Genomic DNA, 106,817 nt, shown 5'->3' with positions numbered 1-106,817 from the left:
TACATCTTAAACACTCCTGTCAGCCAAAAACAAGAATCTGAGGCAATCATGAGCACAGATAACCCCCAAAACCACCACCACATCCCATACCCCAGTCTTCAACTGGTGAGTCTGTGCTATTGATAGCCTCGGATTCTTATTCTTAGCTTGCAGGAGAGGAAACCAATGTGGTCTTGTGGTGTTGTTCATTCACTTCAAGGTTCAATATTTGTACATGATGAGATGCTTTTCTACTATATATTTACTTGAACAAATTTGGCAGGGTTATTCTGATCTCTCATATCAGCAAGGTGTTTTCACCCACTAACTGTTGCCCCATCAATGGTTTTAATTAATTAATTCTTAATTACTCAATAAATTAGTTAAACCTCATGCTGTGAACTCATGCTGTAAACTCTAGAGACTGTTGTGTGTTTGAAGTTTGCTTGTTCTTCACAGGCATTGCGTTGTGGTCTGATTGGCATCTCCGGATTGTCCGTAGTGTGTGAAGGTGCCAGGCTTTCCCTGACCCCTGACTCTAGCACAAAAGTGAATTTGCCACCACATGGTTTTCTCATTTGAGACAATTAATATATGCTCAATCCATATACACCAATTAGCCATAACATTATGAGCAGTGACAGGTGAAATGAATAACACTGAGTATCTCCTCATCATGGCACCTGTTAGTGGGTGGGATATATTAGGCAACAAGTGAACATTTTGTCCTCAAAGATGATGCATTAGAAGCAGGAAAAATGGGAAAGCGTAAGGATTTGAGCGAGTTTGACAAGGGCCAAATTGTGATGGCTAGACGACTGGATCAGAGCATCTCCAAAACTGCAGCTCTTGTGGGGTGTTCCCGGTCTGCAGTGGTCAGTATCTATCAAAAGTGGTCCAAGGAAGGAACAGTGGTGAACCAGCGACAGGGTCATGAGGGGCGAAGGCTCATTAAGCGAAAATACTCTTGAACACTTTATATTTTATCATTTCTTAAGGCAGTACGTGTGCTAATTTTCCGTTTGAAATCTGACATTTTCCAAAACTTTTTTAGTTCGAACTACGAGAACTTTTATTCATGTTCGGACTTTTATTTTGACAGAAAGGTGTCCTCTATCGAGGCTTATTATGAAACATTGAATTTATTTCTAATAAACGCATGGTCACAACCCATAAAACCTGGACTTTCAACGAGTCCTTCAATGAAAACAGTGTCCGATTTTGTGTTTAACTTTTTTTTTTTTTATCAAGAAAGTTGTGAGAATTAGCGCTATCTTTTCATGCAGTCATGTGGCGTTACCGTTAACGGCATTAACTCTGTCCTCTATTGTAGCTCAGTCTCCATGGTAACAGGCACAGCACTCTTGTAATGCTGCTGTCTAGCTATGCTAACAACTTCTCACTAACGAGTGAATGGAGATGCAATGAGGATAAAGTTTATTTTTTATTTGTTTATAATTTTTTAAGAAACTAGCATCGTGTTTAGTTCATGTTATTAAACTATTCGGTCAGTGTTATGGCTAGTTCAGCGGGTAACCAGCAACCTAACTAGATTAGATAAATACGCTATTTAGTTCAGCTAGCTAACTAAGTGTCCAAAGTGAATAAGTGACCTAAAGCGATTATAGACTGTTATAAGATATTTATACTAAATTAAAGCAAAGTGACACAAGTGACTTGCAGCAGGTTGTGCTAGCATGGTGAATATTCACAGTGGAAACAGCTACTTTCGGAGCTCTGTGTTGTTAAAGCGAGCTCTTTTGGATAGCTAGCTAGCTAACAGCAGTACAGAGGAACCTGTACAGACAAATTCCGCTGGTTTAACTGGTAAGTATGAAGCGGATAAGTGATTCCCACAGAGCCTGGTCTGTGGAGAGACTGAAGGTGTCCAGCAGAATGTTGAGTTCAGCTTCTCCTCCTGGCCTGGGTCAGACAGCAGCGAGTGAAGATGAGCTCAGTGATGACGGTAAATGACATCTCTCACAGCGTTTATCCTGAAAAATGTTCCAGACACTGCTAAACATAATTTTCCTTTATCCTTTACACAAACTTTAAATGTGCACAATGATAGTCCTTGTATTTTGGAATCTATTTGGATTTGCATTTGAGAAGTATGTGACATTCATTCATTCATCTTCTGGGACCACTTTATCCAGTCAGGGTCATGGAGGATCCAAAGTCTATCCCAGTAACAGTGCAATTTAGGAGAATTCACTACAGATGGGACACCAGTTGCTTCAGGCGCAGCAGACACAGTCACCCACTTGTTCACACTTGGGGAGATGGGAAGAAACCAGAGAATATAGAAGAACATAACACAATAACCTGAGCTCAGATTCGAACTGGGTTACAGCTCTTGAGCTGGGAGGCAGCATTCTGTCATCCGTCATCTGTTTGAAGTGAAAACCAGTCCCATATGAGATAATTGACACTCAGTATCTTCATTAGATCTGGTTCCAAAACAGCTTGAATGTATAGATAGTAAATATATGACCAAAAGACATGTAATGTTTCCCCCTATGTCAACATGGGTTTAATAAAGAGAGAGAGAGAGAGAGAGAGAGAGAAAGGAAGTAGGATGTTTTCCTGCCATGTTTCTGCTGTTCCCAAGACAGACTTCCCCTTCCAGTGACCACGATAAAGTGGTTGATGTGATGAATACTGATGGGTTACTGATGAATAAATGAATAAATAAAATATGTAACACTATCAGAAGTTCTCTTTTGTCCCTTTTGTGAAAACTTTCAAACACTTGCCCTCCAGATTTAATGTTGTAATACTGCTGTCACATTCACTCATTTACATTTGGTTTGAAGGTGAAATAAAATGCACAGGAACACGATACATCACAGAAGATTTTATTAAGAAGTTGACCAAGCAAGACAATTTGTCCCTTGTGCGCTGCTTGAATCTGTCCACCACTCATGGGGATAAATGCTTCAAGGTAAAAATGATGACATTCAGTCTACGGCTCATAACCTATTGATCTGAGTGTTTGTTCTGGTATATATTTAGTTGATTTGTACTCTTTATCTCTCTTAGTTCATTGAGAACTTGGACAATTGTGAGCGTCTTCATATTCTCAACCTTAGTAACAACATCATTGAAAAACTTGAGAAAATGGAGAGGCTTCATCAACTGCGCGAGCTGCACCTTTCCAATAACAGAATAAGGTAAGTGATTCTATTTTTCATTAAGTAAGCATTTTATGTTGTGGAATTGCTGAAAGCTTGCATCCTTAAATTGTGGTTTTCCATCATGCAGGAAAATAGAAGGCCTAGAGCAAATGGCAAACCTACAGATTCTGAATCTGTCTAACAACAGCATTGAACACGTGCCACTGTGGTTGGGGAAAAAGCTCAGATCCCTTCAGAAGCTAAACCTCCAGAAAAACAAGATATTTTCTGTTAGTCTAAGTCTATTCTGCCTATGCTGTTTATCGGTTGTCCGTGCATGCCATGACATAACTTTTATCATCTTTTATCTTTCAGCTTCATGAGCTCGCCAAACTGAAGCATCTAAAAAGTCTCACAGAGCTGATGTTAGCAGAGAACCCTGTATCTGACCTTCCCCACTACCGCCTCTTCTTAGTCTTCCATCTGAGATCATTGGAGTTTCTGGATGGGCAGCCAATCAGCGAACAGGAGCGAGTGAAAGCATATCAGCGCTTTCACACTGGTATACTATTACTTCTACTCACTGTTTGCATATAAACTCTAATCAGGGCTGCAGGATCTTTTATGAATTAAGTCAAGTCGAGAAGCTCGTGGTCATTTTGACGAAATATTGCTGATGAAGTACATAGTGAATGAAACTCATCATAGGGAATGATGTCCCTCCTGGACCCTGTTGTTACATAAAGACACAGAACTATATAAGATAACACAGAACTAAGGGCTAAAAAGTAAATTAACCTATTCATATAACGTGCATGTGTACAACCTTCTGCAAACCCTGCAAGACAAGAGACAGTGCAAACAGACAAGACAATACACTACAAGACAGATAAATAAAATAGCACCTACCATTATACAGTCTGTGTAGTTCTGAGGGCAAATATGGATGCTTTGTTTTGTAAACATATGTAGACATATGATTGAGGATCCAGGGAAATATGGTTAACATTTTTAAATATTGGATAAGGTTTAATAGAGGCAATCATTTAACACTTCACTTTCAACTGTAATTTGTCTCTGACAATGTTCGTATACAATATATGTGTAGTTGTATGTTTACACAACAGATATAAAAAGTCTACCCACCCCTGTGAAATTGTCAGAATTTTGTGATACAAAAAAATTAGCCCAATATAAATCATCCATCTATACCTGCTTTATTCCTAATTAGGGTCACAGGGATCTGCTGGATCCTATCCCAGCGCACATTGGGGAAAAGGCAGGGGTACACCATGGACAGGTCGCCAGTCCATCACAGGGCCACACATATAGACAAACAACCACACACACAATATTTAGAATCACCAATCAAACTAATGTACATGTTTTTGGACTGTGGGAGGAAACCGGAGTAAACCCACACAGGGACGGGGAGAACATGCAAACTCCACACAGGAAGACGGGATTCGAACAGAGGACCTTCTTGCTGTGAGGCAACAGTGCTAACCACTAAGCCACCATGCTGCCCTGAATATAAATCGTCAGAGCTTTTTTAACCCTCAGTGTGAAATTACAGCATCTAAAAATTAAGCAAAAAACAAGGGTGAACTTATTGTACCCATCTAGTTTGTGAATGTTGGTTTACTTTTTGGGAGAAAAAGTTTATGTATAGAAATCTGTTGTGTTCTTATAGAAATCTGTTGTCACCTGTGCTGATTTGTTTGTTTAAAGAATTTGATGAACACCTGATCATTTTTATTAAAGCCCTGATAAATAAAAACATAACATTGAAGGAGGGTGTCCTTTCCATTTCCCATATGAGATTATTACAGACTGTTACTGAACTGTAAATACATACTGTGATTATGAAAAATACAAGTAATTGGATGTAAATGTTCTGCTTATGTCCCCTGGGCTGATGTTTTCTGGCTTGTAGAGGAGCTAGAGCGTCTAGAGCAAGAGCTGGAAGAAAGAGGAGCAGAGATTGAGCGACTGCAGGAGGAGAAAACTGCAGCATTAAAAGAGTTGGAGAATCAAGAGCAGCTCCAGCAAAGCCTGAGGAGGCAAAGCCAGGAGCAACAGTCACGACAGGAAGAGCTTGAAATGGAGCTGGACACAAAGTCGGAACTGGTGTGTACCAGAGCTTTCTTGTTCATCTGTGCTGATCATAATATTCAAGGCTATAATGTGACACTGATTTCTAGACTGCAGTAACAGACAGTAAATTTCACTGTGTTTACCAAATTCTATTCACAAGAAACAATGTAGGGCTTAAAGTCATTTCTTTTTTCATTGTAACAAATTTGAGCTTGCTTCCTTCTTCTTTCTTGCTGAATCTTAGCCAATTTCCTCTTCACTTCTTCCTACTTTCCCTAGAGGTCTGTCAGCCACCCTAAAGGTAGTATTAAATACTGATTTCTTCTTCTTCTTCTTCTTTTTTTTTTTGCATTCTTTCATACCTCAGTTAGACTCATTGTGTTTCCCACCTAACAACTGGTTCTGCTTCATGAACAATATATGAATGAGTGGGATGAATAGAAGCAGTGAGTAGTGTTTATCTTAACTTTTGGTGTCTGTATAGAGACAGATGACAAGGAAAAAACAGCATAAAGTACTGTATCTTAGTAAGGGAACAGTTGTAGTGTGCCTTGGCATCACTCTTCTTTCAAAAGATATTCCCTCAAATAAGGTTTTTATTATGGTGTTGGAGATCTCTGTAACACGTCAGCACAACATCTCCCATAGGTGTTTGATTGCGATCTGGTGACTGTGAAGGCCATAGCATTTTATTTATGACTTTTTCATCTTCAGTGAGTACATAGCAGTGTGGATGAGTACATTGATGCCCTAGAAGAGTCCATGCTTATCGCTACAGAAACGTTTCATCGTAGGTTAAGAAGAGCTTTGTGTTGATTTGCAGTGACTCTTCCATCAAGGACACATACAGACCCAAAACATGCTGGCAAAATAAATAAATAGCTTTCCACAGCCCCCAGTTTTACCTTTGTCAGCTGTCTGTACCTTATATTCATACATTCTAAATTATAATCTTTTGAAAAATAGATAGATAGATACGTGCATGTTCTTTTATAAACTGTGCATACCTTTTCTGTCTGTATGCTACTTTTCCATGCTGCATTCTCAGCCTCAATTACCCGTTCTCCTGCTGGATTCTTTCTGCAAGGTATTCATTTGTGTCCAATCAGTTTCTGTTAGATCAATCATCAACCAATTCCCGAAGTCCTAGTGAAGTGACATGTCATGACTTTCTCCTGTGCTACCAGGTAGTCACTAAGAGTGATGTGATCTAGCACTGCTGTTTTCATGAGCATGCTACAATGCTTTCTGCATGCATAAGTCACGTTGTTAAATCAGATAATGCACATGCATTTTACTTCTGCAAAATGCACTGAATATGTCCAGTTACCTTTATGGAATATGTTTGCAGTGGAGTTTATGTCCTACACTGAAATCATGTACCTGAAATATTGTCTCTTAAACACGCTTAATTTATTTTCCAGCTAAAGCAGAAGACCTCAGAGCTGACTCGGGCCTGCCAGAAACAGTATGAGCTTGAGCAAGAGCTGGCTTTTCATAAGATAGATGCAAAGTTTGACCCACTTCCTTTTTATCCTAATCATGTGAGTTTTATCAGGACTTACTTTATTAATCTGGCAGTTGTTATACTTGATATTAAATGTGTGTGTGTGTGTGCATTTGCAAGATGGCTGCCCGTGTTTATCCAGCAGCAATTTGTGCCTCTTCAGAAATTACAACACATCCTCAGTGTGTAGTACCTCCGTATAATCGGTGGGGACAGTGTAGCGTGATATCACACTATGACCGTGACGGTGTCCAAGTTTTAATAAGATGCAAACAGACTTTGTCCACTGTAAAAAAAAATCCTGATAACTAGCCAACCAGCTCTGACCTACTGTTAATCTTCCAAAAAAAACAGCATATTGAGTTAGTAAAGCTGGCAATGTGGCAGCCATTTGTGCACATGTATGTATAAAGTGTAACCGAGGTTTTATATTTTACTGATGAATTTAATTTACAGTTTCATCAAGTTACATGATTCAATTCCTATTTGTTCATTGAGTCCATTCTCCACCTTATATCCTCTTTAGGACCAGGATGGGAATGTGCTCTGTGAGAGTCCGTACATTGGAAAAGCCCGACACAAAAGGAACACATTTACATCAGACAGTACAGATACAGGGGACAGGAATCTGGCCACAGGGGGTCTCACACATACAGGCAAAGTAGAAGAGGAGGAATCTAGGCATGACTTGGAAAGAGGTACTGACATGCAAATAATACATTTTTTAATTTTTATTTTCCATGAGTTTTACATCGACATCTATGCATCTATGAGCACTGTCTCATCTGTATAGTCTGGTGTGTCATTCCATTTATATCACAGTGATTTCCAGTAATTACAATTGATTATTGAATGATGCATCATATATTTTAATGGTTTATCACAAATTGAATGTTGTGAAACATCTGCAAGACAAGTTACTCCCAGTTATCACTTACAGCCAAGATATGTCATTCCCTCACCAGCATCTCCATCTTACAAAGCACAGACATCCTCTTATCTGTAAAATAAATGTCTCCTGACATAAAATTTCACCATTTCAGCTATTAGAGGTTTCCTTATTATTTGTCTTAGATTATGTGGAACGTCCACTACACAAGTCCCCATGAATCACTGTTACTATAGAAACAATAACATACTAGAATGTAGTATAAACCTATTGTTCATGAACTACTGTCTGAGCTGTGCAGTAAAAAAAAACCTTCTGACCAGTTACATTCCAGTATGTAACTGTGTTATAATCAGTTTTAATAATTTATTAGTTATTATAATAGTGTAAAAATAAAGAATCAACTCTAAGATCATGTTACTACATTGGTGAGTATGGTGCTATTATAAAATTGGGATAATACTGGTGTTTGTTAAATAATAGATGCTGTGACTGTAGCAGAGGAGCAGCTACAGCGGCTGCGTAAGGAGATGGAGTACACAGAGCAACAGATCCTGAGAGCCACCGATGAGCTGCAACAACTAGAAGAGGCGGCATCTCAAAAACGAGTGAGTGTCTTTTTTTTTAAATAGTCTATAGTTTTTCTCATTACTGTTGGTCCAAAACATTTTTATAGTAGCCAATTAAACATATGCTATTTTTCTAACACAGTGATTGTATATATAAGTTAAATATCACGTAGGTACAGTGTGATGAGTAAAATCATGCAGATACAAGTCAAGAGCTTCAGTTAATGTTAACATTAAGGATTGGAAAAGCATTGCCAATGCATTGAGAGAATTTTCAAATGTGCAACTTAACCAACATTAGACAAGGGCATATTATCATAGTATAGTATAGTATTAAGTCAGTTCAGTTAACTAGTTTTATTAGAATATGAAAATCACATAACATCAAAATATGTTTAGCAGAAATAATAAAAAATGACAATTATCCCACATGAAGAGAGAGAAAAAAACAAACAAACAAAAAACTAGCACAGTGTCAAATTTAACACAAATAGTTGTAATAATATAATCCCTGTTTCTTTTGTAGTGGACATTCAAAACACCTTTATACAGATCAGTAAAACTGCTGACTTTAAAATGAGAGGGTGTATTTAGTTCTGTATTAAACACCAGAAAGTTTGCACACACAATTTATTGTATTGTACCCCCAAGCCCCTGAAATATACCTTGTGCCAAAGAACTATAAGAAAAATGTGCTCCATTTCCCCAGACCGTTGTGGTGGTGGACCTACGCATTATCCCTCTAAGGGCTGCCACATATGAATTTTGCATCACCAGGCCTGCCTTATGGCAGCAGGACTGGCTGGGTGGTGGTGGTGTAATGGTGTAGGGAATGTTTCCTTGGCATATATTAATACCGGTCAAACATTTTTTTTGATTTACATATAATAAGTTGCAAAAGAAATGTATAATGGGTTTACATGTAATAGGTAATTTGCATAAAATGAAAATATTTCTAAATAGTTATTATGGATATCAATACTTTAGGTACACACCGTTTATCTAATAATAACAGTTTATTATTTGAAAAAGTTTAATATTTAAATTTGTATTGTGTATAATGTGTAGTTTGTACAATTAAATAAATATAAAAAGTCTTGTGATTTATGATGCATAATTTAATCCCAGATTATCAAAAAACTTGTTAATGTTACTGAATACATTTGCTCACATGATACAGTAAGTGTAACAGAGGCCAGCGGTAGGTGCACTGACACTAGTGGCTGCAGTCTTTAGCCTCCTTGTTAGAGCGCTCATCTCCTATGCTGGAGACCCGGGTTCAGGACCTACTTGGAGCAGTTGCGAGTAGGACCCCGGGGGGTTACATTGGTGCCGTGACCCAGATGGGAGTGAGATATAGGAGGGTGAGTGTAACGGAGGCCAGCTGTAGGTGCTGTGCAGGTAAACCTCACTCCCCTGCTCTCAAGAGGCGCACTACCGACTGATGCTAGTGGCTGCAGTCTTTAGCCTCCCATGCTGGAGACCTGGGTTCAAGACTCACTTGGAGCGGGTTGCAACTAAGACCCAGGGAGGTTACATAATCACCGGGTCAGCTGGAGACTCTGTAACTCTAGTGTATTTGGCAGATTTCAGAAGCAGAGAAGGACCATCTTAGACAACAGCTGCAGCTGAAGATCCAGATGCTGAGCGAGATGCGGCAGGAGGCAGAGACCCTGGAGAAGCAGCTGGACAGGCAGAGCTCTGAGCTCAGTGTAGCTCAAGCGGAGTTGGACCAACTCCAGAGCTTACTGCACACTTTGAATCCAGAAGACATCAGACACGTTAGTAAAAATTTCTGCCTCTGCCATTTTTATTGATTGATTTATTTATTTTTATTTTTGCACACGTCTTTGTGGAATCTGTAACTGTTGCTGAAGTCAATTTATTCCTAAGTCATTTGTAATTCCTTAAGAATTTGAACTAAAACATTTGAGTGTTAAAAATATCTCTGCTTGGAACCTTGACAATAACAGCTATCCTGAATGTTGCCATGGCTTCATTTCAGCAACAACGTAAGTACATGGAAAACAAGATCAGCCTCCCAGTGGAGTATATAGTTAATCAGAGGTGTCTAGTAAGAGTACCAAAAGCTCCAGCCAACTAATACTCAGTGCATGTCTCTTTAAGGAAATAGGAAGAGTCTTTCTGTAGGGAATTTGGGTGGAGCTTGAAAAGTTGTTCACTCCCTCCTAGGAGATATTGTCATAGCTTGGATATAGGCAGTGATTGGTTGGACAGAGAGTTTCCTGTGTTGATTCAAAGCGGTAGAGAGAGAGGAGAGAAAGGGGGAGAATAAGGAGAAACTGTGTGTGTGTGTGTGTTGAGGGGGGGGGGATGAAGTGCAAAGCGGGGGAAAACCCTGTACTATGGCTAGAATGTACAAGCAAAAACTTTTAGGGTAGAGGCTACACAAACAAGGAGAGAATCAGAGAGACAGGGAAGGCTAAATCTGAGCACACAGCCTCCTTGTAGCCTCACTCGCCAGTAATGGAGGAAGAGCAGGATTTGTGATTATGTCAGCCACTTTATGTTAGTAAGTATCCCAGTGGAGTAAGGGAGTGGTGCATGATTATATGTTTTTGCACGTTATATAATTTTTATATCGTAATATAATATTTTTTAATATCGTTTTTATAATTCTGTGTATATCTTTATCATTTAATGCTTGAAGAATCTTTTCTTCTGTTTGATAAGTTTGATGATAAACAGGTAAAAAAATTGTACATTCTGATATTTTATATCACTTGAATAACACACTTCCTTTTTAGCAAGTAGCTTTAGGATTAAGGAAAGTAAAAAAATATGATAAATCTTTGCTTTTAAAAAAATAGTCATGCCACACTAATAGTTGTGAAAAAAAACATAGTTATGGAAAAATAACATTTTTTGCATTTGAAGGTACCAAACTGTAATTGTTTATGTTGTGATAGTGGAAGTAACAGACAGAGATGGTAATGAGTTATGTAATCTCAAGTGAAATGTACAGTGCAGAACTGTTTAGATCTCCATGTCCTGATTTTCATGTATTAGCGGTAAAGTGCTTAAAGAACATGCTGATTTTTTTTTTCAGTCAGAAACTGCACTTAGATCTTACACTTAGACCTATGGTATATGTAGCATGATGTTTATAAGCTGTTAATTTTGCTATTACAAGAAAATGTGCATAATTATTTTGTCCCTGAGAAATAATTTTCATCTACGTGTTGCATTAAAGCATGAACTCAAACCATGAGCCAGAGGACAATACAGAATGTAATGAAAACGTTTGTGAGTAAACCCTCTGTCTACTGATTTCTTGTCTCAGGCTCATGTGAAGGCTCAGCTGGCCAGTAAGAGTCAGCTGCTTTCCATCATGAGTAAGAAACAGCACGAGTTGGAAGGCCGGCTAGATGACATGCTCAGTCGCATTGCCAAGGAGACACAAGAAATCAAAGATCTAGAACAGCAGCTTACTGAGGGTGAGAGACATCGTTCTGATATTGGAATGATTATTTCCAAGACGGTACACGTCTTTTACAATCTGCATGCAGAGGAACATTTTATATAATGTGGGTTGTGCTGCATCGTTCTGCACTGTGTTGATTTGTCTCAGTGCTGCAAGTGCCATTTAAAGAGAGTTCCCCAACCACTCACTAAGCAGTATGCCTAAACAGCAATGATATAGCACTGATGTATTGACAAACCTCTCTGTGTTTTAGTGCCTAGATGGTATATCTAGATCTACAAATCTGTAAATGTATTTATTTTATCTATATTTAACAGTACATATTTTAAATGTAACCAAAATTCACACCTACGTCACGCCTAATATTTCAGTTAAACTAACTGAAAGTCTAATCTATTTATTTAAGAAAAGAGTCATAACTCTTTAGAAAAAAAGTAAAAAATTTAGAAACACCTGAAACTATGTTTCTAGGTGTCTGATTATTTCCTTCCTATCTGGCAGGTCAGATAGCAGCTAATGAAGCATTAAAGAAGGATCTAGAGGGCATAATCTCCGGACTGCAGGACTACCTGCATGGGGTGAAGGATCAAGCTCGACAGGCCGAATCTGACTGCCTGCGCCTGCAGAAGGAGAATGACACTCTACAGCAGCTCGTCTGGGACAAAGACCAACAGCTCAGCCGACTGCAGCAAGTTGCTCAGATATGTGAAAACACAAAGGAGGTTTGACCGTTTTATCAATCCTAAAAAATTTTTTACTGAGCACTGAAATGTGTTATTCTGCTAAAAACAATAATACCTTTGTGCAGCGATCTATCTTTTGAACTATTTCCGTTGTACTGTTGCCTTGCTCTTTGTTTCTAAATAAACCCTTATTAAAACTGGCAACAACATCAATAAACTGAAGAAATTCATGGAATATAATATAAATATTTAATATAAAGTGTAACGTCACATTATCAGTTAGGAACATGCCTTCATTGTGCTAAAACACCAGAGACCAGCAAAGTAAAACAGGTTTCTGGTATGAGCTAGGGGAGACTTCCAGGGGAAAAAAAAATCAGGAAAATGGTGGATAAAATTTGATTTGATGACCAAAACTGTGTAATTGAAAAACAAGCAAAAAAAACAAACAGTTTTACCGGTTGTGTGAATTGTATGAAAAGAGAAGGTGTTGGTTGGTATAGGAGTTGCTGCAGCACCAGAAGGAGTTGCAGACTCTGCGGAGGGAGAACTCAGAGCTGAAGGAGGCTCAAGGTCATGTCAGTGCCTATGAAGCTGATTTGGAGGCCGAGCTGCAAGAGAAAGACTGTAAGGTCAGCCACCTGGAAGAGGAGCTGAGTCGATTGCACCGGCTTAGTCAGGTACCTCCCAAAAGCACTTTGAGATGATTAAATGATAAGTTATATTAAGTTAAGTTATATTTAATCTAGTTATTTTTCGTGCTTATGTCAGATCAAAATGTATTATTTCAATTTTAAGGCAAAAGCATTTTATACACTATGAACTGTTTGTAAGTGCCTTGCATCCTATGCACTGAAATGCCTGGATTGACTCTTAATGTCACCTGTAGCTAGAGCATTCTGCACTGCAGACGGAGCTGCAGAAGGAGAGACAGGCTAAGGAGAATGCACTGGCTCAGCTACAGCTAGCTGCAGAGAGAGAGCTGGAGAACGCTGATCTCCTGCAACAGCTCAACACGCTGCAGGTGTGTTCTCACAGACAGATGCAGTTCTCTGCCTATATTCACAATAGGTGCTTTTTTTCCTACCACATTTCCCAGTTTAGTCAATTGGCCAGTTCCCACCACTCGCTATCTTCACATGATGGCTTCCAACCAAGGAGAGTGAAGGCTGGCTAGCATGTGCTTTCTCTGAGACCTGTGAAGCCAACCAACACATCTGATTTTGAACTGCTGCTCTTGCTACATCACAGGGCAGTCAGTGAGCTTACATATGCCCACAATTTGTTAGTGTTGGTTTGATAGTCAGGGAAAAAATACTAATGCTCTTTTGGACTTCTGACTGACAATAGTGACAATCTTCTTGATTCTTCTTTGGGCTTGACCAGTGAGCTTTGCAACTCAGCACAAGTGACAATAATCAAGACAGAGTCCCAGTTGAAAAGTGCCATTATTATTTAAAATAAAAAAGAGAAAATGAGCTAGATTTACTATTAATTCTGACCAGATAGAAGCAGTTAAGGTTCAGTTGCTACTACTGAGTAAACATAATTAGCTTGCCATCTATGCTGCTATAGTTACAAGGTTGAACATAGTCTTATCTGTTTGCTCTTGAGATGCTTGACTAAACTGGGCTAAAAATAATCCATAGTGTGGTCTCCATCTGCAACTATGGGCTGTTTACTTTTCACTATGATGTTGTCTATGTGTAACTTTAGAGGGAGAAAGGTTCCCTAATGGAGAAAGTCCGTGTCTTGCAAAAAGACTTGCAGCAAATCAAGAGGGAACTGCTGTGCCCTAAACAAGTGGCCAGGAGTTTGCAGGGGCTAAAGAGAATCATTGCCACAGGGTCAGGTGAACTAAGGTATGATATCACAATAATTTGGGGAACAGTTGAAATAAACATTTGAACTGATACTCAATTGAGTAGCAATCATGCTGATGTGGGTTCATCTAACAGCAGAGTGACTGGTGACGGAGATATGCTGAGCGAAAGCTTGGCTGAACTGCAGGAAGAGCTGCACCGCACAGTTTCTGCTGCTTTGAGAGACCGAGATGCGGCCCAGAGTGCTCAGGATAGGCTGGAACATGAGCTGGGCATGCTCAGAAACAGGCTTGCACACTATCAGCAGAAATACCAGAGCGCATGTGAAGAAGCCCAACAGGCCAGGGTGAGTTGATTATTTTGCACAAACCCATAGGGTCATAAATTATATTATGAGTGTTTATGGCAACGTTGTTGTTTGGAGTTTAAATTAAGCAATGTATTTTTAAATATAATATATGCATTATTCAGTTCAAGTAGATTTCATTTACATAGTGCATTTAACAATGAACAAAGACACCCATGGGAAATGTGAACCAGACACTTCTAGGTGACACCAGATTGTAGATATTTAATCTCTGCAACTGTACGATATATATATATATATATATATATATATATATATGTATATGTATGTGTGTGTTGAAAGGACCTTCCGTACAAGCATCATTATCATTTTTTATTTTATTCTAATTTTAGAATTAGTATACAGTAAATAGAAGTCTATAGTGTATATATACAGGTGAAGTTATTTACTGTATAAGACTTTCAGCTTTTCTTTCAGCTTTTCAATCAAAATTGGGTGAATGATATAAAACGTTTTATAGAAAGTGAAAGTCGACACTTTAAGCTCACAGCCATCGTTTATGAGTCTTTGTTTATAACACCCGTCTCAAGAGATGTTATATCTTAGGTTATCTTCATGGTCCCTTTATGTACACACACAATCAGCTGTTGGCGCTCTGAAGACATCCAGAATGCGGTTCCATATTTCTGAAGAACTGCTAAGGCCACACAGAGGATGCAGAGCTGGATGCAATTAGAAGACAAAGAGGAGACACAACAAGCGGTCATCATGAAAATGTTAGGTCTCTTGACAATAAGATGGATGAATTCAGCACACTGACTGGGACCCAAAGGCAGTACTGGGAGTGTAGTGTGATTTGTTTCACTGATACATGGCTGAACAAGTATATTCTGAACTAGAATGAGGGTGTGTTGTGGGTGTGGAACTACTGTAAGCAGACTTTTTGGTTTTGAAGGACAAGGAACAGATGCAGAAATCATTGAAGGACTGAGGAATGAAGCAGATCACCAGCTTTAAAGCAAAACAACAAATACTGTACATTGTGGGGGGCAGTCTAAGGTCAGCTCTTTTCTGAACCCCCAGCAGTTATCATACCAGCCACAGGTAATTGTGGACAATGCAGTCATGTACTCACATCCATGGTACAACTGTGGTGAGAAGGCATTTGGCGTGAGTCTGTGTCCATGATGGGCTCAGATACAGTAGGTCTGTATCTGTATCTGTCAGACAGGCCTCAGGTTCTTCTAAGCAGCAGTGGACCACCAGAGGGAACTCTCTTCCCCATCCTCTTTCACACTGTACACCACAAATTTTCTGTACAGATCAGATCTTGTTCATTGTCCACATCAGGGATGGACAGGAAGAGGAGTACAAGATCTCGTCAACAGCATCATGGATTGGTTTAGGAAGAACCGTCTGTTCCTCAATATGGCCACAACCAATGGGGTGGTGGTGGTCTACAGGAGGAAGAGGACCACAGCCACAACCAGAGGAAGCTTAGGTCCTTTATGTTGTCTGCAAGTTTTTAATCTTATTAAATCTCAATAAACTCACAGCCATTACTGACAAACAGCATCCCCTCTGTGACCTACTGTTTAGACAGCAGAGTTCCTTTAGTAGAAGACTACTTTAGCTCCACTGAAGTAAGGAGCAGTGCAGAGCAGTTGGTTGCACACGGTACAACTTTACCGTTGTAATAGGTGAATTTTTCTCTCGAATCTTTCTAAGGAATTAATTGTGAATTAATACCTCAACTCTCCTTTTTCCACCAAAACTATTTGTTGGGAGCTCCACATGGTCAATAATCATGGTTGGGCTGCTATAGCCCAAAGTTTTTTTCACTCTGTCAGCAGGGGAAATCTTTGGCTGTAGACAATGTGAAATATTCATTGTTCTCCGAGGAGTCCACCTTCCCACTTTCTGAAGAGTTACAGTGTAAAGAAGCCCCAAACGAGCTTACCACCTGTTGCATGCCCAGAGTGAAGCACAAGTGTGGATCAGTGGTGGTTTATGCTGCAGTATTATTCCCTTCACTGCCAAGGACTACAGAACCATTCTGGAGGAAAATATGCACCTAGTTCACACAGCAAGACTGGTGACAGTATCTTGTAGCTTTGTACACATCTTGATGTAAATATCAGAAAATAGATGCTGAAATTCTGATCTATCTTATTTTTATTTATTTTTTATCTATTATCTATATTTTATTATTTATTGTTACATATCATGTAATATACAATATATTAATTTTTTCAGTCTTTATTTTGTCATTCATTTTCCCAAAGGGGATTGTGGTTTTGTTTAAAGATTTAAGAGTCACTGCCTTTTGAGAGGTTAAACGTTCTTATCATAGTAAAACTTTCATCATATAGTAAACCCTCTCAAAATACTCTTTAGCTTCTTAGGAAAATTGTTCGGGGAAATGCAGCAAGTCTAAGAAATAAAATGACAGGTTTTTCTTAGAGAATTCTTCCAGGCTTTAATTAGTGTGATGCTTTAACCGATTTTGGTCACAACCCAACAGGCAGCAGAGAGGCGTGAGGAGGAGGCTGAGCTCCTCCAGCTGAGGCAAGAGCTGCAGGAGGCACAGGAGCAGCAGTATCTGACACTACAGCGTCTCCAAGAAGCAGAGAGTGAGAGAAATCGTCTATTCTTGGAGTTAGGGAAGCAAGACAAACAGGTGTGTGAAAGCAATCTAGGTTCTTTTTGATATGATATTTGGCAGGAGAATATATATATATATATATATATATATATATATATATATATATATATATATATATATATACACACTATATTTACTATATTATATTATATTACTACATTATATTATATATACTATATTATATATACACACTATATATATATTATATATACAGTGTATATATAATATATAATATGTTCATAGTGAAACACTTTGAATATTGAATATTTTATTTACATGTGAAATGTACAGAGGTGTGTTGTATAGCTGTGTGTTTGTGCATAGGTAAAGGCCGAGGAGACTCATACACAAGAACAGCTACAGTCCTTAGAGTTGGAGTTAAGAGAGCTTAGGAGATCCTTCACTATTGCTGATCAGCTGGCTGCCGATCAGCTGAGTGCTGCCAAAGATAAGCTTCGCTCACTCCACAGCACAGTGCAGAGAATCAGTCAGGAGAGAGCAGAGGTACAATTGTGCAACTGGATATAGAAATGATTTCATTGCTTTTATGCATCTTCATCTTTGGCCTTGCATCTCAAGAATTCAGATCACAAATGGTCAGTGTTAATGTATACTTACATTCTTGAGATGCATAATACAAGGTGTTAACAAGGCAAAACATAAATTTTGCCTGCCTTGTGCATTGTGGTCAAGTTCATTAGAGCTGTGAAATGAAATGTGAATGATTAGAGCAAATGAAAAACTGCACAGAAGTCTGCCACTTCCAGTAATGTTAACACTTTCTTCCTTCCTTTCAGACCTTAGAAAGCATGTTTTCACCAGGCAATTTCATTCAACTGTGTAACATATATACTTGCAATGGTTGAGTTTATAAGTTAGTGATTTCCTAGAAATAATATCAGGTTTTATTTTGCAGATTTGCCAACTTTCTCTGGTCACAAAGTGCCACTGTCGTTCTGACAAATGTTAATATCAGGTGCTTTTTTGTTTGTAGGATGCAGAGGAGCTAGAAGAATCCAGGATACAGGCTGCTCAAGCCATGCAAGATCTAACAAAGGCAGAGGCAGAAATACAGGATCTACAGAAGCTGCTTCAAGACAGGGTAAGGTAACACTAATTATTACACAAGTTTCAGTAAATGATCCATCATATGATTTTAGGACCATGATGACTTGTCACATGATATAAAAAAGGGAAGTAAAGAAAAAGGTGCTTAGCTGAAAAATTAGTCTCTGTCCTAATCTGTATATTGTTTTTTAGGTTCCTCTATCAGACACAGATAGCCTTAGTGTCCCAGACCCCAAATTTCAACAGCAGGAGTTAGCCAGGCTGAGCCGAGTTTTAAAAAGCCAACAGGTTCAGACTAAACATCTTCGAGATCAGCTGGCTCAGGCACTGGAAGGTAACAGTGTTAATTTAGTGCCGTTTTACTCAATAAATGTTGTTGTTTTTTTTTTTGTTTTTTTTACTAAATAATCTTTGGTCTATTATTAGAATTAACTTATTAAAGCCTCAACTGTTTGCATGTATAGAGAACAGTGGAAACCTGGATGAGCTGATTGAGGAAATAGAAGCTCTTAGAGATACTCTGCTGCAGCAGAGCAATTACCTGTCCAGTTTTGTACGTACTACACATGGCAGTGGATGCTGGTACTACGTTCCACCATATCAAAGTGTGAGTTACTTTATCAAGTATAAACCCCTCTCTCTCTTTCTCTCTCTCCCCTACCAGAATACATCTATATTGGGGCCATTTGGTCCATTATTGTTATTATTTTATTAAATAATTATTTATTAGCCAACCATAACAGAAATTTAAGACTACATTCTTTACACCCTAAGGGTGTGATTATACTTGATATATGACTGTGTGTGTGTGTGTGTTGATGTTGACTTGGACTGTGTGAATGTTGTGTGTATTAGCTGTGTGTTTGTAAATATTATGCGTGAGATGTGTGTCTCACAGGAACTGTACTGTTAGCTATTGTTTAGTGATTCTCGGGTGTGTGTGTGATGAGTGGTTGAGTGGAAAACAGGTTGAACGATATTGCGCACCTTGTCTAATATATACAACACCTCTGTAAGCATTTGGACATTTTCACACTTTCTAAATCTCTTTTGAATCGACTTTGTCAAAATATCTGCCGTCATAACTATTTGACCATAAGGTTATTTCATTTTTGCTTGCCTTGGTGACACACACACACATATACATACACACAAGTATATACAGACACAATTGTGTCTACATGATAAATGGCTACATTGCTAACGCCAATTCTTTATTCAGATGAAAGTAATCAGTGTCTTAAAGGACACATTATACGCTTAATTTATTCATTTTCTTGACTGAAGTATGTAAATGACCTTAGATTTTTTTGTTTGTTTCTTAATTTTACTGGAAGTTATATATTTATCCTTCCAGCACCAGAGTCTTGGTTCTCAGACTACACAGGACTCTGGCCTGGGTTCTCAGTATGTTCCATCACCTGAAAGAGGCAAACGTTCCAGAAGCCAGCAGCACAAAGAGACAAGACCTTCTTCCAGCTCGGGATACTGGGTTTATTCACCCCACCAACATGACCCACACAATTATCGGAAAAGAGGTGATTAGTGTTGGCCGTGTGTATGAATTTACCATTTCTGATATTGTCTCCAGGGAAAACAAACCTCTCGTGTCCCATCCCTATAGAGTCTTCATACACAAACAGCAATGGTGAGAGCGATGAGGAAGGTGTTAGTGGAACTCATTTCACCCCCCCACCAGGCTCAATCATCTATACTGTGCCCCCTGATGGCACTCATCTTCCCCCAGGCATGGTCATTTACGCCCCTCCTGTACCAGGCCTAGCCGTGGGGCCTGGTGCAGTGTTTTATGGCCCTCCGCCTGAAGGGGTCAGACTGGTTTATGGCCCTCCTCCCAGTGGTCTACATATCCCTCTAATCCCTAATGGCACGCTACACTGCAATGTGCCTGGTCATCTGGATATGGTGAGACAAGATTTTGTCAGCCACTTGAAATATTGAAGAGGCCCTAGCATGCTTATATATTAAGGTTTTAATATTAGTTAGGTAAGCCACATTTATGACTGGGATGCTATACTGAACCACAGATATAAGATGAATAAATCAACTGCCTTTTTACATTTATGATTTAGCAACAAACTCACTCACAAGAAGATATTGCTTAGTTATAGAAAGTGATTTTTGTATGCGTGCAGTAGGATATCATGGTTGTGTTCTTGAGTCTGGTGATGTGATGATGTATGGGGTTTTTTGTTATTCAGACACACTCTTCTAGAGTGACAGACAGTTTGTCAAGGGAGGAACAGTCAGAAAGAGTGGCAAGTAAGCGGGACCTACTCAGGCTGGAGGAACAGAGGTCAGAGTTGCAGATGGAGCTTAAAGAGCTGCGGAGAGCTGTGAGCCGAATTCAGCGCCACAAGTCAGTGAAAATTGACCTGCTTACGGTTTACACACTACACTCACACCTGCTCTCTACACACTACACTCACACCTGCTCTCTACACACTACACTCACACCTGCTCTCTACACACTACACTCACACCTGCTCTCTACACACTACACTCACACCTGCTCTCTACACACTACACTCACACCTGCTCTCTACACACTACACTCACACCTGCTCTCTACACACTACACTCACACCTGCTCTCTACACACTACACTCACACCTGCTCTCTACACACTACACTCACACCTGCTCTCTACACACTACACTCACACCTGCTCTCACTCTACACACTACACTCACACCTGCTCTCTACACACTACACTCACACCTGCTCTCTACACACTACACTCACACCTGCTCTCACTCTACACACTACACTCACACCTGCTCACACTCTACACACTACACTCACACCTGCTCTCTACACACTACACTCACACCTGCTCTCTACACACTACACTCACACCTGCTCTCACTCTACACACTACACTCACACCTGCTCTCTACACACTACACTCACACCTGCTCTCACTCTACACACTACACTCACACCTGCTCTCTACACACTACACTCACACCTGCTCACACTCTACACACTACACTCACACCTGCTCTCTACACACTACACTCACACCTGCTCTCTACACACTACACTCACACCTGCTCTCTACACACTACACTCACACCTGCTCTCTACACACTACACTCACACCTGCTCACACTCTACACACTACACTCACACCTGCTCTCTACACACTACACTCACACCTGCTCTCACTCTACACACTACACTCACACCTGCTCTCTACACACTACACTCACACCTGCTCACACTCTACACACTACACTCACACCTGCTCTCTACACACTACACTCACACCTGCTCTCACTCTACACACTACACTCACACCTGCTCTCACTCTACACACTACACTCACACCTGCTCTCACTCTACACACTACACTCACACCTGCTCTCTACACACTACACTCACACCTGCTCTCTACACACTACACTCACACCCGCTCTCACTCTACACACTACACTCACACCTGCTCTCTACACACTACACTCACACCCGCTCTCACTCTACACACTACACTCACACCTGCTCTCTACACACTACACTCACACCTGCTCTCACTCTACACACTACACTCACACCTGCTCTCTACACACTACACTCACACCTGCTCTCACTCTACACACTACACTCACACCTGCTCTCTACACACTACACTCACACCTGCTCTCACTCTACACACTACACTCACACCTGCTCTCACTCTACACACTACACTCACACCTGCTCTCACTCTACACACTACACTCACACCTGCTCTCACTCTACACACTACACTCACACCTGCTCTCTACACACTACACTCACACCTGCTCTCACTCTACACACTACACTCACACCTGCTCTCTACACACTACACTCACACCTGCTCTCACTCTACACACTACACTCACACCTGCTCTCTACACACTACACTCACACCTGCTCTCTACACACTACACTCACACCTGCTCTCTACACACTACACTCACACCTGCTCTCTACACACTACACTCACACCTGCTCTCTACACACTACACTCACACCTGCTCTCTACACACTACACTCACACCTGCTCTCTACACACTACACTCACACCTGCTCTCTACACACTACACTCACACCTGCTCTCTACACACTACACTCACACCTGCTCACACTCTACACACTACACTCACACCTGCTCTCTACACACTACACTCACACCCGCTCTCTACACACTACACTCACACCTGCTCTCTACACACTACACTCACACCTGCTCACACTCTACACACTACACTCACACCTGCTCTCTACACACTACACTCACACCTGCTCACACTCTACACACTACACTCACACCTGCTCTCTACACACTACACTCACACCTGCTCACACTCTACACACTACACTCACACCCGCTCTCTACACACTACACTCACACCCGCTCTCTACACACTACACTCACACCTGCTCTCTACACACTACACTCACACCTGCTCTCTACACACTACACTCACACCTGCTCTCTACACACTACACTCACACCTGCTCTCTACACACTACACTCACACCTGCTCTCTACACACTACACTCACACCTGCTCTCACTCTACACACTACACTCACACCTGCTCTCTACACACTACACTCACACCTGCTCTCTACACACTACACTCACACCTGCTCTCTACACACTACACTCACACCTGCTCTCTACACACTACACTCACACCTGCTCTCTACACACTACACTCACACCTGCTCTCTACACACTACACTCACACCTGCTCTCTACACACTACACTCACACCTGCTCTCTACACACTACACTCACACCCGCTCTCACTCTACACACTACACTCACACCTGCTCTCTACACACTACACTCACACCTGCTCTCACTCTACACACTACACTCACACCTGCTCTCACTCTACACACTACACTCACACCTGCTCTCACTCTACACACTACACTCACACCTGCTCTCTACACACTACACTCACACCTGCTCTCTACACACTACACTCACACCCGCTCTCACTCTACACACTACACTCACACCCGCTCTCACTCTACACACTACACTCACACCTGCTCTCACTCTACACACTACACTCACACCTGCTCTCTACACACTACACTCACACCTGCTCTCTACACACTACACTCACACCTGCTCTCTACACACTACACTCACACCCGCTCTCACTCTACACACTACACTCACACCCGCTCTCACTCTACACACTACACTCACACCTGCTCTCTACACACTACACTCACACCTGCTCTCTACACACTACACTCACACCTGCTCTCTACACACTACACTCACACCTGCTCTCTACACACTACACTCACACCCGCTCTCTACACACTACACTCACACCCGCTCTCACTCTACACACTACACTCACACCTGCTCTCACTCTACACACTACACTCGCACCTGCTCTCACTCTACACACTACACTCACACCTGCTCTCACTCTACACACTACACTCACACCTGCTCTCTACACACTACACTCACACCTGCTCTCACTCTACACACTACACTCACACCTGCTCTCTACACACTACACTCACACCTGCTCTCACTCTACACACTACACTCACACCTGCTCTCTACACACTACACTCACACCTGCTCTCACTCTACACACTACACTCACACCTGCTCTCTACACACTACACTCACACCTGCTCTCACTCTACACACTACACTCACACCTGCTCTCTACACACTACACTCACACCTGCTCTCACTCTACACACTACACTCACACCTGCTCTCTACACACTACACTCACACCTGCTCTCACTCTACACACTACACTCACACCTGCTCTCTACACACTACACTCACACCTGCTCTCACTCTACACACTACACTCACACCTGCTCTCTACACACTACACTCACACCTGCTCTCTACACACTACACTCACACCTGCTCTCTACACACTACACTCACACCTGCTCTCTACACACTACACTCACACCTGCTCTCTACACACTACACTCACACCTGCTCTCTACACACTACACTCACACCTGCTCTCTACACACTACACTCACACCTGCTCTCTACACACTACACTCACACCTGCTCTCTACACACTACACTCACACCCGCTCTCTACACACTACACTCACACCTGCTCTCTACACACTACACTCACACCTGCTCACACTCTACACACTACACTCACACCTGCTCTCTACACACTACACTCACACCTGCTCTCTACACACTACACTCACACCTGCTCACACTCTACACACTACACTCACACCTGCTCTCTACACACTACACTCACACCTGCTCTCTACACACTACACTCACACCTGCTCTCTACACACTACACTCACACCTGCTCTCTACACACTACACTCACACCTGCTCTCACTCTACACACTACACTCACACCTGCTCTCTACACACTACACTCACACCTGCTCTCTACACACTACACTCACACCTGCTCTCTACACACTACACTCACACCTGCTCTCTACACACTACACTCACACCTGCTCTCTACACACTACACTCACACCTGCTCTCTACACACTACACTCACACCTGCTCTCTACACACTACACTCACACCTGCTCTCTACACACTACACTCACACCCGCTCTCACTCTACACACTACACTCACACCTGCTCTCTACACACTACACTCACACCTGCTCTCACTCTACACACTACACTCACACCTGCTCTCACTCTACACACTACACTCACACCTGCTCTCACTCTACACACTACACTCACACCTGCTCTCTACACACTACACTCACACCTGCTCTCTACACACTACACTCACACCCGCTCTCACTCTACACACTACACTCACACCCGCTCTCACTCTACACACTACACTCACACCTGCTCTCACTCTACACACTACACTCACACCTGCTCTCTACACACTACACTCACACCTGCTCTCTACACACTACACTCACACCTGCTCTCTACACACTACACTCACACCTGCTCTCACTCTACACACTACACTCACACCCGCTCTCACTCTACACACTACACTCACACCCGCTCTCTACACACTACACTCACACCCGCTCTCACTCTACACACTACACTCACACCTGCTCTCACTCTACACACTACACTCACACCTGCTCTCACTCTACACACTACACTCACACCCGCTCTCACTCTACACACTACACTCACACCCGCTCTCACTCTACACACTACACTCACACCTGCTCTCTACACACTACACTCACACCCGCTCACACTCTACACACTACACTCACACCCGCTCTCACTCTACACACTACACTCACACCTGCTCTCACTCTACACACTACACTCGCACCTGCTCTCACTCTACACACTACACTCACACCTGCTCTCACTCTACACACTACACTCACACCTGCTCTCTACACACTACACTCACACCCGCTCTCACTCTACACACTACACTCACACCTGCTCTCTACACACTACACTCACACCCGCTCACACTCTACACACTACACTCACACCCGCTCTCACTCTACACACTACACTCACACCCGCTCACACTCTACACACTACACTCACACCCGCTCTCACTCTACACACTACACTCACACCCGCTCACACTCTACACACTACACTCACACCCGCTCTCACTCTACACACTACACTCACACCTGCTCTCTACACGCTACACTCACACCCGCTCACACTCTACACGCTACACTCACACCCGCTCACACTCTACACGCTACACTCACACCCGCTCTCACTCTACACGCTACACTCACACCCGCTCTCACTCTACACACTACACTCACACCTGCTCACACTCTACACACTACACTCACACCTGCTCTCACTCTACACACTACACTCACACCCGCTCACACTCTACACGCTACACTCACACCCGCTCTCACTCTACACACTACACTCACACCCGCTCACAGTTTGCACTATATTCTTACACCTGCTTGCAGTCTGAATTATACTCTGAACCTTTTTTGATGTTTGAAATCAGTTAAGCTAGATATGATTTATTTACGAGCAGTGTGTGTGTGTGTGTATATATATATATGTATTTTTGTTGTGTCTGCGGACAGGAGGCTATTGGAAAGTTCAGTAAGTCATGCAGAAGAGGACACTGTAATGGACGAGGTGGAATGTCTGGGGAAAACTCTCTCCAAACGCAGGACTCAGCTACGAGAGGTAGAACGCCTCCTGTCAGAGGCTGAAGCAGATCTGAAGGATACCAGAACTAAGGTCTGCCACAACCACACAGCACTACATTTCAATATGAGAAGTCTTAAAATAATTCACATCAATTTAAACATGATTATTTTATTGTATATATTATGTATTATATATATAGACCAAAGACACTCTGCAGTGCTACAATGAAGCTAAGAAGAAGTTAAAAGAGACAGAATGTGAGCTTGAGGAGATTAAACAGCAAACCCAGGATAGCACCCGACAGCTCACACACACCAAACAACAAATCCGGTACTACTCTGACTATGTAAACAATCCTGTAGCACTTATTTTAAACAATATGATACTCTTGCTTAGTTTAAAACTGCTTGGCTTCAGACAGTTATGTCCAAATCTTTGTCTCAGGGATCTTCAAGAAGAGGTAAAAGATCTGCAAACATGTAAGCAGGATCAGGAGAGCACACTAAAACAGGTGGAAAAGGCGATTGAAGCTCGAGATGCAGAGTTCCATGAAGTCAACAGAAATCTGAAGAGGGTAAACACTAAGTAAGTGTCTTTCTTTTGTGATATGACAGCAGTCCTTCAAAGCTTTTCTTAGTCTTTTTTTGTTTTTCTTACCACAATGTTGTCTGTCTGTTGTCAAGAATGGAGGACATGCAGAAAGAGCTGAGAGAGGCACAGTACCAGGAGGCTAATCTTTTTATGGGCTACAGAGACTCTGAGGATATTCTATACACCCGCAGAAAAGAGCTGGAGCATCTAAACACCCAGGTAATGTTAACGGTCCTGTTTAAAAAAAGATGTCAAAAATTTTAATCTCGCCTTCAGACTTTATAGCACGACTTAGAAACACATATTATGCACAAATTGCTTTTGAGCAGCACATCAGCTGTCTTAGTTGGTTTTTCCTTACATCTGCACTGTAGCATACACTGAATAGCATATGTGCTCAGTCATAGTAAGAAGGCACAAAAATGAAACTCTTCTCTGCAATAAGCGAGTCATAAGCAGTGTGATTTAAAAAGATTGACCTGCACAGTAAAAATAAAGTCAATTTTTATTGATGTAACAAACAATCAAATAAATAACAGCCTTAAAAAGGGTGTAGAAGTTATGCCTCAGATTGTATGTAATGACATTATTTGCTTTCAGAAACAACATTTCTCAGTAAGGTGTGATTGATGACTGTGCTTCTGTCAGACAGACAAGCACAAGATGTGTTTTGACAAAGAGGAAATAAAAGCAGAAGTCATGACGCATTACCCACATCTAAGGCCTACATGTATATTATCAGAAATTAGCAAAATAGGAGCTAGTACAGTTGATCTGTAAAGTTGCAACTTTATATATTTTAGTATAAAATCAGTGGCATTGTACTTATTTATCTGTTGTTTAAGATATGTCTGTGTTTAAAATAACTTATTTGTCTATGTTTAAAATAGCTGTTTATGAATAATTAGACTACATAATTATTGGCATAAATATGTTGCTCATTTGTAGCTCACTTACGTGTGTGTGTTTGTGTGTGTTTGTAGGTGCTGCTGCAGAAGGAACAGCTGTCTTTACTGGGCAGGAAGCTAGAGCAGTGGAGGGAAGAGGAGGGCATTGTCAGGGCAAATGTGGAAAAGCACAGGCAGAGCCTGGTGGAGGTGCTGAGGCAGGGAGAAGAGGACGCACACCGTCTGCAGCAACACATTAAGGTTCACAATATTAACTATTGTAATAGCCACCAAGTAGCATTGGTACAAATGTTATCTGTTAAAGACACATCTCTACCTACTGTGTCTATAGCACATGACATTGCTCAGTTACTCAGAATTCCTATAGAATGAAGGTTATAAATAATTGAATTTATAAATATTTAAAAAAATACAACTATTATATTCAAATCTACATTCATATTTATCAAAATAATGCTAATAAGAAATCTAACATTCTAATAATCATAGAATATGATAGATGTGAGAGAATGTCCTCCTAAATCCGTTTTAGTTGTATATAACATATTACACTGACAAAATGCAAAGCAATTCCAGTTCCACTTTCTGTAAGGTTTTGTGGTAGCCATGCATTTCTTTGTTTACATGTATACAACAAATTCTTTCCTCTAAAGTTTACAAATGCTGTTCATCGAGTCAGTACATGAAGATATGCATTGCGTATAAATGCTTATATACCACAAGTAGCTTTAGACTTGCATATGTGAGTGATTGGAATGTGGAAACATCATGATTCGTCTGTGGACGAAATGGACGTGTGCATGTGTAGGAGCTGCGTGAGGATGTGCAGTCTCTGGCTGCACAAAAGGGGGAGCTGGACTCCCAGCTCTCAGAGAGGAGACGAAGACAGGCTCAGTATAAAAGGGAAGAGAAGAAAATTCACGAGAAAATGCAGAATCAGCGTGCAGTCATCAACAAGCACAAAGCAGGTAACATCTGAGCACTTCTGCATATTACTCCTGCATGGTAACAGACACACAGTCAGGGATTAGTGTAAATGAACACAGAACATTAGATGTGTTTTACAACATTACAGGTGTTGTGACCAGGCAGTTTTTATTTGTAGCTACCATCGAGGCAACAACCAGCCAAAAATGTGATTATTATTTTTTTCTTTGGTATGTATGTTTACATTTTTTGCACTTCACTATGGTTTGACACACTGACTCAGTCTGAAACCCACAACCTGTTGCACTACTCACCTCGCTGTAACTATGCTAATTGGCTCAATGTAGAATAGTTTTTGCTATGTGGATTAATAAATCTGCACAGGCCACAGAAAGTGATGTTAGAATCATTTAGTTAGTGGGCACACATGTTAGGTTTGTGGGCAACATGTTGCAGGGTAGCCTTGTTTTCAAGGTTTTAACATAATACAGTAGGATGCAGAATTTTTAGAAATCTTATTTTGGTTCAGCTATACTACATGAGTGTGATGTTCAGCTAACTACATGGTTTTTGTTATGTTCTACTCTGGCTATCAAATTTGCATTACATTAAAGACTAGCATATATCTAATGCATTTTAGACTGGGAAAAGAGTGAAACTAATAAGTGAATGTTATTGTTATTATCATTTTTTATTAATGTTTAGTTTACTTAAAATTCAGAATAAACTGTGCCACAAGTGCTATGTATTTACTTACAGATAACCGTTTCTACATTAATTGATTGATTCAGGTCTTCATTAGGCAACTTAATGTAGTGTAAGGGATCTCTGGCATTTTAATTTAATGTTTTTTGTGTTTAAATGCAAAAAGATTTCATATATAGTATTTAGCCGGTGAAATTCAGCTCTAATGTTATGTGGTCCTGAGTTCTCACAGAACGGTTGGCTGTTAGGAATCTATTTTCAGGATCTTGTGTTCTCTTTCTGTGTATAGAGCTGAAGCAGGTCCTGGACATGATCCAACTGGAGAGTGTGGAGCTAGAGAGAGTGAAGGTTCAACACAACCAGAAACTGGACCAGCTGGAGAAGAGCCAGGAGACTTTGCTACAGGTGAGCCCTAAGTCATTTAAAGCCAGAATTTCTTATTCCTGCTATACTTGGTTTCCTGCCATTATTCAGCATACAGAAAAACAAGCAGTTCTCTTATTATGTTATAAAATATTATTATTATTATTTTTCCACTGAAAAAGAATAAATACAAACATATATTAATTTTTTTGGTTGGTTTTAGCACAAGATTTTCTGCTGTGAACGAGTAATTGTGGAATTGGTATGTTGTGCCTTGCAGGTGCGTCTGGAACTGCAGGAGGTGGAGAAGGAGGTGCAGGAGCAACAGACTGAGCGGGAGAGACATAGGAGGCTACAGGAGCAGGAGATCCTCACACTGAAAGAGCAGACTAATGCCGCAGCCATAGAGAGGAGCAGCCTGCTGGAGCAGTGCACCAACCTGGAGGCCCGCCGCTCACATGCTCAGAGGTATCTGTTCTGTGTATTTTTAGTAATACTGCAGCATTTAGACTAGCAAGTCTATGATTATGATAAACAGCAGTGTTTACTCTGTGAACTATATTAAAGTGGCTTTAAATGCTGTTATCTGCTGTTGCAGATGTCAGGAAACAGCAGAGGAGGGGGTGAGAAAAGCAGAGGCAGAGTTGCTGAAACTGCAGGCAGAGCTGGCTAAGCTGAAGCTGGAGCACAGACATGCCCAAAGTATCCGAGAAGAGGTCAACAGAGATGCTGCCACAACCCAGAAACAACTAGAAGGTTTAAGCCATATTTAAGACATTCTTATGAGTCTGAAATGAGATTTGAGTGCCAGTGTAAGCATAATTAATGGTTAACAGGTTCTATTAATTGCTAATAGTTTTGTTTGAGCTCTGTTGATAACTTCAGTAGTCGTATATGAATGTGCTTCACTAATGTCGGTGGAATGGGTCAAAAATGTTATATAACCCAACCTACTATACTATACTATACTATACTATACTAGTTTTAATTGATAATAAAAAAAACTTGTATATGTTTGTGATCTGTGGCTAATTTGTTGCTCCCTACAGAGAAATCTAAGGATCTGAATAAACTAAAGGAAGATATTGCACACTCAACAGTTCAGCTAGAGAAAATTAAAAAGGTGTGTATAAAATCTACCCGTGTATCTAATCTGAGTTTAAACTGATAAGGAGTGTTAGACCATCTTTCAACCTGATTACTGCCCTCATTACTCTGGACATTCAATTCAAGGTCAGTTTTTTTTTTTTTTTTAGAAAACTCACATGTATGGAAATTTGTGTGTGACAAATACATACTCAACTGTGACAAATGAAAATACTGTAAATGTAAAGTATTTACTTTTCTTGAGGTTTATTTTGTTGGTGATCAGATGGAACCTGATTGACTGTGTTAATAATTTACACACAGTTTCTATCTTCAGGAAAAGTTGCTCTATCCCTAATAGAAATTATTTTAAATAATAATCTATTTTGTCCCAGCGACTGCTGTTTCCAGTATGAGTGAGTTTTGAGACTTAGGAAACAGGGAAGCATCCCAAAAGAAATAACAGCCATCATCCATGTTGCATTTCTGCGTACAGGAGGTAGAAGATGCTCAGCGAGAGCGGGATGAATTTGTGAAGCAGCAGCAGCACCAGAAGGCTGTGATGCAGGACAAAATCCAGAGGAGACAACAACGAATAGACAAATTGGAGCAGCAGCTGAAGGAGATTGAGGCATCTGTGGAAAAGAAGGAGATGCAGTTTGAGCGACAGGAGGAGGTAAAGTAACAAATATGTTTGGGGTACAGTTATACTTTAAATTAAATGAATGTATGACACAGGCATGTGTAGGATATTAATTAATCTTGTCATGTCTAACAGCCTCGTTTAAGTTAATTTCACCTAATTTCACTTTTTTAAATACTATTCATATTTTTGTGTTTATTTGATGTATTCAAAGGCAAAAATTAATGAAACGTTTCCAAGTTTACTGAATAAATGCAGTTCTGTTTTACTCCGTCAAACTGCCTGAGAGTCACCTCTATACCTACTATTCACACTGAAAACAATGACACAGTATTTGCTATAGCCACCACTGTCATTCAGCAATACATCTATTTCTTCTTCTTGCCTCATGTACTGATATAAGCAAAGCCTGTTCACTTATCAGATTTGGACTTTAACTCTGGCCCACATGGCACAGCTGAAACAGCTTACTAGTGATGTCTAGTGATGTCTGATAATCATAACAAGAAGCCCAGAAAGCAGTCTGAGAATGTGAATGCTTGGTTTGAATAAATCACCAATTCAGAAGCTTAGCACATGTAACTAAGAGGCTAATGGTCTACAACCTATAGACAAATGACCGATGTTTCTCATGTTGCAGACATTTTTCTGCTTGGCAATCCATTTTCGCTTTGTGTGCTCCTGTTGAGGATGAAGAGATTTTTGACAGCAGGTGTGATCTATGATTAGCCTCATTGTGTGCTGTAGAGAGTGGTGTCTGCAGATCTCTGTGTCCTAGATCTGGGAAAGGTTTTCCAACACTTATGGTGTTCAATCTTGAAGAGAGGGATTTTGCATTCCAACCAGGTCACCTGTGCTAAAAGATTTAGTTTCTCACAATCACAAACTGACAAGCCTACAACCTGGCAGTCCGGGAAATGTTCTAAACATGAGTTGCCCAAAACTTAGGATTTGTATGCTCTTAAGTAAAAGTTGGTCCTCAAATGGTCATCATTTTGACTGGATCCTTAACTGATTTATTTTCAGGAACTGCTAGGCAGTGGGAAGTGCCCACGTATCTTTTCACTCGCAAGCACTTTAGCAAAAAAGCATGAGAGAACTGAATGTTCTGACCTTACATAATGACCTTCTGGTTGAACCTGGGATTTTATACCCAAGGTCCTTTTCACCTAGTTTTAGAAATCAAACAAATTGATCCTGTAGCATTCCATTAAGGCAAGCAGAGTGTTCTTTGTTATATCTGGCAGATTTGTATCACTGCTGTTTAATTTACACTGGACAACAGACATGATAGGGTCCCACTCAACTCTTCATCTGTCACAGAGGAAAGGCATAAGGGACTCCCTTGTCTATACACAGACTGGCCCACTGGGTGCTGGACATCATTACTGCTAGGCATCATTACTACTGCCTGTTCTCCTCATGGGAAATGGTCAGGGGAATTAGTGACTTGCTGCTCCAGGAAGTGTGTTGCTGTCACCTTGGCATCACCATGCACTTTCAGTCCTAAGGAGTGTTGGTGGTAATGACATCGTGGCATATACTGTACATTATCCAGGTGATTCTAACTTCCTCAGATTGGGAGGAGGTGAAAACAGAAACACAGTTACAAACGTACATGACTAATATTCTATGATGCATGTTTCAAAGCCTTTTTATAGAATAATACTAAGGTGCAGTCACCTTTTCCTTTTTACATTTAGCGCCTGATGATCCAACAGCAGCAGAGTTCAGAGCTGGAGGAGCTACAGAGACAGCAGCAGCAGAAGTTGCAGGCTCAGCTACAGGCTCTAGAGGAAGCTCTGTCGAAGCGAGTGGAGAAGATGGAGCAGGTCACGGTTGCTGTGGAAACGCTAGAAGAGCAGAGACGCTTCCTGCTGGCAGATCAGCAGCAGTGTGCTTTACTGCAGGACAGAGTGGCACAGCTGGGTGAGTTTACACCCCAGTCAGTTTCTGCCTTCATACTGAAGTATAGGGTCTTACTTGATCACTGATCTTACACACAATTATTTGTAGCCTGTTTGGTTGCACACTTGGTCAGTGGTGAAAAAACGGGGATGTGTGTGTGTTTGTAGAACAAGAGCTGGTTGAGAGTGAGGCCAGGCTATGTGCCAGTGCAGAGGAGCAAAGAGAAACAAGGGAGGAACTTGAAACCTGCCGCTCTGACATCCAGATTCTTCAAGGTACTCTTGCCACCGAGAGGGAGCGTGCAGATAAACTACAGCAGGCTGAGGTGAGAGCTGTTTCCTTGATTTCTTGCTACAAGATCGTTTGAAATATCATATTCTATAAGAATGCCTGAAGCTGGGTATAGGACTGCTCTTTTAATCCCATGCCTTTTTACTCCTGCTTAACCTTGACTATGGTAACCTGCACATGCAAACTCTGCTCATTACCTCAATATCTCATGAAACTTCATCTCAAAGTTAGATGTATGTGGAATTATCAACATAAACAGCAGATGAACTGATTAAAATTTGCAGATGATCCAAGCAGAATCGAGGCCACAACAAAGTCAAATGACTGTTTGTTTGTTTTACTTCAAAAGCTTTTTTCCTAGGTAAAGTATATTTTGACGATATTTGAGATTTGTAATAGGAAGCATTAGCGCAATGGAGCCATCAGCAGCATAAATACAGAGGGTTTACTACATGATGTAATCTATTGGTAAGCGTCAAAAACAGGAAGAGCAGATGAGAATTTGCGAAATTTTAAAAAAGGTGAGAAGAGAATGTAGAAAGGAACTACTCATGAACCAAAGTATACCGCCAAAGTATTATGCTTGGACATGGATGGCTGCCAGGAGCCGGTTCACTTGTATTTATTGATGATGTGACTGCTGACGAAAGCAGCAGAATGAATTCTGAAGTATTTAGTCGACATTTTCTGCTCACATTAATAGAATTAGCTGCTTATGGCGCTTATTCACGATTTGCACCACTGAAATTAGTCGGATGAATTCAGCGAAAGAGGAGCACTAATTATGGCAGAATTTTGATTTGTGTCCTCAGCTCTGGAGTCAGGGAGAGGAGGACGGTCATATGCAAGACATTAAAGATACTGCGCGCTCGCTGAGAGCTGAAGTGCAAGCAGAGCTGGACAGTGGTTTGAAAGAGCTAGAGCTGCAGCCCATGACCACTTCAGACATGGACAGTGACGAGGAGAACCACACATCCGCAGCACTGAACACTGGGAAAGCGGCCTCCAGCAGCAGAGTATGGGCTGAGATTTTCAGAGAGCAACACTTAATTAAACGTTAATGAGAACATAAAATGGTGACGATTGTGATTATTCCTGTCTGCAGGACGAGCAGTGGCGAGGAGAAGTGCTGAGAGAAAAGCTGAGGCAGCATGAAGATAACCTGAAGGTACAGTGCGACTGTCATTTAGCCATTAGTGTGAAAAATATCACTACAATTAATTTTATTTTATTATTTCATTATAAGATGGCTTTTTTTTCCGCATTCTCTTGTTGTATTCTAGACGCTGAGTGTCTTTTTTTTTTTTTTTTTTTTTTCCCCCCCACTCTCCTCTGTTGTAGGCACAGCTGCGCAGGTGCATGTTCTCTCAGCAGGAGGCACTGAGTCTGCGCAGGCAGCAGACGGAGGGGAGCATCCAGGGCCTGCGCCGACGAGTAGACAAACTGGACCAGCTACTGACCAAGTCAGGCCAGGATTTCCATTACAGTGGTGACTCCAACGTCCTCCCCAAATATATGTGTGTAAGTGAAAACTGCCGGATAGTGAAAAAAGAAAAAGTATGTGGTCTGTTTCACTCGTCAGCTTGAAGGAGCACACAGAAACAGGAATGATGTGAAAAGTGTAAGCTGTTTAAAATGTTTCGGTGTAAATGTTTGCAGTCAGACACAGAAAGATGGCGGCCGCGGAGGGAGAGAGATCACTCCTTAAGCCCCATTAGGCAGTACCTCACCGTTCCTGAGAAAGACCAACCTGACATGCTGAGCCAAGTGCACTGAAGCCAAAACCTTCTCTCTGGTTGCTACTGAAGCCAAGTCGCAGTGTGAAGGAGATTCCCAGCTGTCATCCTGCAGCAGTCATGCTGTGTTGAGACACGCTCTGTGACTACATGAGGAGCTGAAATATATAAAGGTGCAAATTTTCTGCTTTTTTTTTTTTTTTTTTAGGTTTATTACCTCAGAGCCAAAAAGAGTCTTTTTTTTTTTTTTTGCTTGAGAGAAATTATTTGACTTTTTTTTTACAAATAATTTTAACATTTTTGATAACATTTTTTGATCTACTGCGCCTCATGTCAGTGGTATACGTGACTGGAGGTTTAATGCCTTTTTCACCTCCCTGTACAAACGTTTTGATAAAGTCCGCTCTTTTTACCACGAACTAAAATATTTATTACAGCACTTACAATTTTTTTTTATACATCACTGTTCCTCACATTTTTACAATTGTGTGCAATAAAAGTCATTTTAATCTAGTCTCCCATTTCTTTTTTTAATAATTAAAGTAGTTACAGTTTGTCGAGAGTTACTTAAACACACTGCAAAGACGATTAAAGGTTACAGAATTGTGTACTTCGCAGTGGAAGAAATATTTCTGTGTAAGAATGTTCTATACTGAATAACTCAAAACTAGTGTGAATATTTACCCAATTTACTGCTCGTGTTACTGAGTGTAAGGAAATTAATTGCTGCCATTTCTTTGGGCAATAAAACACCCTCTCTCATACACAATCGTACCCAATACAACATGCGGTGAAATGTTTTGAAGCGTTCTGAAGCATTTCACTGCAGGGTGAATGTAACTGTGCATCATTGTGTGTGTGACCATTTGAAAAGAAGCTGAACATCTCGAAGGAGGAAGGATGCTTAAATGCCCCCCCAAAAAAAAGGGCAGCGATTAATTTTCTTTTCATGTCCACACTCAGAAACATGAACCTCTAACAAAAATAAAATAAAAATAAATAAATAATTGGGGGAATGTTAATACATAGTGGTCATGTCGAGTTTCTACTCCATGCCTGGTAAGATAAAAAGCATTTAGCAGGCACAACATTCTTGGATACAGCTCTGCAAATCATTTTTTGGGGGGGAAATATCATAGCAAATTATTGTGGTGATATTACTCATTAATTGCAGTAATTAACTGGAATAATTTCCAATTGAACAGAAACCAGAAAATCCTGTGGTGTGTTGGAAAACTCTGACTCTTTCACCAAATAAATAAATAAATAAATATTAAACATCTTTTTACAGATCACAAAAGCATATCGTTGGTCTATTTTTTTATTTATTTTTTATTTTTTTAAATTAACACGTTTATTGATTATGCAGATCGCCTGCATACGTCAGTGAGAACGAGTTAAAACAAGGGCATTACTATAAACCTGTGGCTGGAATTAGAGCTAGCTGTATTATTAGCACTACTGTTAGAGAAAATGAAGCAACAGCTTCAGACTAAACAGATTCAAGTGCTGCAAGTCTAACACCACTAATGGAGTATTAATAATAGTAATAAGTATCTTAAGCACTAATACACTTCAGGAACACAGAGCTCAAACACCACAGCTCTAGTTCCTTATTAATTCCTGATTAGCTTCGGAGTGCATCTGAACTGCTGCAGGTGACCGACTCGCAGCTCACAGGATTCTGACTGTAATAAAATCTGGCCCTGTACTCACTACCACCGTGCTTTTACAGACGTGAAAATATAAAGAGAGATGCACTTGAACCGTGAAGACACAAAGCTCTCTCTTCCAGGGCACAAGGGCTTCACCCACGGGTTTAAAGAGAATGCAAGATGATCATTTAAGTCACAGCTCAACCCTAATGAAAATGATGGTAGATGTATTAAAAGGTGTTCTTCACTTTAATAAGATTACTGTTCAGCGGCTTGAATAACACACCATCTACAGCGAGGTGTATTGAAGCATGGTGGCGCACCCTCATGCCACGTGACACTGGGTTTTCTGTGTCTACTAACATTAGCTTGTTTTTAATAGAAATCTGTATTAAACACAAAGGAAAACAATGATCAAACACAAGCCATTAACAGTTTTTACAACTTTTTTAATGTTTTTATTCTTTTTTTTTTTTTATTCATTTATATTATCTACAAAGTAAAATTGTTTTTCTTTAACTTAGCAGTTTTATGACAGTCAGATGTAACTGGGGCCCGTTCAGTTTGATTAATAAATAATTAATCCTTTTTTTTTTTTTTTGCCAAACATTTTAAAATCACTGGAAGTTTTTTGTTTTGTTTAATTTGATTAGAGTCATTTTTGCTTTGTACGTTTTTTCCTTTACCCCGAGTTCCTGAACACGGCAATAGCAGCAGCATTTAACAGTAATGTTAATACTGTCAATTCACTGGAAGAATTTGTTACTTAGAAGGTGCAAACAAAATGCAAGTTCCAGTTTCTTGACATTCAGTTTTTCACTCATGGCGTCTAAAACAGTCCCTCTCATGTTAAAACTTGTGTTAAAAAAAAAACAAAAAACAAACATCTGTTCACCGCAACTTTGCTCATTAGCATTAATTTCTGATAGTTTAGCAGAAGTGCAGTGCAGCATGATCGATGGTTTAGTGGCCATTTCACTGGGCAAGGAGAGAAGGAGCAGGTGAAGGATCGGTCTTGCCCGTAGCTCACAGGGGGTTGAGAAGAGCATGTCAACTGGAGTCAGCTGAAAATACCCGATCTTCATCTTCTCTAAAGTTGCTGCTGATGGTGAGGTTGTACTGAGAAGAAGGCGGAGAGAAGCAATTTTTTAAAAAATGTTTAAATTGCATAGTTTATATATTTTTACCTATGCCAAAATTTGCATTTATGCCATTTGCCAGAGTGACTTATAGACCTGAGCAGTTAAGGGTCACTCAAGGGCCCAGCAGTGGCAGCTTTTGGTGATCCCAGGATTAGTAGTCCAACATCTTAAGCACTGAGCTACCACTTCCCCAAAAACCCATTTTCAGAATACACACACACACACACACACACACACACACATACACACAATGTCTGCGCTGGAAAACTGGGATGCTAATTTGTATCTGCGATTTAAATTTCACAGAAATTTTTATGGTAATGTTTACAGTGTTTAGTCCTGAGAATGTTGACTGAATACCTGGAGGATGTGCCATGTAGGAGAAATGTGTGGTTGAGGAGACAGGGATTGGGTTGAGTGTGCTCTGGGGTAAAGGAGGCTGTGGGCCTGCAGGTGCTTGTGTGGCCATCAGCATGACGGGGTGAGATGGAGTGCCATGATGTGGAGGCACCATCCCTGACTGCATGTGTGCCTGCAACGTTAATGGAATGACAAAAAGAGGGTTACATTTTTTTTTTTTTTTTTAATAAACAATCCTTCTCGTGGTGTTTGAAGGTCTGGGAAAACTGATCTGGTGGAGTTTTATGTAAAATGTTTCAGGAAACTACATAGAAATGTTTACATTTACTTCCTAACTTTGTGGCTCCTTACACAATGTGGTCAGACAGGCAAACACAGCAGTATAATACAATCATTCTGTCAAGACATCTAGAAGCAGATCAAGGTGCTGGTTAGCTGAATCCACCGGAAGCTTCTGATCACATTCTGGCTGTTAAAATGACTGCTCAGTAGATCTGTCTTGGGGATGTAATGGAGGATCACTGAAACGTTTTAAAATACCTGCATTTTCCTTTTATTTATTTATTAGGTCCTATTATTCATTTAAGTTGACTGACTTGAGCAATTAGTTCCTCACAAGAAGGAAGGGAAATCTGTAACATGAAGAGATGATGATGAGGCTTGTGTTTAAATGCTGTTAACTTTTATAAGCCTCAGGTGAGGACCTCAGGCTGCTTTACTGTACTCATGAGTAAAATGGGTTATAAATGGGACTTTTTATAGCTTTTCTCATCACATTTTAAGAGACAGATTATACTACTTGGTAAAATCAGAAGAACTGACCTGCTGCACGTGAGCCATGTGGTTGGGATTGTACGAGTGCTGAACCTGCTGAGGATGGATGTACACAGCCTGCGGGGATTGAGGAGCTGGACCAGGAGTCATGGAGGGTGGGGTTGGCGTCAAGGCAGAGTACATCTGTTGCTGTGGGGGAGCTGCACTGGCCAGGTGGAGAGACGCCTGGTGCTGTGGGTGCTGGACGGGGCTGGCAGCGTGGCTTGTGCCGGCATGCTGCCCACTCTGCTGGGCCTGAGCTGTGGGTGTGGCCGAGGGCTGTGGGGGTTGAGGGGGATGTGGGTGGAGGGTGGCCCCATGGTGTGTGTACTGCTGGGGGATGGGGGCTGAGATTAAAAGAAAAAGCAAAAGAAATGCAGTAGTTAATGTGGCTGAAAAAAACAACAGATTGGAAAGTAGGCATGTGATGCATAAAGGGTACAATATGTAACAGAAAACAACCCAGGGAAAATCTGGATATCAGAAAATAACTGATGGGAAAGGGGGGGGGTTCTTACCATACATTGGGTGGGTCTGCTCACCATACTGGGTTGTGGAAGAGGAGGCCAGATTGGGCTGGCCATGACTGGTAGTGATCATCCTTGCACCTCCCTGCATAACAGGACTGAACACATGCTGAGCCTGGGAGGAGAAACACTTTGTTTAACACTTTTGCTTTACACTGTGAATTATTAACTTCCTGGCTCAAAGAAGATTCGAATCAAGTACCAAAATAATATAATACTAATATAAAGTTAATATCACATTGATGTATTTGGAGTGTGTGTGTGTTTTTAAACTTGTACTGATCCACATACATACCTGTGACTGGTAGTGGGGCATCTGCTGCACAAGCGGCTGGCTGCTGAACTGTGGAGGGTTGCAGGTGAAATACTGAGTGGAGTAAATGGAGCTCTGGGCTACGATTGGGGGACCTGCAGCTGTGGCAGGGTGCATCATGGGTGACGTGCCTGCTGGGTGATGCTGCTCGGGTCTTTGCTGTGGCATACTGGGTACTTGAGATTATTACAAGGAAAATTATTCATTTGTTTATGTATAAAAAACACAAGCAATTTCTCTTACAGATACGTTCTATATTTGTGACAAAGATTTAACGATATGATTAATGATACAGTCAATTCAGTCTGTGCATCTTTACAAAAGGACCACAGCGCACGAATATATCCATCAAACTGTCTAGCTCACACAAACACACACACACTCCTCTGAAAAAATGCATTCTCACCTTTACCTTGTCTGAACGGCTTGGACTGGCTTACAGTCACATGAGGAACTTGAAGGTGGTACACCGTAGGAGTCTGAGGGAGGAGAAACAAAAGTTTAACACAGGGTTCATCCTTCAACCAACAATCTTTCAATGGACCAGTGGTCTCTAGAGGTCCTGTTTTAGGCTGTCTGATTCTCAGCTATATTGTGACAGACCTCACAGAGTGGCCTGGGGTGAGTCTCAGAAAAGTAGGATGGGGGGGAAAAAAAGCACCTCAACTCACAACCCACATGACAGCACTTGTGACCATCTTTATATCGGTCATGCCATGACATCAGTGAATGTTTGTTTTATGCTATAGCTAACTTTAACACTGCAATCGTACTGCTGAGAACATCTACCATGTTTGTACAGAGGTGGCATGTCTCAGATCCTTCACCATTTACACTTGGGCAGAATGCTATGCGGTCAGTGTAGCTTGGAAAAATTGGGGTCGGTCAGTTTCAAACAGTCTTAAAGGCACATTTTTAACATCAAGTCTTACTAATTACATATGTCCTGTTGTGGAGGCAGAGCAAGTACATAACCCATGAACTGTACATATCATGTATATTGAACACTGTTCTTTCTTATTTAATGAATAATCATGCAAATAAACCTTTAAGGATAATTAAAAAGCAAAATGTCGTATAAAAAACTAAACAAGGTGCCCATTTGTAAATTATGAAAACCTTATTAGCAAAGAAAACCAAAATAATTGGTTTATTTATTTATTTGTGTGTTGCATATCAAAATATGGAAAGGAAATACAAGCTTATCAACTATGGTAAGAAATGGCAAACCATTTTGCAAGGGCACATTAAGCAAGCAAACATCTCATAATATGATCAACAGGGAAAAAAGAAGAAAGTTTAGAATTGCACAAACCTTCCAGATAATGCTTTTCTAATGGAGAGAGGAAAGAAGGAACAGAAAAAAAAAGAACCAGTCTTTAGTTTGATCATCGCACGTCTGATACTAAACCATTTGAAACTACTGCTGTATCATCAGGCTTTCCTTAGGGCAATATGACAGGAAACCTTAAACAAAAACTTAGAGAATTTGGTTACGATTTTTATTCGCTTTTAACATCACTAAATGAAAAGCAGCAGCTAAATGACTGGCAACAAGATTTCACACAGAACTAAAACTAACAAACATCACTGACAAGTTACCATGATGTACACAAAACCAGCATATACGAAAATTTATTTGGAAACTGACAAAATTATTCTACTGTCTACCTGCAGTATACTGGAGTTGAAACATACGGAAATAAGAGACATTTTTATTTGAGTGTCCCAAATCAACTGAATGGTGTAGAAACAATGCACTCTGAACCCATATTCTGTAGTACATTTCAACTCCTATATACAGCAGGAGACAATAGCACTGTCATTGTCCACATATTTATGAACCTGACTGTATATACACACAAGTCAATATTCATCATAGCTTCTATTACATAGAAGTTATTCTTCATCTTCATTCATATAAACTGCAGAAATCTTCATTATCCAATCAGAGTACATGAAACTAGTAGTCAGCTATAAAATAAAGAGGCAAGGTGGGTTTCAGGAGACAGGAAAAACATAAAAATTCAAACAAATGCTTACAAATTGCAGGGAAAAAAAACAAAAAAAAAACAAAAACAAATGATAGTGTTAACACAGTGCAATAAAGATGGAGACAACAAAAATACAGAGATATAGTGGAGTATTAGTCTGAAAACAGAGGATTAGAACACAAACCAAAGAAAGGGATGGAGCAAAAAGGCATTCCTGAGCTTTTTAAAGAATTGTGGAAAATGTTCACCTGCACTCCAGGGCTCACTGGGGTCAGTGGGTACACCTGTGGGAAGCACATTTGCTGGCTATAAACCGCAGGAGGCTGCTGCACCACGATGGAAGGACTCGGCTGACCCTGGGGTCGTGTCAGAGTCGGAGTAGTGGCTGGTTTGGGCTGAGATAGAGAACCATGTCTTAAGTGAAACCTCAGCTATTATTATTATTATTATTATTATTATTATTTGTTTATCCCTTCACTTTATTATTCTAACATTTGTGACACATTTTTGTGTGGTTTGGGATGAAACTCTGAAAATGTTAAATCTATCAATCATATCATTGCTCTCATTGGTGCATTACTTAAATACTCACTGGAGTGCACAAAGGTCTAGGGTTGAACTCCTTGGCATTAGGATTAAGAGTTGATTTTCTAACACTCCTGCATGGGGCAAGAAATTAGACAGACATTAATAACTTGTTAGAAAGATATAAATACAACTAAGACACATTAACTTGCTCATTAACGGGGGGGTGGGGGGGGCAGCTCCCAACTGCTGAAGATTACATGATCCCATGGTCGAGTCACTCAGTGTGTTCATGAGAGCTCTGACATGCCATAGCAACTAACAGAAACTTCATATACCCTGGACAGACACGATACTAGTCTTCATCCTTTCAGCCTGATGTAGCATTAATGACTACTTCACTGATTATCCTGTATCAGTTAGCAGATCAACACTTAAAGTGCAACTCCTGGAAATTTCATGAAAAACACTGCCCCTATTGCCCCATCACTTGACAACCAGCCAACCAGGAAGGGCAAATGATCAGCATGAAGCGAGCTAACAGAAACTTTATCAACTGCACTCAGAGGAAAGCACTATCTGCTCACTTCCACATGAGCTCACAGCTTCCCATGACTGATTAGTGTCACTGGCCATGCACTCAGGATGGGAGAGGAGGCATACTTCCTCTTCCCTATCAATCAGAATTTTCTCTCTTGGACCCCTGGGAACAGATGCCTGTAGCATTATCGGGGGTTGTGGACAGTGCAGAATCGGCTCATATTTAAACATATACAAAGTAAAAACGTGAAAGAAACAGCATAGGCTGTGTTACAGTTTTAAGCAAAAGCACAACAGTTAGAATGTCTGAATTGAAAGACTCAATCACTTTCTCAAGTATTTAAATTATGACTCAATTACTCATCACAGTGTAGCTCCTTTCAGCAAATAAATAACCTGTGTCTTTTTGGTGATTTCATTTGAGTCATGCAGGTGGTGTTCAAACACGGGAATGCCATAACTTACTCTGGTAAAGGGTCTTTCTTCTCCTCTTTATCATCTGATTTCATGGCAGCAGGTGAGGAAGTCTGGACACCCTGAGACGTCACATCAGGTACACGTTTTTGCTCCGTGCTGAGAGTAGAGGATGAGGGAGAGGGAGAGGGAGTGCCAGGTTTACTCCCAACACCCACCGCTGCTGACACCTCTTCACTGCCAGAGGACTCTGAACAAACCTTGGGTCCTGTTGCCCCAGTTATACTCTTCTCACTCTGTGACTCCTTTAGTTTCTCTCCAGAGTCCCGTGGAGACTTCGTCATCATGGTGTCAACCCCAAGCTCTGGATTTGCGCTGGACTGCAGCTAAACAAGCAGAAGAGTAATTCTTAGCTAACCAATAAAATACAAAATGCACAGGTTATGAAGAAACAAAACTTACCCGAAAATCCACACTAAATTTTTTTAAATTGTCTATTTGCTTTCTGTGGTCAGGTGGCATGCTTGGAAATCCTACAAAAGAAGAAACAAAAAAAATGTAAATGGATATTAGCCATCATTTTAAATACCAATATCACATTTTTACACAGGCTGCCCTACATAAGATTCATTTAAATCTGACCAGATTTGACCTGACCAAAGCGTTTAAATGTGATAATGAAGTAACTTGCCATGATTCTTACAACATTCCTGAGATGATCAGACTTTTACTTCCATTTCTGTGTTTAGGTATTCCTAATTGAGACCAAAAACTGATCATATTTGGATCACCATGCATTGCCCTGTATTCAAATTCAATAGTTTTTTTTCAAGCAGTTTTCCAAGAACCCATTGGTAGTGGAAAAACTTATAAAGCAAAGTGAGTATCAGAGAGTTCTGATATAATATCTCTATATATAAATATATAATCTCACACACCTTTACTAACTGGCCTACTGCTTGAGGAAGATTCCACAGGCTTCACGTTCTCCTTGTTGGCCGAAGGAGAATTGTGCCTAATTTCTTTTGCTACATTCCCAAAGAAAAAGAGACAAGAACCATTTTAACATATAAGAATCCACACTGACTTAAACAAACCCAACATGCATGCTCTAAACAGATCTGCACCTTCAGTTACTGGTATTGCAGCCATGTTAGGAGCAGGACTCGCTGAAATTGGTGATGTTGTTGAAGTGGGTGTGGCCATTGATTCCACCGGCACTGTGCCAGCTTGTGGAGAAGGTGAGGAGGAGGAGGGGCCAGGTGGCGCACCGCCCACAATGTTTTGCCGAGGAGAACGAGGTCTGTGTCCTGTAGAAAAGATTTTAAACCAGTTAGGAACTTTATGCAGCTTATGTTGAAAACAAGTTAAAGAAAAAGCACTGCCTGCAAACGTGATGATTTAATACGAGTTAAAGTTGCTTGACTGAAATAAACTAAATTTACTTAAAACTTTGACTAATACATACTGAGCAAATGGCACTCATATACCTTACCTCCACTGACCACTGAAGACCAAGTGCCACCAGAGGGGCTGCTACGAGCAGGAGGAGTAGTTGAAGCCTCCCCAGATGCACCCTGTGACATGAAGTCCACCCCAGGAGGGCCAGCTCCCCGGCAGGAGGGCATTCTGTGTGCCCTGGGGGTCCTCTGGGATTTAGGAGACATCCTAGGAGGACCTATAAATAAAAGCATTATGATAAAAAATTGCACTAGATATAGGGGGTGAAGACAAGCGATGCCTCAGCGGTTAAAATTCAGAGTTTGTGGAACATTTTGAGTTAAAATTCCCAAAAAAATGCCAAAGGAAGTGCTTTTGAGCCCAAGGTCCACAGCCATTAACTGTACCATAAGTCAGATCAGTCTTTCTCATGACTCAATGACAGCAGATTTCAGAGGTCAGTTTAGGATAAAGAGCTACAAACAGCCAAAGCAGGTATTAAAAATCACTTGCATACAAGTATCCACTTTACTATCACCACCCACTTTAATAGGATAACCTGCCACACACATTTATGCAGTTATCAAATCAGAATCACATGGCAGCAGCAAAACACATGAAATCATGCAGACACAGGTCTGGAGCTTCAGCTCATTTTCACAACAAACATGTGAATGAGGGAAAGTGTGATCTGCGAAGTACAATGAAATGCACATCTAGCACCATCAACCATGCCACCGTTAAAGTAACAGAGATCCCACATATGACCCCTTCCTAATGTTTGATGTGAACAATAACTGAAGCTCTTGTCCTGTATCTAAATGATTTTATGCATTGTGCTGCTGCCACGTGATTGGCTGATTTCACCAATACTGAGCTTTATTTTCTTTCCCTCTTCTGAGTGACAAAGGATTTCAACTACAAAATAAAACAAACAATTTAAATAACATTATTTCTTCATGTAAACTGCCACTAGTCAATTATAGGCATGTGGAAGCTGATGTACAGTGTCCTGTGACATAGTATAAGCAGATGTACAGATCTTCATGTCAGATGAGGCAAACAAAAGCTTTCACCCTTCCTGGTTGTCTGTCATTCGATAACAGAGCAAGGCTTCATGATACACACTACATAAGCCATTTTTCTGTGCTCAGCCTGACTGCTCCCTAGATAGAAACAACAAATGTAGCACTGCTAACAATATCTTGAGTAACATTTTACCCAAAACTCAGGCATGTGAGAATTAATGCTATCATTTTTTTTGTCAAGTTCATCTCTTTCTGAGCTTGATATTTCTCTGATCTTATCCTTAAGAGACTCTCTCTGCCAATTATGTATCAATGCAATAGCGAACAAGCTTCTACCCATGAGGATGAGGTAGGAAACAGCAATCACGTAAGTTCATCAGGATGGTGGATTTTTTTTTAAGCGATTCTGCAGATTTGTAGCATCTTCTGTGGCAAACGGTCAGATTTTTCAAGTTACTTAATTCCGATCAAGTGACTGACCCTTTTTATCAGGTTTGCGAATAAAAAAAAAAAGGCAGACAAAATGTTTGAAAACAAAGTTCTCCTTGTTTTAATCTGGCAGTGACTTAAGCGACACAATAAGAAATTTTAATTATTACTAGTACAACTTCATCCATGGCTGTAGCTCATTAGATGAGCTCATAGTGACAGTCGGTGACATAACTCTCCTGCCAGACTAAAGCCGTGAAAGAAAGTGGAATTGCGCCGTGTTATTTAACAAGGCTACTTTCTGTCCAAGACTGACGTGTGAAAAATATGTGAAAAATGGCACAATCCTGTGCCTAATCAAAACCAGTGAGTCCGAGAGATGGAGAAGAAGGAGTAGTGGGAAGGTGAGATGTTAGAAATGCACAAATTCACTCAAAAAATAACCAACCAAAGAAATCCACACTTGTTAGTTAAAATACACAGACGTGAACCTGCAGCACATTCCATGCCAAAGCGCAAAAAAAAACAAAAAAAAACAAACAAACAAACAAACATGGTGGCCCACTCCAGGTGTTTTAGTACCTTCCAAGGAGAGGCGTTTGGGCAGAGTGGAGAGGGGTGCTGGAGAGCCATGGGCAGAGGGGTGAGAGGGAGGCCGCGAGGGCCTGGATGGGGGTCTGGAGGGAGGCCGGGTGGGAAGGGAGGCGTTGGGGCCTGACTGGTAGCGAGAGGAAGGGCGAGAGGAGGGAGATGGACAGCGAGAGAGCCAATGTTGGGCACCTGATAGAGAGTGAATGGGGAAAACAAATGAGAGAGGGGTAGCAGAAACAAAATCGACAAAGATGTAAATAATGTGCAGAACAGAGATCGAACATGAGGAAAGGGGATTCAGGGTAAAAAGGAAAAATGCCAATGAATACAATTTTTCTGACAAGAATAGAAAATATAATAAAATATACTGAAAAACTGAGTTCTTTGACAGGGTAACTGCAGGAAATTTTATTAAGGATTTTTAGGACATTTTTTGGCATTAAAATTTAAAAGCTGGTGCAGAACAGCCCGAGACATCATACTGAGTTTAGACATTTTGACAAAACTGACTGCTTTGTTCAAATTTTAATAACCTGCAGCTACTGTGTTTAAACTGACAGCTGAGAAGCAGATGAGAACAAGATGACAAAATGACATGGGAAGAAGAGATTCACAGTGAAAGTATACGGATGAATTTGTCAAAACTAGAAAAATGTAGCTCTCTAATGTAAATGTCCCACCTCAGCTAAATGTATCTAACCCCATCAGCAACTAATCTTTTTAGATTTACACCCAGCTTGGTAATGTCTATATTAACCATGATGATGGTGATAGTGTATATATGTTTTCATGATACAGTAATCCCCCGCTATATCGCGGATAATTTATCGCGGCCCCGGTATATCGCAGATTTTTATTTGGAACATAACTACGGTAATTTTTTAGCAGATTTTCTCGGTATATCACGGTATCCACAAACCTTATAGTGAATTGTTTTTATGTTGAAATAAGGTAATTTATTAATAAAAAGAATTATTAATTACAAATGAAGTAAAATGTTAATAAGAACACGTAGCGTTGTTTAGGAAAACGCGGTGCGGGGATGCTGAAAATCAAAATACAGTACTGCTGGAGGAACGAGTCCGGCCAATCGGAATGCTCCATTCATTTGATCATGGTTGTGATTGGCTGCTGGCTATGCGTGCAGTTGGGGAAAGGGAAGCAGAATTCTCCAGCATCCCAGTTTTTCGCGCGTCACTGTCCCGAGTGTTTGGTTTTGTTCTGTGTACGCTGTATTTTTACGCTTTTTCTGCAAGCCCTATTATGTTGCCCAAACGCTCCGCACCTTCTAAAGGCTTCTGGCAAGGAACACACATACATACAGTACTCACTATAAGTGTGATATTTCTACGAATTCACCCAAAATTCATCTCGCTATATGCTTGCAAATGTTTCCTGTGTGTGTTTAAAGAGTGTGGGAGGGTCATTTATGGCTTAAACAATAAAAAAAAAAAAAAAATTTTTAAAAAAGCATTTGGGGGTGGCGTCCATGTATCGCGGATTTTTGTTTATCGTGGGTGGGTTTCGAATGGAACCCCCTGATAAACGGGGGATTACTGTATAAGCATAGGTGTGAAATCCCCCCAAAAATATTACTATATCATTTGTTAAAGGTCAGTTAGGTGCCTTCTGACAGTTTCTGGAAATTGAGACTAACTTATGTTTGTGTGTCATTTTTTTTAAACACCTCCAGCACTCTAATTAGCCACATGCTCTTTTGTGTGATGAGAATGAAAATCTCAGCAAATCTGCTGAGCACAGCATAGGAAAATGTTTAAGAGGCTTTGGTCTTTAAGTGACTCACCATAGCTTAGCAAAAATGAATATCTATGGGAAAAATTCTAATTCTCATGTGATCAATTCAGGTACTTGAATGTCACAAGTCAACACAATAGTAGTAACCATACCTCCATTTACAACACGTTGATCCACACCAGTAAGTGTGCTGTAGTCATGTGGTGAAGCTCTGGGATTAGGAGGTCCAGGATTGCACTGCACCAGTCTGGGTGAGTTCTGCCGTCCTGCTCCCCATGACAGTCCTACTTCTCTGTTCCTCTGGCCTGGGGGAATGTATTTATTTTCCCTGTTGAAGAGTAGCAGAAAGATTTGAAAGGTAAATCTAAGAACACAAAGGCATATGAAGCTCTAATATATACTAAATACCTCTAAAATCAGCTTCTGTTACAGTGTTGGCCTCATATCATTGCCTACAGTAACTGAAGAACCGTCTAAAGCTCTAACGTTCACACCTATTTCATTTTCTGCCATTCCATTCTGACATCTTTTTCTATTAGGTTGGTTTTGCACTGCAATGGATTTCAAGCACAGGAGACACACAAATGAGAGTCTGACTGGCCAGGAATGTGGCAGATGTGGGCTGATGGATTTCTTTCTAGCTCTTACTGAAAGCCATTTTTCCTCTGCTGATCATGCAAGTGTATTTTTAAGTAAAGAAAAGACTATTATATGGGTAAATATAACCAATAGTTCAACAAGATTTTATGATCCTGAATAAAAAAAAAGTCCAATTCATGTTTTTAATGTAAGAACAATAATTTCTGATGCTTCCAAAGACATATTTAAGACCCATTCTAAAAATCCATTAAAATATGTTTAAGCCATTTAAAAATTAATAATAATAAATAAATGCACATTCATCTGCATGTGCTCTAGAAATAAATACATGTTCTGTGAGGAAAGCTGGTCTTCATTTACGGCACTGACACAAGTCACTTGCTGCCATATGCATCCTTCTCTGTGCACTGCAGCAATTCATGCAAATTGGGCAGAAAGTGGGGATTAGGTAGCAACAGCTTCACATTACATTCAACAATTACCAAACGGAAAAGACCGATGCTTTTACTCCTCTACATCTAGTGTTTTGGGTCAAGTTTCTTCCTCACAGGGAGTTTTATCTTTGCCACGGTCACATCTGGCTTGATCATTAAGGATCTAAACCAATACAAATTTTTGTAAAGTTGCTTTGTGACAACATCTACTGTTAAAAGTGCTATAGAACTGAACTGCATTTTTGTTCATCTTACATGACCACAGGACAAGTATGGAAAATACAACATGACCCACCAAGTACTTTTTTTGGTGTCATTATGTGCAGTAAGGCTCCTTAGCTCTTCTGTGTTCCACAACGTTCCCCTGCCTCTTATGGTACTTGAGTTTTATGGAAACTAATGATGTCGTTATTAGCTAATTCAAACATGTGTTACTTTACTTCCTGAACAAGTGCAGACCTGAGTACAAGCTGCATTCACAGTTCGGGTGCAACCAAACTCACACCACCTCATACAGGTAGTCTTGGGGTTCAGTACCACACACTGTGCTTACTTTCACATTACCAATTTTTCTTGTAAACCCTGCTCTGTTTCAGACTAAACTGCCAGTGTGAAAGCAGAAGAGTAGAGAGGACTGTTTCGTTGTTATTCGGTACACTATTATTAACTTGTAATTGTTTACCGTTACTGATCAAAATACAATCTATGTTACTTTTACTGAGTACATTATTGGTGATTTGTTACAGCACATCAGTAGGCTCAGTGTTTTGAAGCCGCTTGCCCTAACATTGTGTTAACTGATGGCTTGCTTAGACTGCAGTGACCATATCTCTGAAATGCAGATGTGTAATTATTGCCAGCATGGTGCCCGATATCTGACCTGCTGAGTGTGTGTGTGTCCCGCACTACAGCCGAGTATTTCTCCTCTTCTGACCGATCATCGTTCTCCAGTGCCACACGAGCTTTATAGGTGGCGCTGGCCTCAATCTCCTCGGCGAGCTGCGCTGCACGAGCTTCCCGCTTGAGGAACTCCTCTGAATTGTCTCGCTCCAGTGGCACTCTGGGATGAGAGTTCATTAAAACAGACATATAAAATAAACTTACATGTAGTAATTCAATATAAAATAAAAGCTGCATTTACATTTGCTGATACTGCATGCAATAAGCGGAGAGAAGATAGCATTTGTATAATACACAGACACATTCACATAAGCAAATCTTTTAAATACAAAATCTCTAAATAAAAATCAAAGAGCTTTCACAAATATTGTCCAAATGCAAATGCAAATGCACCTAAGCTTCGATCTAAGGAGAAGAAATAAAAGCACTCACGTGTATGAGGACAGGCTGCTATCATAGGTAGACTTCACACCATACGTTTCCTCATTGTATTTGAACATGTCATCAGGGTCCCAACCATTTGACTGAGAAGAGAATGAAAATGTCAAATGATTGAATGAATGACTTAAATGTATTTTACTGCCAGACAATTTTTAGGCTTCAAAAAAAGGCTTTACCAAGTCAGTATCAAGAGACTCCAAGCTGCCGGAGACATGCTGATCTCCTCCATCCCAAGGCTCTAAATCTTTCTCTTTATGTTCTCCATTTAAACGAGCGCTTATTGAGTTGTCTGTAAGGTTATCTGGCTCAAAGAGAAAACATACAATGTATTAACAAAAAGAACAGGCATGGTGAAGGCAGAAACAATTACTAGAGGTTTAATGCTCAGTTAAAGGTGCACTGGTCACTATTTGATTACTTTACTTCAAATAGTAAACTATGTTCACTGATATGGATGATGTGTGACTGGATATGTGCCGGTGCCTAGTAAAGAGAGCACTGGTATTTATATAACAAGCAGCATGGACATTTTATGTATAGAAATTTATAGATATCATAAAGTTAAATTTTTCATGCACTACCCTTTCGGAAGTGTATAAACGACGGAAAGCACTGGTTGCAACAAAGGAAAGCTTTACACAACTGAACACTCAGACTGCATCAGTCAGACTGAGCAGCTTTCGCCTCAGTGAGGCAAAACAAGGCATATATACACGTGATGTGCTGTTAGAGATGGAGGTGTGCCTGTCAGCCCATTTGTGTAGCTCTAGCCACACACCCCCTCGCTGTGTCACAAGGAAAATGTGCTTATAGTTATGAAGTATAAATCTTAAAGTATTTAAGTATAAATTATAAATATAAGTCTTTTTTTTATGAATGCATGACAGGTAATAGCCATCCATAACCTTCATTGCAAAAGTAAATAAAACCCTGGATAAAGTTGGGATCAAAGAGTAAATAAATAAAAGTCCAATGTTTTTGTATTTAATCTTGTAATTACTAGAGCCAAAATTCCTACTAATACACTGTTAAATGAAGAGGAATATAGATATGTGAAAGCAGCTTGGTGCTATTAGGTACCACTACACTTCAATTGTTTAAAGTCTGGTATAATGCAGCTATATTCTTGTGCCTTCAGAAAAAAACAGTTCCAAAAACATGCTGTTATTAGGCATACCCCCATTCATTTTATACAAAGCATTTTCAACTGATGCTTTCAAGGATTTCATTTCTTGAGAGAGAGAGAGAGAGAGAGAGAGAGAGAGAGAGAGAGAGAGAGAGAGGGAGCACTATAACAATAATAGTGCCACTGCTATGAAATGAAATCAAGAAACACACTTGGATTAATGGTAAGAAAGAAACCATGCACTTAAAACAACAGCAAGGCAAAGCATAATGGCTATTAGGTTTAAAGAAAAAAAGAAATAAATGGATAAAGATTACAAGGACTGCAGTTACATTTTAATACAACTGCAAGCAGCAGACCTTTTAGTTGGAAGAAAGGCCTGTATTTGCATATTTTATGTCAAAGGATGCTCAGTGCCTTTGTTATGGAGTTTCAATTTATTCATTTTTCAGAGCAAGTACAACCTGCATGCTACAACTTATCTATCTATCTATCTATCTATCTATCTATCTATCTATCTATCTATCTATCTATCTATCTATCTATCTATCTATCTATCTATCTATCTATCTATCTATCTATCTATCTATCTATCTATCTATCTATCTATCTATCTATCTATCTATCTTATCTATCTAATCTAAGTGAGAGGCACCAGACCATCTCTAATGTATTTAGAGCTGCAAGCTTGGGAATCTGTGACATGATGGAAACAAAACCTTCTTTACAGCTGTAAAGCCAAACGTTTGTGAGCACAGACAGCAGCTACTCCAGTGACTTCTCTACAGATGTGCCATGTGCACAGTTTTGATCTAAATATCTGTAAGAGTTAATGAACTGCTGTTTGACTGACTGCTAAGATAGGGAAAAGATGTCTTTAGAGCAGTGGACATTAGTCCTGTGCTTCTTGGTGCACATCTTTAAGTGTTTGACAGACGTAATATGAAATAAAATGTAAATACAATGAAAATAATGAGCGCAAACCAAACATTTTACTAAATATCAGCTATATTCAGCACATTGTCATACGTGACATAAAATGTAAACATGGTGAAGGTACTACCTTCTAGAGAATGTAATTAAAATCACGTTGGATTAACGTGTAGTAGTTCTATAGTAGTTCAAAAACCGTAATAGTGCACATTACTGAAAGCTTATTAACTCTCTACCGTCTTGTGAGATTCATATTCGCCCACATATCAAAATATTACCAGGCATGGATTTTAATTTTAGTCAGTCATATACCTCATATACTTTTTTTTTTTTTTTAAATATAAAAGGATATTCAGACACGAACCAAGTAATTTCAAGACACTAAAGGACTTCCAGGCCTTTTAATTGACTAATAAAGTAAATACAATCAAAACTCCATGTTTGATTAGTATCGTGGTCTAATATTTTACTCAGTTCTTTTTCATGGTAAAATTGAATGTGTTAGGCTTTGGCACTCTGTAATTAATCATCGTTAAATCCTGCAATTCTTGTAATGTAATTCATGGTTAAAAAAAAAAAGCTAACTAGTACAGTTCAGCTTCTCAGGCAAATCGGTCAGTGACTATAATACCCAGTGCTGTTAGTCACTCATCTATAACAACACAAACACACAGCATGTGAGATCAAATAAGCCGGTTTACCTTGCTCTGATGAGACTACACCCATTGAAAGACAGACAGACAGAAAAAAGACTGGGTCAGTTGGACATAATTGAGCAGATTAAAAAGCAGTGCTTTACATCCATGGTACACACAGTCAAAAGATTTATTACCAAAAAGAAAAAAAGTCAAACAGAAAGGGAAAATGGTTCTGAACGAGGACAACATACATTTTGCAGTACTGTAAAAGCAGCAGAATCCTTCAAGCAGCCCAAATTATGAGAAGCCATTTACACAGAATATAAAGGGACACAGTCAATCAGCTGGGACTAAAAGACTAACTGCTTGTTTTTTCGTGCTAATAAGAGTTAGTACAGTAATGTTAACGTGTAAACCTTTATAAGTATTCTGAAACAATAAGGTACAATGGGAATGTTTTTTATAGAAAGTCACAAAAAACCCCAACTGTACAGACAGCAAGACTTCTGTAAATATTTTAGCTGTAATACTGACTTGCATAAATAAGGTTTTCATAAATAATAGAAAATGGAATTAATGCACTTTATATTTTCCCATCATTGCTGTTCACATCCAAATATATCCAAGAATAAGTAATGAATGGCCTTTTGACTGATACATTAGGGTAGGCTCATGTCTCAGGGAGTTTTTTCTTTGCCTCAGACTTGCTTATTGGGGATAAATTTGGGTCCACTGTTAAATGCGCTATACAAATAAAACTGAATTGAAGTGAAATGTTTTGTGCAGTGCCGCCCATAGAAACTGTTCAATTTCCTGTTCTAATAATGAAGAAATTCCAGTTTCTCTGATTTACACATGGTATGTTTGTTCTGTGTATTTATTACGCAGCACTGGGACAAACGTTCAGAAACATTATTAATACCAACCTATGGTAATGTTATAGATTGACTATATAGAACAATATAGTGGCACAGTGCTGCGCTCCTGCAACATTTTTCCAGTAGGGAAAAATGTAGATAGTAGAGAGTGTAGATAAGTTGGACCCAGGCCATATTAATGCAACTAGCACAGCTTCATGGCAGCCTGTCCATCATCTGTCTAACATCACATTATGCTTCTCATCCCAGCTCTTCCACACACCACAAAAGCATTTTAAATTAGGCATCCTTTTCATTTACCACGACTCAACACTCCTCCACATACTGTAGGGCAAGAGTAATGAAACGCTCACAGAGGCATGACAGCAATCACAGCAGGTTTCAGCATACAACATTTGGTTTCACCTTTTTTGGCATAGCTCAGGTCCACGTCTTTAAAATGCACCACCACGACATCTGAGGCCTTGAAGATGATGCTCTCGACAATGTCCTCACGTCGAGGGCTCACGTTCAGATCTGCGCTATTCCTGTGGGCTGCATCCAGGACCAGATCACACTACAGATGCGTGCACACACATACACACAGTCAAAATTTACCTTCTCTACACTGTCCTGACTGTATCAACCAATAATAATAATAATAATAAAAAGAAGTAGTAGTAATAGAATAAGAAGAAAGACATCCATATAGAAACCTTTTGGTATTTCAAAGCTGCATATACAGGTTAATGTATTTGTCTGTACCTCTGGGCCGTACGTTTTGAAGACACCCTCGTAAACTGTTCCATTTTTCACGTTAAGTTCACACTTGGCTCCCTGTATGATAAGTAAATTGATAACACCATCTTAAACACTTTGTCTTTTGTACATAAATTAACATTTTAAAACCTACATTTAAGAATAGCACCTCATTTAATCAATGTGCATCATTCAATGCAAGAAATCAATCTGAAAAAAATGAATGTGTCTTTTATACATACCACCACTGAAGTTAAGACGTGAACCATCCTCATATTTGCATAAACACCACTGAAGGCCACCTAAAACAGAAGGAGGAAGTAATTAGTGCTGCAGACAATGCTACCATGAATATACTGTATTGAGTTTTATTAAGTCACACTTGGGGGGTCTTTGGACTTACTGGTGTAGAGTGTGTTTTGGCGCTGTTGCGTCCCCTGCACAAAAGCAGCAAAAAGCTTTAATCTACCAATTAATCAAAACATTTGTATGGCATAATAGTGCACATTACATTTCTTACAAGGTCATAAAATCACAATGTGTTTCACATACATGACAAGAATGCAACAGCTCTTGGACCATTGTTCATGTGGCAGCTTATGCATCAAGTCAAAAGGCAAATATTCAGGCTTTGCTTCAGATATTTGGCATACTACTATTCAAGGAAACTGTTAATTATTTAGACTTCCTTTTTGTGTTGTTAAGATTTAACACAGAGCCATGAAAATGTTATTAGAAACACAAACAGTACCAATGCTCATGCTAAGCATCGTCTTCCTTTTCTGGGCTCGGTAGTCAATGATATAATTGTGATGGAATTTTCTGCTGTATCTAAAATCCCCACTACCCACTGGAGAAAGCAGTGCAGCTTAAACATGGATCCAGAGCACACAGAGCCCACTGAAGTTACCTAAAGCCTAATGTTAACAACAAAATACACTCAGCAAGAGACCAGGCACTCTAAAGGACTTGTGTGTGTGTGGCGTAACACAACGGCTCTCAGCTGAAAGCAACACTATGAGGAGTAAAAGGATGTGTGCAGCACACAGAGTAACTCTCTCACGGTTTATACTGAGCTAGCTGGCTAACATTAGGCAACAAGTTCACATTCTAGGGGTTTTGTGTTAAAAGACAAGCTCTTGTTGTGAGGTTTTACTCTCTCATCTGGAACTCTAACTCTGATGCTCTCATTTTTCTCTGTAATTGTTTTATTCCCATAATATTTCAGGAATATTGCGCACTAACAATTACATGGGCAGCGTCCAAACCACACACTACCATGTCAGTACTGTTAAAGAGGCTATGTAAGAGTGTATTGTGCAGATTGTACAGTTGGTGTATGCAGGTCAGAAGTAGAGCTGGGCGATATGTCCAAAAAATTGAATCTCCGATTTTTTAAAACAAAATTTGATTTTCGATTGTAAACGATTATTTTTCTTTAAAAAAAATTTTTAATAAAACACTAGAGACTATAGAATAGATTTTTTTTTTTTTTTTTTATTTGAGCAAAAACAGTATAACCAAACATATGAACTGCTAATTTGGACTAAAAGTGCAAAGTGCAAAATTACTTTTGGGATTTTCATGTAAGGGGGACTCCGCCCCCAATGAGAGTATAATAGTAAAAAATATAAAAAATATAAATAAATAAATAAATAAAATAAACAGGGTATAGGTAAACTTATTGCAGCATTCCACTGTATTGCATAGATGTGTATAACATTTGAGTACTGAACAAGCCAAATACGAGTCTTTCTGATCACACACACACGTCCTCTGATCCTCGGTCTGCGACGCCGCGGTTTCTTCAGTCGGATTGAAGAACGTGCTGAAAGACGGGGAAGAGCTGAAGTCTGCCGCCGTTTTCGTCGCTAGGCCATTTTTAACATTTCTATCGAAGAATTCTCCATAAACTCTACACAAATTCGTGATCGTCTCAGTCCCTTTTAAATTTCATAAGAAAATGCGGGCAGACTTTCGGCTCTTCCCCGTCTTTCAGCGCGTTCTTCAATCCGACTGAAGAGACCGCGCCTCTCTTAGAAACAAGCTCTTTGCGTCGCAGAACTACGGAAGCTCGCTCTGCCAAACCAAAGTGAAATCAGAAAATCGATTTTCGTTTTTTCAACATCGACATAACCATAAATTCGAATTAACTGATAAATACGATGAATCGCCCAGCTCTAGTCAGAAGTGTGAAAACTTCAGTTTGAATGAAACACGTGAACAACCAAGCAAAAAAAAAAAAAAAAAAAAATGAACGTACCCTACATGACCTAAATGGTTTGTGGACACTTTACCATCACATGCTAAATTTAGTCCCACTTTGTTGTTATATTAAGCTCTATTCTCTGAAGATAGCTTTCCAATAGATTTTGTAGCATGGTTGTGGGGATTTGCTCATTTGGTAAGGTCAGGGGGTGTTCAGTGAAGGCTCTGTGCAGGACACTTCAACCTTAACACACTTTGTCTTCATGGAGCCTGGTTTGTGCACAGGTGCAGTCATACTGGAACGTTTTTCTTCTTACCTTTAACACCATGCCAGCTTCTTTGGCTATGTTAAAGTCAAGAACTGAGGTTAGTTACTCAAAAGTAAAACTAAATAAGCTGTTTAAGATGAGGTTTTCCTCTCCTGGATTTACTTGGTTAAAAAACTTTTCATAAATCAACAGAATAAAACAAGCCCCTCAAAAGGGTAAAAGTCCAGCAAAATATCTTTAATGGGCAGTGGATTCTGACACAATGAGCACTTTGGTTAATTTTCTCTCAAAATTTGTGAGAGAGTCTTGAGTGCACTTTCTGGCATCGTGTGTAAATGACTTGGTCCCACTGATTATTAAAAGGGAATATATGATTTGTCTCAACATCAAGATTTATTTCACATCATTATTTCAGGCACTAAGCCAATTTCAATTTGCTGGAACATGTTTGAGGTCTCTCAGTTCCAGTGGAAAATTATATAATGCTACATCATACAAACACATTTTATACAATTGTCGGCAGTTTGGGGTAGGAACACCTATAGACATGATGGTCAGCTTTCCACATACTTTCGGCCATACTGTGCAACTTAACTCACATACTAGACTGCATTTTAGTGGCATGCCCACAAAGCAGCTGACTGCAGGCTAAATACTGGTTTATGTTTCAGGGTCCATGCATTTGTGACCATGTGAGGCAGTGGGAGGGTCTGTTACAGTTCCCCCTGAAACTACTGGAAGAGTATTTGTATTAAACACCAAAGACATTTTTTTAAACATCTACCTGTGTTAAACAACACGATACGTAATATTTGGTTTCATATCCCTTGTTCGCTACAACAGTATCAGACCTTCACGTCATTGACATCACCACATTCCTGGTTTCTTCTTTTGTGATTCTCTTCCAAACTTCTATTCCAGTCTCTTTCGTTTGTTGTTTGTTTTGGGGAGGTCTCTTCCTCCTGTCTCCTTTAGGTCTGGTGATTGACTTGGCCAGTCTAAAGTCTTCCACATTCTTCCCCTGGTGAAGTGAGTACTTTGTTGAGTCAGCAGTGTGTTTTGGATCATCTTGCTACATGATGAAGTTCCTCCTAATTCATTTTGATGCATTTCTCTGTAAATTTGCAGGCAGAACGAATTCTTCTGTATTCATTTTGTTCTACCATCATGAGGTACATCATCAGTGAAGATTAATAAACGTTTTCCAGCAGCAGCCATGCAAGCTCATACCGGGACACCACCTCCACCATGTTTCACAGATGAGTTTGTGTGTTTTGGATCATGAGCAGATCCTTTCCTTCTTCACATTTTGGTAGAGTATAATCCTGGTCGCAGAACTCTCGTGTCTGCTGATGAGTGGTGGTGGTGGTGGTATGGCATCTACATTTCCGCTCAAAGTCTTGTTTAAATGATGGATTATGATAATTTCACTTCTGTCTTGTGGAGGTTGTCGTCACTGACTATTGTTTTTGGGTTTTTGTTCACAACGTTTCCGTCATCAGCTGCTGCTGTTCTCTTTGGCTGACCTTTTCGGTGTCTGTTGCCCAGTAAATCAGTGGTTTCTTTCTTTTTCAAGACATTCCAAATCATTTTATTGGCTAAGCCCAATGTTTGTTCTTTTAACACATCTAAATAAACTAAATATAAATAAAGTTAAAGCAAATAAAAATTTAAAATGCTATATTCACTTTTGATATCAAATGCCATATGTTTACAACCAAAGCATCTTTACCTGTACTCCACAAACTGTATAGTGGTCAGCACTGTTCTGTAGACACTACTGACATGTATTGTACAGTCTTGTTTTGCACGCCCTCCTGTCTGTACTATTTGCACAGGTTTGCACACATGAAACTGTGTCAGTTTTTTACTAAGTCTGTAGTTCATTGTCATTTAATGTAGTACCACGGCCTGGAGTAATGTTTCATTTACTGTGTACTGCACCAGCTATATATAGTGAAAATGGCACTAAAAGCTTCTTGACCACTGACTTGATTAGCATGTTGTAGGTGTTTAGGTGAGCCTGTTATTACACTTCAGCCACACTACCCATAAACCCCGTCTCTGCACCAACACAGACAAACCTTACAACAGCATTTCGTATCCGCAAAGTGATTTGGCAGTGGAGGCTCAAGGGTTAAAACACTTGGTTACAGATCAGAAAGGTCATGAGGTCAAATCCCAGCTGCGACTTTAGGCCCTTGTGCAGGCCACTTAGCCTTGAACTGCTCAGCTCTATCCAGTCTAAACTGTAACTCACTTTAGCCAGATAAGATAAATGTTCCTCCTGCTGAGTGACCGTAGAAAGTTGGAGATGGAGTGAGAATAGTATGAAGCAGGCAATACATTAACACTTTCAAACAGCAATTAATCAGATACTTGAATGTGCTGTGGTCAGGCCAATCTCTGCTGGCAAAGAAAGCAATTCGCTTCACTGTACCACAAAACAACAGACATGTCTGCATAAAGCTCAGCTGACATTCAGGTAAATCTCACTGAAGACACACATCCAGCCATTACACAGATCCAGAGATCCACAGATCCAGCCATTACAAAGAGCATCAGCTACAAAATAATGAAATATGATGTGAAATAATGACTGTTGTAATAAACATAAGACTTTCCCTAGGACTGACCGAATAAAACAGGTACAACGTCCAATCCCTGAGGGCACAAAACAGATCACGTGTATAAACTGGTGGATTTGATGCCTAGGAATTTGCAGTTCACTGAACTGGTAAAAAGAGATTTTTAATCAATCAATCTGAAGAAAGCGACAACAGTAGAGATACCGTCACATCACTGCAACACTCATCACCACTAAATGCATATAAAACCCTTACAGCCAAGAAGCCAGCTTTTTACACATAAAGGTTTATTTTATTAACAGGAATCACCCTGCTCGCCTGTGCATGTACTGTACATTAGAAATAAAAGAGCGGGGATTTGATTCCGTATTTGCTTCTGAAACTGAAAGTTAAGGAGCGATTGTGTCTAAGGACTTGACCGATTTCCACAGCAGCCAGTAGTCACACTACCCACTGCCTCGAAACTCAACAGTGGCTTAGCAAACTGGCCAAATATGGAGATGAGAATAGTCACACACTCATGTTCAAACAACACTACTGAGGGGGTCACCCCCAGAAACACTCTTGCTGGTTGAAGGCACTTTAATAAATGCTCATTTTTAAACCTGATGCACACAAGGTGGCTTTACACAGAGAAAGTGCATCAATAATACACGTTTAAACATGTTTAGATTTCCACTACTGCATGAGAAACAGGATTTTAAATATCACTTATCTATCTGTTAAATATTACCTAAAGCTGTGTTCTGAAAGTGTAAGGATTGAGGGGGGAAACCTTCCCTGATGTTAGTTCATACTGCAGCATTCACACTGAAGGACAAACTAAATGTTATAAAAACATTGATTTGAAAGCTATTTCTTATTGTGTATAATGACAGATTTTCCTTTGAAACAGGTATTTACGGTGTGATGAAGCTTTTGCACTGATCTCCAACAGATAAACACTGACACTAGCTTAGCAAACTAACCAATTATGAAGAAAGCAAAAGCAAGTGGGTTTTTTTTTTTTTTTTTTTTTTACTGTGGAGGATTTTTATCACCTCCGTGTTTGCTGACACTTATCCAATTTAACAAGGACAACAATGCCACGTGATTTTGGAATTATGTCATGCATTTGAGCTGAGGTCAGTGTGCTGATGGAGAGCAGTGAGGACATCACAGGGAGAAGAGACTGACTGTCTGATGGAGAAGCTGCGACAAGGTATACAGGCAGAAAGATGACCTATGACATGTCACTCAAACACTCAAAGTGCCTATCAACTGCCAACTTGCACAAAGTCCACACTCTTTAAAATGGATCATTTTTTCTCAACCAGTGGACGATTGGAAAGGGAAACATGGTCAAGTGGGAAGGTTCACTGTTAAAATGACAGTAAAGATCCATGTATGTGGCTAACAAGCTGCTAAAGTACAGCATGACACGCAAATGGTTCAGGAATGGTTTGATGAGCACAACAATGAGTTTGAGGTGTTGACCTGCCTCCAAATTCCCCAGATCTCAATCCAATCGAGCATCTGTGGGGTGTGCTGGACAAACAAGTCCGATCCACGGAGGCCCCACCTTGCAACTTATAGGACTGCTGCTAAAATATTGGTGCCAGATACCACAGCACACCTTCAGGGATCTGGTGAAATCCATGCCTCGATGGGTCAGGACTGTTTTGGCAGCAAAAGGGGGACCAACACAATATTAGGCATAATGTAATGCCTGATTGGTGTATAATTAAACTAAGAATATTTCCAAAACTGTGTGTTTTGTTTTTACTTTATTGGTGTCCAAAAAAAAAAAAAAACAACTTTGGATGGATACACAAAGCCTCAAAACAGCTAATTTGATTTCAGGGTCACTTTAACTCAGAAACTGATTAGTGCTCATATAGCTAAAATTCATTGGGATTTATTTATTTATTTTTTTACATTTTTAATGAAATTCATTTATGTACTGTTCTGTCGGTCACTTGTACCATCTCAGACCAGATCTTCCTGATTCCTACTGCAGCACTGAGAATACCGAAATCCCACAGGAGTCTAAGAAAACTCACGCTTAAAGTGAGGTATCAAATCAAACTGTTCTGAAAAATGAGCTTTCTGAAGAGCAAACACATCCACAACAACGTGGTGGAGAATTAATGTGCAGCAAAACGTACAAGCATGGCCACACAAGCACCCCGATTTAACGCAAAGTAGCTGCTAATGCAGAGAGATGCGCGTAGTTTGTTTATGGGAAACTTGTTCAAGACACAATTTTGGGTCACATACACAATCCTACACAGTATGACATGAAGAGAAATGATTTTTATAATGGGCAAAAGAAAGTCAAAACTAGAATTAAAATATTTTTTAAAAATATTTAGAAATAAATAGAATAATAAGGAAATAAATGGAATTTGCTGTAAAATATATGAGATTGAAAAATAAATAGACAAAATATAGCAGGTGGATACAATGACTGGTTGTTAATGAACTGAATATAGTATTGTTATAAAGTGCAAAATGTTTGCAATGTATATCAGTTTTGCAGACTGAGCTGAGGTAGTGGGTGTTATGAGACAAGTCCAGAAAAGCTCTAGGTGTTCTCCTGGTTGAGGGTCTGAATGGCCTGAGGGAAGAAGCTCCTCCTCATTCTCTCAGTGAAAAGGAGCACTTCTCTGACCGCAACACAGAAGAAGAGTCCATTGTTCAGATGGCTGAGGTCCTTCACTATCTTCCTGGCCTTGGTCCAGCAGTGCTTGCTGTAGATCAGCTGCAGGTCAGGGAGCTCAGTGCGGATGGTACGCTCAGCTGATCACACCACCCTCTGGAGAGCTCGCCTGTCCCTTTACACTCGCAGACATTAAAATGCTCAGATTCTTCTGATTAAGGCTTGTGTAAAAGGGACAGTGTTTCGGTAGATTTTAAAGCTCTGCATAGTAGAAAATGGTACATTTATTCCATGTGAAGCCTTCCCCCAGGCTCTCACATGTATATACTGTTGTATTTGTGACCACAAGCCCAAAAGACTGAACAGAATGGCCACTTCAACAGTCACGCAACCAAAGAACATACTTGGAGCAAATGTAATATTTGACTGAGGTTTTGTTTTTTACTATAAATGTTGCACTGCTAAAGGTTGACTCTCCTGACTTTGGCCTCCGGATCGTTTGTCTTGTGATGGTATGACCGGACGCCGACAGCTGAAACGCCTACTACAATGGAAAACCAGCGTGCTGTGTCTCCTACCCGTATTCCGACAAACCACGCCCACCGTCATGGAAGTAGCTAGTTCGTTCGTTTGTTCTCACCAGCAATAAAACGGACTAGCCAATCACAGCACAGTGGGCGGGTCATGATTAGCCAATTGCGAAGCAGATTGCGGCACGGGGTTGCACAAGAAGGAAGGACCTGTCTAGATACGGGCAGTAAAAATAATAATGCGAAGTTGCAAATGACATTCATATGCATCACAGATTACTTTCCTTATTACATTCAAATCACCTGCAAAGTCCAAATCATCTGACCAAAAGCTGGCACAGAAAGGATTCTTAAAAGTGAAGATCATAATTTAAATGAGATTTTTTTAAAGCCAGCTATAGGCTAGCATCTAGTTTCCCGTTCTAAAAGGCTACCCTTCGCCTCGCTTGCTGCACTAATACGACTGACGAAACGACGAAGCTGTTTATTATTTAAACGCACGTGGTTTTGCGGAAAGAGAACGTAACTCACTAACCTGCTAGTTTAAGCGTGTTAAAGGTCAGTGCTGTAATGTGGAGAAACAGCGTTAGCTCTAGTTTGGACGCCCTTAGCAGATCATTAAACAATCAATTCACAGCTGATTACCGGAGAGTAAAATAAGAAGGTAAATGCAGGACAAGACGACTTCCAGGCTTTTACTCTACAGAGAAATCCTCCGACTTCATCAAGACAAACCGGCCGGCAGACAGAGGACACGGCTTAGTCAGGATCACCGACTTCTTTTCAGCGTTTTATTTGCCAAACATTCAACTCCAATGTTTGTTTTTTTACCCTGACGGTGTTTCCCCCCAAACCCCAAAAACAGAGAAGAGTATAACCAAAACCAAGCCCCCTACCCCATTCACTCTCCCAGCACGGCCTAGGCAAAGCTAACCAGCTAGTTACCAGCTACTGCACTGCCGCAGACACCAACAGCTCCGCATTTTAACATGACAGTGTGTGTGTTAGACATCTGACAGTCATATTATCTAAAAATGTTTAATTCGTGACTAATAAATCAAGCACACACAGCTCGTAGTTCCAGTGTACTCACCTGGTTAAACCGTGTCGTCCTACAGCAGCTCCTGCGCATCCCCCGGCTCCTGAGGCCGCTGCGGCCCCGCTACTGCTACTGCTGCCCGGTTTGCGATTACCGCCTGTCTGCTTCATTGACATGATTATCCCATAAACGAGTCTTTGAGCAGACTATTCAAACGGTTTGGGAAATATATCCAACGGCAAAACTACAGAGGATAAAATGCTTTAAAAGTCAAACAGAGTAAAGCTAACTAGCAACGGCTCGCTGATGTTAGCCTGCTAGCCCCACTGCTGTTGCTAGGGCTGATTATTCCAACCTGGACAGTGACTGCTACTAGGCAAGCTCAGCTAGCTTTCTTTTCTTCTTGTCGTCACCTTAAAATCAAACGCTTATTCTCATTGAAAGAGATGTCGATTATCCATATATGCTAGATCAACACTACAAATTATTTGGATAATTTTATCAGTTCCCCGGAGATGTCTGCCTGTGAAAGACATAGACCTAAACAGTCTGAAAAAGACACGAAAAACTAGCGGAAGGATATATACACAAAACAGGCGTACATTTTTTTTTTGTTTATCAGTCGTGTTTCGCTCAAAACGTTTAAAAAATATAAATGTCAATGTCTACACGCTAGTTCATGCAGCATCAAATAAAATACAATATCAAGACACGTGTGACATTTAATTGTTGGATTATTTTAAAGTTTTCTTTTTCTAAATGCGACTAGAGTGCAGCGCACTATTTACAGGAAGTGAACAAGATCACGTCGGAAGCCGAGCGGCGGTGCTACGGCATGATTCACGTGAGCCGGCCAGGGTTGGCTCCTCGCTGTGCTTTAAAGTTCCACATCCTTTTAAAGGAGACGCAGTTTTTATTCTTCATTTCCCTCTGCTTTTTTAAAACAAATGTTAAGAAGTGAAAAAAACCTTCTTGATATTTACAGTCCCCTGCGAACGTACCGTAACGGGACTGTATACACTATATGGTCAACTGTTTGTGGACCCCTGACTGCCTGTCACAGCCATATGTGCCTGTTGAACATCTCATACCAGATTTAAATCATCCATGCTGTGTTAATGACATACACCCTCATCACTCTCTACATTTTGCTTTTCATTGTATTTTAGAACATGGCTTTGGGGTTTTGCCCATTTAGACAGAAAAGCATTGATGATTTTGACGGAGGAGGCATTGGGTGCAGTCAGTTCATCCCGAAGGTGGTCAGGTGGGTTGAGGTCAGTGGCCAGTGAACCTGATGTGGTCTCTTGCAGTAACACATTCTTCTCAAGGTTTTGCCAAGGCATGTTGTACATTCTGAGCCTTTCGGTTAGGTCAAACCATTCTGACTATTCTCTTCTTACCTTTCTCATCACCACGGCAGATTATTGCACACTTGTTCAGATTTTAGAACAGTTTGATGTACAGAGTCCACCTCTTGTCATGTGAGGTAGTGACACCACACTGCACCACCATGCTGCCCACAACTATTATTTGTAATTAATTAATTATATATTATATTTTTTCCATATACACTATATTGCCAAAAGTATTCGCTCACCTGCCTTGACTCGCATATGAACTTAAGTGACATCCCATTCCTAATCCATAGGGTTCAATATGACGTCGGTCCACCCTTTGCAGCTATAACAGCTTCAACTCTTCTGGGAAGGCTGTCCACAAGGTTTAGGAGTGTGTTTATGGGAATTTTTGACCATTCTTCCAGAAGCGCATTTGTGAGGTCACACACTGATGTTGGACGAGAAGGCCTGGGTCTCAGTCTCCGCTCTAATTCATCCCAAAGGTGTTCTATCGGGTTGAGGTCAGGACTCTGTGCAGGCCAGTCAAGTTCATCCACACCAGACTCTGTCATCCATGTCTTTATGGACCTTGCTTTGTGCACTGGTGCACAGTCATGGTGAAAGAGGAAGGGGCCAGCTCCAAACTGTTCCCACAAAGTTGGGAGCATGGAATTGTCCAAAATGTCTTGGTATGCTGAAGCATTCAGAGTTCCTTTCACTGGAACTAAGGGGCCAAGCCCAGCTCCTGAAAAACAACCGCACACCATAATCCCCCCTCCACCAAACTTTACACTTGGCACAATGCAGTCAGACAAGTACCGTTCTCCTGGCAACCGCCAAACCCAGACTCGTCCATCAGATTGCCAGATGGAGAAGCGCGATTCGTCACTCCAGAGAACGCGTCTCCACTGCTCTAGAGTCCAGTGGCGGCGCGCTTTACACCACTGCATCCGACGCTTTGCATTGCACTTGGTGATGTATGGCTTGGATGCAGCTGCTCGGCCATGGAAACCCATTCCATGAAGCTCTCTGCGCACTGTTCTTGAGCTAATCTGAAGGCCACATGAAGTTTGGAGGTCTGTAGCGATTGACTCTGCAGAAAGTTGGCGACCTCTTCGCACTATGCGCCTCAGCATCCGCTGACCCCGCTCCGTCAGTTTATGTGGCCTACCACTTCATGACTGAGTTGCTGTCGTTCCCAAACACTTCCACGTTCTTATAATACAGCTGACAGTTGACTGTGGAATATTTAGGAGCGAGGAAATTTCACGACTGGATTTGTTGCACAGGTGGCATCCTATCACAGTTCCACGCTGGAATTCACTGAGCTCCTGAGAGTGACCCATTCTTTCACAAATGTTTGTAAAAACAGTCTGCATGCCTAGGTGCTTGATTTTATACACCTGTGGCCATGGAAGTGATTGGAACACCTGATTCTGATTATTTGGATGGGTGAGCGAATACTTTTGGCAATATAGTGTATATATATGTATATATAGCTCTGGACAAAAATAAGAGACCACAGGTCTCTTTTTTTTTTCTTACAGGTGCATGTATTGTATTTGTTTCATTTTTTGTGAACTGCTGACAATATTTCTCCTAACCCAAGATCATGCAGTATTCGCAGAGCTTTAATAACTCAAATAAAACAAAATTGTGTTAATGCTTTGCCTAAATAACATTAAGAAATCAGTATTTGGTGGAATAACCCCGATTTGCATGTGTTTTGGCTCCATGCTCTCCACCAGTTTTTCTTTTCTTTTCTTTAGCTGTTGGGTGGCTTTATACCACTCTTTTTGCAAAAAAAAGCAAACAGCTCAGCTTTACTTGATGGTTTATGACCATCCATCTTCCTCTTGATGACATTCCAGAGGTTTTCAGTAGGTTTCAAATCTGGAGATTGGGCAGTGGACTCTTATTTTTTTCCCAGAACTGTATATACACACAATCCCTATCATGCAATATTTGCAATTTAAAAATAACTAAGTTTATTCCTCAGCATGTATTATTTACTCAACATTTTTACTGCACGTATGGCTTGTATGAGTTATGGACGGAGAGCACCGCACTCAGTTATTAGTGGATCACAAAATTACTTTGATTGCATGTGAAAATGCTTTTTTGTATAGGATGAACACACAGGTAGAGGACAGATATAAAGTTTTTGTTTTTTCCCCCTTACTGTTTATAAAACGTAATATGTATACGCAACTATCGAAAATGTATGAAATGTAGAGATAAAAACTGATCAGTCTTAAATCCTTTTAGTTTCCCCACTTCTAGTTTTTCTCTTTTACAAGCACTCACACACTCACTCAGTCTCTTCTGATTAGCTATGATGCCTGCCAGTAACTAGAAAATTTACTATGGCTACTTGAAGAAATGAAAAACTATTACAGTTGTAGTAGCCTGAATATATAATTTCAGATCACTGATTTTAACCAGTATTTCTAAATGAATGTATGATTTCTTTGAAACAAGACTTCTACTTCTTCTTACCTTATGCATAAATGTTGTGCTCTTATACCAACAGACATGCCTAGAGACACACATCATTATTATTCTGCTCACATTAGATTTTCTTTTTCATGTACTCGCACATCTATAATCTGACATTAAAGCTTTGGAATCCTTCCTGTCTTGCAGTAATACAAGTAACTCAACGGCCTAGTTTCCCCTTCTACTGGTTGTGCGAGTTCTCTCCTAAATGGACTAGTTTCGTTGTATAGTTGGTTCCCTAAATAGCATCCATATCAATGTTTCCTTCAAATGCCCCCTTGCTAGGTGGATTTTACTAATTTTACTTTAGACAGTGGCACTGATTCAACTTATATTCAGAAACCTAACCTTGACAAAGCTTTTTTTTTTTTTTTTTTGCCTGGACAGGGGTCATTCATAATTTGGTTTGCTTAACGAAGGATCTAGTGAAAGTCCAGTTAAACCATAGGAAACCACTTCAGGAACTTTTTCAGTGAGGCAGGAATGGTTGCTTTTGAAGGTCAGGAGTGGAGTCTGCTCCTCCTCATCATTCAGCCATTTCCCTTCTGCCCCATTACCCAGCCACTGAAATATGGTTTAACAAAGACACAAGGTTTGAAATAAATTCAGCCCATTCACCGTGGATCAATTTGTCATGATATTTATAGCAAGAGCAACAAATCACAATTCTACCCCATCCTCACCTCTCTGGGATCTAGTCCATGGTTTAAGAATCTTTGCACAACCTGGCCTTTGAGCAAATTCACTAGAGATCACTTTTTCTTTTTTTCCCCCCAGTTGATTGCTTCAGCCTTATGCGTGACATGCATGGACTATCTATGAGCCCACTAAGCAGAGCAGACTACTGTATTGTTCTAGTGAGAAACTTCTGAATAGGATGTTCAATGCCGGCAATGTCCCGTTAGGGCCCTGGTCTTGTATCATGTCTTTACTTTTCATCAATAAAGTCAACATGGTGTTCCATTAAATAGGGACCAGGCAACTTGATTCCAAGAACTCTGTTTATGTTAACGGGTTCAGTTGTTTTTTTTTTGTAAAGACAGTGCCACTGATTGGCCCAGTCTATGGCAGTTTTCCAGAATAAAAAGCACCTCTAATATTACAAGTGCAACCAGTAGCATTTGGTGAGGTTTGGTTCTAATTTTTAAAAGCAGCAAGTCAGATTAAACCTCAGGATTCCTGTGCTACATAGAACTACTGAGGAACTAAAAGAGGCTAGAACATGATAAACAAACCATAAACACATTTTCAATTTTTAGCAAGGAATTCCTTTAATACAAATATTTCAGTATGTTCAGAACAACCCCCCCCCCACAAAAAATACTGTCTGAGGTACAGATCTACATGTGTTCCATCATGAAATGACAGTAAGTGCTCATGTGCCACATCATAAAAGGGTAGGAAGTCAAATAAATTAAAATACAATAAAAACTGGAAGCTCTAGAAACACAAGGGTCTTGTTTGTAGTAGCAAACCTAATACAGACACAAGGCCTTTCAGACTAATTCAGAGAGAATATAATATTGCCACGTTTAGATGGCAAGTTGCTTTAAAAAAAGGCCACTAGCTTTATGATGCTTTTGTTTTGATGTGGATCGCAAAGGGCTAGGCATAAGGCAATCTGACTATGGCTCAGCAGTTTTGTTCTACATACAGAAGATCTTTCAACTCATTTTCCGAACGTTTCTCCAGGTGCATTGCTACACGTCTTACTGAGCAATCAGCACATACGCAGGGCATGTGATATCTTTGGGTTCAACTCAACAGCTTTTGATACTACAAAACTGTTTACTGTCATTTAAAGAACACTGCAAATTAAATAACATAGTAAAGCGTTAAGGTAGACTGCACTGTGTTTGTGGCCCATAACTGTAGGAAGGCATCTATTTAGCAATGAAGTTAACACATATTCTATGACATGGTTATAGAACAAAATATCTGTTATCCAAAGAAGGGAGCGTGCTAAATCCTATCATTAGTATTATTTGGGGATGTGTTGGTACAACAAATCTAATGTAATTTCTTGCAATATTTTTAGGTGATATCACCTAGGTAATAAAAAAGCAGTTTGGATGATTAATACAACGCTGTTATATTTCTTTACGTACAATTTTTTTCTGTAAGTTTGTTCAAATAAAGTGTAAGAATCAAAATCTTTATGACATTATGATTTGGCTTTCATATAATGACCCTGAAAGCAGCTGAATTATCAGGCCTAGTTAATAAGTCTTGAATGAATGAATTATTTTAGTAATACAGTGATATCCACATTTGCCAGGTGCAACTAAGATAATTGAACAGGCCTCTCTCGATGGAGGAATTACTTGGGCATACGTTCTGGTTTGGAGACTAAACCGGGCTCCATGTGGCATCTTCTGTAAAATTATTAAGACTTCAAATGAATGTTATACACATAACTACACAGGTCACATGTTACACAGTTGTTCAGGTCATAAGATGTTTGATTTGTATGAACACACTCCAATTAACCAATTGAGATTATGACCCTGATGCTTTAGGAAAATTAGAAAAACAGTTCATTTAGTGCAAGTCAAATGTACTTCCAGCTTAGACGGTCAAACGAGATACAGCATTTACTTGTTTTTCACGGACACAGCTGATGAAGGCCGCAATTTTAAGTCATAAGTCACCAAACGGCCATGTATGAACTGAACTAAAGGGAGTAAACTACTGGAGTTGAGCGAAAAATGAGTTGATATGAATGAAGAATAATGCTAGCGTGACATAACTTGGTTAAAGATTTTGGGCTGTAAAGGACACAAAAGATTTAGCATTGTAATTTATTACATATTTAATATATCATATCATTGTTATATGATATGATGTGATATGAAATGATATCTAATTGCAGTTAAACGTCTGTTCAAACCCCCCCCACCGCAACCTTTTTAAAGAAGCCTCCATATGTTCATTTGACTTTTTTAAGCATTGTGGTAAAACAACATACTTTTTCTTATAAATAGACTTGCGAGCGTCATTAAAACAAAAAATAAAAAGAAATCTCTGCAATGAATTACAAAGGGCTACTGCCTCAGTTGGTATTTTTCCTTGCAAAAACAAAAATAATCTTTTTGAAATGTATCATCACTGTCGTCTGTAGAAAAAAGTAATCATACCAACAACTTGGCGTTATCTACAGCTGTACAACAGGCTTGCGAGCGTGTCCATGGAAGGGGGAAAATATGCGCTTCAATTTACATAAAATTACACTTTACAGTTATTTGCTTAAGAACAATTATAATAAACAGTACAAAAGGAAATAAAAAAGCAGCACTTTCTATTGGGAGTCTTCCAAGTTTGTCTTTTCTTCAATAGCCTGTTTCACAATCTCTGCCAATTTCAAGCGATCCACTTTGTCGGAGAAAGCCCTACCTGAGAGAGCAGAAAAAACAAACACAATGTTTGTTCACAGTCAAGTGCATTCAAAAAGCATCAATGCCTACAGTCGCATATAAAGAAGTTGCTACAATTAATTATGATTAACAGCTCCTTCAACGTATTATTATTATTATTATTATTGAACACTTACCATCCCAGTTCAGTCCCTGCAGGCCATCACGGAGGAGCTTGCAGTCTCTGTTGAAACGCCACGCTTCATACATCACTTCATTCAACTTCTCATCCTCATTTTCCCCTGTTAACAATCAGAGTGAACAAGCATATAAAGTAAGTGTGACATATGCTACTGATTTGTGTATGTATTTAGCCAACTCACCAGCCTGTGGCAGGATGCACTGTGCAATCACATCCCGCAGTTTTTCCAGAGCCACATTAGAGTCTTCTGCTCCATTTTCAGGGTCATTAATGAAGAAGCCATCATTAGGCTTTGTACTATAGTAACAAACAAAAACATCGGTTGTATTAAATTTTCATGTTTTGTATAAAAACACACAGCACATCACCAAAATACATCATTCTCAGAATAAAGCATGGTGGTGGCAGCATTGTGTTTTAGGGCTGCTTTTCTTTAGCTGGAACTGGGGGTTTAATCAGGGTGGCAGGAATCATGTATAACTCCAAATACCAAACAATTTTAACACAAAACCTTAAGGTTCTGCTAAATTACCTTTCAGCATGACAATGAACTGGAGCATACCTCCAAATCAACAAAGCAATGGCTTCGCCAAAACAAGATTAAGAACCACAAAAATCACATCAGGCCACAAACAAAAGCCAGAGGAAGTCCCATAAAGGGGACTGGCAAGGGTCTAAGAAAACGTCGTCTGATGCTGAAATAATAAGGTACAACAGTGCAGGGACATTTGGATGGAAACAAAAGATGAAATGGCCGAGGAGATAAGTCAAATTTGTGTATACATCAGCCTTATGTTGTACTTTTGGAATGGAATTTGTTTAGATTTTTTTTAGTAATGTGTTAAACATGTCATGAATACCAGGTTTTCTTATGTAAATATTCCTGCAAATAAAAATTGATTAAATCCTGGTTGAAAAATGAGGTGACCTAATTATCACTGAGGCAAAGCACAAACCAACCCTAGCAGCTTTCTTTTCCTCAGAATTGGGTTGTTCACAGAGCTGAGAGGCTTGAGGCTGACATTAAGGTCTTGTATTCTCATGTTGGCCAGTTGCTCTGCATGGGCTTGCTGGATTCCAGCGACCACCGCCTGCTCACACAAATCAAGAAGCACACATTTCATGCTATTAATGAATGCCTGTAATTAACCCAGGATTACATTCCCTTTTTGTAAAATGTTTTATAGAGTGTTTTTATGCTTTATTTATTCCAAACCTTGTCCATCATCATCTGAGCAGAAGGAAGCACATTGTCCAAGGCCTCAGTGCAATTAAGCCAGGGGTGAGCCAAGACCCCCTCGATGGTTAGCCTTTCTTCAGGCTTTACCTTCAGTAGCCTGATATGACGGAACAAAAACAGGTTAAACAAACGAGTATGCTCTCAGAGTATGCTTAATACAAGGAAGTCTTTCACATTGTGAAATACAACTTCACAAGTGTTTTTCAACAGTTCCCCCCCCCAACAGTGTGAAAAGCCCTGCAGAAAAGCTGAAAATAAGAAGACAGAATAAACTGATTCAATAGTCTATCTAAAACTAATAACATACGCTGTATTGCTCCTGATTCAAAAGTCTTAAATGACATTTGGGACTTTTAAAGGAAGCCTGTTTCACCCTGATGGTGGTCTCTCTCTCAAAATTAATAATGATGAAGACTGTGACCTCAAATATATGCATCTGTAATGTGTGTAACTGTGCAAAAATAAAGTTAAGGATATTTTAATACCCGTTTCTGCAGAGCTTTCTAGCTTGTATAAGGTGGTACCACGTTTTTGCCTAGTGCATGCAAATGAAAAACTATGACCTGTACTGACTGCTGTGACTGTGTTAATACAGTGGTGCTTAACCTTTTCGGAGTGAACCCAAGTCACTGTTTTGCAATTCCAACCAGACACATTTGCAAAATAAATGCAAAATAAATATGCCCAGTTTAATTAACTGGAACACTCTAAATGGTCTGATGTTAAATAAATTTTTTTTGCAGTGTGTGTGTGAGCACAACATGAACTACTTTCAGTGTGTTAAACTGACTTTAAAAGATATGGGGTTGACTGTTCAGTGCTTGGAATCAGGGACTCAACTCTTCTCGTGTTCGGCTTGGATGGAAACCAGAAAAGCAGAATGTTGACTTCGTGACTTGACAATCATTGATCTTTCGGCTGCTCCGTGTGTGAGGGGTCGCCACAGCTGACTGACGGGTCTGCACGACAACTTGGCACAGGTTTTACGCCGGATGCCCTTCCTGACACAACTCTCCCATTTTATCCGGGCTTGGGACCGGCACTGCATCTAGTGGCTGGGGATCGAACCCAAGCCCTAGGCGAGAAACCTACCACTGAGCCACCAATGCCCTTGTGACTTGACAATATTTACTTAAAATATATTTTGTATGCCAGGAAACATACAAAATCCGTTACGAAGTTTTGAAGTGGAAAAAAGTGTGTCTTGTAGACTAATCATTCGTTTGAGACTGTGTTCAGTCATGTTCACTCATTAAGTTGTCACTTAAACTAATGACTTTCTGGGCAAAATAGCACGCATTATTTTCTATTAGGGCCAGAAAGAGCAATAAATATGACCAGAAATGTGCTACAGAAAACTGGATAAGGTAAGACAATTCAAAAGAACACATAGAATATAGGTATCAACCAGTGCTGCCATTGTTTCTCCCATTCTCATAAACAAATGAAATATAACTCACAGGAAAAGTTATGTCACAAGGTCATCAGTGTAGTGTAATGTATAGTGTTTATACTTTACAGTTTTCTCTGTGAGTCCAAGTGAGGTAGTCTGCCACAGCATGCTTCATAACACAGTCCCACTAATCCATAATAAAATCGACTGAATTGATGAATAGGCCAATTGTATTTATTATTGGATTTTATTGATTACTTGGTGCAGCTCGACTTTACGCAGACAGTAACCCGAGCTCAGATGGTCTTTAAAAGGGTCTTTTGTTTTGATGACTGTTTCTAAGTGAAACTGGATCTCCTACACCCATGAACCAGTAAATAAATGTTATACACTTCAGTGGCTTTCCTCACTCACTTGCGTACAATGTCCTTTGCCATTTCGGATATCTGGCTCCACTCATCTTCAGGGAAGTCGAAGCTGCCGGTCATGATCTTCTTGCGCATGTCTTTAGGGATGGTGCGGCTGTGGTGCTTGGAATAAAACGGAGGATAACCGCACAGCATCACATAGATAATTACGCCCAAGGACCACAAGTCACAGCTCTGCGAACAAAAATGAACAAATATTACAGGGACAGCCAAAAAGATATCCAAGTAGTCCAATTCCTTGGTTGTACATTTACACCACGTTTTCATTTTCAGTAACTTAACTGGATGAGTAATTGATTTGTTTCCTTTGACCCCCAAATTTGAAGTACTGCACCCAGTAAGACTCACAAGAGTGAGAGTAGTTTTAGAGTGTCTTTAATTCACAAAATTCTTGCATGAGAACAGAATGTAAAAATGTGGGAAACATGCCGTCATGTCAATTAAAGGAAGATTTCCAGCCACAGCGAAACACGCCCCCACAAAATTGTAACTCTTATACCGGTATTAGACTAATTATTAGCTTGTTAATTCATTCAGATGATCCACAGAGAAATCCACATTATCCTCTCCTGAGGCCTCTCACCTTGTTGTATGTGTACGGGGTGGGTGAGGTAGGTATTATTCCAGACTTTTCTTTCTGGTGGCGTCTTTGTGCCTCCAATACCTGAAAGATGTAAAATTCATGATATCAAAAAAGCAAACCAATTTATTTTAAATAAATGTATTTATTTGCGGAATTTATTATAACAAATGGCTTACCTGAGGTGCTACATAGTAAGGAGTGAATTGTGGGGTCATCAGATCACCTTGATCGATTTTAGCAAAACCAAAATCACACAATTTTACAGGAGCATCCTGTAAGGTGGAATTTAAACAGCAATAAATAAACTATTCTGTAAATTATACGACATTACTGCAGATTAAATTAAATATACGAACAATGAATTCAAACCATAATCAAAATGGTCTTACCAGTGAATTATCCTTAAACAGCAGGTTTTCTGGCTTTAGGTCTCGATGTGCAATGTTAAGTGAGTGACAATGTTCCAGAGCCTGGGCAATCTGTGGACATTAATTATACAGACGATAAATCAAATCATGATTATTGTCATGACGGTGCAAAGCTTTCCTCACTGCTACACACGACAACGTCACTACTGACATGAAACTAAGACACTCCAGTATCTATTATGTGCTACATGAAGACAGAACACCGTAGCCACTGACTTTCTGACTTTTTAAATCAAGAGTGCAAACAATTTTCTACAGTATCACTGTGCTTCCCTTATGCTGTATTTAGCTAACTAGTTCATTTATTACAGTTAGTACATTAGGTATGAGTTTAGTCTTACAAGTATCCAGGTAACCAGTACACAAGATTAGGCAAGCACATTAGAGCTTTAATATAATATACTATTACATTTGGGGGGGGGGCACAGTGGCTTGGTGGTTTGCATGTTTGCCTCACACGTCTATGGTTGGGGGGTGGGGGGGTGGTCCTGCCCCTGCTGTGCATGTGTGGAGTTTCCAGGTTCCACGTGACCCAGTAGGATAAGTGGTGTAGAGAATGACTGAATTATTAAATTTGTTCTAATATGTGATCATTTAATACAAAGATATGATGCCTAAAATATTTCAGGAAAGCATGACTAATACCTAGACATTAATGCCTTCCACTTCAACACTTAGAAAGCGGAAGTGATATGATCTTCCTACCTCAAACTGTGAGCATTTGCACTGGTACATTACTAATGTAATGTTTCATCTGCAAGGAACGTAGCGTTTGCACTGGTTCACTGTTATACTGCACAATTATACCGTTAATGTTACTTTTTCTTTTATATTTTTTTTTGTGAATTCTCGTAGTTTTTATAGGTTCTTTATATTGCTCCCTTGCTTTATATTATTATTATTATGCACCAACAGACCAAGGCAAATTCCTTGTACATGTAAAACCCACAGTACTTGGCAATAAAGCTAGGTCTGATGTAACTTTCTCTCTAGCTAATGAATTTATGAGTTGTCCACGCTGAGGTCATACAGAACACACAAGCACTATGTGTGATGTGTGGAAAGTTGCAGCACGTTACCTGTTTAGTGACTTGGCTGGCCATCTTCTCTGTAAAGTGCCTGTGCTGGCTGATTCTGTGGAACAGCTCTCCTCCTTCCATCATCTCCATAACAATTAATAATCTTGCTCTATAAAAACAACAGCATGGAGAAATAAACGAGGGACCACATTAGCTAAGAAGAGACAGGCACTATGGTGCGCGTCTTACCGTGGACTGGATTCATGGGGAAACTGCACGCTGTTGGCATAAACCTCCAAGATGCGTACAATGTTGGGATGTGAGGCGCACATCATATGAAGTCTTACCTAAGAAAAAGGAGAAGAAATGGGAGGATTCATATGCTGGGCCTTGTACAAGCGTCTCACTACAGCAGGGGTGCTGCTGGCAAAAACAAATCACTAGGTAGAAGGTTTTTCTGCAATAATCGACTTTATTATTTTCAATAGAATTCATTTTATTTACAATTAGCATATTTATTAGGTTGTTTTAAATTCATTTTAAGCATCTTACTGTGAATGACAACAAATTAATTTATTATTCTACAGAGTATACTTTTTTTTAAAGGTTCAGAAATGATGTCCCAGTTCTCTGTTGGAATTATGGGTGAATCTGACAGAAAAAATTCATATCATACTTTTCTAAAAGCATTTCTAAGTTGCAGGATGTGGCACAAATTCACAGTACACTATTTTGCTTAGAAATTGCCAGGGTTACACTAGTGTTACATAAAAAGGGTATAGACAAATGAGAATGAGATTCCAGTGCATCAGTTTAACTAAATAACACATCATTTCGGTCAGTAAACATGTCTCTCTGTACCTCATTTCGTGCTTTAGGTCTGTCGATCAGGATCTTCAAAGCTAACCGTTCCTGTGTTGACTTCTTCACACACACCCTGAAGAAAAGAAAAAAAAAGAAGAACTTATTGACTTAATCAATTTAATTGTCCTCGGCAAGTGTCCAAAGTCTGCGATATTAAACTATATATATATTTATAAAAAAGAATAAACATTAAACTTGCAGGACACCGAAGCAAAACAAACACACGGCTTTAGTTTCATTTGGAAAGCTACACCAATGCTAAATAACAGGACAAGTGACAGTTAATATACTAACAACTGCTGATTCTGGACCACTCTGTGGATTAAATTAGTCATTTTATAAATAATATTTTATTTATATTTTTATTTATACCTTTGAAGGTACCAGAAAACACTGCACTGATGCACAACAGCAAAAAATGGAGGCAATTATTAACAGTAATAACAATTTAAAAAAAAATTAATAAATAAAAAAAAATATAAAATAATAATAATAATAATAATAATAATAATTTAAAAGTTTAAATGTGAAGGTACAGTCAGATAGGGTTTTTGTTTTTATGGGTTATTTTTAGCTCTGTTTTTAAAAGGTTTTTAATTGTGATAAAATTTTTTTAGAAGAGCTCATTAACATTGTGGGAGCTCCAATTAAAATATCTGATTCTGTAGTTTTGATGCCCTTGATACATAGGAGATAAACAAATCCAACTGATCAGGAAAAGGGGGCGTCTATATCCATTTACTTGTCATTTATGCTGCCTGTTATATATAAATCTATAAAACAAAACAAAAAAAAACTCCCACTGTTGCTTAAAATACAGCAACTAAATATACCAGTGTGTTTGCAGGAGGAGGGACGCAGCAGGCTCGGGCTTTAGCAGGAGGAAGTGCCAAGCACGAAAAGTCAAGACCTTTTTCCACTTTAGGCAATGAAGAGTTTTACTGTTCCACCTGATGTGTGCACTCATATGATGCTGCTGAGCTGCACTGTATTACTCCCACAGAATGAACAGAGAGCCAAAAGCAGTCGATTTTAGAGACAAACCTGAGCAAAAACTCTCTTAACTCTACTGCTATGGGCTCTATTCTGCTTCTGTGTACAAGTCACTGCGAGCACGCCTAGTGAAGCTTTCATATTTCTTTTAATGTGTACATGTCTGCTCAGATGTTCAAGAAACATGAACTACAGCAGAATTTACAAAATACAGCAAAGAAACGCTGAAAAACAATGCTAGTTGTGTTCACTCTCAGAATAATAAATAGAAGATAATCCTTGTGTGATTTCCCAGATAAGGGCTCATCACACTGCACTTTTCCCTGGGTTATCACAGTTGACCCCTGCTTTTAACCCCTACTTCACACTGGTAATGTAATAACTGGGGTTAGCACAGCTTTGCTCTGAATTCTTGTGGAGGGTTAAGCCAGTATTGCGGTGCCGGAGGTGTACAGTGTGAGAGGACGCAGTGTCAACTACACAACAACTACACAACAACGAAAAATGCCAAAAAAAGATTTTTTGCGAAAGGTATCAATACCTGCTCAGGTACAGAGTGGCAGACCCTTTTTCTCACTGATACGAAAGCGGTTATTTTAAGCAGCTGCATGCTGTATTTTTCCAATCATCGTTGTTGACACCACAAACATGCAAATAAGAAGGTTACGCCCGGGTTTAGGAATATTTTTAGTGTTAACTGTTAACCCTTTGTATATTTCAAGTGTTAATTGTTTGGGGGCAGAGGTGGCTCAAGTGGTTAAGGCTCTGGGTTGTTGATCAGAGGATCAGGGTTCAAGCCCCAGCACCACCATGCTCCGATTGGCAGTTGAACAAGGCCCTTAACCCTCTCTGCTATCACAGCTGCCCCTGTGCTCTGACCCCAACTTCCTCAGCTGGGACATGCAAAGAAAAGAATTCCACTGTGCTGTAATGTATGTGTGGCGATAATAAAGGCTTCATGCCCTCATTTCTTCTTCTAAAAAGTTCTTTTTCTAACCCTAGGTAAAGTATGAGCGGCGTGAAACAAGATAACCCAGGATTTAATTTAGCCAGAGTTTAGAATGACCCAGGGAGGGGTAACTATTTCGTGTTCGAAAAGCCCTAAATACATCACATTTCACAAAATGCAACAGTTCTGTTTCCTTTCCTACAAATTACTTCTGATAAAAATTACTGTCCATTACAAAAATCATAAACTCTATCTAACGCCCCAACAGTGAAGATAATTATTTAGGTTGGATTTACCATTTGTTCTTCGTTAATAAGAGACGGTCTGATTTTTAAGGTTGTTCAAACATTAGATGTGAAACTGGGCTTTATGCACTAGAGGGCAGGTGAGAGCCAAGACACCCTTAACCCACAGCGTTCCCTGGTCACCTAGCAAAATATCAATACACATATTAACCCAATACTATCTTAACAATTCCCCTGTTTGGTAAAACTGTCCACTCAGGAAATAAAACAACTCAATAATCTTACCTTACAGGTCCACTGATTCCAGCACCGAGCTTCTGTGTCCAGTTTATACTGTACTCTTCCAGGATGGAGCTCTCCTGTGGGGGTGATATGAGCATTACTACAGCAGATCGGTGTTCAGTAATACACAGTGATTAAGCGCATGTTACAATTTCAAATACAAACACAAAAGATCTTTACATGCCATGAGCAGCTGACAGAAATGTGTATCGTAAAGCCATTAAGAAGTCAAAAACATATTTTCTGAAGAATAAACACAAAAAACAGACCGTGCTGTTGCAGGAAATGCATCGATGCCAGGTGGGTGTGACATGGTGTGATATGTTACCCCATTAATACGCGAGTTATTCTCCTTATACCACAGCGACTGGGGCCAATAATTACATGTCCTTTATTTATTAATGTACAAAATGTAATGAAAGTCTATATGACACATCTTACTGTGAATTGCAACAAATTCATTTATTATTCCAGACAGACAGACAGACAGACAGATAGATAGATAGATAGATAGATAAGCTGCATGAAAAAAAGATATTAAAAAAAGTTTGCTTCCAGACTCTTTCCATAAATATTACATCAGCATCTCCTGTCAGAAAAGTGGGTCAATGATTATACATTTCACTTCGTTCTCCTAATCTGTGGATTATTATGAAAAGACGATTATGTGGATCGTCTGCAGTACGAGTGAATGAATTGTAACTAGAGGATGAAAACATACAGGTGAGGTCATGAGTTTGTCCCCCTTGCTTGAATCCTCAAAATATTTAATTATTAAAAAGAAATAAGGTGTGAATTGTTATTATTTTGTGTTCTGTGAATATGTTTTTCCCTCATGTTCGAGTCCCTCGGCTGTCCTCAGTGTGAAAAGATGGATCTCAAAATCATTTAGCTGCTGCTGAAAAGCATCAAATATGCAGAAGATGCTGAGAAGCAAAGAATGTGCAGGACCTGAAGGATTTGTCAGAAGAACTAGGACAAACAAGGGCTCATGAAGAACTATCCCAAAACATAATAAACACTTCTTGATCATCAAGGTAACAACACACAGTATTAAGTATCGAGGAGATGTAAACTTTTGAACTAGTTCATTTGTGCTAAATCCAGCATTTAATGTGTCTTGCAGACTACATGTAAACATGTGTTATGGGAAATAGCTCATTCAGGGCAGAACAAAATAAACAACAAACTGCAATTTATAGGATGCTTCTTATTTCATCTACATTTTTAACAATTAGGAGTTTCAGCACTGTGTGTGTGTATATATATATATATATATATATATATATATATATATATATATATATATATATATATATATATATATATATATATCTTTGAGCTATGTTGGTTTAATAAGTGATGTATCCAGAGCTCTAGTTTTTGAGTAGTGAAGGTAATTACATACTATAACATCCTTACAACTTTGTCATTGTACGGTCATGTGTATTTGGTTCAGGGTATTTCTCTTTGTGCAGATAACGTGAGGTAAAAAGCTATAAAGGCAAATAAAACATAACTATAAATAACAGTTCCCTGAATTGGGAAAGTTGCTTTGAAACATAATTATTTTGTTTACTCGGTTATGCAGAAGCGGAGAAGAAATGAAGAAAAGAAATGGAGAAGAAATTTCGATTTGTTGTTATAATTTGTTGAAGGAAAATGACTTTTCCTTTTTCTCTGCTTTCCAACACTGTTTTGCAGTGCTTTCTGAAACAAAGTTGTAGACTCCACATTAAAAAAAATAAATAAGTAAAAAGACAGACAACTTAAACATCTGGTTTCAATTTAAATCTATATGCAAATACAAGAAATGAATATTTTGAGCAGTAAACAGTTTGCAGTACTCCCTCAGTTAGTACAGTGCATTAGGAATATAGCTGACCATGGCAAAACACTAACAAATACACACAAAGTGCCAGTGCAGTGAAACAACCCTCTGGTTGTTAACAATGAGTCACGGTGCAAAATGACGATGCAGATTGCAGAGGCCATGCTACCGGTTTTTACTGACTTTGTTAATGGTTTGGGAAAAGACACTAAACAGATGGCAGTGTGTCCTGCTTTGCGAGTGAGCTGTAGGACAGTTTTCCCTCTACACACTCTCACCCCACCTGCTGAATGTTCTGTAACAGGGTGGAGCTGACAGCCAGCCAATTTGTTGGTTTCAGGCTGTGGTCCGAATCCGAGTGTGATCTGGCACCGGCACAGCATTTATCTGGATTCAGATTCATTCATTCTCTAAAAACCCCGGTGCACTTATTCATTTTTTTTATTATTATTATTTTGACGCTATTATGGAAACTGGAATGAATTCAAACTCCAACTTTGTGCTTAAAACCAAAACCATCAGCATTCTTGAGTTTTGTTTGTCCTGTACACTTTCATTTCCCCATATCTGAATAAAGAACCTCACGTCCTCTGTGTACACGCAATGTTGTGGACACTTATTGTGTCGTTATCGGCTGAAACACATGCACACGCTGGACAAGTGGGAACCCGAGTAGGAGTTGCATTCACATTCACATGCAGCTGAACTCACACCACCTCCTACAGGTAGTCTCTGCGTGGTTCGGATGCAAATCCTGCTCTGTTTTAGACTCAACTCCAGGATGAGAAAGCCTCCTTTGTCTGCATAATACACTAAGATTCTGCTTAGAGTACAATGATGCCGAGAAAACCAGAAAAGTGGATTTGTACAGTATGGTGTACAGTTACAAAAAGATACAGCAAGAGTTCCTGTGGCATTACACACAAATAGACAGCATCTGCCTTTTAGCTAAGCGACTTCGGCACCATGGATTACTGTATCCACAGGGAATTCTGACAGTAACCCATGCAGCACAGTAGACCTACGCCACTCAGTATTAGTTTGTGGTGACTGATATAATACAGTTATTCTACTTAGCTTTTATAAATACATTAGGACTGCTTCATGAATTCGGCTCCACGTAATAAAGTTAAAATATATATACGCTACCATTTAAAAGTTTGGAATAACTTCTTAATTTTCCAAAGAAAACCCCATTTTTATCCATTTCAAAAACATAAAATGAATCAGATGATTTTTTAAAGAAAGATCTACATTGTCACACAGAGGCACATTATCAGCAACCATCAGTTTCAGTCTCATGTTTTATTTATTGATTCAAGTTCATTTGTGTATAAGGCTAGCAGGCTATTTGAAAAACCTTTTGCAATTGTGCTAGCAAAACTGTTGTACTGATTAAGAGAGCAATAAAAGTGGACCTTAGTCTTTACGTTAGTTTAGTATCTGGAGCCTCAGGAGTTGTGGGTTTGTTTACATGCTCAAAATGGCCCAAAAGAAAGAACTTTCTTTTATGAACTACACCCTACAGAGAACAGCACATACTAACCAGAACAGAAAAAGAAGATAAATAATTAACCTCTGGCTGGTGTGATGCGGTATGTCATGAAGATGTGAGTTACTGATACTGGAGTTTTTCAGCACCCTGAAAATGATTATTTTACAATAACAGCATGTGTTTTATTTATTTTATACCACAGGATTTTGCATACACTGTCCTTTATAAATTTATCAATAAACATATCATGTATTTTATTCATTTAGAGTTATATTTAAATGTTAGTTCCTGTTATTGCTTTAGCTAGAACTGATATGAAGTCACTTCATCACGACCCACCCATCCCTCCTTCCCTCTGCTAATAAGAAAACAAATGTCACATAAGTGAGAACCCACAAAGTCGTCTGTCCTAAAGACACAAAACCAGCTTTACCTCAAAGCACTGAGTGAAGTCTTCTTTTCTAAATGTAAAATAAATATCTTCTTCAACATTAAACACCACCGTTTATTTTTTATCCAAGTCTGATTACTGTCAGCCTTTCATAAGCCTTTCATTGTTTTGTATTGTACTAGTAGTTGTATGTTTATGTAGCACCAGGTCCTGGAGAAACGTTGTTTCATTTCACTATGTACTGCGCCAGCTATATGTGGTTGAAATGACAATAAAAGCTTCTTGAATCTTGAATAAGTATCCACCACTGTGAATCTGTTGTTAATGTAGAAAGATAATTGTAAACCTATCTGCTGCTGATCTAGAAAAATCAATCACCACCTTCTGTCTGATCAGGTGTGAACATTTTTTTAGAAGATGCAGCCTTTATTATCGTCACACATATATTACAGCACAGTGGAATTCTTTTCTTTGCATATCATATAATTGCCCTAACAGTGGTAGCTCGGCGCTGCTGGGGCTTGAACCCCGACCTTCTGATCACTAACCCAGACCCTTAACCCCTGAGCCACCACTGCCCCAAATTCAACAGTGCTGGGGTATAAAGCAATTATTCTGTCTCAAAAAACTAAAGCGGCACAAACAGTTTCACTGCACAGAAAAACAAAACAAAAAAACAAACACAGAACAAACTCCTGTTCAGTTTCATTGAAACGGAGTGCCAAGACCAGCGAGGTTATTAAGATGCCTTGCATGGGTTTCCTGTGCAGCTGATCTGCAAGACAGCATCTAAAATGACATTTGTCCTGCCAGAACCTCTAAACTTAAAATTACTTTACTGCTGTGGTCTTGATCTGAAAAGTTAAGAGCAGAGAACTGGCTCCAGTTTCCCATGAACACCAACGAGCCACAACAATGTCAACTATTTCAAAGTGTGCTTCAGGATACCGAGGACTGAGAAGTGTGCACACACACGCACACAGATTTTTGCACTCTGACACTTTTGAGAAACAGGAGGACGGCCTTTACTCCAGTCCCATGTGCCAGAGTTTGGATCAGGAGTTGTTAACGGAGCTGTTTTTGGCTCAAACCCCAACTTAAATTCAGGTCAAACTGTTCCAAGGACTGTATAAGAACCATTTCCTCATAAACCGTGAATGATTTACATTATCTACAATATCTGTGACTCAAGAAGTGTTAAACCGTATTCAGGAGAGAGGAAATAATCTAATACTGCTATTAAGACTGCGTTTGAACTGTTACTAGTTAGACATTATGCTTGCATTTGGAATATGAAGACACAAAACTTTATTATAACAGGCATTATTAATTATTATTCACCAGATATAATAACCATTACATCACTTGCACGTTTCACTAGCTGTATTTATGTGGTGAACTGTGTTTTGGACTTGTGATGGTTTGTTCCTTGTTAAACTAAAATGACTTCAGAAGGGTTACAGCTGTAAACAGTGGAAGAGTCGCTGTGATAAACGTGGAGACAAATGAAACAATCAGTCTGGTCATTCACGCAGGTCTGAATCACTGACCAGTCACTCCAATGCCTAAACGTTTACATGTGAGAAGTGAATCGTGCTTACCTTGATAAACTTGTCTGCATTGTTGTCCTCCGACATGGTGTTCATATGTCCTGCTGAATCTTCACACCGGGTTTAGTCTGATTAACGAGTCTGTGTGTCCGGCCTCGGAGGATCGACTCTGTACCTTTTTCCCGAAATGCAACGGTGACTTTCCATTAAATTTGGGACTGTCTAGCGCTAACCTACAGGCTTAACTGGGACAACGTGTTTATCTTTATGTCGGCCCAAAAGGATTGACGCTATTTCAGCCCCGCGGCTCGTCTCAGAGTTTGACGGCGTGCCGACAGAGTTCAGTAAATCCCGGGCAGGGAAAACGCCGGCGGTCCAAACCTGCCAAGAGGCGAGCGAGGAAGACACGCCGTCAGTAACTGAACCGCATTTGGGTCGGAGGGAAACAAAGCCGTGTATTTATAGCTAGCGTTCAGTAAAGCGGCTCGGTTTGGTAACAGTAGTGCCTCGGCTACAGTACGGTTGTCTCTAGGCTAGCTGAAAGTGCTGTTCGGGATCGCTAACAGTCAGCGCTGATGAACCGGCGATCAGCAGCAGGCTAGCTCACCACTTACCTGGCTGTTTAGCTTGCTAGCACAAAGCGCTATAGCGGATTGCCAAAAAAAGCTACTTACAACCATTAACAGACCTTAAATACAGCCAGGCGTAAAGGAATCGTTAAGAAGCGGGTGTCAGGACGCGCTCTCTGCAGTCCGTTAAGGGCTCGGGACTTATTTGGTGTGTCGTTATGTCTCAGCATTAGCACCAGGCTCATCCCTCTGTTAGCGATTCTCCCAGGAAACAAGCAGGCGAGCTGTGCGGCTACCGGCTGCCCCGGTCAACGCCGTCAAGGCATCAGATCGACGGCTTTCATCGAACTTTCAGACTTAATCTGATACCTAGTGCGTTACTGCCCATAAGAAATATATGCCGTTTACCGATTAGCTAAATCATGCGCATATTTATGTAGCATATCTTAGTCATTTGTTTTGAATCAGGCATGTTGAAAGACCACTCGTTCGTGACGCGGCGGGGTCCTCACCCATCTGGTCACACGCGGTGCGTTTCGTTCCTTAGTAAATGCAGCCTGACAGACTGCAGACTATAGTTACGATATTGTGTGTGCAAATAAAATATATATATATACCCTGCCGTTTGCTCTGTAGATGAACATGCCTTTCGATTGGCGTTTAAAACTTACTACACCCATGCTTTAGAGAGCGTCTGAGAGATGTGCGCTTCACTTTTCAACCGCGCTCACATGCGGTCCGTTTTGAATTGATCGTGACAATCCCTGACCACCTGAAGGCTGCACTGTCCACTTGTCTGCACTCTGAAGGCTCGCTGCAGGCTTGAAAGTGATGGCCATTTGCACCACACTCATTTCATGTATGTCGCACAATCACTGACGCGTATATAAACAAGAACAGTGAACATACGAGTCCAATTTGGAGTCCAACACCTTGAACTTTTTGTCATGTTTCTAAAACTATTCCTGAACATTGTTTACAGTGTGGCAGTAAACAATACCCTCTTCAACACTGTTTACGTGACAACCATATGAAGCCAGGACCCAAGATTTCCCAGCAGAGCATTGCCCAGAGCACGACACTGCCTCCAGCAGCATCTTCTCATAGTGCATCCTGGTGCCATCTCTTCCCCAGCTAAGTGACCCACATGCAACCAGCTGTCCATGTGATGTAAAAGAAAATTAATCAGACCAGGTTATGTTCTTCCATTGTTCCATGCTCCAGTTCTGATGCTCATGTCCCACTGTAGGTGCTTTCAGTGATGGTCAGGGGTCAGCATGGGCATGCTGACCGGTCTGCAGCCCCATACACAATAAGCTGCGATCCACTCTGTGTTCAGAAACCGTAGCCAGTATGAACCTTTTCAGAAATTTGCTAATGTAATTTTCAATTCAGTTCAATTTATGTGTATAGAGCTTTTAACAATGGATATTGTCTCAAAGCAGTTTACAGAAGTATAGAAACAGAAGAGAAAAAAAGTTTAAATGAAAGTTACTGTTTTATCCCTAATGTAGCTCTTCTGTGGCATCCCCTTCTAAAATGAGAGTTTTACAGTCCCATTTTTCATCCCGTCCCCACAGCACCAGCTCAGGCAGATTAAGTACCAGTTACACTATGTGGTTAAAAGTTTCTGGACACATGAACATCACACCCATGTGTACCTTCCCCAGACTGTTGCCACAAAGTTGGAAGCCTAAAATTGTATAGATTGTATTTGTTGGCTGTAGTAATACAATTTCCTATCACTGAATAAAATAAGAGGCCCAAATCTGTTACAGCATGATAATGTCCCAGTGCACAAAGATGACATTGTTTGTCAATAAGTGGAAGAAACTGAGTGTCCTGCACAGAGCCCTGTGTGCACTAACATTTAGCCATACAGTGTAACAGGTCACTGACACTGCACATGCAGGCATGTGAAATTGTTTAGCCTTATCTTATTTTTTTTAGTTATGAAACCCCTGTGGTCTTCCCTACACTGAAATCAATTCAAACAGTACAGTGACTACAAGCCAGTGGCTCTGACCTCACATGTCATGAAGTCGCCAGAGAGGCTGGTCCTGAAGCACCTAAGAACAACAGCTGAACCATTTCTGGACCTCCTGCAGTTCGCTTATCAGCCCTGTACTGGAGAAGAGGACGCCATCATCTTCCTGCTGAACAGAGCTTACACACATCTTGAGGAGGCAGGTAACACTGTGAGAGTCATGTTTTTTGCTCTAGTGCTTTCAACACCATATGACCTGCACTGCTCAGTGATCTACTGGACATGTATGCGGATGCTCCTCTAGTGACCTATATTATCAACTACCTCACAGGTCAACCACAGTATGTGAGGCAGACATGTCAGACATCAGTGAGCAGCACAAAGGCCCCCCAGGGGACAGTCCTGTCTCCCTTTGTGTTCACACACTACACATCAGACTTCAGACACTTCTCATAATCCTGCCACCTGCAGACATTCTCTGATGACTCATTGTATGCTGTATTAGGAGAGGTCAGTACAAGTACAGGAGTGTGGTGGGCATCTTTGTAGAGTGGTGTGGGTGAAATCACCTGCAACTCAATGTCACAAAGATGAAAGAGCTGGTGGTGGATTTTAGGAAGCAGAGGACTCCCCAGGCCCATTCAGCATCATGGGCGCTGAGGTGGACATTGTAGACAACAATAAGTATCTTAGTGTCCACATAGACACTCCAGGGTACCTGGACGAATGGACCAAAAACACTGATGCACTGTAAGAAAGGTCTGACTTGCATGTACTTCTTCAGGAGACTTGGGTCCTTTAATGTTTGCAGAACCATGCTGTGCTACCACTCAGTGCTAGCCAGTGGCATCTTCTATGCTGTAGTGTGCTAGTTTAGCAGGGTAAAGATAGTCGATGCCAACTGGAACTAGGCTCTGTCATGGCAGTGGATGCCTCTGGTTGAGGTGTCTAAGAGGAGAATGCTGAGAAAACGTCTCAGTATCCTCGACAAAGCGTCACACCCCCTGCATGCGACACTGGAGTCCTACCGGAGCACATTCAGCCGTAGACTGAGACCACCGAGGACAACCACAGAACACCACAGATGGTCTTTCCTACCAGAGGCCATCAAACTCTATAACTCCTCCCCTTTCAGTAGGGCACAGAGCTGACCCAATGAACACAGACAATATTACTGTTATTATGTGCACTATCCCTATTTACAATATGTACGTTAATATAATACCATGTGCAATATGGACTTAGTTCTCTAGCATCTTTTTTGTCCAGAATATTTCATTTATATTTATTTCTTTTGTGTAATCTGAAGCAGTCTCTGGCAAAAGAATTTCCTTCGGGATTAATAAAGTTCTATCTTATCATAAAAATGGAAATATATAATCACATTATACAAAACTACATGAAATCCAGATGACCACAGAAAAGAAGCTTTGAAGCATTTATTCCAGAAAACTGGGTTAGGGCATTACACCATTCCAATGCTTATGTAAAACAAAGTTGCATTTCTGAGACACTATCAAAATGGGGCAAAAGCAACAATGGATCAATTAGTATATTTTAGTAATCAGTATATTTTAAAATATAGGGTTTTAAGTGCCTCTGAACTCAAGATATAAAGGAAATAAGGTTTCTTGAAAAACATAGCTTTATACATCACTAAAAATTTCCTGTTCAAACTTGTCGGCTGTATTTTCTGCTCTGAGTCACTGGTTTCTTCAAAGGGATTGTCCAAACACCTTACGAATTTTTCTGGGGAATTTTAATTGTCACCTGTAGGACCAAAAATAACATCACAGATTAAGTTTTTTAATGAAAAAAAAAAAAAAAAAAGTGTCAAATCATATACCAATCTAAGATGTGAATGATGATTTGGATTGATGAAGACCAACAGATAATACAAATCAGTGGAGGTCATGCTATAGGCAGTTAGCCATGATCTCAAAAATACAGCTAGAGCTTTGTTGATAGAAATCACAGATTAATTTATCACCTTTAATATCTCAGAATATTTTTGCCAATCATAGATGTTTTAAGTTATTAGTAGTTCATGATTAATTCTGGCAAAGCTGTACCCTAAAACAGTCGTTTTTCCTCACATGCAGTTAGACAGTGTGATAGATTTCAGCAGGATGAGTTGTGCATGCTTACAGTTTTGACTTCAGTGTAGTTTTCCAGGCCATACTCTCCCATTTCACGTCCAGTTCCTGAGGCCTTGTAGCCACCAAATGGAGCCTGAACTCCAAACACATTGTAGCAGTTAATCCTGTGGATAGGAAAAATACAAAAATCTTACTGAATGGTATTAATACGTCACCTTCACCTGTCCCTAAATACTTCCTTCTATCAATCAATCCATCCCTCTATCCCGCTTATCCTACTGACAATGACAAGGCAGGGTACAATCACACACACACACACACAAACCAGACGATTTGGTGATGCCAATCAACCTACAATTCATGTCTTTAGAATTGGTGAGGAAACCAGGGTACCTGGACGAACAAATTTATTTGTAGACAAAATCCAGTATAATACACTTAGATTATTTACATGCTTCATTAAACTGAATTATGAAAAAGCAGTGATATTTTTATCTTTAAAACATTGTGCATTTTATAGTTTAATAAATAAAGAATAATTTATTGCTGCTTGTTTATGATGGTTTTTAATGCAAAACCTAAGCTTTAAAATGATTACACTATTAAATATGGGGATGCTAAACAGTACACTAAGCCTCTTGCCTGGAAAACACTTTGGTGGATATCTTTTTTTTTTTTAACTCAGGCCACAAGCATCTTCAGTACAGGATCCAGAGGCTATCCTGAGAACACTGAGAATGAGAAGGGAATACACCCTGGATTGGATACCAGTCCATCAGAAGGCAAATTGCACACACATTGAGATCAAGTGGCAAATTAAAACCAACAAGCCCCCTACCAGCATAACCTGGGAGGAAAGTGAAGAACCTGAAGGAAACCCACAGGGACATGGAGGAGAACAATGTGAAACCCCTTGAGTAAACAGTAAATATCAGTGATCTTTCCTGACTGTTCAGTGCAGGGTACTCATCCTGTGCAGCTAGAATTAAAACCCAACCCTTGGAGTAAAACTGTTATTGACATACCAGACAGTGCCAGCACGAAGACTGTTCGAGATGTACTGCGCTTTGCTGATATCTGTCGTGAAGACAGCAGCTGCCAGGCCATACTTGGTGTCATTGGCTCTCTCAATCACCTCTTCTATAGTTTTAAACTTCAGAATTTGCATAACTGGACCAAAGATCTAATAAAGAAGAAGCAAAATGTAATTGAAAGTTCAAGTTAAGTGAAGCACTGCAGATATTCAGCTAATAGTAAGTCAATGATGTAAGGGAACAATCGGGAAAGATGTTATTCGCTTCAGCTTTACCTCTTCACGGGCAATCGTCATGCCATCCTGGACATCCCCGAAGATGGTTGGCTGGATGAAGAACCCGCGGTCTGATGCCACATTGCCTCCACACATGAGCTTTGCTCCTTCACGTTTCCCACTGCTTATGTACCCCAGAATCTTCTGGTACTGCTCATCATCAATCTTTAGCCAAAAGAGCAAATAATACAATTAATAATAAACCTGAATGTACTATAGAATTCTACAATGAATATATATGGTCAGGTCCATAAATAGTTGGACATAGACAGTTTTTGTTATTTTAGATTTTAGCTCTGTATTCAAGTATTTGCATCCAAATTGGGTGAACAATGGAAGACTATCAGCCCTTCTTATAGTCCCCTCCCTTTATTATATTTCACGTGTGGTATTCACATTTCAAGGAATTCCTTTATAAGAGACCAGAGTTAATTGGAGAGATTAACAATCATGGTAACTGCCACTTTTAATAATTAGAAGGTCATAAATCATTTGCACTTAATGACTGCCTGAAGTCTGGGACCCACAGGCTTCACCAGACACTATGTTTTTTTTTTTCCCTGCTGAAGCTCTGCCAGGCCTTCACTTCCTACTTGTTGGGGCTTTAGCCTCTAGCAAGTGAAATGTAGCTCAACTGCATTCAGATCAGGTGACTGATTTGGCCATTGCAGAACATTCCACTGCCTTAAAGAAGAAGTTTCATTTTACTGTTGAAGTATGCTTCGGGCCATTTCCCATCTGCACTGTGAAGCATCCTTCAATGAGTTTGAAACATTTGGCTGAATCTGAGCAGTTGATATAGCCATATTCATCCTGCTGCTTTTGCCAGTAGTTACACCATCAAATACAAGAGAATCAGTTTCTTGATAGCCATAGATACACCTGCCATAAGTGGTATGCATCAAATCATCAGTCCGTTTGTCCGTCCTTCCATCCATCCTCTTCTCTTCCCATTATTCTGCTACAAGTTGAGCTTTGTCTTACTTATCCAAGGGATGTTGTTCCACTAATTCTTTTTATTGGTATCATGTGCAAGTCGCTTTTTTTTTAATTTTTTTTTTTTTTAACATAAACAAAAAAAAAAACAAACTCCCAGCCTGAGTCATGGCCCACATACACATTCATGTAGGTTGTAGAAGAAAAGAATCTAATATGGCAGAACCTGAAGGCATGTAAAATGTCAAAGAAAAGTTGCCATATATATATATATATATATATATATATATATATATATATATATTATACACATACACATACATATACATATATATATATACATACATATATATACACACACACACACACACACACACACACATATACACACAAACATATACAGGGTTGGACAATGAAACTGAAACGCCTGGTTTTAGACCACAATAATTCATTAGTATAGTGTAGGGCCTTTTGGCCTTTTTTTGGCCTTTTGCGGCCAATACAGCATCAGTTCGTCTTGGGAATGACAGATACAAGTCCTGCACAGTGGCCAGAGGGATTTTGAGCCATTCTTCTTGCAGAATAGTGGCCAGGTCAGTACGTGACGCTGATGGAGGAAAACGTTTCCTGACTCGCTCCTCCAAAACACCCCAAAGTGGCTCAATAATATTTAGATCTGGTGACTGTGCAGGCCATGGGAGATGTTCAACTTCACTTTCATGTTCATCAAACCACTCTGTCACCAGTCTTGCTGTGTGTATTGGTACATTATCATCCTGATACACGGCACCGCCTTCAGGATACAATGTTTGAACCATTGGGTGCACATGGTCCTCCAGAATGGTTCGGTAGTCCTTGGCAGTGACGCGCCCATCTAGCACAAGTATTGGGCCTAGGGAATGCCATGATATTGCAGTCCAAACCATCACTGATCCACCCCCATGCTTCACTCTGGGCATGCAACAGTCTGGGTGGTACGCTTCTTTTGGGCTTCTCCACACCGTAACTCTCCCGGATGTGGGAAAGACAGTGAAGGTGGACTCATCAGAGAACAATACATGTTTCACATTGTCCACAGCCCAAGATTTTTGCTGCTGGCACCATTGAAACCGACATTTGGCATTGGCACGAGTGACCAAAGGTTTGGCTATAGTAGCCCGGCCATGTACATTGACCCTGTGGAGCTCCCGACGGTCAGTTTTGGTGGAAACAGGAGAGTTGAGGTGCACATTTAATTCTGCAGTGAGTTGGGCAGTATTGGTTTTATGTTTTTTGGATACAATCCGGGTTAGTACCCGGACATCCCTTTCAGATAGCTTCCTCTTGCGTCCACAGTTACTCCTGTTGGCTGTGGTTCGTCCTTCTTGGTGGTATGCTAACATTACCCTGGATACCGTGGCTCTTGATACATCACAAAGACTTGCTTAGTTACAGATGCGCCAGCGAGACGTGCACCAACAATTTGTCCTCTTTTGAACTCTGATATGTCACCCATAATGTTGTGTGCATTGCAATATTTTAAGCAAAACTGTGCTATTACTCTGCTAATTAAACCTTCACACTCTGCTCTTACTGGTGGAATGTGCAATCAATGAAGATTGGCCACCAGGCTGGCCATGAAACCTCCAACACTAAATTGGCCAGTGTTTCAGTTTCATTGTCCAACCCCTGTATATGTGTGTGTGTGTGTAATATATATATATATATATATATATATATATATATATATATATATTACCAGTGTACCAGAGGACCAGTGTAGGAGAAAGCGAGGTCTGGCCAATAATGATGTAAAACTAATAACTTCCTTCTGCACAGAGTGCAACCGAGATGCCTCATCTGGAAGTCCAAAGATAGCAATCAATGGGCAGGGTTGCAAATGTATTCCCAGTATAGCAGACATTATACTAAAATATCAACATGACCAGAGGGTGTTCTTATTTTGGCCAGCTGTTGGGAAGGGTTTGAGAGAGGAAACGACTTCCGTCATCTAGCATAGTTTTTTTTGGGCCTTCTGGCATTCCAGATCAAATTTTATTTTTAAGAAAGTCCTAAACAGTTGACATGGCCACATCTTATGCTTTTAATATCTGCCTGACGGATGTGTTATTTGGCTTAATGGTTGCTTGCTTTACTGGTAATAACAGCTCTTGGGACTTCATATTAAGGGTTTATAGCAACAAATTCCAAATGGAAATGCTACACTTGGAATCAAATCTATACTTTTTTCTGCTTAATTAAAGTGGAATAATGAAGGAATAACATGGCCAAGGAACTTCTAAGTAACCAATTGTCCAATTACTTATGGTCCAGTAAAAAATATCCAAATATTTATGCACATGACTGTATGAGTGTGTACACAAATAGCTTTGCACATTTACACTCCAGTTCAGTTCAGTTCTAGGCATGTACTATAATTTTCAGCAAGTGTTAGACTCTAAAGAGTGAACATATCAATTAGTCAAACACTATATACAATAAAACGTAAAGAAAGTAAAGAATCTGCTGATGGCTAAATTCGAGTGCCAGTTTGCTTGCTCGTGTACAGTAGTGTCTTACAGTATTGAGCTGGACATATGCCAACAGGTCCTGGCTTGCCTGGAATCTTGATTATGCCTTATTCATGCACACACATCCCACTTACATGTTAGTATCTGGTGCGAATTTGATGTTCCAGAAACTTTGACTTTGAGGATTATCATCAATTTAGTGTGTCTGCCTCACAGCAAAATCACAGCTATGAAAAAAACATTCATAACCTACAACATCCCATTCTGCAAAGCAATGGATTTTATAGAAAAGTTTTCTACGGGTAAGGTGTGGCCCACATTCGTACCTGCGGTCCATGCTCAGTTTGAAGGTTAAAAGGATTTCCCACCACTCTCTTCTTTGCTTTTTCCACACTGCGCTCAACAAACTCGTTGTAGATGTTTTCCTGCACATAGGTACGGGAACCTGCACAGCAGCACTGACCCTGGTTGAAGAAAATGGCCATGTTGGCCTGGTCCACTGCTTGCTCCACTGTCAGAACAAGGAAACAATTACAACCAAATTTGTACATCTGTCTTGATATTAAGGCTAAATTCACAAAGCGCAAGCATTCTGCAACAAAGAACTTTATAGAATACTATAATTCTGAAAACTGTCTAAACAGGAAATGTACTCACTGTCCGCATCAGATAAAATAATGTTGGGACTCTTTCCTCCTAGTTCCAGAGTTACTTTCTTTAGGTTGCTGGTGCCAGATGCTTGCTGAATTAGGTGACCTACCTACAGAACATATACTGGAGTCAAATAATTTAGCAACATTTTTACACTTTATTAGTTTGAGACAAATGAGGATATGAAGCTTGCAGGCCAGAAGGAAGATAATACATGATGATAAATAAAACATACAAGTTTTGTTCTGGGGAGTTTCTTCTTTAATATTTCTGAAAGAAGACTTCAGTCACTGTCAGTGTTTAGAGTTGAGAAGTCTTCATGAATGGGAACTTTCAACTTCATTACATAACATTAAATACTCCTAACCATTAACTGAATCTGGTAAAAATGCATATTCCTAGTTGCCATGTAATGTCCACATTTAATTCCATAAAATCTATAGTGTTACCTCAGTGGAACCAGTGAAGGCAATTTTATCCACATCAGCATGAGAAGCGATGGCTGCTCCAGCTGTAGGACCCATTCCAGGGATGATGTTCACGACACCAGGAGGGAAACCCACCTAAAGGTAACAGATTAAGAAAGATTTATACAAAATATTATATACATGTTTACTTTATTTATTACATTTAAATGAGATGCAAATATCATGGCCTATTTAGGCCTATAGGGGCAGCTCAGACCTCCTTGATCAGGCTGGCCACGTAGAGCGCAGTGAGAGGTGTCTGCTCTGCCACCTTCATCACTATGGTGTTGCCTGTAGCCAGAGCAGGTCCCAGTTTCCATGCCTGCATCAGCAGTGGGAAATTCCACTGGCAAATAAAAGGACAAAGATTCTATCATTACACATGTGAGATGAATTCCAAAAAGGAAATCTATATAGATTTATCTAAGCCATTATCTGTGTTAAAAATGGAACTGATATCTCTACACTGCTCTGAGAATGAGAAGTGTGTAGCTGTGTAATATAACTGTCTGAAACAGTCAGTTATTGCTAAACTGCACACATGCCAAACAGTGAAATGCCAAATTTTCTCAAATCTAGTTCCATATCACACTTCTGTAAGCCTTGAACAAAAGAACTAACATATAGTCTTCAAAAATAAGGATTTCTAAGAAGGGAAACAAATGAATAATGAAATAAAATACTGAAATGTTTACACTACACAGCAAGATTAAAATGGTGAATGCAGTTAAATGTTCTAACCCATTAATGTGTATTTTATAATCTCACCATAAAGAGCAACCTGAAATTCCAGAATACCTACATCCAACACCTTTTCTTTCTTTTTACAATGTGTGGTTTTCACTGGTCTCCTTCATGAAAGATCACTTTTACACAGCAGCTGCTACTGCTAAATACATTCACACAGTTCAGTGCACTCTTTATGATAAAATGAGGGAAAAAAGGTCCTTTCAAATAGATCCTTTTATCATGCAAGTAGTGTTTGTATCCTCAGAAATTAGGATAAAATTCTATTAAGAATGAAAATGCTTCGCCGCCCCCCTCCACCTCTTTGTCAGCCCCGGGTCAAGAACCGCTGCTCTAAATGGCAATAATTGCCTTTTCTAATTCTTCCTGACATTTCTGTTCCAACTACTGTTAGAAACTTACACACTGCCTTCCTCATATGACGTCTGGGTCATGGAAAAACTAATTTCTTTTAGTCTTTCTTAAAATATAACCTGTTTCTCTTATGGAAGGACATTTTCCTTTATTTTCCCAGTAACAAAATTGACTATAAATGTAAAGATATGGATTCAGAAAGTATTTTAGTATTTTACTGGATAATTTATACATTTACTTTACCATGTTGTGGATTAAATTACTATTTAATTGTCATAAATCTACACTTAACTTTTTTTTCCATTTAATTTCATTGTCTATACCGCTTATCCGATCTATCCTCAGGCGTCATCGGGCATCAAGACAGGATGCACCCTGGGCGGAGTGCCAACCCATCGCAGGGCACACACACACACTCATTCACTCACACAGTCACACACTACAATTTAGAGACTGTGGGCAGAAACCGGAGCACCCGGAGGAAACCCACTACACTTAACTTCACTTACACAAATCTACACTGACTTAAAAATTGAAAACTGAAATCTCTTTTTAGCCTTAGTGTCCAACACTACTTCCTGACCTGTTTTTCTTTTGAATAAATGGGCAGAAATATGTCCTATAGACATGCTCCAAAATCTTTCCCAGAGGAGTGAAGGCTGTTACAGTGTCTAAAATACCCAAGTCTGCTAAATCTCCCCAAACCACGTGGTCTGATGAGACCAAGGCAGAAACTTTAGGTTACAATTTTAATAAATATGTTCAGTGCAAAAACAATGCAGCTTATCACCGAAAGAACAGCAGCTTTCATGCAAGGACACACATATTTCTTTATTTATTTATTTGCCGCTATCAAACAAATAACCATGTGTTGATTAAACTAATAAACTCTACAATAAACGGTGTGCTTTTTTACACAAACATACCCTCCACACATCACTGCCAAAATTACTGCAACACAAACATGTTGCTAAATTTATCCACTAATTTATCCACAGTAAGTCTAGCTCTAGTATACACAACACGGCCTTTTCCACTTCAAGACAGAGCCCTGAAATAAGTCCAGTCACTGTTTATTAAACATATCTCTGGCTCAGAACTGCAACATTTCCACTCATTCATCAGCTTTCAACAGCAAACCAGCCAATCTGTCCTCAACACTAATGAAAATCTCTTTCTAAAAGCTATAGCATACATCCAAACCTTATTACAGATGGATTTTTAAATTTTTTAATTTATTATATTATTTAAAAAAAATTAAACAAATAAATATAAAATAAAATTAAACCAGAAGACAAATAAAACAAATACTTACAGGAATAATCTGGCCACACACTCCAATAGGCTCATGTCTAGTATAGCAGAAATAATCCCCATCGATTGGAATGGTCTTACCCTCCCATTTATCAGCCCAGCCAGCATAATACCTGCAGAAACAAAACAAAATCCAGACAGTGCACACAGGAAAAGCCTGGTCTTAACAGATCATTTCAACAGGTCATCATTTTAGAAACTAAAGAATGATAAAAATTCTAACAAAAACATATATAAGCAAATGTATTTGCTTGATGCTTACACATTCTACAATGTTATGCAATTTAGACTTTAGTTTCTTCTACAGGCAAATATCTGCAAGGCACATTATTCCATTTGTTGACGTTTCTGGCTTTAAAGGGAATTAATTATATTCATGTGATTCAGATTATTTTCCATTATCCAGGTCATATGAAGAAGGAGAAAAAGAAAAGAGAAAGAAAAAAAGGACAATTTATTTGCTACAGAATCATTATAGTAGTGGGAATACATAACTGCTAAACTGGTAAACACCCTCTTTACATTTAATGTTTATCACATGAGCATGGTTTTTGTCTTATACAATAGACATTTTAAATACTTCATGAAATGATAGGACCCACGGACCAACAGGTTTGGATAACGTTCACATCAACCATTAAAACAGTGGAAAAATGTGATCTCAGTGATTTTGACCATGGCATTCTTGTTGTTTTCTATAACTGCTCTCCTGGGTCTTTTATGCACAGGGGTCAAATGGTGCAATAAAGAAGCTGAAGGAAATGCCTTGTTAATGGGAGAGACCAAAAGAAAATGGCCAGACTGGTTCAGGCAGACAGAAAGGCTGCAGTAACACAGATAGCCACTCTGTACAGTTGTGTTGACCAGAAAATCTCACACTGTGAAACCTGGTGATGAGCTACAGCAGCAGAAGGCCATGTCAGTTTCCACTTCTGTCAGCCAAGAACAAAAAAATGGAGGCTTCAGTGGGCAAGGCTCTGCAAAACTGGACTGCTGGCTCTGCAAAGCCTGGTATGATTGCAGATTTCTCATGAGGTGCACAGAAGGTAGTCACAATTAGTTGCCAGTTGCATGAATCCATGGACCCAAGTCAAAAGTGGCAAAAGTCCAGGCAGGTGGATGTGGTGTAATGGTGTGGTGAATGTGTTCCTAACACACTTTGAGCCTGTTAATCCCCAAATAATCATGCATTACAGCATATTTGAGCATTGTTGTTGATTATGTGCATCCCTTCATAGCCACAATTTACACTTCTAATGGCTACTTCCAGCACAGTAACACACCATGTCACAAATCAAAACTCGTCTCAAACTGTGGCCAGTGGTCACCAGATCTGAATCAAAACAGAACACCTTTGGGATGTGATCGAACAAGAGATGAAAGTGTACCTGAAATGTGTGATGCAATCATGTCAACATGGACCAGAATCTCAAAGGAATGTTTCCAACATGCTGTGGAATCCATAACTAGGCTATTTTGAGTCAAAAGAGGCCCTACCCAGTATTAGTGTTCCTAATAAAGTCTTTGGTAAGTGTATATCTGAACAAAGCTTGTAGCTGGCAAGTCATTTCATATGAAGGCACAACAGGAAGTCATTGATATTTTAGATTTGATGCTAGATTTTACGTTGTTCTCCACTGATGCTCCTGTTCAGCCAAGACCATGAAGCACCAGAAAAGCTGAGACATTAATATTTTTTTCTATAATACTACTAAGCACTCCAGTTCATCAGTCAAAATTATTCTAAATTTCTAAATCTCACCTCAATGTTTTGACCACCATGGGCAAATCAACACTGTAGGACACAGCATATGGCTTTCCATTGTCCAAAGTTTCCAGCTCCTGAAATTCAAACAGCAGAAATATATTACATGCAATCTAAAAAAACTGGGTTTGGATTTTGACTGAAAGATGTATCTATATATCTACATCTATATCTAACACTATATTTTGTACTGTATACTATAAAGTTATTGCATATTTATGTTTATAATTACAAAATAATTCTTAGGTCCAAGTCTGTGAAAAGTTCATTCTCAAACAGTGCAACATTTTGGCAGAAGTTAACTGCTGTGTTTGTCTAATGTACTCATTAATAATCGCACTGTAATGGCTTGTGATTCACTCATAAGCTTTTTATATCCTTTAGCAATAAGTTATACGCTAATAAAGGTCACACCCAGGTTATATAACAAAAATGGTAACATTTCCCAAGCATATTTTCAATTGGCAAGATTGCTAAAAAAGTCATTATCAGGTACTTCAGCACTGATAAGGTTTAATATTAATCTTTTGCAATTCCAATATTAAAAAACTATTCGTAGTTGAAGCAAAGTCACAATGACTCAGCAGTTTCAAGCTCTATAACTCGTTCCCATTTGCACATGCATGCACTGGCCAAATGCAACTTGATAGTGTGCAGAAGGGAAAACTGACACACAGATTCTCAACAGGAGCTAGTACACTGTCCTTTTTTATTTCATTACAGAGCAATAAACAGCAGTCCCCAGTTTCACATCATTTCAAAAAAAGATCTAACTGCTATTGTTTCCCAGCTATGACTATAAGCAGTTTCTTGTTTGTGAATTAAACAAAATCTAGCACTTTGCATGCAATCCAGCACAGCAATTATAGAAAATGTTGCCATAAACCAGGGGCCTTCAATTAAAATATGTAAAAAAGTCCATAAAATTACCCGCTTACAAGTCAATAAGAGCACCAAACATGATTGACTAGTGACAAAACTTACTGTTTAATACTTGATCTTTCATAATTATGGTTACAATAGGACAATATTAAGAGTTATGTTGTGTTTTATAGTGGTGCTTGATGTTACCAGGTTTGTCTCGTGCTACAGACTCAAGGTCTATTTTGATTTTAAAGCTGAGAGAATAAGCACACGCCTCTGTGTCCATTCATCTTTAACACACATCCAGTATAAATGTTATTTAATCAGCCGTCTTGTCATGTCCCTAATTAAATTAGACAGCGTAACGAAAACAACAACAAAAAACAAAAGCCTATGAAAATTGTCTTAACCATTGTAGCTGGTCTCTGGGGAAATAAGCTGACTGCAACTAAATAATTTACATAAATATGAAAAGCCACAGAGCTGGTACAGGGCTGTACTGTTTCATGGTTACAAAGCTAGAGATGATTAACTACAGACAGTTTTTTCTTTCCATCAGACTCTACTTATGTTTTATCCATGTATTGGTTCAGTCATTTAAAAACTTTAATGAGTTTGCATCTTGACCAAAGGCGAAGTTTTACAACCCATGACCAGCATGAGTTCAAGCACACGGTCACATCATAACTGGATAAAGTGGTCGTCACTCACGGCCAGGTAGGCAGAGTCCCTCTCGATGCAATCAGCAAGGCGGTGCAAGAGGAGTCCACGTTGAGATGCATCCATGCGCCGCCATGGAGACCCAAGTCTAAAAGCATCCTTCGCAGCTTTCACAGCTTTATCCACATCTGCCTAAGAGTATAAAACAGAGAGATGAGTGAGACAATATGAGAACACTATCTCACCTATAAAGTTTTATGGGAAGGAATAAAAACCAAAAAATAAAAATCCAAAAACAGTGTTGCCAAGAACTTTGTCAGGTGCTCTGCAATCATTAGATCATTAAGTGCAATAAAAATAAAATATAAGAAAACAAGGAGGGTGTGAACATATTTATTTGTATTTGTAAATTGCAAGCAAGTCAAGGCAAATGCAGTTATGCACAAACACACACTCGCCTACCTTATTACCCTCGGCAACCTGGCAGATGACTTCACCAGTGGCAGGATTGACAGTTGGAAAGGTTTTCTTGCTCTCGGCATCATGCCACTCATTGTTGATGAAGAGCTGAAAGAAAGTAATCTCAGAATATAAAACACAATTCAATACATATTCAAAATTCTGTTTTCAACTTTCAAAAAAAAAAAAGGTTAAAACATTATTACATTAACACTAACAGTAACATTTAATTACTATTACTATTTTATTCATCTAAACAGTTGAATTGACTGATCCAAAATAAAATATGCACAGTGTCTTAAATATTTTTCACTCCACAAGGTTAAGATGTCATATGGATTGAAAGTAAAAATAGTTACAAACAAATAATAGTTGCTCAGCAAAAGCATACTGTTTTAAAGCAATATGTCTGACTAATCACGATGAGCTGAATTACACTACATGGCCAAAAGTATGTGAACATCAGCATCAAACCCCTATGTGCTTGTTGAACATCCCATTCCAAACCCATGGACATTAATATAGAAATGTAAAACTTTGCTGTTATAATAAGCTCCACTTTTCTGCTAAGGATTTCCACTAGATATTGGAGTATGACAGTGGGGATTTAGTTTCATTCAGCTACAAGAGCATTAAGTGAGATTAGCAACTGATGCTGTGTGAGGAAGGAGATCTGGGTTGCTGTGGGTTTTCCAGTTCAAGGTGTTCAGTGAGTTTGAGGTCAGGTGTCTATGCAGGACACTCAAGTTCTTTCACATGAACCTTAGCAAACTGCATCATCGTGCTGGAACAGGTTTGGACCAGTTAGGTCCAGTGAAGGGAAATTGTAATGCTACAACATACAGAGACGTCCTAAACGATAGTGTGCTCCCGTTATTTTTGTCAACAGTTTGGAGAAGAACCACATATAGATGCGATGGTCAGGTGTTCACAAATTCAGCCATACTGTGCATTTCCAAACCAATAGGTAATGAATAGAGTTGTATTATATTTTAGATTTATTTTTAAACAATAAACATTACTGTTCTGAGACCATGAATTTTTTGTTATTTTCTGGTTCAAATAAAATTCATTAAAAATCTTTAACAGTGCTAAATTGAGAGGATTTGTATTTTCTAAATGCACAGTACTGCACAATTTGCTTTGGAACAATATATTTATCTGATTAGCATATTTGGGTTTTTTTTTTTTAGTAATAGATCACTAATCACTAAGAAGAAGGTTCACAGTAATTTGATCAACATACTTGAACATGTCGACATATTTTCAAACAATTACAAAATTTAAGAAAAATATATCATGTCCAAACTAACAAGTGCCAGGAAAACTATTACTGTTACATGTGCAGGAATGCAAAAAAAAAAATCCGATATAATAATATAATAATAATATAATATAATATAATATAATATAATATAATATAATATAATATAATATAATATAATATAATATAATATAATATATCCATCGTCTATAACCGCTTTATTCCTAATTAGGGTCAACGGGGGTCTGCTGGAGCCTATCCCAGCACACATTGGGCGAAAGGCAGGGATACACCTTGGACAGGTTGCTAGTCCATCACAGGGCCACATATCCATATATCCTATGGGTAATTTAGGATTACCTACCTAATGTACATGTTTTTGGACTGTGCGAGGAAACCGGAGTAAACCCACGCAGGCATGGGGAGAGCATGCACACAAAGGCCCCTGCCTGTTCGAACCCAGGATACGAACCCAGGACCTTCTTGGTGTGAAGCAACAGTGCTAACCACTAATCCATAATATAATATACTATACTATAATATAATATAATATAATATAATATAATATAATATATTATATAATATAGTATAATATAGTATAATATAATAGCGACGACTAGCTCTCCCTCTAATCTGATTTTCTAATTCCTTAAGAGTTAATTATTAATTATTATTATTATTAATTATACATTATTATTATTATTATTATTATTATTAATTATTATTTAAACCCATCACATTTTCATTCCAAACATTAAGCTAAACTGCAGATGACTTCTTGTTTTTGAGAGCTGTGTAGGCAGTGATCAGATGGAGTTGCAGGCATTTCACAGCTCCCCTGCTGTAAAAACTCAGGTGTCTCACAGTCGACGGTCAGTCATCACAGTGGACCAGAAACACGCGAGTATATCTGTGGAAATGTCAGGTCTGAATCTAGATCTGACCAAAGGCTTAAAAATGAATCTTCTTTTGATGACAAATTCGGAGAGTGAAACTAACTTTTTCGCATTCCCTAGCTGTTTGTTGGTGCGATCCAAGACTATAGGAACTTGTGTGTACAGTACAGTAGAGTACAGAAGCAGGAAGTAGTGTGAACAGAGCAGGCGTAGAGAACATGTTAAATAGTGCAGATTCATGAACAAGTGTGAAGTTTTACCTAAAATGTACAGAAGAAAATATTGGTATTTCGGCGTCATGCTTAAATCCTCATGACTTCTTTGGCACTGTACCTTGTTGTAGTGGACCTCGGGCTCAGGATTCGGTGCAGGAATTGCTGCAGCGGAAAACCTGCACGCGGAGATGCGGGAGAAATGCGGGACGCCTCGTGTGAACGCGGTGCGGAGCATGGCGAATTCACGCAACTTGGAGCTTCTCAGCTATAAACTCTGCAAACCAGCCAACAGAAGCGTTCGGGGCGCGTTGTTTTTCACCCAGCAGCAACAAGACCCTCCTCCATGCACTGATGGACAGGTTTATAACTGTAAATCACTGACCATCCACCAATCCTAGTTCATTAGGCGGACTTTGTTTGCTTGCCCCAAACTAGCCAATCAGGATCCAGGAAACAGGATCGCCAGGTTCTGCTGCACAAGAGGCGGGATTTGGGGAGCGCAGGTTGTACAATGTACTGAATGTACTGGGAAGTCGTAATTACGACGACGTCATCCTCTATTAACATACAGCAAGGCTTTTAACTGTACTTTTAGGAAACTAGAAGAAATGAAATGTGCTTCTGAGACAAGCAAACATTAAACTCCAACAGATTTACCCTTGCATTGACCAACGTTCATTGCATACTAGATGCGTATTAGGTCTTCTTAAAAATAAATGCAATGAAATCCCTAATCTGAACTATATCAACAATACAATTTTTATTGGTAATATTAATATAAAAAAACCCCAACAAACCAAATATATACATTAGAAATGTAGTAAATGTTACATATCCTCCAGCTCGATTTTTCTGGTCATCAATATTTGGAGACGTAAATTGCTGTGAGGCTTGGGGAATGGTCGATAAATTCTTCGTTAATAATAAAGTAAAGGAGGTTTCGTATAAAATATAGCATAGGATTTATCCAGTGAAACGTTTATTGGAAGGTTTTTAAACTGAATATTGACTAGAATTTTATTACAAGAAAACTTAATACAGTTGTTAAACTGGGTGGGTCTGAGATAATGATATATGTTAATGATGATGGGATAGAAAAAGATAAAGCATATATTATTCAATTACTAGTTGTAATGGGGGAAGTTTCATATACACAAAATGAAGTGGTCAGGGGGGTAAACCAAATTTCTTTCATTTTATGAATAAATTTAAACAATACTGCAATATGGTATATAATTGTAAAGCAAAAAAGCTCTTAGGACTTATTTACAATTATTTGCAAAATTGAAAGAGACAAGTAAACTGTACTGTCTTTATAATATTTTATGTTGTTGTTTTCTTTATTTCTCTGGCTAAATTTTATTTTACTTGTAATCTTTTGTACTGATGCCATTTATATGCAACACTGTATTTCTCTTTTTGTTATATTCTCTTGTCTGTCATATGCAAATAAAAAAAGAGTCATTATAAATCATTGTTTTATTCACTAAATACATTCATCTAAAAACACCATTTTTTAAGAGACAAGTACTAGTATTATGATTTATAAAAACTAAATTTTATGACATCTAATCTCTCTTTTTATATGTTTGTATAGTTATATGTATACATGTAGAACTTGACACTTTTTATCTCATCTATACTCTGCACTGCTGACCACCTGTGTGCTTGTATGTACACACACACACCCCTAATCTGTACAATGCATGCAGGCACAAACATCTAACCTTA

The 106,817-nt window shown here is 39.6% G+C and overlaps 4 protein-coding genes across 15 annotated transcripts; 1 reads left to right on the top strand and 3 right to left on the bottom strand.

Annotated features, from left to right (window-relative positions):
* Positions 1 to 1,151: 1,151 nt before the first annotated feature.
* cntrl (centriolin) lies at positions 1,152 to 35,960 on the top strand. Of its 4 annotated transcripts, XM_058375288.1 has the most exons (43): positions 1,152 to 1,945; positions 2,796 to 2,923; positions 3,022 to 3,152; positions 3,244 to 3,385; positions 3,471 to 3,657; positions 5,032 to 5,225; positions 5,437 to 5,493; positions 6,241 to 6,279; positions 6,617 to 6,736; positions 7,226 to 7,397; positions 8,072 to 8,196; positions 9,744 to 9,938; positions 11,462 to 11,615; positions 12,104 to 12,324; positions 12,789 to 12,965; positions 13,175 to 13,309; positions 14,002 to 14,147; positions 14,244 to 14,454; positions 16,940 to 17,095; positions 17,405 to 17,584; positions 18,075 to 18,182; positions 18,341 to 18,482; positions 18,613 to 18,755; positions 19,506 to 19,686; positions 19,773 to 20,071; positions 20,368 to 20,525; positions 26,219 to 26,378; positions 26,488 to 26,618; positions 26,733 to 26,873; positions 26,972 to 27,098; positions 27,863 to 28,027; positions 28,596 to 28,755; positions 29,709 to 29,824; positions 30,063 to 30,250; positions 30,381 to 30,538; positions 30,832 to 30,905; positions 31,365 to 31,544; positions 33,215 to 33,440; positions 33,587 to 33,744; positions 34,523 to 34,726; positions 34,816 to 34,878; positions 35,052 to 35,231; positions 35,370 to 35,960. In XM_058375288.1, the coding sequence occupies exons 1-43, from the start codon at positions 1,813 to 1,815 to the stop codon at positions 35,484 to 35,486; spliced, it is 6,582 nt and encodes a 2,193-aa protein (XP_058231271.1). In that variant the 5' UTR covers positions 1,152 to 1,812; the 3' UTR covers positions 35,487 to 35,960. The 4 variants fall into 4 exon arrangements, with proteins under 4 accessions (XP_058231271.1, XP_058231272.1, XP_058231273.1 ...); XM_058375289.1 differs by lacking the exons at positions 5,437 to 5,493; positions 6,241 to 6,279 and adding an exon at positions 6,302 to 6,379; XM_058375290.1 differs by lacking the exon at positions 6,241 to 6,279.
* atxn2 (ataxin 2) lies at positions 35,635 to 65,731 on the bottom strand. 9 transcript variants are annotated; one of them, XM_058375293.1, is made up of 26 exons: positions 64,990 to 65,730; positions 56,064 to 56,097; positions 55,903 to 55,962; positions 55,667 to 55,738; positions 55,328 to 55,478; positions 54,108 to 54,122; positions 51,524 to 51,648; positions 51,339 to 51,430; positions 50,887 to 51,066; positions 49,125 to 49,300; positions 47,209 to 47,406; positions 45,225 to 45,407; positions 44,857 to 45,039; positions 44,668 to 44,757; positions 44,192 to 44,262; positions 43,781 to 44,115; positions 42,843 to 42,909; positions 42,499 to 42,645; positions 41,572 to 41,589; positions 40,663 to 40,735; positions 40,239 to 40,432; positions 39,935 to 40,058; positions 39,426 to 39,763; positions 38,604 to 38,775; positions 38,337 to 38,428; positions 35,635 to 38,220 (listed from the first exon to the last, which is right to left on the bottom strand). In XM_058375293.1, exons 1-25 carry the CDS (start codon positions 65,109 to 65,111, stop codon positions 38,352 to 38,354), a joined length of 3,297 nt encoding a protein of 1,098 aa, XP_058231276.1. In that variant the 5' UTR covers positions 65,112 to 65,730; the 3' UTR covers positions 35,635 to 38,220; positions 38,337 to 38,351. The 9 variants fall into 9 exon arrangements, with proteins under 9 accessions (XP_058231276.1, XP_058231277.1, XP_058231278.1 ...); XM_058375294.1 differs by having other exon boundaries at positions 40,669 to 40,735; XM_058375295.1 differs by lacking the exon at positions 54,108 to 54,122 and having other exon boundaries at positions 64,990 to 65,731.
* Positions 65,732 to 70,044: 4,313 nt separating this feature from the next.
* On the bottom strand, positions 70,045 to 86,984 carry mapkapk5 (MAPK activated protein kinase 5). The gene is made up of 14 exons (XM_058374321.1): positions 86,072 to 86,984; positions 80,757 to 80,830; positions 78,282 to 78,357; positions 77,670 to 77,767; positions 77,481 to 77,589; positions 76,363 to 76,452; positions 76,150 to 76,245; positions 75,974 to 76,054; positions 75,377 to 75,564; positions 73,546 to 73,666; positions 73,290 to 73,420; positions 72,511 to 72,626; positions 72,325 to 72,429; positions 70,045 to 72,167 (listed from the first exon to the last, which is right to left on the bottom strand). The coding sequence occupies exons 1-14, from the start codon at positions 86,114 to 86,116 to the stop codon at positions 72,073 to 72,075; spliced, it is 1,425 nt and encodes a 474-aa protein (XP_058230304.1). The 5' UTR covers positions 86,117 to 86,984; the 3' UTR covers positions 70,045 to 72,072.
* A 3,016-nt stretch (positions 86,985 to 90,000) lies between these two features.
* LOC131342994 (aldehyde dehydrogenase, mitochondrial-like) lies at positions 90,001 to 105,484 on the bottom strand. The gene is made up of 13 exons (XM_058374320.1): positions 105,205 to 105,484; positions 102,715 to 102,819; positions 102,304 to 102,444; positions 100,726 to 100,805; positions 98,965 to 99,076; positions 96,766 to 96,894; positions 96,531 to 96,644; positions 96,088 to 96,190; positions 95,757 to 95,941; positions 91,985 to 92,149; positions 91,701 to 91,858; positions 90,725 to 90,839; positions 90,001 to 90,346 (listed from the first exon to the last, which is right to left on the bottom strand). The coding sequence occupies exons 1-13, from the start codon at positions 105,319 to 105,321 to the stop codon at positions 90,314 to 90,316; spliced, it is 1,557 nt and encodes a 518-aa protein (XP_058230303.1). The 5' UTR covers positions 105,322 to 105,484; the 3' UTR covers positions 90,001 to 90,313.
* Positions 105,485 to 106,817: the final 1,333 nt, after the last annotated feature.

This window comes from Hemibagrus wyckioides, linkage group LG22, assembly GCF_019097595.1.
Source record: "Hemibagrus wyckioides isolate EC202008001 linkage group LG22, SWU_Hwy_1.0, whole genome shotgun sequence".
Classification (NCBI taxonomy): Eukaryota; Metazoa; Chordata; class Actinopteri; order Siluriformes; family Bagridae; genus Hemibagrus; species Hemibagrus wyckioides.
Note: the sequence above shows the minus strand (reverse complement) of the source record. Positions and strands in the feature narration are given on the sequence as shown.

What these genes read in the sequence shown, in the direction of transcription:
- cntrl (XM_058375288.1), top strand. Translation starts at nt 1,813, where the DNA reads ATGAAGCGGATAAGTGATTCCCACAGAGCCTGGTCTGTGGAGAGACTG. An exon ending in GCTGGCTCAGGCACTGGAAG is followed by an intron (nt 18,483 to 18,612) that starts GTAACAGTGTTA and finishes TTGCATGTATAG; the next exon opens with AGAACAGTGGAAACCTGGAT. An exon ending in CATCAACAAGCACAAAGCAG is followed by an intron (nt 28,756 to 29,708) that starts GTAACATCTGAG and finishes TTCTGTGTATAG; the next exon opens with AGCTGAAGCAGGTCCTGGAC.
- atxn2 (XM_058375293.1), bottom strand. Translation starts at nt 65,111, where the DNA reads ATGTCAATGAAGCAGACAGGCGGTAATCGCAAACCGGGCAGCAGTAGC. An exon ending in AAGAAAGACCCTTTACCAGA is followed by an intron (nt 42,910 to 43,780) that starts GTAAGTTATGGC and finishes TGCCCCATGCAG; the next exon opens with GAGTGTTAGAAAATCAACTC. An exon ending in GCCGTTCAGACAAGGTAAAG is followed by an intron (nt 40,433 to 40,662) that starts GTGAGAATGCAT and finishes AATAATCTCAAG; the next exon opens with TACCCAGTATGCCACAGCAA.
- mapkapk5 (XM_058374321.1), bottom strand. Translation starts at nt 86,116, where the DNA reads ATGAACACCATGTCGGAGGACAACAATGCAGACAAGTTTATCAAG. An exon ending in GGAATCAGTGGACCTGTAAG is followed by an intron (nt 78,358 to 80,756) that starts GTAAGATTATTG and finishes TCTTTTCTTCAG; the next exon opens with GGTGTGTGTGAAGAAGTCAA. An exon ending in CCCCATGAATCCAGTCCACG is followed by an intron (nt 77,590 to 77,669) that starts GTAAGACGCGCA and finishes TTGTTTTTATAG; the next exon opens with AGCAAGATTATTAATTGTTA.
- LOC131342994 (XM_058374320.1), bottom strand. Translation starts at nt 105,321, where the DNA reads ATGCTCCGCACCGCGTTCACACGAGGCGTCCCGCATTTCTCCCGCATC. An exon ending in CCGAGGTCCACTACAACAAG is followed by an intron (nt 102,820 to 105,204) that starts GTACAGTGCCAA and finishes ACTTTCTTTCAG; the next exon opens with CTCTTCATCAACAATGAGTG. An exon ending in ACTACACTGAAGTCAAAACT is followed by an intron (nt 90,347 to 90,724) that starts GTAAGCATGCAC and finishes TTGGTCCTACAG; the next exon opens with GTGACAATTAAAATTCCCCA.